This window comes from Camellia sinensis, chromosome 7, assembly GCF_055761805.1.
Source record: "Camellia sinensis isolate YWXY chromosome 7, ASM5576180v1, whole genome shotgun sequence".
Taxonomy (NCBI): Eukaryota; Viridiplantae; Streptophyta; class Magnoliopsida; order Ericales; family Theaceae; genus Camellia; species Camellia sinensis.
The window spans coordinates 68145921-68290099 of NC_138967.1; the positions used below are offsets into that span (position 1 = coordinate 68145921).

At 36.7% G+C, this 144179-nt stretch overlaps 4 protein-coding genes, 1 long non-coding RNA gene and 1 other non-coding gene across 7 annotated transcripts; 3 read left to right on the forward strand and 3 right to left on the reverse strand.

The window, feature by feature from the left end:
• Positions 1-1739: 1739 nt before the first annotated feature.
• LOC114312986 (2-isopropylmalate synthase A) lies at positions 1740-22793 on the forward strand. The gene is made up of 12 exons (XM_082878107.1): positions 1740-2634; positions 4262-4475; positions 4557-4637; positions 7251-7343; positions 7443-7529; positions 12658-12758; positions 15257-15290; positions 15394-15468; positions 16510-16593; positions 16689-16823; positions 19957-20099; positions 22391-22793. The coding sequence occupies exons 1-12, from the start codon at positions 1982-1984 to the stop codon at positions 22521-22523; spliced, it is 1833 nt and encodes a 610-aa protein (XP_082734233.1). The 5' UTR covers positions 1740-1981; the 3' UTR covers positions 22524-22793.
• A 2775-nt stretch (positions 22794-25568) lies between these two features.
• On the reverse strand, positions 25569-31599 carry LOC114283090 (protein-S-isoprenylcysteine O-methyltransferase A). 2 transcript variants are annotated; one of them, XM_028225922.2, is made up of 3 exons: positions 31384-31599; positions 26400-26648; positions 25569-26291 (listed from the first exon to the last, which is right to left on the reverse strand). In XM_028225922.2, the coding sequence occupies exons 2-3, from the start codon at positions 26514-26516 to the stop codon at positions 25917-25919; spliced, it is 492 nt and encodes a 163-aa protein (XP_028081723.1). In that variant the 5' UTR covers positions 26517-26648; positions 31384-31599; the 3' UTR covers positions 25569-25916. The 2 variants fall into 2 exon arrangements, with proteins under 2 accessions (XP_028081723.1, XP_028081722.1); XM_028225921.2 differs by having other exon boundaries at positions 25569-26648; positions 31384-31595.
• Positions 31600-39442: 7843 nt separating this feature from the next.
• On the forward strand, positions 39443-39892 carry LOC145795870 (early nodulin-like protein 7). The gene has a single exon (XM_082880797.1). The coding sequence runs from the start codon at positions 39443-39445 to the stop codon at positions 39890-39892; it is 450 nt and encodes a 149-aa protein (XP_082736923.1).
• A 2432-nt stretch (positions 39893-42324) lies between these two features.
• LOC114267331 (CRM-domain containing factor CFM3, chloroplastic/mitochondrial) lies at positions 42325-53358 on the reverse strand. The gene is made up of 10 exons (XR_014335458.1): positions 50675-53358; positions 49933-50413; positions 49720-49850; positions 48416-48505; positions 45128-45399; positions 44418-44574; positions 44044-44336; positions 43393-43452; positions 43197-43286; positions 42325-42590 (listed from the first exon to the last, which is right to left on the reverse strand). It is a non-coding gene; the product is annotated as a CRM-domain containing factor CFM3, chloroplastic/mitochondrial (transcript).
• Positions 53359-68577: 15219 nt separating this feature from the next.
• LOC145795141 (uncharacterized) lies at positions 68578-70118 on the forward strand. Its single transcript, XM_082878106.1, has 2 exons — positions 68578-69288; positions 69380-70118. Exons 1-2 carry the CDS (start codon positions 68851-68853, stop codon positions 70007-70009), a joined length of 1068 nt encoding a protein of 355 aa, XP_082734232.1. The 5' UTR covers positions 68578-68850; the 3' UTR covers positions 70010-70118.
• Positions 70119-122330: 52212 nt separating this feature from the next.
• On the reverse strand, positions 122331-126627 carry LOC114274993 (uncharacterized). The gene is made up of 4 exons (XR_014335459.1): positions 126492-126627; positions 125923-125979; positions 125726-125808; positions 122331-122628 (listed from the first exon to the last, which is right to left on the reverse strand). It is a non-coding gene; the product is annotated as an uncharacterized LOC114274993 (long non-coding RNA).
• Positions 126628-144179: the final 17552 nt, after the last annotated feature.

The following is a 144179-nucleotide window of genomic DNA, read 5'->3' on the forward strand; positions in this document are numbered from 1 at the left end:
GTTTCTCTCTCGAATTTTTCCTATTTGTTAAAATTCTTGTGCTATTTTTTCTTATCTATTGAAATCTATTTTTTATCTATTCAATTTTTTTTAATGAACAGATCATTGGTATAACCTAACCCTAGTCAATTTTTTATCTATTGAAAATCTAGCAAAGGAACAAATAGAGAACAAAACAAACCCAAATAGCAAAAAGAATTGCCAAATGTGATTAATGTTGCAAGCCCAAACACTAATAAGAAGGATTGGTGATGTACAAAATGATCTAATCCCACCATACATATAAAACTATAGCTTTAAATCATTTAATTACAAATTCTACTCAATGTTAAAGAAGTAGTTAAAAACTTTTTTTTTGAATCACATTATATACAGAGAAGATAAGATGGAATCAATCAGAGTGAAAATCATAATCGTAATTGAGAGAAGAAGATGATGAGAAATAGGGATATGTGTCGGAAGGAGAGAAGCAGTAGAAAATCTAAAAGGAGAGGGCGAGTCGGTGAAAGTGTTGAAAAGGAAGGCAAAAGAGGAGATGGAAAACTCTTTGTTCAGTGTTGAAAGTGTCAAGCTCCAATTCGTTCACTAACAAATCAAGAGCATTGGTTCATCTGATCACGATCTTTATAACCCTAAGGTAGATATCAATCATCTGAGCCCTGAAGTCATTGCCAATATCATCGGTGTTGACTACAAATTGGCTCTATCGCTAAGCGATAGGATGGAGCAGGTGTTTGGATATTGACGGATATAGTAGCGATTTCCGACAACAAAAGATGATAGTATTGGAGAGAGACTTGAATAAAACAGATCTACAGACTTATAGCGGCGTGGTGGTTAGGGTTTATAGATCTACAAATCTTCTGCAAACGGGATTGGCGACAAAGTAACCGACGACTTTGGTGTTGAAAAGAGCGACATGGCGAAGACAGTGACACGGTGGCGCATCAACTAATGCCGGCGTCGGGGAGAGGAGGCCAAAGAGAAAGAGAGAGAGGGCTGAGAAGAGAGAGAGAGAGATGGTTTGTGAAATGCGGTTTGAGAAATAAAAGCATGAGAGAAATGGAGGTGATAGAGAGTACTTTAGTCATTTTGTGATAACTTGTCTTTATAGCCATTGGGGTGTTTTAGGAAGTTGGTAAAAAATTGACTTTTGATTTTTTACTAAGTTTTTTAGTTTTTTTGGAAGTGATTTGGGAAGTTGGTAAAGAGCTATTTTTTTTGATTTTTGATTTAATATTTTGTAAAAGTGTCACATCACTCTAAAATGACCAAAAATATCCTTGCTTTTTAATTAGATTTACAATTTTGCCCTTTGACATGTCAACACTATTTTGAATTAATTAATAATAATTTTTTCAGAGGGTAGTTTGGTAAATGAAGAAGCTGCGTTTTGGGGTCTTCCCAAATGGTGGGTTTTGACTTTTTGCATGGTGCTGCGTTTTTGTTGTTGTTGCCAAACGCTGCGTTTTCGGCTTCTTCCCAAAACGGCACATAATAACTTAGTGCCTCAAACTTTGAACAATAGAAAATTCAAGATTGGATTTTTTTGCCAGTGCGCCTTATTTATAATACAATAATGATTCATCCCACTAAAAATATCACCACTAATAGCACTAATGTATTAAAAAAGTAAAAAAAAAAAAAAAATACAACTCCAAGACCAAAACATCACATCATTAATGGCGGGATCCACTGCCACCTAATTAGTGGAAGCACTAATTAGTACTCCCAAGCATTTTTTTTTATAATATATTAAAAAATATGATTTCAAACAATTTTAAATTTCAAATTATAAATATAATATTGAATTAGTAAATTAATGTTTTTAAAATATGAGTTTCAAAATTAAAAATTAAAAGTCATCCTGGATTTTGACTAGTCTCAAGTACTCCATTAAAAACCCGTAACCTCATCTCTGTAGGGTTTTAAGTTCCAACCTCAAAGAGCCATTGAAAACTCTCTCTCTCTCTCCCCATCAATGGCGTCTCTGTTCCCCAACCCCAATTTCACACCCATTTCACACTTCATCAAACCCACCACCACCACCCCAACTCGCGTTCTTCTCTATTCCAACACCAAACCGTCAAAATCATCAACCCCATTCACCGCCATTTTCTGCTCCTCCTCCAGTCCCCGATCTCGGCCTACCTACATCCCCAATCGCATCCCGGACCCCCACTACGTCCGCATCTTCGACACCACCCTCCGCGACGGCGAACAGTCCCCCGGCGCCACCATGACCAGCAAGGAGAAGCTCGACATCGCCCGCCAGCTCTCCAAGCTCGGCGTTGACATCATCGAGGCCGGCTTCCCCGCCGCCTCCAACGACGATCTTGAGGCCGTCAGAGTCATTTCTCAGGTGGTCGGTAATTCGGTCGATGAGGATGGTTTTGTGCCTGTCATTTGTGGCCTTGCTCGATGCTGTAAGAATGATATTGATGCTGCTTGGGAGGCTATCAAGTTCGCCAAGAGGCCCAGGATTCATACTTTTATTGCTACCAGTGAAATTCATATGAAGAACAAGCTCAAGAAGAGTAAAGAGGAGGTTTTGGAGATTGCGGTCAGTATGGTCAAGTATGCCAGAAGTTTGGGATGTGATGATGTTGAGTTTAGCCCTGAAGATGCTGGACGGTCAGTTTCTTTCTTTCTTTTCTTCTTTCTAAGGGCATGTTTGATTAGTAGGATTATAGCATACCCTTGTTTTTTATTGCAAATTGTGTTAACCGGATTACATGTGCAGTGGACATTCAATTCGACAAAATTTATGAAGTTTTAATATTAAGAGGGTCTGGGATCATAATTTTCAAGTACTTATGAAAGACAAAAAAAATCAAAATTTATTCAGAATAAATTTGGATAACTAATCCTCCACTAATTCATGGGAATTATTAATGCTTTCACTAGTAATTCTGTTAATCACACAAGGCCTAAATTTTATAATGGGTATACAAGAAGCACTATAAAATTAGTATAATTACACTGATAAGATTAAAACAATCCAAACTAATGCAGATAGATGTAAAGGATAAATTATATAAAAAGAGAAGAAAACATTATCCAAATTTTAGTTGTATACATCTTCCCCTCCCAGACGCCGCCTTAGCGGGACCGTGCACTTGGCCACCCATTTTATTGGAGTTGTTACTGAATATGGCAAAAGACCACCTTTTTGTGATGTTTCTTGATTGAATATTGAGGGATCAAAATATGTCATCTACTGGAATCCCAAAAGTGTTTCTATTGCACTGTCTTGAGTGAGGCTTTACATCAACTTCTCATTAATAAATAAGCATATTGTGCCTGTTCACTACCAATTTCTGCTTTTTCCTTTGTTTCTAGTTATCTATTTCCTGTTTACTTACAGTTCCATGATTTCTATTCTTTTATTGATTATGTTCGTTTCATATTTAAAGAACTTGAAGGCGTGAAACTCATTCCTCCGCATTTCTGATTTTTCTTTTCTTTTCTTTTCTTTTCTTTTTTTTGAATTTGCTATTAAAACTGAAACATTATGAAAAAATTTATCCCAAAAAGCTGGACAATAATGAATAGAAATTGACATGATTGAAGAATAATTGATGAGAGGGCAAAGAGAAGGGAAAAAATAAGGTCTATATTGCTGTTAATCCTTTGTGATTTTCGTGAGAAGTTGGCATGATGAATATGTAATGGTTCTTGTGGTATGGACGGGTGAGCCAATATTTTCTAGCTAGGGGTTATTTGCACTTCTTCTAAGACCCAATCTCTTATTTCTATGTTTTGTTAATCACTCTGATCTACATCAATGACTTGCTCTTAAATAATGTTGCATTCCCAAAGGGTAGCTTTTGAGCCTCAAGATAGTTTCATATACTAGAGATTGTGAAATTTTTTGATAATTGAGAAAAAATGGGGTCGTACAAGAATAATAAAATCTTAAATGGCAAAGTTGGTTGAATTAATCTTCTGAGTTATTGTCCATCTTAAGTAAAGAAAAAGATCTTACATCCTATAGCTTTTATTTATTTATTTTTTATTGTAGGCTTTTCACAAAGTTTTGAATTATGAAAATAGTCTATAAAGGCTTATAACGGTCTTGTTAAGTTATCTGCAGTTAATTATTTTGTGAACATCATTCCTACTCAGAGACAACTTGCTAGGATCTTGGTCTTTGTTGGAAACATCTTGTTGTTAACATAACAGTCTCTTACTTTTATTTATCCAAAAAAAAAAAAAAAAAAAAAAAAAATAACAGTATCTTACTGTTGGTCCTTAACAGATCTGATAGAGAGTTTCTTTATCATATTCTGGGTGAAGTTATTAAAGCTGGGGCTACAACTCTGAATATCCCCGATACTGTTGGCTATAATATGCCTAATGAATTTGGACAATTGATTGCTGACATAAGAGACAACACACCTGGAATCGAAAATGTTATTATTTCGACACACTGCCATAATGATCTTGGGCTTTCTACTGCCAACACATTAGCGGTATGTAATTGTATTTGTCTTATACACATTTGAGGGCCACAATACCAAGTTGTACTCATGTCTTAGCTCGTACAAATTCAGGGAGCATGCGCAGGTGCAAGACAAGTGGAAGTAACAATTAATGGCATTGGTGAAAGAGCCGGTAATGCTTCATTAGAGGAGGTGTGTGTATGTTTTGCATATGACATTTGGACTGTGTGCAGAAAGCAAATTTTGACTCTCTCTTAGTTTCATGGACACTTTTATATGGACTGCATCTATGTTACCCGAAAATGTTAATACCCTAGCGAGTTACGAATTGGTACACACGTTCCGAAACATAGTACACTTTCGTTCCGAAACATGGTACACTTAGTGATCCGAAACAATTTGCACAAGTTTTTTCTAGTATATTTCTTTAAATGTTACCTTAGGAGAGAAAAAATAAAATATAAAATATATGAACTAAAATTTAAGGTGAGTTAAGTATTAACGAGACAAAAATATAAAAAATGGATTATAATTTTCATAGAAATGATTTGCTACATACCAACCAACCAAACCAAACCAAACCAAACCAAATCAAGCCTTAAGTCCCATCAAATGGGAAAATGATTTGCGACGTGAAAAAAAAAAAAAAAAAAAAATTATTGGATACTTAATTGTTAAAAGAAAATTACTCTAGAAGTACCTTAAATTCTTAAGTGTAATATATATAAGTCTATTCTTATCGTATCACATTTTAGACCATGTGGCATACAACGTTCCCGTTTCCCTTTCATGTACCGGAACGATCCACGTTCTAGGTAATATAGAATTGCATTCTGTATGTGATAATAATGTTTTATTTTCATTTTTCCTTTTCCTTTTTCCATTTTCTTTCCCATTTTGTGGTTTTTGTTTTTGATGACAAAGTAGGGAGCAAGAATATTTTTGGGTTGCTTTTCGTTTGCCTATTGAATTTCCTTTTGCAAGATTTGTTTGCTAACCTAAATTCAGTTGGTGTATGAGTGACCAAAGTTTTTTGAGGAATTTCTAAACTGCACCTTGCGAGGCTCACGAAAAATGCACAAATGTGTTTAAGTTTAAGTGTGGTAGCAATTATGTGTATCTATTTTCGGTAAGGTGTTCATCTTAGGTGTGCCTTTTATGCATTTCACTCCTTTTCGATTGGAAAGGTGTACTAATCATAAGCTAGGTTGTACAAAATTTTAAAAATTCTAGTAAATGGTGGATTAGATAAGCGGGAAATAAACTGTCACATTAGACTTATAAGGGGTTTTCATGTAAGCAAGGGTTTTCATGAGGAAGGAAGCCAATAAAAAAAAGAAGCAAATCTAGGGTTCGAGCTGCTGATTTGAGTAAGGCTTTGATTTATAAAGCACTGGTCTTGAATTCTCTTATGATCTTTTCTTTTCTGTTCTTTTTTTGTCAATTCTACTGTAATAGGTTATAATAAGTTAAGCTAGGCATTGTTAACTTGTGCTAGTTTTGCTTTCTTGCTATGGTTGCTATTAGGTGTGCATTGTTATTTTGGAATCAGCTGTAATAATATTTACTTGTTGTCTATGTCTGGTTTTTACAATTCACTATGTTTCTATGCTTAGAATACTCTTATAATATTTGAATTTATCATTTCATTGTGTTCTATGCGTGGAATGGTTTTTATGAATTTTCTTTGCTATTCTTATTTTCTAAACTCTTTTTATGCTATTTTAATTAATTTTATATTTTATTAAAATATAAAAATTCAAAACTCAAAAGGCTTCAACACCTCGGTGTTGAGGGGTAAAATGCCTCACTTTGTACATTAACCTTTAAAAACTTTGTCAGTGACTAATGTTATGTACTTCCACTATATTGTATTGTGTAAGAGGATTGAGGAAAGTATTCATAATTTATTTTTGCATTGGCCCATGGCTATGACATTATGGAATAGATTGTTTTAGTTGGTGGAGGTTGAATGTGTAGTTCCAGCTTGATGTGTTTGGATGTTCTTTCTTGACAATAGAGGTTTTGGCTTCAACAGGAAAGCTTGAGAACTTCGGAATTGTGTTACTTGCCGTGCTTTGGGTCATTTGGTTGGAAGGAAATGCAAGAATTTTGAGGATAAGTTTGAGGATATAGGAGTCTTGTGGGATAAGATTTGTTATTTGTGTCACTTGTCGTGCTTCCATTTTTCAAGGTCACTGGTCATGTATCCTTTTAGGCTTAGGCATGTGTCAGTTATAGTATGTGTCTATGTTTTTCATCCTCATACTGCCCAAATTTTCAAACAAAGATATAAATGAATCATGGAATCTTCCACAATTATTTCTATGCCTCAAAAAGTTATGTAGGATAGCATCTTCAACATGGATACTTTATTGCAATTGAAACACCCATGAAATATCAAAAACATTAAAATTTTTGGGTTACATCTACAAAAGTAGGATTACATCTTGTTAAGCCCTTTGATGGACATGCCAGTCTGGTTGATGGATAAGTGGTGAAGCTGTATATTCTATTTTCCCTCTCATACTTGTAATGTATATTTTTGCTTTCTGTCTTGTACTTCTCATTAAGAAAATGCAAATAATACATAAATTGAAAATTTTCTACATTATGAATGTTATTATTTCTGATATTGGGTGCCATTATAACCATTTTAGCGAATATAAATCATGTATTCAATTTAACAAGTTTTCCTTTAAGGATGTTACTCAACTTAATTTTCTTAGATTTTTTTAAGGATTCTTTTCACCTTGAAATTTCTATATCGATCTAATGTGCTGCTTGCTTTTCTTTCCAATGTAGGTTGCCATGGCCCTTAAATGCCGTGGAGAACAAGTGTTAGGAAGCCTTTATACCGGGATCAATACACAACAAATTGTTATGTCAAGCAAGATGGTTATGTTTCTAGGACTGCTTTTGCAACTTTTAATATCAGTATTTCCCTTAATTAAATTGTTTGTATTGTGATTATTAATTAATGGATAATTTATCTAGGTAGAAGAGTACAGTGGACTGCATGTGCAACCACACAAGGCCATTGTTGGGGCTAATGCTTTTGCTCATGAAAGTGGTATCCATCAGGTTGGTGTTGTACTAAAAATGATTTAATGATTTGTTTCATTTACTCAGCTAGGTATCCTTAACTTCTACGTTCTTGACCTATATGGCCATGTTTTTCTTTTATTCATCATCTCATTAGTTGATGGTTCTCTACTTCTTGTCTTTGTTTTTTAAGAGCAGCTACTTTCCAATATCTTGTCCTCTTAATTATTTAGCCTTTCTATTTTATGAAACTATTTTTTCTTGTGGATGACGTTAAAAAGGGCCAGAGGATCAACATTTACCAAAGAAGACACCCCCGATCCAATCTCAACCACGTAATCCTTTGCACGATACCCATCAAATAAGAAAACCCCAAAAATTGATGCGACATAAGGACGAAACACAAATTCATCCTCGCAATAAAAAATGTCTATCAATTCCCCTTGGACGTCCACGTCGGGCCAACAAGCACAACGGGGTTCAATCCCTCCCGTATCATAGGAAAATGACTTCGACTTGGGGGCTACGTAAGGAAATCACTCATAGAAAAACACTAGAAGAAATGTTGTGAATATGAAGTTCACAACATCATATCTTCCTTTTGAGCGGCAAGTGGCCTCTTGATACATATCCAACTTCCTATCCAAGCTTCCAAGGAACAAGGGCACCAATGAAACCGGACGCCCACTTGCAAGAATGGCATCAATAGGAAACAACTCATAATTACTACCATCCTAATGCCGACCACCCAGAACACACGTAAACCAAATGCCAAGGACTTCCCCATTTTCCACCCTTCATGCTAGGCCTTGTCACTCCATGCGTCGAAGGTTTATCGTTCTTTTTTGCTCAAATCATGGTACTAATACCGCAACCAACCACCAAAGCAATTCTTCTTGAAGTCGCACCATTGAGTCCTAACATGGACTTCGTTCCTATAAATAGTCAATATCCTCCCTGCCTCATTAGTTGAGGCCTCCAATTCTGTCACAATGGCCAGTTGCCTACTCGATAGCTAGTAATAAGTAGGGTTAGCCTACCTAATATGTTTCAAACCAGTCAAGACGGTGACATCCTCCAAAGTTGGCTCGCCTCCCCCCATGGAGCTACAAAAGTGGTAATAAGTAGGGTTAGCCTTCCCAATATGTTTCAAACCAGTCAAGACGGTGACATCCTCCAAAGTTGGCCCACCTCCCCCCATGGAGCTACAAAAGTGTGGGAACTCAAGCTCTACCTAGAAAGCATAAAGTCTAAACCAGTCGGGCACTCACCTAAACAGTGACTTGTGACCACCCCAAAATGACAAAAGCAATAATTGCGGATTCTAAAAGCTTGTGATAAGGGAGATGACGAAATGCAACTTTAGTTCAAATATGGAAATCATCCTTCACACCGATGTAGTATTTGAAAGAAGGAACATAAAACGGTTAGCTCCCCAACTCCAAATAAATGGGCACAATAGAGCCTGGTTGAGTAGGGGCTTCCATTCCCTCGTCCGACTTAACACCGCCCAACAAAACTTCCGTTGAACTCTTTGCAGCCTCATCAAATAGATCTAATTTTTCTCCAAAATTTATCATAATGGCCAAAGAAAGGTGCCCAACCCCAACCCCAACCCCGGCACATCAAGAGGCTTCATTTCGTCCTTTTTGGCTTTGTAATGACACTTTCCATTTGATCTGCTCCTTTTTGAAGCACCTGCGGGCGTCACTTGTGAATCACTAGGTACATTTGTTGGGGCCAAGTTAGCACCCATTTTCACTTTTGCCATCTCCAAGTGTTTTACAAATCTACCTACATCAGGCATTCAAAATTCCAAGTCAATACTTGACTCTGCCAAAGGAATGTAGACAAAGACATGGAAACTTCAAACGAAAAGAAGTTATCTAAGGGTTACTCACTGTCCAACCCAACTAAGCTTACAAGTATGAAGCTCTAGACTTGAAGGCAACTGCAATGCCTACCTACACAATTTACTTCCAAACAAATAGAGGGTGTTGCAATTCAAGGGAGGCAAGAGCTTGTTCAATCAAAAGAAACTCACTGAAAGGGTTTTGAAATACAGCCAACAACAAATGATCCCCGCTAGCTCGCTACACCTTTATGGATAAATCTCTGGCTCAAGCAAGAAGCAAACACGTTGTGCCCAACTGAGCATTAAATTATGAAACAGTAAAAGTATGGAGCAATAACAAAAAAGTTTGAAATGTAGAAACTCACCAAAAGAAATTAGCTCAACGAAGGAGTTATAGCTTGATGACGAAAGCCGCAATCATCCCAGCTTGCGACACTCTTGGCTCGCGATACCTTTAGCTCACATGTTTGTTTTAACTTATAAAAATCGAAGCCCAAAATTTCAAGTGCATTTTGACAAAACTCTTAGAATATTTTGACAAATGGTGAATTTTTGCAACTTGCGTCACTCATGGCTCGGTACACCTTCAGCTCAGAGATTCTCTTCAATTCACGAAAAATCAAAGACCAAGTTTTGAACTTGTGCAACCACCCCCAACCCTTTACTTGATCCTCCGAAAAGATCAACAAAGAAGTTTCAAGATAGCCCAAGTGTAGATAAGAGACCAGAGCTCGCCTATAATCAAATTCGTGAAAGTATTGCTAACTGTAGCTCGAAAGACTTCATCTCACAACTTGACAGCTTGAAATCAACCAACTTTCGGGCTCACAACAACTACATGCAACTCGAAAGACTTAAGCTCACAACTCGGTAGCATGACAACTCACTCTTTGAGCTCACCCAACAATTTTTCGGCTCACAAAATTTTGATGAACCCCAATTCAAAGGATAACAAAACTTGTGTACTGAATTTGGGTTGTGCCAGAAAAAACCGAAGCTCAAAATACAAGCACAAGTGTTGATCCCCCCTTGTCTCGCTACGCACTTGAGAAACTTTAGCTCAACGAAGGAGTTAGTTCGAAGAAATCCGAAACCAGCTTACTAGCTCAATAGGCCAATTTACTTGACTTCCTTTTTCTTGGTTCAAGGTTGAACTCAATCCCTCACTGCATAAGAAGGGCCAACTTGTGACCCACCCTGGGCTAGACCACCTTTTTCCTGATTCCACAAAGAATAGCTCGCACTACAAAGGATTCTATACAAGTTTCAACCAAAACAATTCAAATTGTGCTGTTGAATCGAAAATTGAGTGAATCATTTGATTTGATATGCAATTCATTGTGATTTATTGCGAGCTCAACGAAGGAGTTAGTTCGAAGAAGTTCGAAACCAGCTTACCAGCTCAACGGGCCAATTTATTTGACTTCTTTTTTCTTGGTTCAAGGTTAAACTCAATACCTCACTGCATAAGAAGGGCCAACTCGTGATCCACCTGGGCTAGACCTCCTTTTTCATGATTCCACAAAGAACAACTCGCGCTACAAAGGATTCTATACAAGCTTCAACTAAAACAATTCAAATTGTGCTATTGAATTGAAAATTGAGTGAATCGTTTGATTTGATATGCAATTCATTGATATTTATTGTGATTCACTATGACTCATTGCAATTCAGGCCTCGTTTGGTAAGTTAACATTTTAGCCAAAAAGTCAAAAAGCCTATAATCTATACCAAAAAGTCAAAGATTCTTTTTTCTCTCTACTTTTTGCACATCTTTTTGTAAAAAACCAAAAAGCCACCCCAAACATACTAGTTTTTTTTACCTCATATTTTAGTCAAAAAGCCAAAAAATTACTAAAATAGCCTATTCCCAAACGAGGTCTCAGTTTCGTTTTTGTTTTTGGTTGGATCATGAATGAGACGACGCCAGTTTTGCCTCTCTAGCAAGAAAGAAGAGATCAATTAGTTATATTGGTCTACGTGGTTTTATATTGTATACACATATAATTTAGTTACATTGATATTTATTCCATTTACTATTTCTGTTGAAGATAATTTTATACAGTAATAACTTGTTACTGGGGTTTTGTAAGGCCTATAATTTTGGCCTCTTAGGAAAAAAACTGAGGACACTTGTAGATAGGTTGATAATAGTGTTGATTTGGAAGAGCTTTGGCTCTTCCCTCTTCTTTTTCTGCAATGTAAGACATTCTACTTTCGTTATATTCTAATGAGTTTGCTCTGTCAAAAGCTGTACTGTAAGTTTGTATATGTTATAATTGACCATAAAAAGTTCAATAAATTTATAGCATTGTGATTGGATGGCAATTCAAGCTGGATGGGTCAAGCTATGGCCTGTTTAAGCAAATTCATTTGTTGACAATCATGGAATCTAGGCTCAGGATCAGTTGTTTATTTATAAAGAAGCCTGAATCCCATGGATGGATCAATTTTATGCTGCTCGTGGAAACCTAGTTCATTTGTGGCCACAGTGGTGACTTGCTGACAAAGATCCAGGATCTGCTTTCAGAAATCTCGTCTTATAGTGACCTGATGGTGGTTTCAGTGGATTGAGTGGATAATATTTCTAGAGAACTTGTGATGGTTAGTGACATTCAATATGGGGGCATTGTGTAATATTATATGCTCACAGATGCCATCAATCAGTAGTCAGGGGTGGTAACATATACCCGTTTGGTGCCCCCAAAAGGTTGGAGAAGTTTGCCAAAAGAAATTACTACTGGAAGTTGCTTATGGCATTACCACCTTACTAATCAAGGGTTCCTGGCATTAGAAATCCTGGTAGACAATTATTGCAGTTCACAATCTCCTTCGATCTTTAGTTTACGTCTTTCTTTATTTTGCAGTAATCATCATGCCTTTTGATTCTGTTTTCCCTCTTTCTCTGTCCCATAAATCTCAATTGTTGTGAATCGTGACACTTCCATTTTACATTATATTAATTATTTTGACCAAGATACATTAGGTATATCTTTGAGGAGATGGAAAAACGGAAGGAAAACCAAAAATGTCTTCTCCAAGCCAAAAAAGTAAAACATAAAGAAAAACAATGCAACACAAACAACAACACGCATCTTTGGGAAACACTCGTGCATTTGTTTTCTTTAATCTTTACTTTTATGATCTTTTTCTTACTTTCAACTTTAGGTTTCTGTATATAGCTTTTGTTTCTTTTTGAGTTCAGATTTATAAAAGGAAAATGTCTTCGTACTTTTTCAAAAGCCCATGTTTGTTCTCATCTCTAAAATTGATTTAGACTTTCAAAATTGACTTATACTATATGTTTTGTAGGATGGAATGCTTAAACATAAAAATACATATGAGATTATATCTCCTGAAGATATTGGGCTTCACCGGGCTAATGAGTCTGGTATTGTCCTTGGAAAACTCAGGTATGCTATACCAAATTTCTACTTGGCAGATTTCTGTTTCCTTTTTCTTTTCCTTTTTTGGGCCTTTCAACTTGTTTTTGTTTGTTTTGTTCAGTTCTTTTTACTTCTTACTACCAATATATTAAATGTATCTTCTTGATGTTTTCCTCCTTCAGACGAGCATAGAAAATGCATGTTTGCACGTGCTAAGATATCATCCTGCATCTTGCACTATTGTAGTAGATGTACTGTAGACTAGATCTCCAGAAAATGGGATTGAGTGTTTGTATCTGAGGTCAAATTGTATTTGAAGATATACATGAGCAACAAAACACTTTTTCAGTGAGACCTTGACAAAACCAAAGTTATGTAATCTGAGTGGCTAACAGGCAGACAATTTGTGATCAAAGCATTGTGACACAAATAAAACCTGCTGGCTGCTTTAGAGAAAGCCAATTTCTGCTAAATTTCTAGCATTGATCAGAAAGGATAATTTGAGAATCTTCAATCAAGGGTAGTGAGATGAATCAACATGTCTAAATAAGGAATGGATCAACCTGTCCAAGCTTTGTTTCCAAGGGCTCGGTGAATATTCATAGTAGTAATAAACAAAAGATTTGTTGAAGTTGGACTGACTGAATCCCAAGCAATATATATTGGTTGATCCCAAACAAACCATAAATGAAAACATTATTGAAAGACTTACTAAAAGAGAAGTTTAGATAACTTTCCAAAACCTATATATAACATAGTGATTGCAGCTGTACTTGGATATTTGTAGTTTTCTCATTAAAAAATTACAAACTCAATCCAGTTACTGGAGTTTTTGATTTATGTGCTTTAACGATGAGCGATGTGATTGGCCTCCATCTCGAAATAATGAGCGATGTGATTGGCCTCGATCTTGAAAGATGTATTCTTGGGAAAAACTCTAGTACCATCTTGATGCGGCCCAATCGGCTAACAGCCGGCTGATCCACAATCAAGGTACTGTATGGCAATCAAATTGCTCTGCTACCATTTTGTTTGTCAAGCTGTTTAAAAGAGTTGCCTAAAAGATGGGAGGTGTGTGAATATATATATCTAACACCATCTTGATGCCGGTCAATTAGCTAAGAGATGGCGGATCCACGATCAAAGTAGCATATCTGCAATCAAACTGCTCTGATACCAGTATGTTAGGTAAGTATGCTATTTAAAAGTGTTACCTAAAAGAGGAGAGTTGTGTGTATATTTTGGTAATGAGGAATCGGGGGCTTTGTCATGACTACTCTCCCATTCCACACATAATGGGCAATTACCGGGCACAGGTCCTGGGGTGGTCCCCAAAAGGGTATCAAGGGCTTCACGGGATTTAAACTCATGACCTGTGCTTCTTGAGGCACTTATCATGGTTCAACTTGCCACTCGGTTAACACCTTGGAGTTGTGAGTCTCTGTGAATATTCATAGAATTTTTCAAAAACCCTAACCACTTTTGTACTGTGCTCTGCCATTTAGTATGGCAAAGAAATGAGCATACAAGAAAAGGTGTGACCAAAGAAGTATGGACACGGACACGCGACACGACACGAACATGTTGATACGGCAATTTTCAAAAAATGCAGGACACGACATGTGGGGGATATGCACAAAATATAATTTTATATATTTATTATATGTCATATATAAGAATATATCATTCAATGATAATAAATAAAAAATGCAATATAACACTTGTGTACATGAACTTTATTAAGTGTCCTAGGCTGGTCCATTGCACACACACTCTCTCTCTCTCTCTCTCGTGTGTGCCTGCACCTAAATTGCTTTGGTAGGGATTTGGCTGCTCCCTTTTAAGGGTTATAAATGGTGCTGCAGTCTTGAGCCTCGCAATTAGCGCTATCAGTATGGCATCATCTTTTTTTTTTTTTCCCCCCCCCTTCTTTTAACCTTAATTTTTTTTTGTCACTGTGTTGTGCTTGTCAAAGTGCTAGATGCAATGATGGTGAATATTCTGTCTGATCTATTTATATCTAAGAGAGTATTAAATATTCATATGGTCTTACTATGATGGATGTTGGTGGATCGAATCCTCTCTTTCTCCCTTTGTAGATCATTTCAATAACACTCTGTTTGAATGGAAAGGTTTGGTGAGAGAAGAAAAGAGGAGAGAATGAGGTTTCTCGTCACTTGTTTGGATGATCAATATAGTGAGAAATGGTGAGAAAGAAAGAGAAATGGTGATAAAGACAACCCCCTCATAACTTAAGTTTTGTTTTTCTCCAAAAGTGGTGAGATTTCGTGACAAACCAAAATTACTCTATACCAAAAAAAAAAAAAAAAATTAAAAGACATCCTCTTTTGATCATTCTTCATCTAAACAAGAAGGTCAGAAATCGCAATCATTTCTTTTCTTTTCTCACCTAAGTGAGGAACTACAACAATTTCATTTCTTTTCTCATCTCTCGATCCAAACGGAGTGTTAAAGTTTTCTTGAGTGACATTATAACATTTTTTGTGAAATTTTTTTGGGTATAGTGGACGTCATGCTTTGAAATCTCGACTTTCAGAGGTAGAGTGCAATTTTTTCTTTTTCTTTTTTTTTTTGTTGAGAATTGTTTAAATTTTACTTCCTGATGTCATGCAATAATAGTCCTGATTTACTGGCTTTTCAGCTTGGTTACAATGTTGATGGTAAGGAATTTGATGATCTTTTCTGGCGTTTCAAAGCTGTAGCTGAAACGAAAAAGGTAGAGGGGATTAATTTATACTTTAAAATGTTGAAGCTGATATTCTTGAAAAACTAAGTGCCAAAAAAAAGGGCATTACTGAATTAATTAAAGTCTCTGACTGGATGCAAAACTGGGGAAATTCTATTAACAACACAAAAAATCTCAGTACATACAATTTATATTGTTTGGATATAAACTTCCGAACAAAAAACAGTTGTTTGGCTATAAACTATGGAACAGAATGTACTGAACAATTCATTTTTGTTTGGAAATTTATGTCTGAACATTTGATTTTTGTTCGAAGTTTATATTTGAACGAGACAAATGGTGTGTACTAAGATTTCCCACAGTGTTCGAATAGAATTACCCACAAAACTCTTCTGTTTTTTCAATTCATACCATGATTTTTCCTGATAAGCGGGGAACATAGAAATAAGGATGCTATCTCTCTTTGATTTCATAACTAATTTCAAGTTTCTTGAGTAGATGATGGAAGAAAACCAAAGCAAATATTGGCAAAATTGTTCTTCTAGCCGTCAAACCACAATGTCAAACCACAATACATGGACATCTGGTTAAATTGAGGCTAAGAAAACTGAGTATATCATTCCATTTCCAACATAAACAAAAGCACCCAAAATGATTGGCAAAGAATTTACTGCACCTTCACAAGAAGTATGTATTGTGGTTCTACTTCTTGTGAAAGTGCAGTAAATTCTTTGCCAATCATTTTGGGTGCTTTTGTTTATGTTGGAAATGGAATGATATACTCAGTTTTCTTAGCCTCAATTTAAGAATCAGTAAAGAGGGTGCTCGCAAGGTTGCATGAATTCCCTTATTAAGTTGCATGGTCTTTGTCATGTCGCCTTTTGTGTCAATGTAAATCAGTATTCACTAGCTAAAGGTGTAATAACCTAAAACTTTTGGATTTGTTGCATAAAATAAATAACCTAAACCACTCCCTCAGCCCTCACTTTACTCAGGTCTCTTATTATTATTATTATTATTATTATTGTTATTAAATTTTTGGTTCTGTTTATGTTTTTTGTTGTGGTCCAGATTACTACTGATGATGATCTGATAGCACTGGTGTCAGATGTAGTTTTCCAGCCACAAGTTGTTTGGAAGCTTGGAGATGTTCAAGTACGTATAGACTCTACTTTTAAGTTTCAACGTAGTTGTTCATTATTCAATTAAGTTGTGACTCTTAACAATTAATTTGAATACTTGCCAAATAGGTTACATGTGGAACTCTTGGTCTCCCTATGGCAACTGTTAGACTCATTGATGTTGAGGGGGAAGAGCATATTGCATGTGCGAATGGAACAGGTCCAGTTGATTCAGCATACAAAGCGGTTGATCTCATTGTGAAGGTTTGCCGCAGAAACTTGTATTTTCTTCTCCCACTATATCCTATGAGGCTTGATAATAGTTAGAATTGTATGAAGAAGAAAAGAAAGAGAGACGAGCGAGAGAAATAATCTGCAAGAAAAGAGAGGCACTCTAAAAATTAGGGTTTTCCTCTCTTACCTCAATACATTTGTATTAAAAGGTAGATAAATTAAAAATATAAAAAATTCCCTCAACACAACTTAATACTCCCCATCAAGTTAGTGCATAGATATCTCTCATGCTCAACTTGCACATAATATGATGAAACACCTTGCCACCCGGACTTTCAGTTAATACATCAACTATCTGGTCTTCTGGTTTCACTAAAGCATATAAATCACACTATTATTCAATTTCTCATTAAAAAAATAACTCAACTCCAAAATTACTATCAATGAACAAGCCAGTTACCAATGGCTATTGTTGATAATGATTTAACTATTCGTTATCAACAATCAAAATTTATGGTGTTGAGGACTTATTTTTCCAAAACCAGAACCAAATGACTTATTTATCAAAAACTAGAACCAAAGTCTACAAAACAGTTAGTTTAGGAATGAAAAAGAGCATACACGCAATTTTAGTTTGAATTATTACTCAACAAAGCCTCATACCGATAATTTGAAATCAGCCAGATGAATCTTGTTTTGCCATTCGGCTCAATAGTTCATAACTTCAACCAAACAACACACTATCATGTCTTCCTTTACTTTCTTAACCCACAATGATTTTAGCCTTCCTCTTCCTTTGCATTACCCTTAATGAGAACAATGCCTTCCTTCATTACACTATTATTAGTCATTGGTTTGCATGCTCAATTCATTAGTCTTTTGTTCCTCCCATTTTTTCATTAGGTGATACTTCTTTAATGAGTTAATTTTAGTTTGATTTCATATCATGATATATCAATATTTACATTTCACAAGTCTGTTGGAGATAATATATTCTGATATCTTCTAATATCTTTAACAATATAATATTATCTCCAACACTCTCTCTCAAGTTGGAATACGGAATGCTTAAAGTGAAGTGTCCAACTTGAACTCGAAAATATGATGATCATTACAAACAACTATAATGAAGTTGTCGAAAGAAAACAACAATTGTAATCACTCTCTTCAATGACAACTTCAAAGAACATAGGTAAGAAATCAGCATCTTGCAACAAAGAAACGTGCATGGAATCAGTTACGATGGCAACAAGAGAAACCAACTGAGAGAGAGAAAGCAACAAGACCGAAGCAATGACAAATCACCACAAACAGAAAGGCCGAAAAAACGGCATCCCGCAAAGAATGCTACCAAACACACCGGTGGCCCAAAAACAAAAAGGAACCAAATATGTGCTTACCACGTCAGCACAAGGATTCTAAAAGGGTAGAGAAGTAGCCGAAAAACTCAGTATATCACATAACAATGCTATCAAACACACTGGTAGCCTCGAAATAAGTAAAAAACACAAAGTTTGCTTACCACTTCAACAAACTATTAGTCAACTTAAGGAAGAGAGAAAAACACTTTGATAACAAAAAAAGGTGGAGTAAGAAAGCACTCCAGAGAAAAACAAGCCTAGGGTTTGGTTGACTCTGATACTAAGTTTAATTTTGTAATAAGGCAATAAAATTGAATATGGAGAGAAAATAGAGACAGGAAAATGAAAAGAAATAACACGAAGGCTTAACATGGTTCGGCCAATATTGGCCTAAATCCACACACACACAAAGCCCTAGGGGGCTACATCTTTCATTCACTCAACTTTATACTCTTGTTTACATGATACACCATATATATAGAATGGGAACAAATCATGGGGTCTCCATATATTCTGATATCTTTGACAATACAATATTATCTCCAACAAAGTCTTTCATATTCTTATACCAAGCTAAAAACTGTCAGCCCTTGATTAGATTGGGATGACAAAGGTTTTGCATCATGGTCTAGTTCTAGAGTTGGACAAAGAAGTGATATGTTTGTGGTGAAACCAACCAATATGTCCTTAAGAAAGGGGCATTAAGCTATGCACTTCATGCAACTTCAATTCACATTTAAGGAAACATGTAACAGAACTTCATAGGGGAAATTATTTTTAGTAGACCTTATGGTCCATTCAAGCTGAGTAAGAAGGGATGGAAACATATTATATGTTCATGTATGATGAAATGATTTAAGTAGAATTACATTCACTTAATCACAATGCAGTCAAAAGAAGCAATGCATTTTAGAATGTACTAAAAAAATTAACAAGTTTCTTGTTTGGCCAAATTTTTTTCATTGAACTGCTGATTATCAGGTGATTACAATATCCTTCAGAGGCATAATAATATAAAAATAGTGGATAGATACCATTTTTTGATAGAAAGCTGTGTTTCTTTTCTAGTTTGTTTTTTCCTTTCTCTTTTTTGTTCTTAGACATGGGAATTTAAATATATATCTACTGTTCATTTGAATCTTCAATTAGCATATCGCAGAGTCATTATCCTAATCAACAAATAACTTACTAATGATTAAGCTGAATCATATGTATGCAAAACAAGAGAACTTCTAGTCTGCTATTGTCAATGTAGCCAGTTTTGTAGCCTTGATCCTTTGTATCCGTTTGGCCTGCTAAATAAGTTCGTAATTATTTTTTTTTTTAGAGTAGAATTATCATAAAAAACTATGGTATATGCTCGGAGAATTTAATATAAATTTCTTGACGAAGAGTGTAGTCTAGGTAAAGTGAAGAAAGGACTCACTATGTGATATTTATCATAAACTTGTTTTAAAACTACTTTTACTGTAAAATATGAATGATACCCTTTTTCAATTATAGATTTTAATGGAAGCTTTGGGGTATTATCAGTCTTTTTAATGTTCTCTATTTTGAAATGAGATGATCTCACAATATGGGCTTTGTTATGAGAAGCCCTTTTCCATCAAGATATACCAGCAGTGACATTTAAACTATACACAGCATGAAACTCAATGCTTGCTCTTTGAGTTGTGTATCTCTTCTTTTGTTGTTAGACATTTATCTCAACTTTGGACATCCATTTTAACTGTGGTCATACCGAATGATTCATTCAGCATGGGAAACTATTTGTAATGACTCCTCTTTTTCCATGTATGCAGGAACCTGTAACACTTCTTGAGTACTCCATGAATTCTGTAACGGAAGGCATTGATGCCATAGCTACTACCAGAGTTTTAATTCGTGGGGAGAACAACCACACATCAACTACTGCTACTGGAGAAACTGTCCATCGTACATTTAGGTGTGACAAGCGCTTGAATCTTCTTTTCTTCTAAACTGGTTTCTCTTTGTTTTCCCTCCAAATTCCCTTTGCTTGAATTACACACATGCTAAGAAGCACGGGCACAGACATGCTGACATGTCAATTTTCAAAAAACATAGGACACGACACTTGAGAGACACACAAAATATATGATTATATATATATATATATATTAATTGTAATATATATGATTATTATTGCATTCAAAATAATAAAAAAAGTATAACATTAATACTAATTCTTAAAGTTTAAAGGAGGATTTAATAGGCATAAATCTATTATATATTTCTTTTAACATTTTATCATCTAAGTTATTTTATTCAAACTTATAATGTATTTCATGTAAGTGATAGACATGTAGCATCCGAAGCATGTCTAGATCTAAAAAAAAATTTAATGACACATTTGGATGTGTGTCCGACAAATGTTGAGAAGTGTCCAATTAGTGTTGGTGTTAAACATGGACACTCATCTTGTTAGAAGTGTCTGTGCTTCGTAGCACATGTGTATAGATATTTATATGTATATACATAGAAAATTAGATGTTTTGTCATGGTAAAAAATCTTTGGGTTTTAAAATCTGGGAGTTTTAAATGAAGTTTCAAGAATAATAAAAGTAGTACCCTACATTTTTAGCATTCATCAACTTGACATATCGTTAATGTGTCATATATGTGTCCCATATCAGTATCTATATTTTATAGAAAGTCAGGATATATGAATATATATATATATATATATTTAACGAATAAAGAAGTAAATATACAACAATTTTCATGTAATGCTTTTAACTTTGAAAGGGAAAACACACACACATGGAGCAATATAAACAGTTAGACATTGAAATGAAATTTTTAAGGGACCTGTTGAAAATTTAAAAAGTAAATTTGCTACTAATCTTAAACTAATATCTGAATCATAAAGAACATAAAAATATTTTTACAAACGTATTCTAGTTGTACCCTTATTCTACTTTTGTAGGTTTTGTCATATCACCATATTTGTATAATACTGTATTCCTGTCTTGTATGTGGGTCTGTGCTTCATAGCCACTAGCCACATGTTCACCCAGACCGCTCCAAAGCCACACACACACAACTGAATTCGCCCAAGCTGGTTTACAGTTTCACCCTCATATATATTTATAGCTATACATATCACACCCTAGCACAAACAAACCATGGCTACCAACCCCCCATCACACGGCGCACACCACGTTAATTATATATTACTGCTCAGCCACCCACATCTGCCATACATTCATCACTCGAAACACACAAACCAGCACCGACCTCACCCTTTCTCTCTTACCTTACTCTCCCATGACACACCATCCACAAGATACTCATACCAGAAGCACATACACGGTGCCATGTTTGGCACACACTCAAAGCACACCATCACCTGTGAAAATCACACATGTGCACACACTGCTCCTGTTTTCTTTACGATACGACAATTGCCAACATGCTAATGAATTGTTTTCTTATGAAGTCAAATTTTAATTTTATCAAATAAAGTGACCAGTTGTGTGTGTGCATAAGAGTTCAATTCCACACAAAATATTTAAGCCATTAGAATATGCAATATGTGGACAGTTAAATAGATGCAAAATAAAAATGCCAAAATTAATTATTAAAATTAACAGGAATCTCACAATCTGCTGCCTTGAAATAATTTCGTCATTGACATTTCTAAAACTCACTTAAACATGTAACAGTTTACTTTTTAAGACCAAGGAGTTAGCCTCATGGTTGAGGTGTTCCCTTACTTGGTGTGAAGCCTACGTTTTAGTCTTAACGTTGCGAATGTAGGATTCCTTACCCTATTCCCTTTCCTTCTCTTCTTTACCAAAGAAAAAGAAAAACTATATACTTTTAAAATATGTTATTTATAGAAAAATGATTTATCAAAAAAAAAATGTTATTTATAGAAAAATGGGTATTACATCATGTAGTTCACAATACTTACATATAGATATACTTTGAAGGGTATGAAAGTATGCCATTTATGAGTTTGATTATCACAAATGGCATAACTCAATATTATGGGAGTCATAACTAGAAAAAAATGAGTTATAACTAAACAACACATAAGATATAACAAAGAACACTTGGATCATAACCAAAATAATGTCATAACCAATATTAGAATGAGTCATAATTAACAACACAATACCAAAGACACAAACGTCATAACTGGGGGGTGGATGCGGTATAGAATTTTGCTACTTTGAATCATATGATTTATTCTCTTTCTTTTGGCGACAGTGGAACTGGAGCAGGAATGGATGTTGTTGTCTCGAGTGTCCGAGCATACATCAATTCCTTAAACAAGATGTTAGGTTTCAAGGACCAATCCAAATCAAAGATGAATGCAGGAAATTCTCAAGTGTCAGCATGAAGATACAAGGAATTAATTTTGTGTTTTCCATGTTAGTTGTACTAAATAGAAGAGTCAGTTGATTGCTTTTTCAACTCTTCTCCTTGATTTGTGCTTTCTAGGGGACAGTTTTTGAGGGTGCTTAAAAAACCTGAAAAATGTGTGATATAGACTATTTGTTGAACATCTTATTTTAATCTGTCGAAAATTACATTTGGACTTAAAAGCAGCTGCTTTTGAGAACCATTCAGACTTTTGTCTGCTTCTGAAACATATATATTGTTGCAGCTATTATTTATTGTGTCCCTGTTCATCAAGGTGACCAATGTCTCCGGGTGTTGAACTGATATTTCTATTACATCTTTTATTTTCTCTGTGTGTTTTGTTTGTTGTATTACAATTGAAGTTGGCTGTGTAGCATTGATGACATTCACATTAATGAGAAATCTTACGTTTGAGAAATTAAGATTTGATACTTTAGGCTATATTTGGTATACAAGAATGGCATGAAGTGAGAATGGAATGACTAATCTCATTTTTTGTTGAAATATAATTCCCACTAAAGTCATTAGACAGAAGAAAGAAAATGCAATGTTGGAATGAGTCCTCATGGATAATAGGATAATTTTTCAATTCAATTTAAGAGATTTGGGACATCTTATAAATGTGAAATTGGTGGACAGAATACCTTTTTTTTTTCTTCTTCTTTTTTTTTTTTTTCTTTTTATGGCTGGAGAATTGGCAATTCCTTTTGATCCATTGTATAAAAAATTTGGAGAGAGAATTGTCTACGAAGTAAGGTTGTACAATAGAACCCTTCTTTTTAATTTTCTTATTTTGCAAACTCGGTAACAAACTAATTTGATAGTTGAGTTATTCCTATTATTTAATTTAGGTAGATCTATTTTAAATATTAAGATTTTATAAGCAAAATATATATATATATATATATATAAAATAAAAAAGAAGTTTTGGCCTTAGCAAAGGAACGGAGTTATTCACCAAGGTTCTTGTGGTAAGTTGGCATGTAGTTGCATTTTAGAGTGCAATGAGAAAAAGTCAAGAGTTTGACCTAATGGAGTAGCGATGACTTTTTAAGTAGTACATTAATTTTACTAAACAAATTAACAAATTGTTTCATGTTGACAAAAAAGAAAAAGAAACGAAGGAATAGAGTCATTCAATAGATAATTGCTCATGCCGCCTAGTTCTCTATATGGTTTCCCTCTGCAAATTGAATATTTTACCCTAAATCAATTTAGGGAAGCCATTAGAACAAAATGGAGCAGCTTGGTTTTGTTGGGTTTATACAAAATATATATTCCCAGATGAGTCTTTTTCATGTATTGTCCCTTTTATGTCATGTCAGATTGGCTACGAGAGATTGAAATATTAAATTTAATGGTTTGTTTGTTTTAGTAGAATATTTTTTTCTGTATTTTGGAAGCATATGATAGGATGAAAATGGAAAGTAACTCCCCTTGCATATATATGGTGTTAGAGGTTAATTGTTAGTGTTTGAGAGTTCAGTTAGAATGCTGAGGGTTGGGCAACTTCAATGGTGAAGTCAAATTTGTGCTAAATTTGGTTGAAAGTTTGACAAAGTTACTCTCGGTTATATTATATTTGTTGTCAAAAATCTAACTACTCCTATTGAAGTTCGAAACTTCTACAAATTAAACTCACAATTAGAAATTCTAAAACTATAGAAAATTCTACAAATTTTAAAAACTTAACAATATCAAAAATTATAATTACAGAAATTGAATAAAAAATTACATTGATAATCATAATTTATCCATATTAAAAAAAATATTGATACTTAATTGGACCAATAATTTGGTTGATGAAGATGTGAAATATGATTGTACCAAAATAACAAGTTATTATTAGAGTGGTGTAACTATTTTTGACCGTTGGGTTATTACTCCAATGGTCATTGCAAAATTAGCAATGTTAAAGCTATTTTTTGGCTAGTTATAGTACCAAATTTTTTATTTTTTGACAAATGTTGCTTCAATGGTGAAGATTGGAGAGAGAAGATTTGATAATGAATCAAATTATAGCTTTGATAATGAATTTTACTATCCATTAAAAATTGACGGAATCGAATTGAATCAAATCAAACCGATTGCTTGAGATCGATTGAAACTATAGTTTTAAGCAAATTTTTCACAATGTACAATTTGTTTCGGGTTGAGAAATAAAAATTACACTGATATTGACCCAACTGATTGAAAATAATAGTGAGATTGGTTAAGATAATTTAATGCATCCTTAACACTTGCCTTAAGGACACTTGTTAACAAAATCTAAATAGATTAATTCTCTTCTATAGTCAGTTTGTTCTCTCTTCTCTAGCCATTGTCCAGCACTGACTCTAATCACCATGATTCAATTTTCAAAGCATTTTTCATTACAGCCACTCAGCAATAACACATTACACGCCCACACACACACACATGCCAGTGCATTGTTATCAAGCAAAACTGGGGTAAAACAAAACCTCTATCTCAAATTCCTCAATCCCCTATTCAAAACACTCACAATTGTCGAATTATGACTCGAGATTTTCATACCTTGAAATTCTCACCTAATTTAATGATTGTACATGTTTTGAAACAAAAAGACAGACATCAACACCAATTCTAGCTTTCCCTTTATAGTAGTATAGATAGATAGATAGATATTATCTAAATTGAAATGGAATGTTTTGTTATCTATTGAATCACAATAAAATTCCCAAAAGCTTTCACTGCAATGCATTCATGATCAAAACACAACATATAAGATTGGCCTTGATTGGTCTCAAGCCTATGGCTTTAACCCTTTCCTATTGGAGGTCCACTCCACTCATAACCATGCAAGTATATATATATAGCCTTATGCATGGTTCATGACTTATTCTAACAACATATCAATGCACACAATAACAGAATACAATGTAACCATTTATTGTGATAATCCAAAGACAATAATATGTCATCCAGCAGCATGAATGAAGAACATTTCTACTTTCTGCTTAAACATATAGAGCCCAGTAATATACAAAGAAACAAAGGCCGATAAGAAAGGGCATCCATTATTTCATGTCAACGAAAAAGTTATGCGACAATAACGCATAAATATTACTAGTGATGATTGCAAATCTTACAACTTTGTGTGTAATGGCTTGGGATCAAGACTCAACAGTTAGATCTATGGAAGGTACACATACTGATTTCAGTATATCACAAGAAGACTGATTGATTTCGAATGAGATCTCCAACAGGAACATAACAAGTAACCAAACCATCTAAAATGTTTGGATCTTCAAGAGCAATCCAGTCCATCCAGCCCATGAATTGAATCAGCTTTGACAAAGAGCCTTAGTGCTTTCTTGATGACGCATTCTAAAAATTTCATAGATTCTTACTACTCCACAAATGGAATCCCAGAAGGAACCTGAGAGGCATATTCATCATATTCTGACCCAAAAAATTGCCTCAAGAAATACTCCTCATATGGTATCCGTTTTGCAAAGAAGTTCCAAACAATAATGGCAAATGCAATTGTCGATATTGGGTTACAGAGCATTATCTGAGTGCCTATTGACCAAATGAAAAACCCACAATATCCCGGATGACGAACAAATCTATAGACACCGTGAGTAACCAGTTTGTGATGCTCCTCATCGTGGTAAATCTTAATGAGATGAGTGAAGGCCTGTCCAGCTGTTAAAATTGCCGTCTTCCGTATGATTTCCCCAATTACAACCATTACGAGTCCAAAGTCGCTAATCCACCAGTACTGTTCTTTCAACCCAGAGAAAAAGTAAACTTCAAGAAAGTACTCTAGCAGTGAACAAATCATTGCCAGAAGATAGTTTTTGCTAATCAAAAGAGACCTACAACTTACGTTTGATCTACCGTGGATGGCAATTGCCAGAATGTACTCAGAAATGTGGAAAAAGATTATTGCCAAGAACATTTGCAACAGCTGTCTGCAAATTGTGGAGTTGAAGAATTCTGTCATTGTTGCCAAATAAATAAAGCAAATCAATCGTTCTCTATGATGTAGTCGGTCAAACAAGATTGAGATCTGAACAATTGAAATACGAAATAGTAGGTGGGTCCTACAGTATCTCTAAGATGCTTTACGAATTACCTGAAGAGGAAAGTTGATCGTATCAGGATTAAGAAAAGTTGCATGAATCAAAGGCAATTTTGCCAAAGCTTTTAAATCATTCTGGCAAGGTATTAACAGAATGGGGAATACTTAAAAAGCATATAAATTTTAGTTTATGCTCAAGCAAAAAACATGAACAAGTGTTGTTCAAAAAGAATTTTCTATGTCTTCGTTTACAAGATAAATTATACATGCATTTTCGTAAATTCCATATTCATTACTGCAACTTTCAAATTTTTTTTTTTTTTAAAGATAAACCGGACTAAGAATGCATTGCATGAAGCTTAAATGTTCAAATACTAGCAAAACAAGAAATTGTGGACCTTGACGGTTGGATGATACCCAAGACTGCAGATTTCACTATATGGGATACAACAGATTGAAGGAAATGTTATTCACAGAATAAATCTCAGGAATGTTCTTTCTTGCCCTACCTACTGAACATAAATTTTGTCAGATGGCTATGAGATTAGCCATGTCTTACAAACTATTGGCAAATGGGAGAAACAACATTTCCATAAATTTATGTAGCAAACTGGGAATATTACAATTGCAGTAGATAAGAGCAAAAACAAGGAAACAAACTGCATACGCAAGAATTGGTTAGTGTAAACATAGCACATGCCGAGGACAAGAGAATTCTTGGTGAAACAGCATAATCACACGCAGTGATAAAAATTATATGGAGTAACATGAATTTGACCTACCAAAGCCACTATAAGAAGAAGAGTAATATGGTAAATGGCAACAAGAAGTCATATGCACTTCTAATCAACGAGGCATTAGTTATAAGGATCAAGGGAATATGAAAAGATGTTATTCAAAGCATTATGATAACATCACAACTTTCAAAATACTAAAAGGTGACCCTTTGTGGACCAAAATGGCAAAATAGTTTAGCATATCCTCAAACCCTATTGCCATAAAAATACCCACAGATCTACTACATCTCTAACTCTCTCTACAAAAACTCTTTTCTTTTGCAAAGATACCTCCTATGACAGAGCCCCTCCTCTCTCTCTATCTACATAATCTCTCCTCCTCTTGTCTCTCCTTCCCCATTTCAACCATCTCCCCATTGATAATCACCCCCCTCAGCGACTACCTCCACTCTCTGCCAAAACTCTCTCTCCCTCTTCTCGTGTCTCCTATCTCAACCCCCACCACGGCACCACCTATGACATACACCCCATTTGACAAGGACCCCTATCCACCTCAACCAGCCTCTATCCATTCCAACAAGCCCTCGGTATGACATCAGACACCAACTTCAAAACTATTTCATCCAAAAACAAACCCCAAAATGAAAAGGAATTGACAAGAGATCTACAAAAAAATAGAGAGGTCCCGACCTCACAGAATGAACGAAGAAAATGAAAAAGACACCAGTGAAACAAAAAAGAACAAATTATATCAAGGAAAGAGAAAAAGCAGCAAGCAAAAAAAGAAGACACAAAAACCTGAGAGATCTAGAGGAACTAAACCCTAAATCTAAGGGAAACGAAAAAAACTAGAAAAGAAAGAAAACTCGGTAGAAAAAGAGGGAATCGATGATCTAAGCCCTCGAGGATCCAATCTCTCACTAGAGTTAAGACAGTTTGTGGGGTGGCATCCGAGCCTTTTCCCTTAGACAATCCAGTTAAGGCCATCGCATGACACATGGTCATCCCTTAAACCATTGAGCGCTAGAGTTACATGGGTTAGAGAAAGAATATGAAGACAATGCGGATGTTATAGTTTTGCATTGGAAATTTGTCTTTGACTGGAATTATTTCTCTTGTCAACTCTCAGAATGTCTGTGTGTGAGACACAATTTTTGTCAGTTTGAATACAATTATTAATGAAGAGAGGTGAAGAGCAAAACTTACCAACACCATTGTAAGGATAAATTGGCTATTTCTAAATAGGGAAGTGTACCAGAGCAAACCACAGGTGTAAAGTGGATGTTTGGTAGTGGTAGTGGTAGTGGTAGTGGTAGGGTGGTGGCATTGATGGTTGTTGTGCAGTGGTAACCATTGTGGTGGTGGTAGTAGTGTGTCGATGGAGGTTGTGTGGTGATTTGCATCCCCACACCTAATCACCTCTCAAAACCCCCTATCAAACACACCGCCAAACATCAATCATTCTAGATCTACCTCTATAGATACATACTACAAAGAGCGCCTCTCTTTGTCTTAATCTTTCAATCAGATTGGTTCATCGTCGGCTTACCATTGGCCACCTTCTGCCTCCAATGAACAAACCAAACACCTCTCTTGACCTTAGTAGCAAGAACCTATGAAGCATGGATACTCCGAAAATGTTGTCGTACTTGTATCAATAGGGTTGTATGTGTACCGGGTACTCGAAATACGTACAATGTACTTTTTATACATTTTTTGGCAGTTGGATACTCCATAGGTACTTTGTGGGTACATTGGAAGTACACCAAGCTATGAGACATTGGTGGGGATACGTTTAATTTATTAAAGAGTTCTTATTTACTTGAAATTGCAAATCTTTGATGTGCCAGAGATGAAAAATGTATTATTCAATGATGAAGTTCATGGAAGTGAAAACTAAAGCTTTAACTTTTTAAATTTTGCTTAGTTTGCTTTTAGAATGAAATTTTATTTTGTAATTTCTCCTATTTAATGGCATTAAAATAACTTATAGACTTTACTTCGGTATTGGTATTGTTGAATTATGATTTCTCTTTAGGTTTTAAATTTGTCTTTTTAGTTTTGGTATTGAACTTTGATTTGTAGATTGAATCTCAAACTATAAATTATAAAAAATAAAAAATTTATTAACGTACCCTATCCGTACCAGTATCATATTTTTTTAAGGTATCGTATCGTACCCGTACCAATATCCGTAGCCGCACCGTACCTGTGCTTCATAGGCAGGAACCTTATACTCGAGTGGTGTTTCTTAAGAAAAGTGATTTTGTGCTCCCAAGTAAGAAACTCGCTTCCGTCAAGAAAGAAACTCAAAACCTCTCAAACATTTAAATCTCATACAAACAAAAGAAAAACAATTCAAATTTATTCTAGTAGTTCCTATTCATATAATATTTATTTATACTTAATAAAGACAATTTGTAATTGACATGAATCTCTAATATTTATTCATATTTTAATACATATATTACAACTAAGCAACAAAAAATAATTGTTAGAATACCTTTATATGTTTAATAAATAACAATATACATGCTCCTATATGTGCTCCCAACCTAAGAAACTTCTATATGCCCTCGCTCCTCCACCCCCGCTCCTGCTTATGCTCCCGTCCCTGCCCCCGCTTTGTGCTCGATCTCACACAAAGGTTCATTGTCAGCTTAACACACAGGCCCCAACCACCATACATCTTCTGCTTCCAATGACAAACGATCAAACACCAAGGATAAGTCTTTCTCAGTTATGTTTAATGATCTCTCTCACAAATGTCCCCCCTTCCACAGCTCCTGCTTCACAACGACTCCTTTCTCACAGATCTGCCCTTATTCCCCTCCCTCACAGCTCATGCCTTCCCCAGCTGTCCCCACTCCCCCAGTGTCACCCCTACGTCCCTCTCCCTCACAGTCACAACAACTCCCCTCCCCCCGCCCACTAAAACTCCCCCTCCCTCACAGCAAACTCTCCGTGAAGTTAGGGGTGTACTCAGTTAGGTTTGGTTGGGATTTGGGGAAAATTTCCCAGAAAACAGACCATTTCAGTTTTTCCTTTTTAATGACTGAAGCAGACCAAGTATACTAAAACACCTAACAAAACTGATGTGTGTAAGGCGATTCAGTTCAGAGTGGTTTAGTTGGTTTGGGGCCTATAGAATTGAGCCTGTTTTAAATTGCAGCAGAACAATTTTGGGGCCTAGGTGTTTAATAAAATCACGAGCCCAGTAAATCTTTGGCAATTGGCACTCAGTATAAATCACAAGCGCACAGATCGTTTAACAGAATACAAATTAAAAATTCCAATGATTCTTTAACTAAATAGAAATCATTATCAAAATACTAATCAAAAGCCCCCAAGTATCAAGGACATTTCTAATAATAGTCATATTGTAGATTTCTAATGACTAATTCATAACAAAATGAACAGTAAGTTGGAGAGAACAGATCATCAACAACTGATGGAGTCAGAATTGCTAAGAACTATATAGAAGCAAAAGCAAACAAAATAAAAGACAGCAACCCAACTGGATATAGGCATAACAAATTGTATAATTCAAACACAGTTAATTATTTTTTTATTCTATTTTTTTTTTTTTTTTTTTGGCCTAACTGAATGCACTAGTACACCAGTTCAAAAGCTAACAATTACACAAGGCAATCAAAAACCAAAAAAAAAAAAAAAAATCACAATATAGATGATAGCTTTTGAACTTGTTAGCTTTTTTATTACCTTATTATGAATAGTACACCAGTTTAAAAGCAAACAAGTTCAGAAGGTAATCCAAAAAAAAAAAAAAAACCCAGATGATTAAGGGGAGAATCAATGGCACTTATGAATCAATTATATTAGAGAACACAAAAAATTTAAAAAAAAATTAGGGATTTAATTTGAAGGTCAAATTTCTTATCAATGACCAACAAAAATCATGATGCACAAATTCTTTCATTTATATACAAATATTTCGACCAAAAAAAAAATAAAAAAATCTTAGAAATAAAAATAGGAACGGTATTTAACAAAAAAAAAAGGGCAATTTAAAATAATAACAATAAACACACCTTATATGTAGTGACACAAATCCATAGCTTTTCAAATATTTATTATTAGAGCAGGAGTGAGGGAGACGAAGAGGGTTTGAGAGAAACGCTGCGGCCATTGTCGTCAGATTGAGTAATTGAAGTGGACTCGTGGCCCCCAACCTTAAGTTCCTCTGTTTTTATGGCTTACGTTAAGGTGAATTCTAGATTGAGTGATTTTTAAAATTACTTTCTCTCTTACGTATTAATTAATTATTTTTTTTTTATTTTTCTTTCTCAATCATTTTTTCTTTCACACACATCTATTTAATTATAACAAAATATTAAGTCATTTCAAACTCTCACACTCCAAAACTATTTCTAAAATACATAACCAAACAAACTACAAAAATTTCTAAACTTTTTTCCCAATATTTTTTTTAAAAATTTATCTCTCAAAACTAAACAAAACACACCCATGTATTTTTTTTTATTTATTTGGATAATTTAAGTGGAGAAAAATGTGGATAAATGGATAGAAATAGAGAGAAACTCATTTCTTTTATAACCCTCATTTTCAATATTCCCAAAAGTGAAGAGATTGAGAGAGAAAAGAAACCAACAGATTTTTATATTTTCATAATACCAACTATGTCTCTATAAAAATAAAAGAAATAAAATGATTGACAAAATATAAAAAAATTATTTTAGTAATATAACATCAAACTCTTTCTTTTCTTTTCTTTTATGAAATCTAACCAAACAAAAAGGAGAGAAATCACAATCATTTCTTTTCTTTTCTTTTCTCTTATAACTTAAATAATTATTTCTTTTATTTTCTCTCTTATAGTGGTAATTTTCTTTCCTTCATTGTGAACATTATAAACTAGATTTGGGGTGTCTCTTGTACTATCCTTCATATTTTAAAATACATCGAGTAAAATATACTTGTAAAAAATCAAATTATCGTTAATCCTTTTTTTTACTCACATTTGTATTTATAAAATAAATGACATTGTGATTTAAAGTATTAAAATAAATACAAACGTGAGTGGATAAAAAAGTTAACGATATTAGATTAATTTGATTTTTTACAAGTATATTCTACTCGATATGCTCTAAAATGTAAACGGTTCGAATCATCAAAACAGATCCCAAAATAAGTCCATAGGGCAACACAACAGTGGGGGGCATAGAATGCACCCCAAATCCTTATAAACTACTACGCTAAACAATCCCTACGGCTTAGTTTGTTTAGAATGAAATAAGTAGAAAGTGAAAGAAATTATTTTTTAACTTTTATGAGTTTTTTTAACTTGAAAGTGGTGGAAAGTATAAAAAAAACTAATTTTCTTGTACAATTCATATAAGCATTGTAACTAATTTTTTATTTCTTGTTAAAAAAACACAAGAAAATACAAGAAAAATTGAATGTGTGAGTTATCTATAACTAAAATTTTAAATTTTTCTACATTTTTCTTACAAAATTTTCATCTTAATTAAATAATTACTAAAAAATATATTTTCTTTTCTTTCGCTTAATTTTTTTTTTCACTTTCACTTTCTACTAAATTTTCGTTTTAATCAAACGGAGTCATATGTCATAACATACATTTCATTATAATTTCTAAAATGTTTATACATGTTTTTAATTTCAAAACAAATAAAAAAGTAAATTTAATTTATTATTATTTCTACAATCAATCTAAAATATTCCTTTTAAGTACTGTTATTAGCATCTCATTAATTATTTTGAACCCCCAATTTCTTTGGATCTCCACTTATAAAATTTTATAACTTTTAAAAAAAAATCTCTCCCAAAATAATACCAAAATTATCCTTATGAAAACATTTTACCGATTTAATTGAATGCACATCCCTACACCCCAAAAAGCCTTTCTCCCTAAAACCCTAAAAAAACCCACGAAAGTGATTTTTTCATCTCTACATACTTGTTCATGACCTGAAAAAATAAATGTAGGTTTTTTTTTTTTTTTTAAATTCAAAATTTCCTTTTTGTGGGTTCTGCAATCTCCACGGGTTTCAGTTATTTGTTCCCGAACAAATAAGAAATGTTTGATTACTTGTTCCCGAACAAATAAACAATGTTCAAGCCAAATTTCAATCATATGTTTGGGAGTTCAGTCCCGAAAAAATAATGAACAGTTTTTATTATTTTTATCATTTTTTTAAGAAACTTATACTTACAAAACCAATCTTCTCTGAGCTAAGAACACCATCAAAGTTATGAATTTCCTTTGAGCTTTTATTGTTGTACTCCTCTCGTCTTGTGGAGTTGTGATTGTCGGAAAAACTTCCACTCATTATCATTGCCAGAGAAGTGTAAGTAATCAAATGGTTGCCACCGTTATCGCCGAAATATTGGCGCCAAAGAGTTTTCAAGGTTTTGAGAGTGGGTAGGTTTTGAAGGTAGGATTTGGGGATGATGGATGAGTTGTGATGAAGGTGGGTACTCTCATAAACCCTAACTCATGATGTAGTGTGTGTGTAGGTTTAATTGTGAGATGGGGTGTCTCAAAATTATTGATATCCTTTTTAGTAATTTCATTTGAGGTTATTATTGTAATAAAAAAACCTAAAAAAGGAAAATTCTATTTCCTCACACTTACTTGTCTCAGTATACATCATGTAATGCCTATTTTCCCTGCGTGGTGTAGTATAAAAAGTTCTCCTCCGTCTTCCGAATAGCTTTCTTTATCACGCATTCCGCTCCTAATTGACATCGTCGATTGAGTCTTTGTGGGCTAACGGCTACTGCCCGTCTATTCTGGAAATGAAAAACTCCCCAGTCATCAATGCTTTCCGACGTAGAATCCATCCTATGGTAGGTAAACGAATTTTTTTTTTTTAGTCCCCTTTTATGATATAATATAATGTTAACAGAATATAATAGTGTGAGAGGCAAGGATATCTAAAATCACAAGTCGACACGCGTGGGTTAAAGGATTGAACCTAGGGCTCTGATACCAGCCGTTAATCAAATCAAATCAATCTCAAATTTATAATTGTAGATAACTCATAATCTCAAATATACAAATTGTCTCCATAAATAATTAACACAAATGTCTCCAAAATATAAATTATACAAATCTCCAAAAATAATATATAGTTGTGGGCCCAAAAATCTCCAACTCAAATAATTTATTTAGAACTTCAAATCCGATCTCCACTAAATTCCTCCACACCTGAAAAATAAATTAATTCGAGAAGTATACAATACAACAGCAATAACAAGGCTTGGACAGAGAATAAATCAACAGGGATCCAACAATTACATAATCGATTAGATTCAATAATCAAACAATTTACCAAATTGCACAAACAAGTTAACTCTACATATGATAATTTATCCAAGACCAAATACCTGGTCCACTCGATCCATGTACGAAGTTTTTCCATGTCATTTAGCCAGACAAATCAACACTAACTACACAGAACAACTTCAAAGAATTTATCCAATAACTAGAATAATCAATCATATCAACGAGAATGATTTCACAGAATTTAACATATGACCAGGATAATCAAGAGGAGTACAAATGAGAAATGATTAAAATAAACACTCTTTGCAAAGAGATTTAGACGAAGCATATTGTGTACCAGCTGAATTACCTCAAAACAATTCCATAACCACTTGATACAAAATCCCTCCAACACCAATGCTTTTAATCTTATGCTACATCACCATAAATATCCAAAGGTTATGGATCGAAAAGGTATGTAAAGCTTATTCTCCTATTGAATAAAATGCTAACTCTCACCAAACTCAATATTTCTATAATTTAAGAGAGAACAATATAAGAGAGAGAGAGAGAGAGAGAGAGAGAGAGAGAGAGAGAGAGCCAGAGGCATAAGATGATGGAAAAAATGATTTCAAATTATAACTTAAATAATGGGAGGCTACTTAGCCTCCAAGAAAACTTGGAGCCAAAGAAATGGGGAAAAAAATATTAAATGAAAGGAAAAGGAAAGGACAAAAGAAATGATGAAAAATAAAATAAAAAAAAAAAGATTATTTACTTGGAGGGAAAGAAAAGAGAATTTGCTTGGAGGGAATGAAAAGAAACATGACATGGCGCCCATGTGGATTTTGTTTGGAACTCATGTAAAATAAAATAAAATAAAATAAAAAACCTAAGAGATGAATAAAATACTAATAACAATGAGGTGGAGCTTAAAAAGAGACAAAATAAATAAAGAAAATAAGTTAGGTTCTCATTTAAAAATCTCACCACCAAACTACCACTAATATCTCTCACTAAAACATTAATACCTCAAAAATACGGGATTTCATAATCTATCCCCTTTAAAAAAATTTCGTCCTCGAAATTCACAATATCTAATATTTGAAAATTTAATAATTACTAACTCCTCAAATAGCTTTCGCTACGCACTTTGATATAAACAACGTTTTTTTTTTTTTAGCGTCAAATATCAATTTTTTTTTTCCCCTCAAATATCAACCACCCAACATATCCTATGTAAAACCTAATCCCTACGCTTTGATACCATTCTGTAACGTCCCAACTTCCAAGCCGTTAATAAATCAAATCAATCTCAAATTTATAATTGCAGATAACTCATAATCTCAAATATACAAATTGTTTTTATAAATAATTTACACAGAGGAATCTTTTTGACTTAGGGCTGTAGTAGTCGTGGGACTAGAAGTAATTATGGACAGACAAGAAATAAACTTGTGAGGAGAGCCAATTTAACTTCTTAAGATACTTTGGTGTCACCATGGTCTTGAAGAGTTCACCTGGGAACGTGAAGACGCAATGCGAGCAAATTATTCACAACTATTTGAGACGTGAGGTATGATTTAATTTCGAGGACGAAATTTATTTAAGGGGAATAGGTTGTAAAGATCCTAATTTTTGGTAATTACACGTGAAACCCTGAGCCTTAGGTTAATAGCATTTTAGCCCTTTGGTATGGTATGTGCATGGGTGTAAGCGAGCCCTAGGCATGATTTGGGTGTAAGCGAGCCCACTTGTTTAGTCATCCCTTTTGAGGTCCATTGGTGTCACTACCCGATATATAATCGGTGTGCACATTGGTGGTAAGGTCTGCAAAGCAGCAAAAAGGGGAGTTCCGAATAGTTCAGTGTCCAATCCTTGTGGTTGGGAGGAAGGATCTCTTTGGGGGATTCTATATGTCTAGTCTAACTACTAATTCAGGGAACTTTATTGTAGTATTGTATTATGTGTTACCCGATTTGTTCTGTATATAGTTGATTGGTTGATAGAAGGTATGAGGGCGTGTGCGTTTTTACTAAGCATTCCAAGCTCATGGCATATCATGCCAGGTGATGAAACAATTTACGATAGTGAAGGTTATCCCGAAGGCAATCAAGATGAAATGTTGGAGCCATGGTTCACTTGAAGATTTGGACTAGTAATTTTGTTTTCTTATCTTTTGGTTTGACAATGTTTTGTAATCCTATAGCGGAACAAAAATGAATTATCTAGACTATAACTCTGCTTATATGTGTATATTAAAATATTTTGGTTATCTATTATGTTTAAATTGTATTTTGTACATTCCTTTTACGGTCTCAAATTTTGGAATGTGACATATTATTTCTTAGTGCACACACTTGTTAATTTGATTATTAATTATTCTTCTTAATCCACACTCTAAATATTTCAATTATACCATTTACTCGTACCATTCTACGCACACCATCCCAATCATCTTTCTACACACTTGTTGGAAATTGTAGACCCACTGCTACGATTTCATTCCAAACAAAGAAGATCACAGTCAAAGTGCACAGTCCACAGTTCTCCATTGAAGACCAAAATCCTCTTCTTCAATCTCCAATCGATCCACAATAATCGCATTGCCTGGAGAACCACCACCGAAGACCCAAATCAAGGTTCCCTCATGGTGAAGCAGCAACGTGATCCACCTTGCCAATGTAGAGACTTCACCACCTCCTCCTCCAGCCGCGGCGGTGGCGGCAACAACGACTTAGAGTTCGATAGTGTACCAAGAAATCAAGCAATCGAAGAAGTGGTTTTCATGGTTGAACTTGAATACTGGGTTTTGTCTAGCCTAAGATAGAGACATGGGATATATGATCGTATGAAGCTTTGTTCATGGCGTTACTAGCATATACTTATAGCCCTAAGGTCTATTTTTGGGGTTTTGAAGTTTTAAAAGACAGAAACTGATTTCTCTGTGTCATTAGTTTTCTATTGGTCAGCTGATGAACTTAATGCAAGGCTAAAAATTAACGCTATGTTTGGATTGAGTGATTGGAGAGAAAAGAAAAGAAATGGAGTGATATATATTTCTCTTATTTGTTTGGATAACCTAAGTAGAGAGAAATGAGAAGAAATGAAGAGAAATGGAGAGAAACTCATTTCTCTTATAAGCCTCATTTTCAATCTTCCCAAAAGTGGAGAGATTGGAAGAGAAAAGAAACCACTATTTTCATAATATCAATTTTGTCCCTATAAAAATAAAAGAAATAAAATGATTGAAAATATAAAAAGGTTATTTTGGTAATATAACATAAAATCATTTCTTTTCTTTTCTCTTAATGAAACCTAACCAAACAAGAATGAGAGAAATCACAATCATTTCTTTTATTTTATTTCTTCCTTATCCAAACAAAAAGGAGAGAAATCACAATCATTTCATTTCATTTCTTTTCTCTTATTACTTAAGTAATCATTTATTTTCTTTCCTCTCCTAAGTTTCCAAACATAGTGTAAGTAATCTGAAGCTAGTTTCTTTCTTTGTTCTTCACAAATTGCCCTGTTTTCATAAATTTGATAGTCTAAAATGACAGTATCTGTTGTATCACAGTGGACAATGATAATTTCGCTGTAGTGAACAAATTTACATTAATTTTATATCCCAACCGTTTCTGACTGACATGATTTGGGTTTGCTGTTTGAATTGTCTAGGGCTATTTATTTCTTTTCTGAAAATCTTCTTCTTCTCTACAATGGTAGTTAATCTGTATTCTTGTCCATAACACTCTCTCAATTTGGCAACCATTGCACATATTATTTCTCCCATTTTACCTCACATTCAGTGCTATTGAATCCCCTGTAGTTAAGCTGCTAAAGCAAACAAGGCGATTACTGTGGATCAACTGGAAATTGAAGAACAGCGGATAATACATAGAATTTGAGAATATTACTTTGCAAGGAAATGAGAAACAATGGAACAAGTGAGGAACAATAGATAAATGCGATTTTTTTTTAAGGTCCCTCGTATTAAGATTTTATAGCATAAAGGACATCTAATATTTTCATAATGTCTAAGGTCCCTCAAGTTGATCTAGAGAAAATTGATCCAGAGAAATTTTGTCCAGAGAAATTCTGGACTTTCAAAGAATTTCTCTAGGTTCAACCCAGAGAAAATTCAAATTTCTCTGGGTTCAGTTTGACCAATTTTCAAACCAAAGAAAATTGATAAATTCTGGACTTCCCAAACCTAGAGAAAATTGACTTCACCAATTTTACTCAGTTAAAGGCAGAGAAAATTAAACAAATTTCTCTGAGTTTGTTTTATTGAAATTTCACTGAGTTGTCTCAGTAAATTTCACTGAGTGTACCAAACAAACAGACAGTATCAATACATACATATGACTTCATCAATTTTACTCACTTAAAGGCAGAGAAAATTAAACAAATTTCTCTGAGTTTTTTTAATTGAAATTTCACTAAGTTGTCTTAATAAATTTCACTCAGTGTACCAAAACAAGCAAACAGTATCAATACATACATATATATATATATATATATACATATGACTTCACCAATTTTACTTAGTTAAAGGTAGAGAAAATTAAACAAATTTCTCTGAGTTTGTTTTTTTGAAATTTCACTGAGTTGTCTTAGTAAATTTCACTGAGTGTATCAAACAAACAAAAACACAAACAAATAGTATAATATATATATATACATACATATATGACTTCACCAATTTTACTCAATTAAACTTCATTGAGTTTTAAATTAGTGGAGAGAGAGAGAAAGAGATAAATTCCACAAGTAAAGCAAAACCACTCACTCACTCTGCTATTAAGAGGGAAATGAAGAACAAGAACACAAATATGGCTTATCTCTTTGGTCTCTTCTCCACCTTTCTCTTCATACTATTAACTGCCGCCATCAACACCCCATTTGTTGGAACTTTTAAGGAATTCAGAGTTGGTGATTCTGAAGGTTGGCGACAACCCAGTGACAACCACATCGCGTTCTATGACCAGTGGGCTGCAACCAACAGATTTCTTGTTGGAGATTCACTCTGTTTCGAATACAAGAATGACTTTGTTCTTGTGGTAAACAAATGGGGCTACTTCTACTGCAACATGAGCAATCTAATCTCTACCTTCAACAATGGCAACAACACTGTAGTTAGCCTTGACAAGCTTGGACCTATGTACTTCGTCAGCAGAGACCCTGATCACTGCAAGAACGGTCAGCGATTGGTTATCCAAGTCATGACTTGCATGCATAAGCCGAAGGATTTCGTGATAACAGTGCCGACAAGAAAGCTCTAGTCTTCATTTGATCTAGCACCACCGTCGATCTCTCTCTCTTTTTGTTGGCTGCCTGCAAATATGTGTTTCTCTCTCTAGAAAAAACGAAGAAGACCAGCAGGAACAGGTACTCCTTTACGTCCGTCACTGCCATGGCCTAAGTTTAGAGTGAGAGAGAGAGAAAAAAAATGAGGTTTGATTCTAGAGTGTCAAATTTCTCTGTGATATATGAGTGTGAGAGTTGAGGGACCTCAGACATCATAAAATAATATTGTGGATCTCTTCTATTACTAAAAATGGGAGAGGGACCTTAGACTAATTTTCTCTAGATAAATTAAGGTTTTTTTTTCCTAAAAGAATGTGTATTGAGATTTTTTTGTTTTAAAAAGATGTATATAGAGAAAATTGGAAGGGGTATGATTGTCATTAAAATAATTTTTATTAAGTGTGTGCATTGAGATAAGTAGGTGTGTGGAAATAAAATTTCTCCCTAAAAATGGAGGGTCTAAAACAATTGATGGGGTGCTAATAGCAGCACCCATTCCTTTTATATAATAATATAATAAAAGTATACATATTATATTATTTTACATTTATATGATACTCATATATATATATTTTTTTGCACACACTATCACATATTTATTAAATTTATACTCTTATAGTAAAATAGTAATGAAATTGTTTTTCTTCATTTTATATGTGGTAACATTTTTAAAGATAATTTATTTGTACATTCACATAAATATATACATTAATTAAAATTGTTACATATATTTATATATTAGTTGTACCTACTTGCTTCACGATAGAGTTTAAAACAACAATGATTCATCACACTAAAAATATCACCACTAATAGCACTAATGCATTAAAAAAGTAAAAAAAAAAAAAAAAAAGCACAACTCCAAGACCAAAACATCACATCATTAATGGCGGGACCCACTGCCACCTAATTAGTGGGAGCACTAATTAGTGCTCCCAAACATTTTTCAGTTTAAAAAATTGACATAATTAGTATGTTTTTGTTATCATATAGGGTTTCATAAAATTTTAAGATTTTATTTTTTTTTGATAAAGGTGATATATTTAAAAAGGAGCAACTTGCCTCCGGTCCGAGATCGAATTAGACGGTGCTGTTCGACTTGTGGGGGTTCATCATGGGTCCCGTTTTAATAATTTAAACCGTTGAATGCGTAAAACTTATCGATTATTATATGCCTGTTAAAAATCACGTTGATCGGATATCGATAGCTCTGTGATCAAATCAGTTTTGTATTAAAAAAAATGTACAGTGAACAAATTAGCGGTTGACAAAAAACTGATTCGATGAGATAGCTATCGATATCTGATAAATATGATTTTTTACAGGCATATAGTACTCAATGAATTCTACACATAGAATGATTCGAATTATCAAAAATGGGACTCGTGGTGAGCCTCTATAGGCCGAACATCACCGGATTGGAGGCAAGCTGCTCCCTATTTAAAATGGGTGGGCTTTTGTCCATGACGCCATGCATATAACCATGACTGTTAAACGAATATTGAAAAGGCAGAATGATGGGAGCTGATACTTTGTAGCTGTTGAAGAAAGAAAAAAAAATATTACGAGAGTAAAACATTACGTGAGTTAGAAAAGGACTTGTATTTAAAGATCGATAATTTGTACATAGACGTGAAGACAGGAAGATAGAATGAAAATACTTTCAAAGGTAGCATACATGTGAGAGGTGGAGTTGTTGACGGTTAGTAGCTGAATGTGATTATATAGTGTAAACGTAAGTGTATCCTTCTCTTTCGCGATGAACAATTGATTTGATTTGTCTTTGTAGAGTGCTATCATCATAGCGAAAGTTGTCATATTTTCCTTTTATGTATTTGCATAATGTGTCTGCTGTTAAGTTGCCTAACATATACAAGGCCGCCACTATAATTATACAATGTGTAATGAATAATAATAAAAAACTTTAAATTGCGAACTTTAATTTTCAAAGCAAAAACTTAATCAAACTCTAGCACATAAATTTCAATAAATGCCAAGTAACTTGTCAAATTAAATTTTTTTAATGGAGCCTAAAGGCAAAACCAACAAACAAGATTAAGGGCCCCTGCCCCAAGCTGAAGCCTCCAACACCCAAAAAAAAAAATTAAATTTTTTTTTTTGAGTAAAACAACACCACATTATTGACTCTGATTAGAGAAAAATGCATTGTGAACCATGCAGTGTCAAGATGAACAAGATCAAAGAACGACTTGCTTACAAGGGAGATTTTCATCTAGAGAATTCTCAAGCTGGTTGACAATATGAGGTAGGCACGGGGATATTGTCCTCTCGAAATGCAAACACTCATGTCAACAAAATCAATTTCAAGTTCCCCAATTATCATCATAATAAATATATACTATTTGCTGAACCGGGGATGAAGTGAGAGGCAGTGTCCTCATCGTGATACATGAAACTACAGCCATAATTTACAGCGAAAAATTCAGTTATACAAGCAACAGGTTTGATTGCGCCCTCTATCTACAGTAACAGTTACATGTATTTAAGGAGTAAATGTTCCTACAGTGATGGCAAACAAAATTTCACTTTCTTATGACTAGCAAATTGCAAAAGTAATAGGTTCTCTTTGTTTTATATGTCACTATCCTCATTGCTACTGTCATATATTTCAAGGTATGCCTCTTCATCTTCATATTCGTCTTCATCTTCGTCCTGATCACAAAATAGAGCTTCAGTTAGGGAAGAGAAGTTATGCTGAAGAGCGTCTTCTTCAGTCTGAAAATCAACTCATATCTGGCAGGGAATACTGATTAAAAGAAATTATATGATATACCTAAAATACCCTGTGTAGTACATATGCTTGGACATGATTATTACTCAATGGTCATAATAAACAAATGAGCTTTGCAAAACTGAAAAAAATTCAAGCAAATGTCAGCTTTGATTAATGCAAGAAGTGGTTAGGAATGGAAAATGACAAACATGATTCCAATGATTGGCATGGTGAAATCAATATGTCTACAGACACAGAATCGACCATAGAACCAACCACATAAAACATAGGTGGAACAATCTGAGTGAAACTGTTTCTTTTATAAGGGCCCCACTACGTCATATGTATGGCCATGAATGTTTTATGTGGTTGGTTCGGTGGTTGACTCTGCGTCCGTAGACTTATTGTGTGGTGAAATTCTATAGAAGATGAAGAGCAGATCTAGAGAAGATTTCCAAACAGAGAAACATTTTGTATGAATTCTACATAGAACATACTATAATCCAACTTAGTTGTTATAGAGAGAAGATTAAATGCTTACTAACCTCTTCCATCTCATCATCAGAAGAGGATGCATTATCCACCCTTGAGTAGAAAGTTTCCTCATCAATCTCCTTGACAGCCTTCATATCTTCCTACAAAATTAACAACAGATGCACAAAAGTTATGCAAGGACATGTAATTAGGCTATCACTAAACTTTCCCTTGATTGCATATTATTGTGAAAAAAGCAAATCATACTAGCTCGGACTTTAGTTTCTCAATTCTCTGTGTTACGTCTGAGATATGATACTTCAGTGCCTGCAAATAATTCAACCAATAAATAATTATAGATGACTATTTCGAAAATGACCAAGGGAGATAATTGAGTAAAATTACATAAAACACCAAGAATAAAATATGTTTGGTTTTCAAACTCAAAAACTGATTTTTATTTATTTGTTATTTTGTGTTTTAAGATTTCTTCACAAATATTTTACTTTTTAGGTGTATATGAAAAAAATTCACTAAAGACAAAATATATAATAAAAACACCAAGCATGTTACCCGCCCCCCCTCCCCCTCTCCCCTCTCCCTTCCCCTTTAGGCTATATTTGGATCATGTATTTGGGTAGAGATTTGGAAAAAGAAAAGAAAAGAAAAGATGAGAGAAATTGAGAAAAAATTTAACTTATATTTCATCCATATTTCCCTCACATTTTCCTTTCCCTTTCCAAATTTATGATCCAAACACGACTTTTTAGTTTAAAATTTCTTCATAAATATTTTACTTTTAGGTGATCTAAAAATGAATAAATAAAATATGAAAAATGTTCACCAAAAACAAAAACAAAAAAACACGAAAAATAATTCAAAAACAATTTTCAAAAACTAAACCAAACAAAATGTGACCTCACGTCTCTGGAGTTCAATTGACCGAGCTAATGCCTGCCTTTTCGTTAAGAGATTCCTGGGCCTCATTGCACGGGGACGCTGATAGTTCTTCTCACGGTAGAGTATAATCAAATGTCCCTTAGTTGTTTTATCTAAAGAGACTAGCACACCACCACTCTCAGCCTCAAGAGAGACTGCAATATGCTTGACTTGTGAAAGGCTTTTTCTTTCCACAATTATCTTCACTAGCTCTCTATACTTCCAGTGCAAGTGTATATTTTCTATTGTACCGTCAAACATTCCTCGCCTCCCTGTGATGAAAAACCACAGATTCATGACTGTTTCATTGAAAAACGTACCCATGGAATTAAAGTAAATTAAGAAATGCATACCTAGAGGCAAAAATGGTTTCATACTCAGGCCAATCTTACGAAATAAAAATCTCTCCTCGTCGCTAATGGTTTCTAAATCAGTAGGGAGCTCTGCTGGTTTCAGAGCCTCCTGCACTTTTTCCAAAGCCTTCTCAGCCTTTTTGATCTTCCCCTTTGCCTACAATTGACCAGAATAAATGGAACCTCAGAAAGTGCAAAAAACGAGTTTGTGTTCCATAGTAGACTCCTTATCTAGTACTTACTGGAAGGATGGTGCATGCTTTAAAATTTATTTTATTTTATTTTTAATATTTACTTTTTATTGGGTAAACTTATTCTTACTTTTTCTTTTATTCTATTTATTCTTACGTTTTCTCTCACTATCCCACTTCCTATACTATTTCTATTAGTGCCAACTCTCAGAAGTGCATGTAGTTCTCTTCAAGCTTACTGAATTATGTAATTTTGTTTTATATTCTTATGCTATTTCTTCTCCCTCTATCCTATTTATTCCTACTTTTGATCCCACTAACCCACTTTCCATGCTATTTATGTGGGTTTGTTTTATGTAATTATCCATTTAATTAGTAGTAATTTTACATATTTATCCTTTTAGTTTGTATTTAATTTCACATATTTTCCCTCACTTAATAGAAAAATGGGCGCGACACTGCTTCATCAAATTGTGATATTGCCCCTATTCTTTCCTTAATAAGTGTATAGATACTTACAAGAGCAAGCTTCTTCTCAAGATATCTGACCAGTGAAGCATGTCTAGACACAGCTGCATCTCTCTTCATTTTCTCTTCATTTTCTCTATATCTTGGCTGCTAGGTTAGTTTCCCCACTGTGAGGTCGCTGCCATGGTCTCAGCAAGCGTTCCCGCAACAAGTAGGCCATTATTGGCTTTCGTATTTGAGTGAATCAAGGTCGATGCCTTCCAATGTGCTTGGTCTTCCTCATCTTGTTGCAATGCTGCTAGTTTCTGAGCTTCAGCCAATGTCTTTGTGTAGAAATTTAATGTATAAAGAGAAAAAGAGAATTGTATTATTGATTGATGTTTGTAATTGTTTGAATTATTGAATGCTACAATGATTCCTATATATAGAAGAGTAGGTGGTAGTAGGTGGTAGATGGAGTAGGTAAAGTGGAGGTGGTAGGTGGAGTAGGTGAAGTGGAGGTGGTAGTGGTGTAGTGGGTTTAGTGGAGTAGGTGAGGTGGTAGTGGTGTAGTGGGTTAGGTTTAGTGGAGTAGGTGAGGTGATAGTGGTGTAGTGGGTTAGGTTTAGTGGGTGAAGTAGGTGATAGGTTTTAACAGCCCCCCGCAAACTCAAGGGGGATTGGAACTAACCAACTTGAGTTTGGAGAGAGTAACAAAACAAGAAAATACATAAAAAATAAAAGAGGATAGGAGACACTGTATGGTCGTGTCAGACCGTTGTAGAAGACACTGTATGGTGGTGTCATAACGTTGTAGAGGACACTGTATGGTGGTGTCATAACGTTGTAGATGACACTGTATGGGGGTGTCATAACGTGGTAGAGGACACTGTATGGTGGTGTCAGACCGATGTAGAAGACAGTTTATGGGGTCATGTCGGACCGTTGTAGCAGACAATGTTGTGACAGTTGTTGTGACAGTTTACGGAGTCTTGCTGGACCCTTGTAGAAACTAACCGGAATCAATGTCGGGACAGTTTACAGAGTCTTGTCGGACCCTTGTAGAAACTAACCGGAATCTATGTCGGGACAGTTTACAGAGTCTTGTCGGACCCTTGTAGAAACTAACCGGAATCTATGTCGGGACAGTTTACAGAGTCTTGTCGGACCCATAAAGGAGCTAACCGGAATCAATGTCGGGACAGTTTACAGAGTCTTGTCGGACCCTTGTAGAAACTAACCGGAATCAATGTCGGGACAGTTTACAGAGTCTTGTCGGACCCCTAAAAAGTCGCACCCTCAAAAGGTGTGCCCAATTTGTCAAAAGGCGTGCCATCAAAAGGCGTGCCCATTTTATCAAAAGGTGTACCGGACATGATGGCGAGGCGTGTGACTTGGCTTGCGCGCCCAGGTTGTCGTCTAGCGCCGAGCGGCGCATGATACGCGTGGCTGCCTTGGCTATATAACCAAGACGAAGGCAGAGGCTGAGGCAGAGAAAAACTGAGAGAAACCTCTGAAAAATCCTTCGTGGGCTGAGAGAGATACACTGGTAACACTCTGTAACCAACCCATCTCTGAAACACTCAGCAACCATAACATGGCCTCTTCTTCCCGTCCAGCTACCCAGAACATGGCCTCCTCTTCCCGTGGTCTGCTTACGCTCTTTCCAGAACTGAACGAGTCCACAAGAGAAATAACTGGTGCGGTGACCAGTGAACCCCAACCAATCACTTCTGGGTTTGCTCCTTTGAACTTTCCGATGCGGTCGGTGGAGCAAAAAAAGGCCAATCAGTATACTCTGAAGTCATGTGTGGAAACCATGACGGCGGTCACAAACTTGTCGCACCGGCTGCAGAGCAGGACAAATGAGGTGTAGCAGTTAATCGCCCAACTGGCTCTGCTCCAGCGCATGTATAAGGATGCGCGAGCAGAGATAAGTGTGCTAAAGGCGGAAAATAAGGAGCTGAAGCGGAAAGCCACCGTGATGTTCCGATTTGGAGGTCCGCCATATGCTGCAGTGGAGGAGTATGGGGGAGTGAACGTGCTGGGCGGCGTGGAAAACACGGAGGCAGCACCGGCAAAGGCCGCTCAGGACGGAGGCAAGAAGAAGAGACCGGCGGCAGAGTAGAGAAGAAAAATCCCGCCTGTGGATGTGGTTGTTTGGGTTTGTTGTTGTTGTTGTTGTTGTTGTTTTTTTTTTTTTTTTTTTTTTTTTTTTTTGGTGTAAAATTGTGATCAGGGCGAAATCCCGATAGAAATAAAATGAGTGTATTGTGCAAATCCGAATGGCTTGAAGGTACAAGACTGAGCAGAAAAATTAGATGAAATGAATTTTTTTTTTATTTTTTATTTTTATTTTTTTTAATAATAAAAAATTGAGGTTCAAGGAAAAGTTGGGCTGTGGAAAGAAGAAAAAGAAAAAGTAGCACCCACGTGAGTTCCATCCAATTTTTTATATATATAAGATAAAAAAAAAGGTTTGGACGGTGGAAAAATATTTTAAAATAGAAAAAATTATATAATATAGTTATCTCTTTGAAACTATATGCTGGTGTTGATCAAAAAAGTGGGCCAAATTACCAATACCGCCAATCTTGTAGACATCCTGAAGTGGGAGACGAAGAGGCTTGTCTGATGGCCTCTTGGGCTCTGTAATCATGTCGAGGGCATCAAGAAGGGTTGGGCCCTTGTACCATGTTACCGGTGTAGAAGACACTGTATGAGTGTGTATATAGACTGCCCAAAAGATATACATGGATATAGATATCGAGCCCTCAAAAGTCGTGCCCTATTTTGTGGCTTGGAATAGCAGGGGATTGAAACCAGACGCAAGGAAGGCCGGTGTCGCGACGGAGCTTTGGCAAAGGGACATCGACGTGCAAGCGGTGGTGGTCTCCGGCGACTGAACAGTAGTGCACTCAGAAAGGAAATTTCAAGGTATGTGTAGAAAAATTTTAGCAGATTAGGTTGAGGTCCGGCGGACGGCCAAGGCGAGGTTGCCACCCGCCGGTGAAGCGAAAAATACTAAGTGCTTAACCTTGCTCTGATACCATGTAGAAATTTAATGTATAAAGAGAAAAAGAGAATTGTATTATTGATTGATGTTTGTAATTGTTTGAATTATTGAATGCTACAATGATTCCTATATATAGAAGAGTAGGTGGTAGTAGGTGGTAGATGGAGTAGGTAAAGTGGAGGTGGTAGGTGGAGTAGGTGAAGTGGAGGTGGTAGTGGTGTAGTGGGTTTAGTGGAGTAGGTGAGGTGGTAGTGGTGTAGTGGGTTAGGTTTAGTGGAGTAGGTGAGGTGGTAGTGGTGTAGTGGGTTAGGTTTAGTGGGTGAAGTAGGTGATAGGTTTTAACACTTTGTCACAGCAGGAGGCAAAAAGTCATTACCCCTATAAAACACAATATAATCCTTGTTCCTCGACAACAGTGTTCCACCTGTCAATATCTGCATAAAAGAGATGAAATTGGTTGTAAACAACAAATTAATTAAGTTGACCAAATTTTTTCAGAATCTAAGTGTTGTTGAAGACAATAGTATCAGGCAGGTTAGCATTTACTTGCAAATATTTCATTAATCTACAGAAACAAAGAATAACTTTCTACTAATTTTTATGTGAATAATCAAACCAAACCAAGCCTTAAGTCCCATCAAATGGGTGTCGGCTACATAAATCCTTCTTCTCCACTCGACTCTATCCAAGGTTATTTCGTGAGTCAAATTAAGGAGATTCATATCTATATTTACAACACTAGTCAACGTCAATCTAAGTCTACTCCTTCCCCTAACACTACTATCTATTGTTACTGTATCGCATATCTTCATTACTGCCTCTGTTGGTCTCCGTTGTATATGACCAAACCATCTCAGTCTATTATCTCTCAACTTATCTTCTATTGGAACTACTCCTACCCATACTCATTCCTAACTCTATCTTTTTTAGTCTTGCCACACATCCACCTTAACATCCTCATCTCAGCAACATTCATCTTATCTATGTGAATATAAATGAAAATACATATGCCTGCATGGACATATTTGTGACTTTGGAACTAGACCACCATATAAATTTTAACAGTAAATCAACATTCACTTTACCACCCACTGAAAATTCCAACTCAAGGCATTTAGAAGTCGAACTTCATTAAGTATAATAAATTCATAAATATAACTAAATCCCAAATAAAAAGATAAATCACCACAATTGGACAACACTAGTGCTATGTTTGGTTCACTAGAATGAAATGGAATGGAATGATCATTCCATCATAATGTTCACATTCGGTTCACTAAATAAACGATGAAAATTGTAATACAAATGGAATCATCATTCACCATAGTAAGGGAATAGTTATTTCATTAGAAGGCTAAGGAATGATCACTGTATTCCATTTTATTTCATTCCAGTGTACCAAAGACTACACAAAGAAGTAGAGTTACAGTACCTCCCCAACCTCTCTAGTGTCCTATGCCAATGATAAATAATGTTAGCAATCATGTAACTTGTGCGAGAATAGGATAATGATAAATCTTTCTCAAGAAAACTACAAAAACACTTAAAATAAGAGTAAAAAGAATGTTTGATCTTAACTCTGTGCCAAACATTTTCTCTTTCACAATTATTTATGAATTCATAAATAACAATATTTGATATATTGCACCTTGAGTTCTTCTGCCATCCTTTCGTTACAAGTATTTAGTACACCACGTTTGATGGCTATCTTGGCAATGGCACTTCTTTCCCATAGCTTCACCATAGCCATAGCCAGACCTTGCAGTTCTCTGCTTCTTCCTATATCAATTAATGGACAACAAAATCCATAAGAAAACACAAGAATGTGAATAAGAAAACCATAGTACTATTGTTGACATACCAAGGGCAAAATGCGGAGGCATTGTTCTTGCAGTTCTCCGATAAAACGTCATATCTTTATCTCTTAAACCATGTCTTGTTCCATAAGGAAGTAGTCTGAGCGGGCGTTTGTATCCAGGAACCACAGAAGGAAGCAAGTCAGCATCAACAGGCAATGGTTCGCGGCCTAACCAATCTTTAAATCTTGGACCTAGCTTATCTAATAGATGGTTGAGCTCACTTAAATCCATTATTTCTTCTTCAGATAAATCCTTCAAATATCTTGTAGAATTGGAAACCAATGATTCTGTTGTTCTAACAGAGTCCTTCGATCCAATTCTCGGAGGAAGATCACCCACTATATCTGTTGAAATTTGCAAACTCTTTGTATTAACTTGATTGTGTTTGGTATATGATTGAACACAAGGAAGCTTATAGGTCATTCCCCTGTATAACACAACTGAACTTCCCGATCTCCATATTACCAAGCCTCCAGTTCTACTCTGGTAGAGAACAACATATAACACAAATAAGAACTAGCAGACCTAATTCTCCAAATTCATGGTGAAGAAACTACAAAATGAAAAAAATCTAAGTGTGGTATCAAACAAGAGAGTGAAATATTGCAGCAAATTACATCAGTATACTTGAATCTCTGATTAGTCATTAAAATAAGGTCCAATTACACTATTAATTAAGCCACTTGAAGTTTCATTACTTTATTTCATAGTCATAGTTATGGAAACAAATGTGCCAATACTGACCTCTAGAGTTTCATGAATCCTTTTCATGTTAAGTGTAGGAAGCCCTTCAAACTTTAATTTCACCACTTCATCTTCCTTCCACTTGTCGTGGATGGAGTCCACCAATGCCTTTGTAACACCGGCAGCTCCAACTTTGATCCTCTCTGCCATCCTCAAAGCCACATTCCTAAGCCTCTTCAATTCGTTTTCTGGTATTAATTTCTCCGGCAGGATTGTGTTTCTCTTCCTCAACCTATCACCATCTACAGATCCCAAATCACTCTCTCTCTCCCACGGTAAACCTCATTGAATCAATCTTACCCCTAGAACCGTCAAAACTAGGACCTTCCTGATCAAAACTGAATGACTTCCTATCAAAAGAGACCCTTTTGATGTCCTCAACCGGTAATGCCACCTTCTTCTCGGTTAACTCAATTGGGGTGTCATTAGTGTCAACAACTCCTCTATAATTAAATTTGCCATCAAAATTAACTTGAGTTTCCAAATTCTTTGATTCTCGAACAACATTACTTGAAACATTGTCTTCGCAGTGTTTGTGAAACTCATCAATCGTTTTGTCGTTTTCACAACCGTCTTGTAAATTTTTGGAAACAGAACCAAACTGGGATTTGCTGGGTTTGCTTCCATGAATCCAAGGAGCTGGAACTACACGATTAGTGGGAACAAAACTCAGGTCACTCACTGAAGGGTCCTTATCAGGTTCTGACTCAATTACAGTAACCCCAAACGACTGATGGCTCTGACCTTCTTCGTCGTCTTCAATTGGTTCGCTCTGTTTCTGTTCTTGTTCTTGCCATGGAAGTTTCTCTCTCAAGGACGGGGTTTTCATAGACCATTTGTCGCGAATTTGATCAAAGAAACTTGGTCTGGGCTTTCTCTTCCTCTTTGTGGAGTTGTCTTGTGGGGTGTCAAGTTGAATGGTCTGTTGAGAACAAGACACTCTGAACTTCAGAGATCTGAAACTATTTGAAGATCGGGTTTGTGGGTGAAATAGGAGAAAGCTTAGAGACGGTGAAGAATGGCAACTGGAACTTGGGAAGTAATAATTCAAAGAAAATTGTGTGAGTGCCATAACGACAATGATGTTTAGACACAGGGCTTTGTATGTATACTAGTTGAAATAGTTGGTTTTAAAGACTTGACAGATTCTTTGTCCACTCTAGTTCCCATTGATTTGGAATGCAGTGAACCAACATCTCCAATCTCCATTCAACTCAACAGCATATGAACTCTGTAAGATACTACAATATTAATAGGATATCACAAGAGTAAAATCAATCTGAGATTATCAAAACAATCTACTAAACAATCAACGATTATTTTCAATGATCCAAGAAGCTCATAAGTGATCCAAATTTTAATCAGCGTCAGGAATGCAAATTGAAAAACTAATGCAAATGATTGCAACGAAAGCAACAGGTTCACATTGTTCACTAGACAACAAGGCTACAAGTCAATTCATTGGATTGCTAAAAATCAGTGTTGTTAGTATCTCACAATTCGCGATATGTATCTTATACTTTAATATGTTCAGGGGAAAATAGATACAGATTACCAATTTGTATCTTATGTTATATGTATATTACTATACACATATGGAGTGTATCTTTTCATTTTGTATAACTTTTTGTAAATATCTATTTGACTGGTATTATATATCTTATGTGCTAGTGATTTATACCAAGTTACATTCGATAATTTTTACAATTTTCTGCTATGGATAAATAAAATTGTAAATTAAAAGGTGAAATTTAGACAATATGAAAATACAATTAAGTAAAAGAACAATCAATGATTATTTTCACTAATCCACTAAGCTCGCAAGTGATATAGATTTAATCAGCATGAGGAATGATAATTGACAAACTTATACAAAAACTAGCAACAAAAGCAGCAATTTCACATTATTCAACGGACAACCAAGTCTATATACTGGATTACTACAAACATATATTTTTCCCCAAATAAACAAAAAGACAAAAAAATGTATGTTAGTTGTGTTTTTGTTTTCTTCGTTTTCATTTTTGTTTTTTTTTTTTTTTTAAAAAAAAACAATGACAGTTTGAAAAAACCATAGTTTTCATTTTTGTGCAAAAATAGTCTTCAAAAATTTGAAAACATATGTTGGTGTTTCTTAAAAGCGGTTATTTATCATAAAATTCCCCGGAAACTATTTTTAGAAACAATTTGCAAAACAAGTTTCTATTTTTCAAAAAATGAAAACAGAAAAAGAAAACACAACCAAAGAGACCCTACCTACCATATCCAAAAACCCAATGGCAAAAAAGTCATAACCACATTAACTGAGAGCACACTCTAACAATAATCACAACAAACTCATTCCACCAAATTGTGCAACAAAATTGGGCATCCAAAATATACAACAAGAAGATAATTAAGTAGAACAAGTAAAACAAAAATACAAACAATCACTGAGACACAAAACGAACCCTAACTTCAACTACAACTGAGCAAGTATGAAATTACCTTGGAATACTATGATTTCAACAATGAGAACATTGAGTCGTGTGACTAGATATATGCAAAATAAATTTCTACTGACATATGTGTATTCTATTATATAAAGCACACAACTCATAATAGATTTGAAGCTTTGTCACACTTTATTTTTATTTTTTTTTTTCCTTTCAAGAATACCCATATTGTTAACTATTAAATAATAGCTAACAGTTTTCAAACTCACCTCAGCTTTGTCATTCATTAAATTGTCACAAAATTTAGATGTAAAATTGCAAACGCAGTGCATTTACACTCAACATACAAATGTATAAATAAATATAAACTATATACATGGAGTTGAAAGAAACCTGTACTCATGGAACGAAAGGACCATGAGTTGGGTAGCACTACGGGTGTGCACGAGGCAGTTCAATGCAGTTTATAGATAAAAACACAACCAAACCATGGATGGAGGATTGGCTAATTTTCCAATCACAGCCGACTTGTGGTTCACAAAAACCCGTCGGTTCAGTCAAAAAAATCTCGGTGGCTTCAACCTGGTTGGCAGTCCGGTTCCTTTCTAAATGGACCTTTTTCATGAACACAAAAATAAATAAATAATAAAAAGAAAAAAAATACTATTCAAATAACTTAAACTATTCAGATGTTTCCCACACATCAATCTTCATAATATGGATGTTCCAGAGGATAAACCATTTTCTCTATTAACTAAAATCAAAGCAGGCACTTACCCACAAATAATAATAATAATAATCAAAGCACAATCCTCAAAATATAATCAATCTCTTGGTTTGAAGATTCACAACCTAGTTAACTTTTTTTAAAAAAAAAAATAATAGTGATGGGACAATTAGCAGGGGGAGAGAGTGGAGGCGATGTGTGTGTATAATTTTCCGATGTTTAGAGAGATTACCTGAGAGCTGAGAGGAGATCGTTGCGATTGTGACTGTGTGTAGGGGTGTGTGCGGTTTAGGGTAAAATAGAAACCACACAGCAGGTGGCATATTGACAAAATTTTCATTAGAAATTGCCATTTTTCTTATCAAAAACCCACGGTTCAGTTGCCAAATAATGTCGGTTTTGATGTAACTGTTCGGGGAGATTGGCGGTTTATAAAAAACATAATTCAAATTACAAAACTTGAATCAAAGATTAAATCTAATTTATATTACAAAAGGATTTTCACCAACAAAGCAATCATCACTTGTATTTCTCTCATCCATTATCTATTACAAAATACAAATTTACAATGATGATAAGTAAAAATATTTTAAATATTTCCAACAGAGAAAGCATATAACAGTGTTGTTGAATGATATAGTCTGATACAAGAAAATGATGGGAAAAAAAAAATCCAGAAATTCATAGAGGAGGTGGAAAATTTGTATGCTTCCTTCCTGCCATTCCTAAACCATTTGTGAAACAAATTCCTTGCCAAACTATTTTTTTTTTCCTCAGTAAATTGAGCCTCTCTGTTTCACTGATCTTGACAAATAAATATTCAATCAGATTCTAACTGTGAAACCCTTTTCCTTTTGCTCATTTTTTTTCTTGTGAAAATTTTAGATGGAAGAAGGGGCTGATTTTTCAGATGGAAGAGAGCAGAGAGAGACAGAATAGAGAGAGAGAGAGAGAGAGAGAGAGAGAACCAGAACCAAATCGGGAAGAAGATGCGGCGGTGAGCGGAGAAGCAGTGCCGGAGAGGCTAACGGCGGCGCCAATCGGCAAGGTGAGGAGGACGATGAAGAGGGGAATGCGATGACATGGTATGCAAGGCATATCTTTTCTTTTTTTTAAAAAAACAATTAGTTAAATTATTTATATTTTTAAATATATAAAATATTTAAAATAATTGTTAAATTTAAGAGAAAAAGGTAATAATTTTAGTTATATCACTCCATAAAAGAGTTACTTAAACTAACGAATATACTAATTTTAAATAATTATTTATGCATATTTTAATAATTTTAACTCTATCGTGTTATAAAAATGTAAATTTACATAGATATATATATATATATATATATATATAACAAATTTCATAAAAATAAATATTTTTAATATTATTTTTTTTAAAAAAGTGAAAAAAGTAGAATAAAATTAAGGGGATTTTTTTAAGGGTCTATAGTATTAAGATTTTATAATATAAAGGACATCTAATATTTTCATAATGTCTAAGATCCCTCAACATCAATCTAGAGAAAATTCAATTCCAGAGAAATTCTCTTCCCAGAGAAATTCTGGATCCATCCCAGAGAAATTTTGTTTTCAGAGAAATTTTGGATCCATCCCACAGAAACTCTAATTTTCTTAGAAGCCAAACAATCCATTGAAAGAAAATTAAAGACATAACTGGGTAATAGCAAGAGGGTAAGTGGGAGTCAGTTGGATAATCACAATATCTTGAGAGCTCTTATTTCATGGAAATCCTTTAAAACTGATCCTTTAGAAGTTGAGAACAAAGCCCTTGTTGCAGTGAAAGAAAATTCTAGAACTCAAACCTAGAGAAAATCCCCCTCAAACCCAGAGAAATTCACTCAAACTCAGAAAAAATCCCACTTTAACTTAGAGAAATTCACTCAAACCCAGAGAAAATCCCCTTCCAACCCAGAGAAATTCACTCAAACTAAAGAAATTACCCATTTCCAACCCAGAGAAATTCCCCCTCACAATCTTTTCTTGTTGAAAATCATAAACCTCAGGCAAAATGTGTTCCATGGTTTACATATTGGCTAGGGTGTTACAAGATCTGTCAACAGTACCTTGGGAATTTTGAAGAAAAATGAACATTGATTCAATAATCTTCAGAAATTGAAAGAACTATACAAGATCTCGAACCAATTGATAGAGGAAGATGAAGATTAAGAATGAAGATATATATATAAAGAGAGAGAGAGAGAGAGAGAGAGAGAGAGAGAGAGAGAGAGAGAGATGATGATGATAATGATGATGGTCAAAGATATAAGAATGTTTTCTCTCTCTCTCTCTCTCTCTCTCGTTTATTTGGAATTTCGGCAGTAGAGAAAGCACAAGCACAAAGCTTCGAATTCATCATCTGATTTGTCGTTAGGGTTCATTCTCTGTGCTTCAGAACTATTTGTTGTTCTCCGAAGCTCAACCTGGTTCGATCAAATTCACATATGAGAGAGTGAGACTAATATGAAAAGTTTCAGCTTAGTTCTCGTCATGGGCATTGTAATCAAATTTGAAGTTAGAACTCTGATCAAACTCTATTTTATCTCCTCATAGATCCATCTCAATCTGTTTCTCTGATAAGCACATCATCTCTATTCATTACATGTTAGGGTTGGAGTTTGTGATCTCGAAGGTGGACGATTTGATGAACTGAGCATGCCGAGAGAGTTTAGAGTGAGAGAGAAAAAAAAATGAGGTTTGATTTTAGAGAGACAAATTTCTCTGTGATATATGGATGTGGGAGTTGAGGGACTTTAGACATCATAAAATAATATTGTGCATCTCGTTCATTAATAAAAATGAGAGAGGGACCTTAGACTAATTTTTCCTAAAATTAATTGGTAAAATATGTTTAGTATGTATAATTCTATTAAATTTTGTTTATGGTTAATTTAGATTACGTCGAAATCTTTTAAATATTAAATTTTAGAAAGAATTTTGGTAAGGGTATATTGATTTGGAATTTTAATAAAAAAGGAAAAAAAAGGAAGATGCGTTACATAGGAGAGAGAAAAAAAAGTTAAAGGTAAGCAGTATTTTTTATTTTTATTTTGATAATCTTAGTCTTATCGTTTTATAAAAATCTTATTTAAATCAACAAATATAATAATTTTAAGTAAATTATTTGTGTATATTTTAATAATTTTAACTCTATCATTTAGTGGTGGGAATTTACAACCTGACAAGATAACACGATTCGAATTGTACACGAAATTAGCTGCCTAAGATTGACCATTTACTGACACAAACACGTATATGACATGATTCGATAACACAAATATTAAACAGGTCAAGTTGGTATCAAATTTGTATAACGTGAAATTGACACAGATAACTCATATAATGAAGAATTAGTTACACATTTTAGTATTATTTCCACTAAAGTGTATCATGACATTTTTTTAAATCTCTTACGTAATTATATCAAATTTATTAAAAAGTATGTAAAATATGATTTTAAGTTTAATATAGATTTTGTTTTTCCTTTTAATTGAACTTAATGTATTTTTTTGTCTTTTATTTGAGTTAATCTAGTAAAAAAATATAATAATAAAATATAATTTATATAAATTAAGAAAATAAAATTAAGTTAAAATCAAATATTTTTTTTTATAAATAATTTAATTTAATATTTCATTAAATTTAACTTGTGAAGGAATTTTCAAAAAAAATTCATGCATTTGATATTTTTAGTTAATAGTGAAATTTTTTTACATGACACATTGACATAACACAAATAGGATACGGATCGAAAATGACACAATACGATAACATGAAATAATAAACTGGTCGTGTTAGTGTTGAGGTAATTTTGACACGAACACGACCCAACGCCCACCCCTTCGTACTATAAAATATAAATTAAATAAAAATATATAATAATTTTAAATTATATTAAATTGTGACACAAAAAATAAGCATTAATTTGATAATTTTAACCTTTCATGCTACAAAAATGTAACTTAAATAAATATATATAATAAATTTATGTGATATTAAATTATAACTTGATATTAGAAATAATTGTTATAAAATTAAAAGTGATTCTAACTATTTAAGAAATTCAACACAATTAATATTATAAATAAGATAGACATAAAAATAAGAAATAATTTTAATATTTTATTTTAAAAAAATGAAAAAAAAAGTATAATAAAATTAATTGGTAAAGTATTTTTTAGTATGTATAATTCTATTACGTTTTGTTTATGAGTAATTTAGATTAAGTAGAAGTCTTTTAAATACTAAATTTTAAAAATAATTTTGGTAAAATGATATATTGATGTGGCATTTTAATAAGAATAAAATAAAAAAAAGGGATGTGCCACATAGGAGAGAGAAAAATTGAGAGCAAATACTACTTTTAGTAATATACTAGTAGGTGACCCGTGCAATGTACGTGAATTTATTTTTAAAATGAAAAGTTAGTTTTGAGTCGCAATAGTTTGTGTAGAAAATGTGAATGAAATATAATTATGTTTTACTTACGTTTCATACACATTTTTTCTTTTTCTTTATAAATCTCTTCCCAAATCGATGAATCGAATACAACCTTTTTAGATAAGATTTCTTATGAATGAAGAAGGTGGTTTGCTTTCTTAGTTGAATAGGAAATTTATTATTGAATGTGTGCTTTCTTTATTGAATAAAAAATTTCTTTGTCTACTCAATTTTTTTTTTTTTTTTTTAGAAAGTGTTATGAATTGAAAGTCAAATAGGAAAAGATTTACAAATTCGTTTGTCAAAAACAATGGTTGTTTATAATAGAATATAATTTAATAAGTTTCATGAAAAGGTATTAATGTAGTAATACAAAGCAAAATTAAATGTGTACCTTGAGCATTTAATTAAAAATGTATTTTTTTTCCCCCATTTTAATGAAATAGGCAATGTAAAAGTTATATTCTAATGCATTGTTTGCATATAAAATGTGTATATATTGTAAGGTAGATGCAACAGTGTTGGACTCAAGAACATCTGGATTCCAAAAAACTTAAAAAAACATGAGATTTGCAAAACTTATATGAAGCACTAATTGAACCAAAACCTTTAGTATCTATAAAATAATTAAATTCTAAACATTCGATCCATGATCTTTTGAAAAAGTAAAAGAGCATTTCGTTTAGGGTTGTGTTAAACTAAAGTAAACTACCTAATTTGAATGGATTATGAGACTCTGCATATAATTGCACATTTGAGCTTCGAATTCAATCAAGGTAATGGCAGTGTGATATCATCATCTTTGTCCTTTGTATTTGAAACTTTAAGTCGTTTTTTTGTTGGAGTACACTATGGCCTTCACTACCAATCATTGGACAAAAATGGCGAAATGACCTACCTTCATGACGACCATAATGTATTGCCAGAAAGGGATATTCAGCAATCTACGGTTTAGGGGGAAACGGAATGTTAATTTGGGAATGAACATTAACATTATCAAATTAAGCAATATTCAAGGAAATTGAGTGTCTATCATCGCTGTAACATCGGAATCAAAATCGAGAACTTTCCATCTTCATTGTCTCCGTTTTGATCGCACAAGAGGGAAAGCAAAAAAACTATAGTATGCTTTTTTAGTAAATTTAACATCACATAAAACCCATATTTACCCTCGCAATTTTCTACTCACGTGCTGAAATCATGGGCTCAAAAGTTTTTAACATTAAAATGGGACTGATTGGTCCATTAAAAAAAAAAGAGAAGACAGGACTAAATGGTTTCAGCATTCCTTGATTTGTGATTTAATGGTGCTTTATCCTATTTTTTAAATTTAAAAAATTTTGGATCGCCCATATATTTCTAAATCATAACAAATTATTTGGTCAATACTTACAAAAATAAAAAAAATATATTTTTTTTAAAAAAATAAAAATGTAAAAAATATTTTTCTTTAAAAATACAAAATATATATATTTTTAAAAAAAATTAAGGAACAGAATAAAAAAAATTGAATTTTTTCTTTTTTTAAATAGAGTTTTGAAAAGAGTTTGATTATGAATTTTGAAAAAAGTTTTTGAATTAAATTTTGAAAATTTTGTTTGATTATGAGTTTTGAAATTTTTTTATCCAAATCATGATTTGAGTTCAACACCAAACGGTGCCAAAGATTTCATGACATCATCTAAAGCCTTTGTTTAATATAATAGTATATATATATATATATCTATAGAGAGAGAGAGAGTGTGTGTGTCTGTTATATTAAAAACATATTATTTTTTTTGGCTTTTGAATGTGAAAATGGTGGGGTGGTTGGAAATTGGTTTTTGTATTTTTGTTACAAAAAGATATATAAAAAGTAGAATGATAATTAACAACTTATAATGACTTTTGAATTTTTTGACTAAAAAATTTACTTCCAAACAAGGGTTCAGAGTATCCTACTCTTCACAAGAGTAAATATATATATATATATATATATTTATATTATTCACAAGATTAAATTTGTTTGCTCAGAAAAGTTACAAAAGTTCTTTTTTTTTTTTTAATTTGACTAACTAAAATCTGATTAATTTTTTTTTAGTATTTTAAAAGCTTATAACTCAAAACTTTTGATATGTGAAGTCTTTTGGTTAGTTAAGCTTATAACCCTAAAATACTGAAGTTTTTTAGTATTTTAAGTTTAAAATAGCGCAAATAAATAAAAATTAAAAAAATCCATCCAAGCATAGCCTCATTCAAAAGTTTTGATATGTGAAAAGTAAAAAATCTAGGCAATGCCCAAGTTAGATGACTGTAATTCAGGTTAAGTAGAAAACTGGTTCGATTCAAAAGAAATCGATTATTACCTAAGATGACAAAAAGTAATCATATTTTTTTTTATGCATTTTCCTTTTCGAGAATTTACAATTTTCCCTAGCTAAAAGAAAAAAGAGTTTACAAATTTCTTTCATAAATTTAAAATTAAAACAAACCTTAAAATTACCTAACAAAATGTTATTAGAAAAAAGAAAGTTTTTTAAATTTTGAAATTGATGGTCGAATTTAAAAGATGAAACTCTTTTATGAGAAGTACAAACTAGTATTAATTTGTGGGGTTCTCATTAGAAGTTAGTCTGAACTCTGAAAGTGGATGAGAATATCTCAAAGTGCTAGTTCTAACAGTCCAAATTTAAGGTTAAAACAAGATGATGTTATTTTTGAATGTGTAACTTAAAATAAAATACAATAGTTAAGGTCATTTTATTTATTTATTCACTTTTTTTTTTTTTTCAAAAAACCAAAAAACAACTATTTTAGCCAAAACCAACCAAGGCCATAATGCTCATACCAGTCAATCAATAGTTCAGTATTTGGGAGAGTTCACATAGAAATTGCAACAATATAATAAGACAGATTACCTTCTTAGGATGCAATCAATAACAATTCCAGTACACCAAACCAGTTTCCCTTCATCTAATTGTGTCATCTACATTAGCAATTATTTCCACGGTTGTTTTGTTGTGGAATAAACCATAGATACAAACAACACCAAAGCAAATCAATAAAAAAAATAAAAAACAAAAAACCAGGACACATAAAATACGTTGTCATATCCATTGGATCAGCGATTACATACGGAAGTTGTTAGTAAAAATTATACTTATTCCCAATCGACAGGAATTAAACAACAATTCAAACCCAACAATTGAATAAAAGTAACTAGGCAACTGTGTAATTGATTCAAATGTCTCAAAAGAATGAGAATTTCTCTGAAACAATTGATAATTACAAAGTAAATGAAAGATAATTTCCAGATGAAACTATCAAAGTTCACTAAGTTACAATTACAAAAGAAACTACTCCTAAACTGATAGAAACTACTCCTAGATACAAGCTAAGTCTAAAACTATTTTTTTGGGTTGTTGATGATCTCCTTCTTTCTGCAAATCTTGGCTTTTATATCTCTCCATCTTTCTCTGGTCCACTACCCCACTTCCTAAAATTTTGCAATTCATTATATCCCCCAAATGCTACTGTAACTGTTATCTCATTTCCAAGCCTTCAAACTTTATCGATTCTTCAAATCTCTCTATCAAAATAACCCTCCTCCATGATGTCACATATCCCTCAAAATTCTGAGCACTAGATCGACAGGAAACATAGCTCCATTTCACAATCATGACTTCACACAAATCAGCCCACTACACCAACAATTGTTTAATAACTACTTTACAACTATTTTCAACAATTCATTAACTTAAGCAATTCTTTCATTCGATCAAATGAAAGACTTTTACTTTGACTTTATTGTCATGTGTCATCATTCAATTGATTAGGGAATTTTACAAAAATGGGTGCAAACAATGCCCTCTAACTCTTTAAGAATGAGACTTACTCAAATTCTTGAAGAATTATAAAATTAAAATTAAATCGATAGTAACCCTTTCAACAAACAAACATATATAAAATATATGCCTAGGGCTAAAAATCTAGTAATTAAACACCATATATGCCAAAATAGTATTGTCGATAAATTTATGTCACTGTTATTAATGATTATATGTCATTTAATTGGCAAAATCATATTAACACTCAATCCAAGTGAGGTACATTATTTCAACAGAGTAAATTGGCAACATTTCAAGTATGTGATATTCAAGTGGTTAATTAGAACCACCTTCCACCAACAGAACTATGCTCTCTGGTCTTATATTATTCAAACAATGTTAGATCTGTAGCCAATTCACCAAAATTAAGTTTTGGTGTGATCCACAAATCCAAAATGGGTGTTGAATGCCATAATCCATAGTTTTTCATGGCTCAAAATTTCTGAAAAATTCAAGATTTTGAACAATGTCAAAATATTAAATTCATCACGAATTGGTTGTTCATCATTTTTAGCCATAGTTGGATTAAAATCACACCTTTTAGCCACATTGTTTGCATCACTCCCTGAACTACAAGTTGCAACAAAGGGTTGATTTTTTCTTTCACACATTAGTGGGTTAAAAACATTTTTTGAAAACCCAAAAAAGATTTCTTCCTTGCGAAATTGCCCCATTGCCATGAAATTTTTATTCTCATGGCCCTTTGCTTTTTCACCCATAACAAGTGATAATTTACTTTTTCATCATTCACAACCTTTAAAGGCGTAGGAAGAACAACTGAAAAGCCACAAATTTTGACTTCTATAAGAATTCTTAATGTTTCCCTCCATTGATGAATTTCGATCTCAAAATGGTCAATTTGACCATCAAGTTGACTAATTACTTTATCAAATGATTTTGTATTTCTAACCTCAAATAATATGATAATGACGCTATTATTTGAAATTTTTTCCAATCAAGATAATCAATTTTTTCTTGTAAATATAAAATGTCATTCTCACACCAACACATTTTATTTTCACAAGACCAAATCATTTCATCCATTTTTCTCGACACGTCATTCCATGAAAATCCACTTATTGGAACATCAAGTGATTGTGTTTTACAAGATTTTTTCATGCTGTATTTCAGATCTTCTTGCCTTCGAATTCTTGTCATCATTCCAAATTACGAAAATGTCCCACTGGGCGTGCCAAAAATTGTTAGTAAAAATTATGCTTATTCGCAATTGACAAAAATTAAACAACAATTCAATCCTGACAATTGAATAAAAATAGTATTGGTGGAGGTGGCAGTGGCTGTAGTTCCTTATATTTCTTTGATAAAGGGAAACCACATAAGGTCAAGTTCCCACTATATGAATCATTTCCAAATGTATTAAACTGGCTCCCTTGAGGAATTGGTCCTACTAGTTGGTTGTCCGAAAGGTTTAGTACCTCAAGAAACATCAAACTTTTCAATTGCTGAGGAATCTCCCCAACAAAGGTAGGATTCAGAGAGAGATGAAAAGGAGAGGAAAGAGGATATGAGCTTGATGATGGAGAAGGAATAAATGTATTACTCACTCTTATACACACTGCCAAGTCTTTCTATGGTGGTGGTGGAGCAGCCCAGCCCAGTCATCATGATGTACGACAACTATGTAATTGTATCCATCAACCATCATGACTTCCACCATCAGCCATGACTTCCAAGTTGGCTACAGTGAATCTTTGTCTTTTAATTCCAGTTGTCCCAAACCTATTAAGGAATGGTTTTACATAAACCAATGGGCAAATTACATCACTAGTCATCTATTTTGCCCATTGCGCCATTTTGGTTTGAGTAATTTTAATTAGCAATTTTAACTCTTAATTTTATATTTTGTGTTAATTTAGTTTGATTGATAATGCTAATTAGGGTTCTTGAAAAATATTATTGAGTTCGTTGTGGTTAACTTATTGAATTGATAAGTTTATATTTTTTGCCTATAAAAGCATGACACATGCCACTCATGCACCCATTTTTTATTGAAAAAAACTAAAAGTTGTAATCAATCAGATCAAATTGAGACAAAATTATAAATTCATATCAAAATCTAGTCCATTGAAATTGTAAAGACAAAAATGACGTAAGAGCAAAATTATAAAGACTACTAATATAATTTGCCATGAATCAATTAAAAGTGGTAATTGCCCTAGCTATTTACAAAGCAAGTAATGAAACATCTTGAGATTGCTTTGCTTTTTTATTGAACAGAAGCATAGGCTTAAGATTCATCATTTTTTATTGTCATACAGTTTGAAAAATATATGAATTTGACAGGGTATATTTTTCACAATTTCTTGAATGAAACATTTAAAAAAAATAGACGTTTTGGATTGTTTACTAAATACATTTTTCATACTACAAGGCAATAGAAAATGATGAATAGTTTGATCAAATTGTTGAGTATGATTTTGTTTGGTTGTGATAACTGGTACGTTATTCGCCACCTTCCTATTTAAGTTATGCCGGGTACGTGTTGTTGAAAACTCCTTCTTAGGTATTGTATTTAGTTTGATTCTGAGTACTTCACTTATTCTGGAGGGTGCAAGGTCGGGTTCGGAGTGTCGAGAGTGGAGCTGGAAATTTTCTAGGCTGGAGGACCAGAGCCGCACATGCGGAGAGGGGGTTGCATATGCGGGAAGTGAGGCCGCATGTATGGAAAACAGGGGAGTGACCTGGGTGCATACTAAAATAAAAGCACGTGAAGCAGCACGTGTAGGAGAGGGAGGGCCGCATGTGCAGGGAGGAAGGCCACACGTGCAGGAGGCATGCTCCACACGTGCGGGCTTGGGTGCCGCACGTGCGGTGGTAGGTGAGTTCGAATTTTTTGCTTTTTCTTTTCTTTGGGCTGATTGTATCTCACTTTTATTGTATCTCTCTCTCTCTCTAAAAACTCTTTTCTCTTCCTTCTCTCTACATTTCCTACACCAAACAAGATCAAATCCCTGATCTCTTTAAATCCCTTAGAAATTTGCCCATAGTTTCTTCATCAAAGTTGGATAACTTCTCGAGGGAATCATTGTGTGCGGTGGAGATCAAGTTTCCACACCGTTGATTTTGGGGAGTTTCTTCTCTCTTCTTCTCCAAAGCTTGAGGTAGGGGATTTCTTTGAGTTATATATATGTTTTTACAAGATTACGTTGATTTGGAACTCTTTTGGGTAGTATTAGGAACTTGGTTTTGTTTTATGTATTGTGATGATTTTCAAAATGGGTTTATTCCTTGTTCTTCTTGCAATACTAGAGGACTTGACTATATTATGGAAATGGGGAAAAGATTTCTCATGAAAGATGGAGAAATGTTTAGTTTTGGCAAAAACCTAAAAACTTGAGACTTTGTGGAAATGTTGGGAATTGTGGGTGTTTATCTATCATCATGTTATAATAAAAGAATGATTGAAGAAAATCTCTTGTGTTACTTGACAAAGGTAAATTTTCTTGGAATATGAAAATTTGGGGGTTTTGGGGAGTTATTGCTCAAAATGTAACTTAGTTATGAAATGGATAAATTATTGAGGATTGTAAAATGTATGAGTTTATTGGTTGGTCATTGAAAAAAACCTAGATGAATATATGGCTATGATGAGGAATAGCATTGAAAAGGGAAATGAGTGTGGTGATTGTTATGAGAACCTTGCATGGAATAGTTGAAAAATGGAAATTTTACTCACAAATGGAACATTGTGTGGAAGTTTTGTGAATGAAAGGATGTTGCATTTCATGGTTAACTCTTGCATGGCATGAATAATAGTTGCATTTGGCATTTCAATACTTTGCTTGTTATAACTATTGAATTGAGATTTGAAACCTTGCATTGAGAATGAAATATTGTAAAAAAATGAAAATGAGATTCATTGAAATGTTTTGGGGTAAATACGTTAGTAAGTCCGGATAGGAGGTGTAGATAAAATTGATTAAGTTGGCCTGAGTGTCTGGGGTAAAAGACCGAAAACACGAGTGGAGGAGGTACCACTTCCCTTCCGGTTAGCAACCGGTAAAGTGGGGTTTTCTTTGGTAGTGCTAGTTATGCCTACTTGCTGACGCCAACCTAGGGATTACCTAAGTCGTATTTACCGCCCCTTGAATTAAACTAATAACTTATGCATTGTTGAGTGTACGGGGAGCAGATATTCCGGCGTGCCCGTATTCCTTTCTTCCGAGCTCCGTCGATGTCCGATCACCTGCGAGTCAATAAGGATGATCTACCCGGCGGTGTGTGGCCGGAAAAACCCTCCGACGGTCAAGTTAGCGCACACCTTAGAGGGAATAGAGAGAAGGGAGAGAGTGTTTGAGTGTAAGGATTTTCTTACAGAGTGTTCGTCCATCTCGTATGGGGGGCGCAGACAGGCTTATATACCTTCTGTGCCCCATATCCACTCCCTGTCATCTCCTGACACGTGGCTCTGCTATCCCATCTGTCAGCTTAAACCATGCCGTTCATCACCTGCTCTCAACTGCCTGCCAGCATAGCTGGAACTCGGCAGCCGAGCTACCCTACCTCGGTCATACCATGCTTCATACCTTAAGCGCCCGACCGGATAACCGAATGAAGGACCGGGCTAGGCGGCATCTCGGCAAAGCTTAGCCCGGGATCCTCCTTTGGTCGGTCTTCTCGCCGGTCAGTCAACTACCTCGGCTGACCGCGCCTTTCCGAGCGCCGGCCTCTCGGTCTGTCTGATCTCGACAATCCTCAGACCGAGCATCCTGGTCTGACTGGTCACTTCCTGGCCGAGCACCTTCTGCACGGTTCGGGGCAGCACATAGTCCAAACTCTGCCCGGCCCAAGTTCTGGTAGCCCATCTCCGGGTGAACAGTCGATCATCTCGGCCCACTGCTCTGCTGGGCCCCCAACCTGTTCGGTTTATACCTCGGCCCAACGCCGGAGCATAAATCACCCTCTCAATTGCCCCTTAATTCCGTCCGCGGAAGCGTGACTGGGATTATTCACCTCGTCCGAGATAACGTTTATCCGGTCGTCAAGATGCCAAGCTTCGACCGAGCTAGTTGACGCAATTGTCCGCAGATTTGACCGGTTATATTCCTCGGCTGACCTTTTCTCGTTGAAAGTAGCTCGGTTGGCTCTTCGTCTTTTCAACCCGTCGCTTCAGTCCTGCCAAAGCCATAAATGGTGACACGTGGCGGTCTGCCATTGGTCATCGGGCAGCCAACCCGCCGTTTTTGCCAGAATTTGAATTTGGGCGGTCTCTAACGCCTATACAAACTTGCCCCCCCAGTTCCATTTTTCCTCTACTGCTGCATCCATCTCTGTCGATTCTCAGACCCAAGCTCGACTGCCATCCTGCCATTCTTCGTGTTTGGGAAGAACACCTTCGGCCCTTCACAGGTAAGATGTCCAATCTCTCTTATGTTGCTATTTACTCTTATTTTGCACACATTAGGACCCGAAAACATAGCTTTTAGGGCTTAGACCATAGAAAACGTCCTAAACCTCCCACTGTTCTTGGTGTTCTTCGTCTTCCTGAAGAACATCGAAGAACTGGGGTGAACCGGGCTCTGGGCCTTCTTTTGATCCGAAAAGTTAGCCAAACCGGGCAAACAACGTGTTTGTTCCAATCATGGCAAAAACCGAGATAACCAAAGGGCTTGGTCGCTTAACCGGGCTAACATCAGGTCTGCTTGGGCGACCGAGCTCCTTAATCAGACAACCGAGGTAGTTTGGCCCCCTTACCGACCGAGCTGAAGTCTAGCTCTCTTAGCGAAACCACACACTTACACTTACCATCCTTTTCCTGCAGAGTCCAAGGGGACCCCTGTCATTCCTGAACCTCTCAGGACCGAGCTGCAGCAATTTATCACCGTGCCTAACCCATCAACCGGGCTATAGTAAGTCGGCCACAAATGGGGAAGTTCCGCTTCCTTGTGGATACTCCGGCCGCGCTAGCCGCTTTCAGAGAGGACTACGGCGTCCCGGCCGACGTCCATCTCGAGCTGGCCGAAGAAGAGACCACGCCTTGGGGTAGGGAGGAATGCCCCTTCACCGTGCTATCCATCGTTGAAGGGGGTCTTCGTTTCCCACTCAACCCTCTCATAACCGAGTTCCTCCGCCGAACCGGGCTGGCACCCACACAGGTGTCCACCAACACATACAGAATAATCAACGGCGTACACGAATTGAACCAACGGCTGGGCGCCAACTTAGGCCTAGCCGAGATATTAAGGCAATACACTATGGGCCACACCGGTGACGGCCTGGCTTACTACTTGAAAATAAGACCGGGCAAGGAAAAAATCGTAACCGGCACCCCGGACAAAGATATGCACGATGATGATTTCTTCTGGGTGTCCGGCAACTACGAAACAGCCGAGGTGCCGGGCTGGTTCATAAGCAAGGACTTCGGTTCTTCATGTAAGCCACTCAAACTTGCTCGGTTAACTTTATTCTTTAGTTTTACTAACCGGTTTCCCTGTTTCTTTTACAGCTATCCAGGCCTTGCAAGCCAACTACCAATTCCCCAACGTCGAGGCAATTCGGGCCGTGCTTAGGTACCGTCACCGAGACTGCAACGAATTGCTCGGCTACACACCGACTTACAGATATTCTGCTCCGCGCCGGAGTAGAGTAACTGACTTCCTCAGAGCTCCTTCGCCACCTCCCGATCCAACACTACCAGACGTCCCATTAATCCGGTTAACTGACGAGCAAGAAATGGCCAAAAGATCTCGGATCAAAAACCTTCTAACCGCGACCTCAGCCGAGATACCGAGCGTCACCACCCGTTCCCCGGCTGCCGGTCAATCGAGTGCAGCCGTCGTAGCCCTTGCTTCTCCGGCTCCAGCTGCCGTGCAATCCGCCAGAGAAGCGCGCCGGGCTGGAAAAAGACCAAGGGCAGATCCCTCCGCCGAGCTCGTCACCGAGCTGACAACCGAGCATCCTGCTGAAACTCCTGCTCCCGTGCCCGCTTGGCGTCCTCAGCTGAAGCACCGGGGACAGGACATCCCGGCGACTGCATCGATCAAGGCAGACAAAGAACATTTGCTTGCCTTCGATCTCTCCAAAGCATTTCTCCTACCGGGCGACGTGGTAGGCAGTGACCACGTCCCTGACACCCGGCTGGTAAAATCTTCTGTGAAGTCGATGGCCAGGGTAAGTCGGCGTTCTTTTTAACATTTCACAGGTGTTTGCTCGGTCCTTCTTGCTCGGTCCCCTTTCTGATGTACTTTGCTTCTTTTTGCAGGCCATTCAAAAACAACATTTGGTCCTAGAGCGCATCCACCGGCTTAGGCAGAAAGCCAACGACACTGCGAGCCATGTTGAAAGCCTCCAAGCCGAGCTCGGCCGGGCTAAAGCTTCTCTCGAAATGGCCAACCATGACAATAATAGACTGCTCGGTCAGCTGGGCGCAGCCGAGAAAAAACAAAGTGAGCTTCAGGCCGAGGTTGACGCTTTGAAGAAGGCGAAGAAGAAGGCTTGCCGGGCTGCCAACAAGGCCGGGTTCAACGAGGCCGAGGAGAGCTATAAGAAGCAGGTGTTTGCAACACAAGACATCTACTTCAAGGCCGGTTGGAAGTCTGCCTGTGAACACCTCGGCCAGGGCTCTGACACCGACGTTTTTGCCAATCCTTCCAAAGCTTCACTACCGGTCTACCTCGTGCCATATGCAAATGATGTATTTACTGCGCTTCAAGCGGAGGCCGAGGAAGGACTTGAAGATGGAGAGGATGACACAGATTCTGAGGAAGAAGAGGCCGAGGTGCCTGAACAGCCCGGCAACGATGAGCCCGGCGCTCAAGAAGCAAGCCAAGCTGTTGACCTTGATGCTGATGCTGCCGAGGATGAGTTCGCCAATCTTTCCCCCTTAGTTTAGGTTTCTTTTCTTTGTATTTTTGCTTTCAATACACTTGATGTAACCGGGCTTTGTCCCCACCTTTTGTAATGAATTTCTTTATCAATGAAAAATTTTGAATTTTCGCCAAGTGTTTGCCCGGTAGTAATTAATTCTGTCTTCAGCAAACTATCTCGGTACGACTTATCATTTGAACACTTGTCGACCGGAGTCCATAACATGGTCGACGCAGTTGAGCATAACAAAACAAATTCACGCACCGAAATATCCATCTCGGTTGTTGCTAAGTTTGGACAAGATACCATGTTGGACAAGACGCCAACTCTTCCAACCGGAGTACTTCATCACGGTTGGGAATCCCAAGTTGGACAGAACACCAACTCCTCCAACCGGAGCAAATCATCTCGGTTGGGGATCCTAAGTTGGACAAAACACCAACTCTTCCAACCGGAGCAAATCATCTCGGTTGGGGATCCTAAGTTGGACAAAACACCAACTCTTCCAACCGGAGCAAATCATCTCGGTTGGGGATCCTAAGTTGGACAAAACACCAACTCTTCCAACCGGAGCAAATCATCTCGGTTGGGGATCCTAAGTTGGACAAAACACCAACTCTTCCAACCGGAGCAAATCATCTCGGTTGGGGATCCTAAGTTGAACAAAACACCAACTCTTCCAATCGGAGCAAATCATCTCGGTTGGGGATCCTAAGTTGGACAAAACACCAACTCTTCCAACCGGAGCAAATCATCTCGGTTGGGGATCCTAAGTTGGACAAAACACCAACTCTTCCAACCGGAGCAAATCATCTCGGTTGGGGATCCTAAGTTGGACAAAACACCAACTCTTCCAACCGGAGCAAATCATCTCGGTTGGGAATCCTAAGTTGGACAAAACACCAACTCTTCCAACCGGAGCAAATCATCTCGGTTGGGGATCCTAAGTTGGACAAAACACCAACTCTTCCAACCGGAGCAAATCATCTCGGTTGGGGATCCTAAGTTGGACAAAACACCAACTCTTCCAACCGGAGCAAATCATCTCGGTTTTAAACATTAAAAGAACAATCCGAGTGCTAATGCAAAATGACTTCTATAATTTGACAAAAAGAATTACATTCTGCTTTGCAAGCCAAAAAATTGCTTTACAAAAAAGAGGAAAGTAAAAAGCTTAAAAATAATACAATTTCAAGTTGGCCGCATTCCATGGCCGGGGTATGGCTCTTTCCTCTAGATCCTCCAAGTGGTAAGCCCCCTTGCCCGCCAGACCAGTGATCTTGTAAGGTCCTTCCCAATTTGCCCCTAGTTTGCCTTCTCCTGGCACCAGGGTGTTGCCCATAATTTTCCTCAAAACCCAATCCCCAACTTTGAACGGTCTGGGGTGCACTGTCTTGTTATACTTCTTGGAGAGCTCTTATTGGTAAGCGGCAACATGGATGAGGGCTTTCTCCCGGCGCTCTTCCGCTAAGTCCAACTCCAAGGCAATAGCCTCGGCATTTAGCTCGGGCTCAAAACTCTCAGTTCTGAGGGTGGGCATTTCAACTTCCAAGGGTATGACCGCCTCCATGCCATAAGCCAAAGCAAATGGAGTTTCCCCGGTCGAACGTTGCGGGGTTGTTCGATATGCCCAAAGGACGCTCGGTAATTCTTCAGCCCACTTGCCCTTAGCCTTTTCCAACCGTTTCTTCAACCCATCCAGTATAGTCTTGTTTGATGCTTCGGCTTGACCATTGGACTGCGGGTAGGCCGGGGTGGAGTTGTAGAATTCTATCTTTAGATCTTCACAGAATCCTCTGAATAGGCGACCGTCAAACTGGGTACCGTTGTCAGAGATCAAAATCTTGGGGACGCCAAACCGCGTGACAATGTTCTGCCAGACAAATCGCTTCACGTCTTTTTCTTTGATGGTTGCCAAGGGCTCAGCTTCAACCCACTTTGTGAAGTAATCTGTGGCCGCGATGAAGAATTTCCGGTTGCCCGGTGCTGTTGGCAACGGTCCCACTATATCTAGCCCCCACATGGCGAAAGGCCAAGGACTGGTGAGGGGAAGAAGTTCCCTGGCAGGCTGGTGGATCTGATGAGCGAATTTTTGGCATTTCTCGCACTTGCGGACATATTTTTGGGCGTCGGCCTGCATGCACGGCCACCAGTATCCCTGCGAAATAGCTCGGTAAGCCAAGGACCGTCCCCCGACGTGGCTGCCACAACTGCCTTCATGAATTTCAAACAAGAAGGCCTCCACACTGTTCGGGTGCACGCACTTGAGATAAGGACCGGTGAAGGACTTCTTATACAACACGCCTGATGGAGAGAGCCAAAACCGCTCGGACTTCACCCGGATTTTGTGTGCTTCTTTCTTGTCCGCTGGAAGAGTCCGGTCTCTGAGGAACGAGATCAATGGGTCCATCCATGAAGGACCTAGCTCGGCGCAGAGTACATCCGTCTGCCCGGCGTTTTCAATGCTTGGCCGCGGAAGAAAGTCAATCAACAGGGGGTTTGGAGATGTGCTATCTACCATGGAAGCGAGGCCGGCGAGTTCATCAGCCCGGCTGTTTTCTTCCCGGCCAATTTGCTGGACTCTAATTGCCTCAAACTGCTTGATATGGTCCCTGACCAGAGCTTGGTACTTCGCCATCCTGTCGTCCTTCGCTTCATAAATCCCGAAAACTTGATTAACCACAAGCTGGGAATCACTATATACCAGAAGCTCGGCAGCCTTCATTTGGATTGCGCTCTTAAGCCCAGCAAGAAGCGCCTCGTACTCAGCCTCGTTGTTAGATGCCGGGAAGCCGAGTGTGATAGAATGCTCTATGGTTAGGCCGTCCGGGGATATAAGAACAATACCTAGGCCGGCACCATGGCGGTTGGACGCTCCATCAACAAAAAGCTTCCACATGTCCCCCACGAAAAGCTTCCAGCAGTCAGATGGGTCCTGAGAGTTGCGAAGGGCAATGGGATCACAACTGCTCGGCTGTGCGGTGTCAAGTTTGGTGTTGACCGGTTCAAAGTCAGTGCCCCTTGGTGATTCGACACCGGACTCAGCAAGTTGGTCCGTAATGCCCAAGTCCGTAGGCGAAACACCAGGTTACGGTGTGAAGCCGGCCGCAGGTTCTGAGCTGCCTGGAACCATTCCTTCCCCCCTTGAGGATTCGGCACCGGACTCAGCAAGTTGGTTCAGAATGCCCAAGTCCGTAGGCGAATCATCAAGTTCTGAGCTGTGTGGAACCATTCCTTCCCCCCTTGGTGATGCGGTACCGGACAGAGTGGATGGGTTGGTGATACACAACTCCGTCATCGCAACACCGGGAGGTATTACCGTGCAAACTGAGGGAATTTCGATGGTGCGCGCTAACTCTGCGGCGCGACCTTCTGCAGATAGTAGTTCCTCGGTTGGCATTGTGGGCGTCTCATCATCTGCCCCGGCAATGACGACCGGGCATACCGGATGAGTGCCAGGTGAGAACTCGGCAACAAAATCGGCCAAGGTTTGGGCTTTGATTGCGGTGCGCGGCTGGAACTTCACATCAAACTGTCCCAACTCGACCGCCCATTTTAATATTCGGCTGGAAAAGTCTGCGCGCTCAAACAAGGCCTTGAGAGGGAACTCGGTCAGTACGACGATGGTATGGGCGTGAAAATAATGTGCCAATTTCCTCGAAGCCATCATCAGTGCCAACGCTAGTTTTTCCAGCGGCAAGTACCGCGTCTCAGCCGGCAGAAGGGTCTTACTTACGTAAAAAATTGGGAGGTGCTTAATTCCTTCAGCCCGGACTAACACCGCACTTACTGCGTGCTGGGAGACGGCAAGGTAAAGGTAGAGTTCCTCACCGGGCTCTGGTGTAACCAACAGCGGCGGGGAAGACAAATAATCCTTGAGCTCAGCCAAAGCTCGGTCACACTCGTCATCCCATGAGAATTTTGACTTCAATGCTTGAAAGAAAGGGCGGCAGCGATCTGATGACCGGCTTATAAATCGATTAAGCGCGGCGGCCATACCGGCCAGATGCTGTACGTCCTTAGCCGAGCTAGGTTGTTTCAATTCTTGCACGGCTTTGATCTGAGTAGGGTCTGCTTCGATGCCTCGGTTCGTGACTAAGAATCCCAAAAATTTCCCGGATCCCACGCCAAAGGTACACTTCGAGGCGTTCAAGCGCAGCTTGTGCTTCTTAAGAATGGCGAACATCTCGGCTAAGTCGGACAGATGGTGTGCCTCATGTCGGCTCTTTACCACCATATCATCGATGTAAGCCTCCATTGTCCGGCCGAGCAAAGGAGCGAACATTTTGGTCACCATCCTCTGAAAGGTTGCCCCGGCGTTTTTCAAACCAAAGGGCATAACTCGATAGCAGAAGAGTCCCCTTGGAGTCGTAAAAGAGGTGATTTCTTGGTCAGGCCCATGCATGGCAATCTGGTGATAGCCGCGGTATGCATCCAAGAAACTGAGCCGACTGTGTCCAGCCGTCAAATCCACTAGCTGGTCAATGCGCGGCAAAGGGAAGCTGTCTTTTGGACAAGCTCGGTTGACTATCTTATAGTCGACACAAACTCGCCACTTTCCATTTTTCTTGGGCACCACTACCGTGTTGGAAATCCACCGAGGGTAGTGCACTTCCTGTATTGCTCGTGCCTCAAGCAAGTTCTTTACCTCCTCTGCTACTACCTCGGCGTGATGCAGCGCCGATCGCCTTGTTCGCTGGATGACTGGCTTTGCTCCAGGGAAGACATTGAGGTGATGGCAGATAAAGCTTGGGTCAAGACCAGGCATGTCATAGGGCGACCATGCAAAGACTTCGATGTTCGCCATTAAAAACTCGATCATCTCGGTTCTCTCCATGGCCGAGAGACTTGAACCGAGCAAGAAGAACCTGTCCGGCTTCTCGGCATCAATCCGCACCTCAACTAACTCTTCAACTGCCTTGTCTTCTACTTTGGTGCCAACATCATCCAAGACACTCTGGTCCTCCGGTCCCTCGATCATTTGAACGAATCCTTTGGCAGCCCGGCTCCCGTTGACCGCCACGAAGCACTGCTTGGACATGACCTGATCACCCCAAATCTCCTCGATTGCCCCCATAGCCGAGGGGAATCTCATCACCTGGTGGTAGGTCGATGCTACGGCTTGCATGACGTGAAGCCATCCTCTTCCAAGGATAAGGTTGTATGTTGAAGGCACTTGTAGCACCCAAAACTCCACTTGCTGGACCACGGATCCCGCTTTGACCGGCAGGATAACCTTTCCCAATGGCCACTCCGGCTGCGAGTTAAATCCAACCAGTGGCGAAGTGGCCGGTGCCAAGTCTGTCTCACGAAGTTTGAGCTGTTTGAACGCATCATAATACATGATCTCGACCGAGCTTCCCTGATCGATCAAGATCCGTCTAACATCAAATTCTTTGACGCGTAGTGTTACGACAAGAGCATCGTTGTGCGGCGTCTGGATACGCTCTAAATCCCTTGAGGTGAAACTGATCACGTCTTTCTCCTCTGTCTTCCCCCTTTTGATGGCAGGCTGTACTGACAAAACTTCCCTCATGTGCTCTGCCTTCTTGATCATGCCCCGGAGTTCGCAGACACGCTCCGGTTCCACGATGCCGTGGATGACATTAATGACTCCTTGTGGTGGTGCATCTCGGTCGTCCTGTCCCCTGGGATCAACCGGAGCCTGATTTGGTTTCACTCCGCCATCAATGTAAAGGTCCAGATGCCCGGCCGCAACCAATTCTTCCAAATGTTGTCGCAAAGGCAAACAATCCTCAGTCCGGTGGCCCCTCTCCCGGTGAAACGTACAACGATACCGCGGGTTGTACCCCTTTTGTCCATCGCCCAACTTAGCAGGAAACCGGACATACTCCTCGTCTCGGATTTCGCTAAGTATGCGATAGATTGGAATCTTAAAGACCGTGGTTATGCCAGTCCTTGCCTTCATTCTCCTGTTTGCGTCCTCAACGTCATCACGGGGGTAGTCATCCCGGTCATTCCGACGTCCTCTACCCCGGTTTTTTCGATTTGAACCTCGGTCTGATTCCTCTGCCCGGTCATTTGAGCGGCTGGACTCTTGCCCAACTGCGTGCACCTTGCCTGCTGTCTTCTTGTCTGTTCCGACCGGAGTGGCCTTCACGGTGGAAGCCGACGCATCATCCTCTACTCGGATGTGCTCGTTGATGCGCTGCATGAGCTGGCCCATGGAAGTCGGTTGGTGCATGGTAAGCGAGTCCCGCAGTCTATGTCCGACCGGGAGACCGCGCTTGTACTGCGTGATAGCAAGGTTGACCGGGCAGTCTAAGATCTCGTTGAAGGTTTCCCAATACCTTGAGTTGTACGCCTTCAGTGTGTCGCACGGTTCCATCTTGACACTCAGCAAGTGATCAACTTCCTTTGGTGTTTTTGTGTTGGTTTTGAAGCGCGTAACAAACGCCTCGGCCAACTGATGCCACCTTTGTATACTCCCTTCCGGCAACCTCTCGAACCACTTTAAGCCCAGCTCGCCTAAACTTGACGGGAAGATTAGGCACATAAGTCCGTCATTGCGCCGATGTCCGGCCATAACCTGTCGGAAGTGGCTCACATGCATGTACGGATCGGTCTTCCCGTCGTAAAGTGTGAACTTAGGCTGATGGAAGCCCGCTGGAAGCGGCGTTGTTTCTATTTCCAGGTAGAAAGGAGTGGCATTCAACCTTGCCAAGTCTGTATCTTCGAATATCGGCACTGCCTGGCGGGGTGGAGGCATTCCGACCTCCTCGCTGGCATGAACCCCGTAGGAGAGCCGCTGGAAAGCAGGTATTCTCTGAGCTTCGCGCCGGCGAGCCCGCTCCCTTAATACTGCCCGTAAGTCCTCTGACTGAGCTGAATAAGAATACCTCGACGTCGTCGCCGGACGTGAGGGTTTGTAGGTGCTGTCTTGCGCGCTGGACTTTTCTGCACGCACGTCGGAATCACCAACCTGGTAACTTCTGGTGATAGATATGGACTGAGTATGTCGTTGGCTCTGTCCGCCTGAACGGCGGGATAGGGTGCGCTCACTGTGGTCTCCCACTCCAGCTACACCTTTCCCTTTGACATGCCGTTTAAGATCCTCCATCTCCGCCGCCATCTGCCTGATGACAGCGTCTTGGTCCCTTAACTTGCTTTCCAGTCGCCTGGCGTGTGAGTCTCTCCGCCGGTGACCGTCTGGACTCCGTGAATGCCCATGACTCCTTCCGCGCTTATCCCGCGCGTCTCCTGACTGTCCTCCAGTGGGCGTCCCCAACTCAGCCATTGGATGGACGGCAGGTGGTCCCTCTCTCCTTCGGGTATACTCCGGGGTGGCTCCATCGATGGCGGACAACGGGAACTCGTCGTTGTTCGCCATGGACGGCGATCAGATGAACCTGGAAGACAAGGTTTTGTCTGTCAAGATTCCCACAGACGGCGCCAATTGTACGGGGAGCAGATATTCCGGCGTGCCCGTATTCCTTTCTTCCGAGCTCCGTCGATGTCCGATCACCTGCGAGTCAATAAGGATGAGCTACCCGGCGGTGTGTGGCCGGAAAAACCCTCCGACGGTCAAGTTAGCGCACACCTTAGAGGGAATAGAGAGAAGGGAGAGAGTGTTTGAGTGTAAGGATTTTCTTACAGAGTGTTCGTCCATCTCGTATGGGGGGCGCAGACAGGCTTATATACCTTCTGTGCCCCATATCCACTCCCTGTCATCTCCTGACACGTGGCTCTGCTATCCCATCTGTCAGCTTAAACCATGCCGTTCATCACCTGCTCTCAACTGCCTGCCAGCATAGCTGGAGCTCGGCAGCCGAGCTGCCCTACCTCGGTCATACCATGCTTCATACCTTAAGCGCCCGATCGGATAACCGAATGAAGGACCGGGCTAGGCGGCATCTCGGCAAAGCTTAGCCCGGGATCCTCCTTTGGTCGGTCTTCTCGCCGGTCAGTCAACTACCTCGGCTGACCGCGCCTTTCCGAGCGCCGGCCTCTCGGTCTGTCTGATCTCGACAATCCTCAGACCGAGCATCCTGGTCTGACTGGTCACTTCCTGGCCGAGCACCTTCTTCACGGTTCGGGGCAGCACATAGTCCAAACTCTGCCCGGCCCAAGTTCTGGTAGCCCATCTCCGGGTGAACAGTCGATCATCTCGGCCCACTGCTCTGCTGGGCCCCCAACCTGTTCGGTTTATACCTCGGCCCAACGCCGGAGCATAAATCACCCTCTCATTGAGATTTCAAGATATCTTTGAGCATAAAGGATTTTCAAAAGATGATAATGTGATTTTCATGTCAAAAGCATAGCATGGCATATACATTCCTTTCTATGAGACTTGTATAAAATGTATATACTTTGTTAAGAATTTCTCTACTGGGCTTTATGCTCACCCCAATGGAATTTTGGTGTAGGAAAAGATGTGGTGAATCCGCCAAACTATGGCGTGGATGTATGTATCGAGAGCACGAGGCTCTATTTTGTTATGGCCATACTTTTGTAAAGCCAAGGGCTATATATGCGTGGGTTCGAGAAACCATCTTTTGTGTAACCGGACTTAAGTCTTGGAACTTGTAAACCCTTGAGGGCATTTACTTATTTTGGATTGAATGATTTTACATGTTATAGATTCATGTAAACCCTTGAGGGCTTCATTGAATGTATAACCGCATGTGGGATTATTTTGTATAGACATGGAGGTTGTGTAACGGAATGTGTTGGGGATAATGTCGGTAGCTCTTAAGAGCCATGGTTATTACTATATCTATTGTATGTATATTTTTTTCTTTGGGGGGGGGGCTTTAGAACTTGGTATCAGAGCTACCGGGTTTGAATACTTGGGGCTCGCAGGGAGTGGTTGTTATACCATAGTGGGTTCATTGCGCATGATTAGGAGATGTTTGTGTTTTGTGGCTATGTGATAACATGTTTATGTGACTAGATGGGTATGGGATTGGACTTTTAGGATGTTGTTTGCGCCTATTAAATTCCTTGAGATCTTATTAGAAGGGTACTTGATCAATACTCTTTCTACTAAGAATTCTTAGTCTTTCGTGGGACGAATTTCATTACAAAGGAATAATTCGTATGTGCCTACATGACTAAGTGCTTATGTGGAGTGAAATTAAATTGTTTGTACGATACATAAATATATATGATTGTCGTGGTCAAACGTGTGAGACAAGTTGCGAGCACATTTGGGATTATGTGTTAAATTGTTTATCTTGTTCCTTAATTAGGATGTCAGGAAAGAGTCAAACCCGTGGTGGTAGAGGTGGAAGGTGTGGTAGGGCTCACCGGGGGGTGCATGAAGTACCGATCCATGAGGTTCCGGTTCAAATGGAGGGGTTGGGCCAAGCCAATATGGCCGAGCAAGTGGGGCAAGCGGGTCAAGCCGCAATGGGGGCCGTAGCCCGAGAAATGGGTGGGGCTTTGAGGGAGTCACTGAATATATTGAGGGCAGAGAACCAAGCTAGAGAGAACGCCGTAGAGACAAGGGCGAGTTTTCTCACTAAGGAGTTTTTGCGGGCCAAACTGGATGAGTTCCATGGTGGCCCCGAACCCAAGAAAGCGGATGAGTGGCTTGAGCAAACGGTGAAAACATTCGAGATGCTTCACATTGAGGATAGCGAACTGAGGGTGACTCTAGCGAGTTACTACCTCAAAGGAGATGTGGGCCAATGGTGGAAATACGCCAAAGGTCGAGTAGAGCCAACATGGGAAGTTTTTGTGGTTGCTTTCTAAGACAAGTACTTACCTCTCACTGCTGGGGAGAGGTTGAGGCAAGAATTTCAAGACCTCAAAAAATTCAATATGTCTGTGGTCGAGTTTGAATCGACCTTCTCTAGTTTATCCCGATTTGCACCGGAATTGGTGGCAATGGAAGAGCGCCGTTGCGTTGAATTTGAGAAGAAGTTGAGAACCAAGATCTTGTTCAAGGTTGTTGGGAATATGATTCCGAAATATGACCGTCTTGTGGAGGTGGCGGCTGTAAAACCCAAGTTATGTATAGAATTATTTTATTGGATAGATAGGTAATTAAATTAATTTATATGGGTCATTTAGTAATATCAAGGAATTAGTTATGAGATGACATTATTATTTCTATAACTTAGGTAGGTAATTTTTCAATTTTGAAAAAAAAAATTAGGTTAAATAAGCCGGTTGCCATGGCTTTTAGTCTTGGAAAAAAAAAACAACAACAACAACAAACAAAGAGAGGCTCGTGGATGCTGGGGAAGGTGAAGGCAACAAGGGTTTGAAAAGGTTAAAGAAAAGAAAGCAAAACCAAAGTGAAGAGGGAGGATTCATAGAGTGGTGGTTTTTATTTATACACCACTTAGGTAAGATTTATTTTATTGTATTTCTATCTATGATTTTAGTGTTAATATATCAATAGATGATTTTATGGGCATATATGATTAAATAAATATATTGATGTAGTCTATGTTGGGGGTCTCAGTTTCGCTTAATTTTAGAGTGTATTTCGCATTCCGTTTGGGGGTTCATATTTTGAGATTGATATGTGATCGGTTAAGTTTAATGATGGTTGGTTATTTACTGGGCTATCTAGCTTACCCTTAATTTTTTTTTTTTTTAGATTCTGAGGAGTAGAGCTGCGCAGGGTTTTTACTTGTGGGAGAGCCGAGAGTAGGACTGTGATTTGAGTACTTGGATTATTATTTTGTTAGTGGATTATATTAGTGGACTTGGTGGATAATTTCATATGATGAGAATTATTTATTTTTATGGATTTTGGCATTTTGTTAATTAAAGATTTAATTTGAATTTTTTTATATTGTTGGTTATGTGATTGGACTGTTAGCCTTGCATGCTCACTTAGATGAGTGTGTGGTGTTGTCATAGAACTTGGGGCGCAACAATTTTGTGGTATCAGAGCCAGGTTGTAATTTTAAAGGCTGGTGTAGAATAGTGGTGAGATTGGATAGATGTAAGACTGAGGACGCTTATAATTTGGTATAATGTTAATTTTATTTACATGTTATAGGGACTTGAGAATAGAATGAGATAAGGTTTTATTATTGATGTATATAGGTTACAATGGAACCTGAGAAGACATTGACAAATATGGTTAGGAATACAAGCCAGGGTCAAATGAATCGACGGACTGGTAATAACAATCGGTGAGGGAATGTGACTAATAATGGTAGTGGTTCTCAAGCAGTCGGAGGAAATCAGGGGCAAGAGTTAGGACAACAAGAACAAGCTGCAATCCCCAATCTAGTTGGAATGGTTCAAGTGCTTCAGACTTTGGCTGGGGTGGTGCAACAATTAACCACCATAGGGAATAACTTTACTAGACTTATGGAGCAACAACAACACATGCAACCAGGTGTTGGGCCAAAACCGAGGCCACGTTGTAACATTATTGAGTTTAAGATGGTAGCCTTGGCATTTGACGGAGCCACAGACCCTTTGGAGGCTGAAAAATGGTTGACAGAAATGGAAAAGTTGTTTCCCGTTTTTGAGTGTACGGATGATCAGAAGGTGACATATGCTACGTTTATGCTACAAGGGATAGCTAATGATTGGTGGCACATGGAGAAGCACATACATGAGCATTATGCCAACCCCTATACATGGGAAAGGTTTAAGAATGCATTCAATGAGAAATACTTCCCTAGGAGTGTTCGTCTACAAAAACAGAGGGAATTTTCGAAGTTAGAGCAAGGGAATAAGATGGTTGCAGAATATGAAGTGGAGTTTACAAAGTTGTCTGAATTTGCATCAGCATTTGAAACAGAAGAGGATAGTAGAGCACGAAAGTTCGAAGGTGGGCTAAGAATGAACATTATGCAACAGGTGGTTCCTTTCGAGTTACCTACTTTTGAAGCAATGTTGAATAAGGCATTGTGGGTTGAGAGTGGCCTCACTAGAGCCCAAGAAGAGAAAGAAGAGAATTATAAGAAGAGACCTAGTTCTTCCAACTTTCAAACTAACAACAGTTCGAAGGGCAATTCTAAGAGGCAAAACACTTCTTCAGTTGGGAGTTGGGGAAGTCGAACTATGGGTGGTAGTGTTGATAAGAAGAATGATCGGATACAATGCACTAGATGTAATGGGTTCCATTGGGATAGTGAGTGTCGCTGTAATACTGGGCTTGTTTCTCCTGCGAGCAACAGGGGCACAGTATAGCTGATTACCCTAACCGGAAGGGGCGTGAGACTGAACAAAAAGCATGGACAAATAAAGGAACATCAATAAACAGAGGGTCTTTAGGAAATCAAAAGAAAAATGGAGGTCATAAGCCAAAGACTCAGGGTCGACTATACGCACTCACGCAACAAGATGTTCAGACTTCCAACAGGTGGTGTCAGGTACTGTTTTAGTGTCTTTTGTTTATGCACACGTGTTATTTGATTCTGGCGCTACAAATTCATTTGTGCCTATGGGATTTGTTGAGAAACATGGATGGAAATGTGTCTCTAGAGAGATCGACTTATGTGTTGAAACCCCAATAGGAGGTGTTATGGTTGCTGACTTAATTTGCAAATCTCGTGTGGTTAGTATAGATGACAGGAAATTGCTTGTAGACTTGACTATTTTAGATATATGGGACTTTGACATAATTCTTGGAATGGATTGGTTGGCAACCAATTATGCTTCTATTGATTGCCGAGGAAAAAGGGTAGTGTTTCAGATTCCTGATCAACCAGAATTTTGTTTTGTGGGTAATGGAGTTAACACTCATCCTTTGGTAATCTCAGCTTTGCAAGCTAGACGATTGTTGAGGAATGGTTGTGAGGGTTATTTAGCTTCTGTGAGAAATACCCGTGAAACTGAATTGAAGTTAAAGAATATTCTAGTTGTGAGGGAATTTCTTGATGTTTTTCCTGAAGGCTTACCAGGGTTGCCACCAGATAGAGAGATTAAGTTTGCCATCGAATTGATACCCGGAATGGGTCCTATCTCCAAGGCTCCGTATCGGATGGCCCCAGTAGAGTTGAAAGAGTTGAAGGAACAATTACAAGAGTTACTAGATAAGAGCTTTCTTTGGCCAAGTGTTTCTCTTTAGGGTGCATCCATTTTATTTGTGAAAAAGAAGGATGGTAGTTTTCGCCTTTGCATTGATTATCGAGAGTTGAACAAGGTGACAATTCAAAATAAATATCCTTTGCCTAGAATAGATGACCTATTTGATCAGTTGCAAGGAGCACAAGTCTTTTCTAAGATTAACCTTCATTCTGGCTATCATCAGTTGAAGGTTAAGGCGGAAGATACACCTAAGATAGCCTTCCGAACTAGGTATGGGCATTACGAATTTTTAGTGATGCCGTTTGGGTTGACCAATGCACCTGTAGCTTTCATGGATTTAATGAACAGAGTATTTAAACCCTTTTTAGATCAATTTGTGGTAGTTTTTATTGATAACATTCTTGTGTACTCAAAGAGTAAAGAGCAGCACGAAGAGCATCTGAGAATAGTGTTGCAGATATTAAGGGAGAAGAAATTGTTTGCTAAATTAAAGAAGTGTGAATTTTGGCTAGAGAGTGTATCATTTTTGGGACATGTGATATCTAAAGACGGGGTGTCTGTTGACCCCAAGAAAGTAGAGGCTGTGGTAGAGTGGAATAGGCCTACTAGTGTCACTGAAATTCATAGCTTCTTGGGTTTAGCAGGATATTATAGAAGGTTTGTTGAGGGATTTTCCCAAATTTCTATGCCTTTGACTCGTTTAACACACAAAGGGATAAAATTTGAGTGGTCTGATGATTGTGAGAAGAGTTTCCAGGATCTAAAGAGTCGATTGGTGTATGCTCCAGTACTTATAGTTCTGTCCGGAGATGAAGATTGTACCATCTATAGTGATGCATTGAAGATGGGCTTGGGTTGTGTGCTGATGCAGAATGATAAGGTAGTGGCATATGCGTCTAGGCAGTTGAAGCCATATGAACAGAATTATCCTACGCATGATTTGGAGTTGGCTCTAGTGGTGTTTGCATTGAAAATCTAGAGGCACTACTTGTATGGGGTGAAATGTGAGATATTCACTGATGAAGTATATTTTCACTCAAAAAGAATTGAATATGAGGCAAAGGAGATGGTTGGAGCTATTAAAGGACTATGATTTGACTATCAATTATCATTCGAGAAAAGCCAATGCAGTGGCGGATGCCCTGAGTAGGAAGACCCCGAGTAATTTGGCTACCTTGATCACGGACCAAAAGAATATCTTAGAGGACTTGCACAGGTTGAATATTGAGATTGGATGGCACAATAATGGAGTATAGTTGGCAAACCTTAGGGTTCAGCCCAGATTGATTGATAGAATTAAAAATGCTCAGGGAAGAGATCCTCAGTTACAAAAACTTAAGGCTGAAATGGAAATAGGGCTTCAGATGGAATTTTGTATGCATAAAGATGGAACCTTGAGATTTGGAGAGAGGTTGTGTGCGCCTAATGATTTAGAGCTCAAGAGAGAAATCCTGAGAGAAGCTCACAGTTCAGGGTATACGGTACACCCAGGGAGCACTAAAATGTATAAAGACTTGAAGAGAAACTTTTGTGGAATAATATGAACAGGGAAATTGCTCAGTATGTTGCTCAATGTTTGGTATCTCAACAAGTGAAAGTTAAACATCAGAGACCTACAAGTAAGTTACAACCTCTTCATACTCCTGAGTGGAAGTGGGAACATATTACCGTGGATTTTGTGATAGGGTTGCCTAGAACCCAAGGTGGGAACAATGCTATTTGGGTTATCGTTGATCGATTGACAAAATCCGCCCACTTTCTATCCTTTAAGGTGGGGTTCTCCTTAGAGAGGTTTGCAAAATTGTATATCAAGGAGATTGTGAGGTTGCATGGTATTCCGATGACCATAGTGTCTGATAGAGATAGCAGATTTGTATCTATGTTTTGGAGGAGTTTGCATGCAGCTTTAGGTACTAAGTTGAATTTTAGCACTGCCTTTCATCCTCAGACTGATGGACAGTTAGAGATAACTATTCAAACCCTGGAAGACATGTTGAGGGATTGTGTTATTGATCTTGGAGGTTCTTGGGATGAGCATTTGGCCTTAGTGGAATTCTCTTATAATAACAGTTATCATGCGAGCATTCAGATGGCACCATATGAGGCTTTATATGGGCGGAAGTGTAGATCACCTATTTGTTGGGATGATGTGGGCGAAAGGAAGTTGTTAGGGCCTGAGATTATGCAACAAACAGTGGACAAGATCAATCTTATTAGAGAGCGACTTTGCACGGCACAAAGTAGACAGAAAAGTTATGCAGATAATAGGAGACGCGAATTGGTGTTTGGGGTTGGAGACCATGTGTTTCTTACAGTGTCTCTTATGAAAGGACTAATGAGGTTTGGTGTTCATGGTAAATTGAGTCCTTAGATTTGTTGGGCCATTTGAGGTTTTAGATCGAATTAGAGAGGTAGCTTACAGACTTGCCCGACCACCTTCACTAGCTGGAGTTCATAATGTTTTTCATGTCTCAATGTTAAGGAAGCATATACCGAATCCTAGTTATGTGATTAATCATGCACCGTTACAGTTTAAGGAGGATTTGACCTATGAGGAACACCCTATACGGATTGTTGATAGGAAGGAACAAGTTTTGAGGTGGAGTCATCCATTACGTTAAGGTTCAATGAAGCAATCACTCGGAAAGAGAAGCTACTTGGGAACTCGAGGATGAAATGAGACAAAAGTATCCACAACTTTTTGAGAATCCAGGTATGTCAAATTTCGAGGACGAAATTTCTTTTAAGTGGGGAAGAATGTAAAACACAAGTTATGTGTAGAATTATTTTATTGGATAGATTGGTAATTAAATTAATTTATATGGGTCATTTAGTAATATCAAGGAATCAGTTATGAGATGACATTATTATTTCTATAACTTAGGTGGGTAATTTTGCAATTTTGAAAAAAAAAATAGGTTAAATAAGCCGACTGCCGTGGCTTTTAGTCTTGGAAAAAAAAAAAAAAAAAAAACAACAACAACAAACAAAGAGAGGCTCGTGGATGCTGGGGAAGGTGAAGGTAGCAAGGGTTTGAAAAGGTTAAAGAAAAGAAAACAAAACCAAAGTGAAGAGGGAGGATTCATAGAGTGGTGGTTTTGCTTTATTCACCACTTAGGTAAGATTTATTTTATTGTATTCCTATCTATGATTTTAGTGTTAATATATCAATAGATGATTTTTTGGGCATATATGATTAAATAAATATATTGATGTAGTCTATGTTAAGGGTCTCGGTTTCGCTCAATTTTAGAGTGTATTTTGCATTCCGTTTGGGTGGTTCATATTTTGAGGTTGATATGTGATGGGTTAAGGTTAATGATGGTTGGTTATTTACTGGGCTGTCTAGCTTACCCTTAATTTTTTTATTTTTTTTTCAAATTCTGAGGAGTAGAGCTGCGCGGGGTTTTTACTTGTGGGATTGCCAAGAGTAGGGCTATGATTTAAGTACTTGGATTATTATTTTGTCAATGGATTATATTAGTGGACTTGGTGGATAATTTCATATGATGAGAATTATTTATTTTTATGGATTTTGGCATTTTGTTAATTAAAGATTTAATTTGAATTTTTTTATATTGTTGGTTATGTAATTGGACTCTAAGCCTTGCATGCTCACTTAGATGACTGTGTGGCATTGTCACGGAACTTGGGGCATGATAGCGACACATGTAGAGATTACTGTGGAGGCCGAGGAGGAGAGACTTCAGAGTTTGAGGTCGAGGGGTCAAGGGTCACAGGGGGACTATAGACCTAACAAGAAGAGCAGAAACACCTTTTCATCCCAATCCCAACCACAGTAGTCTAGATCCACCTTTCCTTTGCCTAGTGCAAGCCCAGGGAAGAGTGCACCAAGTGGTTTCTCATGTTTTAAATGTGGCCACTTGGGTCACAAGGCCTTTGCATGTCCGCATAATGGAGGAGGACAACAGATGTTGCCATCACCACCACTTAACCGATCCCAGAGTCAGTCTAAGAGTAGAGGGCCAGGACTTACTTGCTATTAGTGTAGTCAGCCAGGACACATGAAGAGAGCTTGCCTGTAGTTAGGAGGCACATCAGGCGCATCAGGGTCGAGGCAGACTCAAAGCCACCAGCAGGCTCACTCAGTCCATGCTTCATAAGCAAATCAGGGAGCCACTTCAGCTCAGTCAATTCAGCAGGCCTATGCTCAGAGAAATGAGCAGGTTGATCAGAGGCCACAGGGGCGCGTGTATGCTGTTACCATGCTAAAACTATTACCGTGATCCTTAGTTGTGAAAGGAATTTTTGTTGTGTGTAATTCCTTGGCTAATGTGTTGATAGATACAGGTGCATCTCATTCATTCATATCTACTACATTTGCATCTGCATTGGAGTTAGAGGTGGCACGGTTAGCGTCTCCACTCAAAGTAGAGTCACCAGTTGGGGGTACAGTTGACTTAGATCGGGGGTGTCGTGGTTGTGAGATAGAGGTTGCCAGGTGTCGACTCCTGTTTGCTTTTGTGTTGCTAGACATGTCGAGTTTCGATGTTATTCTAGGGATGGATTGGTTATCTTCATACCGAGCTGTGATTGATTGTTATTGTTAGAAAGTTACGATGTGCACTTTGGGTAGGGATTGCTTCTATTTTCTGGGGGACCGGGTTGACAGAGTCTTGTCGCCAGTCTTTGACCCTCGTAGTAGGAGCAAGCTCAGTGGCCTTCTTACAACTCTCTTAGATAGTGAGAGTTTCCGGGCCCATGTTGATTTGCCAAGGGTAGTTTGTGAATACCCGGACATATTTCCTGAGGATCTTATTAGTTTGCCACCCCACCGGGAGATCGAGTTCACCATTGACTTAGTGCCTGGTACGACACCGATTTCCATGGTGCTGTATAGGTTTGCCCCGCCGAATTGCATGATTTGAAGATTCAACTCCAAGAGCTTTTAGACAAGGGCTTCATTCGCCCTAACACATAGCCTTGGGGAGCGCCAGCTCTCTTTGCAAAGAAGAAGGATAGGTCGTTGCGGTTGTGTATTGATTACCGTAAGTTGAACCGGGTTACCATCAAGAACAAGTCTCCTCTGCCCAGAATAGATAATTTTCTTGACCAACTTAGAGGGTCTTGTTGTTTCTCAAAGATAGATTTGAGGTCGGGGTACCACCAGTTGAGAGTTCGGAAGGAGGACATCCAGAAAACGGCCTCTCGCACGCGTTATGGCCATTATGAATTCCTTGTAATGCCCTTTGGGTTGACTAATACACCGGCATCCTTTATGGATTTGATGAACTAAATTTTTAGAGAATACTTGGATCATTTTGTGGTCGTCTTTGTGGAAGACATCCTAATTTATTCAGTCTCCGAGGAAGAACACGAGGCTCACTTGTGGGTAGTGCTTGATTTACTTAGGGAGCATCAGTTGTATGCCAAATTTGAGAAATGCCAGTTCTGGCTCACCGAGGTGAAGTTTTTGGGTCATGTGGTATCGAGGGAGGGGGCAACTGTAGATTCCTCGAAGATAGATGCAGTACAGGATTGGGGGCAACCCAAAAATGTTTTCGAGATCCGGAGTTTCTTGGGTTTAGTGGAGTATTATCGACGTTTTGTAAGGGACTTCTCTAGACTAGCCGTGCCTTTGACTAGGTTGACTAGGAAGGGTGTCAAATTTGTGTGGAGTGAGGCTTGTGAAAGGTCATTCCAAGAACTTAAGACTAGATTGACTACCACACCGGTGTTGATAATTTCAGAGAGAGGCTTGGGTTACACTATTTGTTGTGATACGTCTCGGGATAGGCTTGGTTGTGTCTTGATGCAAGGGGAAAAGGTTGTGGCCTATGGTTCACGATAATTGAAAACTCATGAGAAGAACTACCTCACCCATGACTTGGAGTTAGCGGCGGTGATTTTTGCTTTGAAAATTTGGAGACATTATTTGTATGGCGAGAAGTTTGAAGTTTTCTCCGATCATAAGAGTCTAAAATATTTGTTTTCCCAAAAAGACTTGAATTTACGCCAACGGAGATGGATGGAATTTATGGAGGATTACGACATCGAGTTACACTACCATCCAGGAAAAGCCAATGTGGTGGCCAATGCTTTGAGCCGGAAGTCTGGGAGTAGCTTGGCAAGTATGGCCATTCGGAAATGGATTATGCTAGGTGATATCGGCGAGTTTGATTTACACTTGGGTGAGTCCGGTGAGAGTGCAACCTTGTTTACTTTGAGTGCTTAACTTACCTTGATTAGTTAAGTCATGGAGGCGCAACAAGGAGATCGTACTTGGGTGAGTCCGGTGAGAGTGCAACCTTGTTTACTTTGAGTGCTCAACTTACCTTGATTAGTTAAGTCATGGAGGCGTAACAAGGAGATCATGAAGTGAAGTCAATCAGAGATAGAATTTCCAATAGGAAAGAAGAGAAGGGTCTGAATATCCACTCGGATCTGAGTGTACATTACCGGGACCGCTTGTTCGTATCAGAATCTTATAGAGAGTAAGTACTTTAGGAGTTCCATCACTCATGCCTTGCGGTACATCCGAGAGGCACCAAAATGTATCATAATCTTAGTCGTCAGTTTTGGTGGAGGGGCATGAAGCGAGATGTTGCTTTATTCGTATCGAAGTGCCTTACTTGTCAATAAGTGAAGGCTGAACACCAAAGATCAGCGAGTTTGTTACAACCCTTACCGATAGCCGAATGGAAGTTAGAGCATATTACCATGGATTTTGTCGTTAGACGTCCTAGAACACAGAGAGGCAATGATGCCGTTTGGGTGATTGTTGATAGGTTGACTAAGTCTATGCATTTCATTCCGATGCGCACCGGCGACTCAGTTGAGCACTTGGTAGAGTTGTACATTAGAGAGATAGTTCAATTTCACGGGGTTCCTGTAACCATTGTATCAGATAGAGATCCTCATTTTACTACCCTGTTGTGGCAAAGCCTTCAAGAGGCGTTGGGAACTAAGTTGACCTTTAGCATCGCTTACCACCCTCAAACCGATGGGCAGTCGGAGTGTACCACTCAAATTTTGAAGGACATGCTTAGAGCTTGCGTCCTCGATTTCAAGGGGTCTTGGGAGAGTCACTTGTCATTGATTGAGTTTGCCTATAACAATAGTTACCAAGCTAGCATTGAGATGGCACCGTTTGAGGCCTTGTATGGCCAACCTTGTAGATCACCGGTTTGTTGGGCCGAGGTGGGTGATGCACCGTTGTTGGGCCCAGAAATTGTTAGGGAGACAACCGAGAAAGTTGCTCTCATTAGGAAGAGGTTAGCTACGATCCAAAACTGACAAAAGAGTTATGCCGATAAGAGGAGACGACCTTTATCTTTCAAAGTTGGTGACCATATGTTTCTTAAAATCTCACCTAAGCGGGTTTGATGAGATTCGGTAAGAGTGGTAAATTGTCTCCAAGGTTTATTGGGCCTTTCGAGGTATTGGAGAGAATTAGGGAAGTGGCATACCAGTTAGCTTTACCGCCACAACTTTCGGGGGTTCACAATGTGTTTCATGTGTCTATGCTTAAGAAGTATGAGCCCGACCCTTCTCATGTGCTGGATTGGGATGGTCTGGAGGTAGATGAGGACACCTCTTACGAAGAGCGACCAGTTCAAATACTAGATACCCGGGAGCAAGTGCTACGGGGCAAAACTATACCGTTGGTAAAAATGTTATGGAGACACCATGGGATTGAGGAAACAATGTGAGAACGGGAGGCAAAAGTCTGCTCCAAGTATCCGGATTTATTTGAACATGCTTAAGTTGTTTTTCATTAGTATTATTCCCTAGCATTGAGGGGAAATGTATTGAAATTGTTAAGTATGTGTTGTTATGTACATGGTTGTTTCAAGCATGAAGTCGTTGTGAGTGGTTACTAAATTTACTGAAAAGCTCCATGCATATGTTTATCTTGAATGGTCAATGAGAGTGTGGTAATCATGACGAGAATAGTAAATGTGGATTGAGAATTCATTTTACAGTTTGAAATTTGTAATGGCATGGTTGTGATTACTAGAAACATTTCTTTTTGAATAGTTAATTTAATTTCGGGGATGAAATTCCCTATGGTGGGGAGGTTATGATGACCGGTACATTATTCACCACATTCCTCTTTAAGTTCTGCCAGGTACGTGTTGTTGAAAACTCCTTAAAATCTTTGTATTGTATTTAGTTTGATTCCGAGTACTTCATTTATTCCGGAGGGTGCGAGGTCGAGTTCAGAGTGTCGGGGGTGGAACTGGAAATTTTCTGGGCTGGAGGACCAGAGCCGCACATGCAGGGGCTTGGGCCGCACGTGTGGGAAACAAGGGAGTGACCTGGGTGCATACTAAAATAAAAGCACGTGAAGCAGCAGGTGCGGGAGAGAGAGGGCTGCACGTGCAGGAATGAAGGCTGTACGTGCGAGAGGCACGCTCCGCACGTGCAGTGGTAGGTGAGTCCGAAATTTTTGCTTTTTCTTCTCTTTGGGCTGATTGTATCTCACTTTTATTTTTTCTCTCTCTCTTTAAAAACTTTTTTCTCTCCCTTCTCTCTACATTTCCTACACCAAACAAGATCAAATCCCTGATCTCTTTAAATCCATTAGAAATTTGCTCATAGTTTCTTCATCAAAGTTGGATAACTTCTCGAGGGCATCGTTGTGTATGGTGGAGATCAAGTTTCCACACCGTTGATTTTGGGGGGTTTCTTCTCTCTTCTTCTCCAAAGCTTGAGGTAGGGTATTTCTTTGAGTTATATAAATGTTTTTACAAGATTACGTTGATTTGGAACTCTTTTGGGTAGTATTAGGAACTTGGTTTTGTTTTATGTATTGTGATGATTTTCAAAATGGGTTTATTCCTTGTTCTTCTTACAATACTAGAGGACTTGACTATATTATGGAAATGGGGAAAAGATTTCTTATGGAAGATAGAGAAATGTTTAGTTTTGGCAAAAAACTAGAAACTTGAGACTTTGTGGAAATGTTGGGAATTGTGGGTATTTATCTATCATCATGTTATAATAAAAGAATGATTGAAGAAAATCTCGTGTTACTTGACAAAAGGTAAATTTTCTTGGAATCTGAAAATTTGGGGGTTTTGGGGAGTTATTGCTCAAAATGTAATGTAGTTTTGAAATGGATAAATTATTGAGGATTGTAAAAAGTATGAGTTTATTGTTTGGTCATTAAAAAAAACCTAGATGAATATACGGCTATGATGAGGAATAGCATTGAAAAGGGAAATGAGTGTGTTGATTGTTATGAGAACCTTGCATGGAATAGTTGAAAAATGGAAATTTTACTCACTAATGGAACATTATGTGGAAGTTTTGTGAATGAAAGGATGGTGCATTTCATGATTAACTCTTGCATGGCATGAATAATAGTTGCATTTGGCATTTCAATACTTTGCTTGTTATAACTATTGAATTGGGATTTGAAACCTTGCATTGAGAATGAAATATTGTAAAAAAATGAAAATGAGATTCATTGAAATGTTTTGGGGTAAATACGTTAGTAAGTTCGGATAGGAGGTGTAGATACAATTGATTAAGTTGGCCTGAGTGTCCAGGGTGAAAGACCGAAAACACACGCGGAGGAGGTACCACTTCCCTTCCGATTAGCAACCGGTAAAGTGGGGTTTTCTTTGGTAGTGCTAGTTATGCCAACTTGCAGACACCAACCTAGGGATTATCTGAGTCGTATTTACCGCCCCTTGAATTAAATTGATAATTTATGCATTGTTGAGATTTCAAGATATCTTTGAGCATAAAGGATTTTCAAAAGATGATAATGTGATTTTCATGTCAAAAGCATAGCATGGCATATACATTCCTTTTTATGAGACTTGTATAAAATGTATATACTTTGTTAAGAATTTCTCTACTAGGCTTTATGCTCACTCCTATGGAATTTTGGTGTAGGAAAAGATGTGGTGAATCCGCCAAACTGGGCGTGAATGTATGTATCGAGAGCACAAGGCTCTATTTTGTTATGACCATACTTTTGTAAAGCCAAGGGCTATATATGTGTGGGTTCGAGAAACCATCTTTTGTGTAACCGGACTTAAGTCTTGGAATTTGTAAGCCCTTTAGGGCATTTACTTATTTTGGATTGAATGATTTTACATGCTATAGATTCATATACTAGGATTTATCGAATGTATAACCGCATGTGAGATTATTTTGTATAAACATGGAGGTTCTGTAATGGAATGTGTTGGGGATAATGCCGGTATCTCTTAAGAGCCATGGTTATTACTATCTATTGTATGTATATATTTTTTTTGGGGGGCGTTACAATGTAGTGCACTCAATTTGTTCAATTAAAAAATATATTTTTAAGTAAATTAATTTTTTTTATATAATTGTTGTTCATATTTTAATAAAAATGGTATAATTGGAACAAAAGAAATTATTAGGGAAAAATGAACTTTTTTAGAATAAAATGGAAAAAAGAAGAAGACATACTTGTCTACATTTTGCTTAAATCTTTGTCTACGCATGACCCCTAATTTAGTTTGGGCTTCTAAATTGTTGCATAAACCCATATTGAGTTTGGAAAAAGCGTATTGTTATTTAAGTCCAAAAATTAAACTCACTTTCTAAACAAGTGACATGTCAACAAGATGATTGATTGATGATTAGAAAATAAATGAAAGAAAAACTTGACTAAAGACATTTTAATATAGTGCTACCTCATTTAAAAAATAGACTTATATATCATTTTCCTTAAAAATATATAGTCAAGTCCTTAAAAATTCAAGTTGGACACATGTTGCTCAGGTTGGGCCCCACCTGAGTAGCAACCTTATTTTTAAATACTTAATTGGATGATAAGAAATTTAATTTAACTCTCTTGACCTAACTTTTCCAACAATGCTACGTGCAGGCAAAAATAAATAAATATCAATATGTATCTCAATTTTATGATGAATTTAGTTCCTTCTACACCTAGAATAAATCTATGTCATACATTGATCTTTCTCTATGTATTTCTTTCTATACACGTAGGATCACTCTTAACTTCTCAGGCTATGATCTTCTAACTTTATTGTTGAATTTTCAATATATTTCAAAACCAATTAATGTGACCCAACATCTTTTTATCTTTAAAATTTTCAATTTCTCTATTGAAAAACATTCACAGTTGTTAAATTATATCTGCAAATATTCATACCTTGACATTCGTACATAATTCAATGACTATAAATATTATGAGACATGAGAACATAAAATTTGAGGACTAAACTTGCCCCCCAACCGCTAATGTATAATTTCAAATATTGAATAAGATGAACAAAAGCAACTGCTGTACTATCTAACTTTCCAAACACAAATTCAAACATTACAGAGTCCATAATTTACTTAATTTTTTTTTTTTATTGATTCTTAGACAGATCTTAGGAAGCAAAGTTGACTGATCATGTTGGCTACTAAAAAGAGGAATTGGCTGCTTAAACTATTTCATAGAAAGTTTTGAAGCAGTCAGCGTAAATAAAAATCAAAATAGCTACTTCTTCTAATCCCCTCACCCCCCCCACGAATCTTGTTCTGATTTTTTGAGAAAAAAATATTTTGAAAATGAAACAAACAGGCTGATGTCATTTTACATTAATTTCAAACTTAGGAAGTTGAATTATGTTCTTATTGTGCTAAAAACTATAATAAAACTATTGCAAAGAGGGAAAAAAACGAAAAAAGTGAAAAGCTGCAAAATAGGAAGTCAGCCAAAAAAAAAAACTTGTCTTCAAGGGGAAAAACGCCCATAGACTCATTACGCAAAAACTAAGACAGACACCCCTTCAAGTAGATACTATTGCTTTACTGTGCTACTTAAAGGTATGGAGCTAGTTTTGAAATAAAAAACATAAGTAAATCTAATTTTGCTTATAAATAGAAACCACAAGAGATAATCCAACAAAATAAAGCTTCAAAGATAAATTCTACTTACCAGATAACGCAATTTGTTTTTGCTGATTTCTTCCTTTACCATATCATTTGTTAGACCTTTTCACCTTCTTGTGTTGTTTTCCTTCAACAATTTGCATAAACCATTTTGGTCTAGTTTGATCCCCCAATATAAGGACTACTAATATAATTTTCCCTGATCAGTTAAAAGTTGGTAATGCCCTGGCTATTTACAAAGCAAGTAATGGAACATTTTGATACTGTTTTGCTTTTTATTGAACAAAAGCAAAATCCTTTTTTGTTGTCTCACAATTTGAAAAATATATAAATTTGCCAGGGTATTATTTTTCACAATTTCTTTAATGGAATATTAAATATATATATACTTTTTGGATTGTTTACAAAAATATATTTTTCATAGTACAGGGCAACAGAAAATGATGAATCCTATGACATAGTTCTTTTGATCAAATTGTTGAATATGATTTTGTTTGATGTAGTTTGTTCAATTTTTGCAATTAAAAATATATGTTTTTGTAAGTAAATTAAAATTGTTTATATAATTGTTGTTCATATTTTAATAAGAATGGTAAAATTGGAATAAAAGATATTATAAAGAAAAAGTGAACTTTTTTAGAATAAATTAGAAAAAAAAAGACTTAATTGTCTACATTGAAATTTAATAGGACTCATTAATACTCTTGAAAATAAGATTTATTTATAATGTTTTTAAAATTTATTTTTGAAAGGACTACGTTGCTCTAGTTACCCTTGATAATTGTTATAGATACGATAGGACAGAAACCTACTTGGATGGATAGAGATTTCTTTGGAATATGTATAACAACCCTTATTTTGCCTTAGTTATATTCATGAGAATTTACATGATTTTAGTTTGTTAAGCTTGCATCATGTGAACTTTAATATTTTTTCTAAGTATGGGAGCATGTATTGTTTTGTGCTGTTGTGTTTTGTCTAAGTATAAGCTCCATGCTTTGTTTCTTACTTTTGTGTGTTGAACCTAGGCCATCTATCTTTGCTACCTCACACCTAGGTCACACATTTGAACCTCCTACAACTAGGCTGTTGAGCGTCAATACCTAGGATCATCGTGGAACCATCTTGGTTGACCTCTACCTTCACCCTTGCACCTTGGCCGAGGTGTGCATCATCTAAACCGAGATGAGCATCATCTAGGCTGAGATATGCATCACCTAGGCATCCAAGATCTTTGATCCTTGAACCTTGCAGCCTTGTTGTGCACCTTAGCCAACATCTAGCAATCTTGTTCCTTGACTTGTACAACCCAGGCCGTGGTGTGTCCCACCTAGGCCAAGTATTACCCCTTCTAGCCGAGATCAGGAAGACCTCACTTATCTTTCACTTGTCCGAAGTTTGTATTTTGATCCAGGATCCTTGCCTTGCTAGAGTGCCCATGCCACCTTACTTGCTGTATACATTTTGACCTACTCTTGTCTTTTCAATCTGGCACCTTTTTGAGGAGATTGATTAAATGATGCCACGTGTCCCAGTAGTGAGTTTAAGTCAGTTAGCAGTTGAGAAACCCATATCATTTGCCATATCTTTGTCTTAAAGAGAGAGAAGCTCTAGGAAGAAGACAAAGAAGTTATTAGAGTGAGAGAACAAGATTTCCAAGCTTGATTTACAAACCTTGAACAATTTGATTTGTGTTTTGAGGTTAGATTCTTGATCTACTGTTGTAGCTCTTTATGTTAATCTAATCACATTGCATGATATAGCATAATTCATGAGCCATGCATTGATTTGAAGTTTTATTTTACAGAGAGAAAGTGATGTTCTTGTGTTCTTAAAGAAAAGCTTTGTTTTGATCCAAAAGTCTGTAGCAAGTTCCATCTTTTGTGTTTGTTTTCTTGAAATCTTCAAGTATGGGTATCCAGGTCCATGTTTTTGAACTCGTATAATGAAATCTCAGATTTTGAATAAGAAATTATGATTTTTAGCATTTATGTTGTTCATGTTTTTCACATTCATGTTGTTCATGTTCTTCAAGAGGAAACCCAGGTTTCTAGACTTCACTTCCCTAAGTGTCGTCACCGAGACCCACTTCTGTCCAGCTTCCACACCTAGGCCAAGCATTGCATCTCACCTTAGTTACCTTGCATGCACACCTAGGCTGTCCACTGCACACCTAGGCCGACCACATTACACTTTTTTCGACACCTTGTAACATCTCGGACGTACAGCCCACATCTTGGCCAAGTAGGCCACACCTCTTCCAAGACCTCCTGAGTTCACCCAACTAGGCCATTTCAGCCTAACTCATCTTTGTGCATCCATTCCGAGACCTGGTATGTACCCAGCATGCTTTTCCAAGAAGAAAAATATTGATTTAACTCCCAGCACATGTTTTGCTTTGTCTTGACTTGGTTTTTGGAAAAAAATGCGGGGATCTATTTCACTTATTTGAAGCTTGTTTTGAGAGTGCATTTCATAACCATCTTTGAGCATATCTTCTTACCTTCTTGAAATGCATTCAATGGAATTACTATGTACTTGTAGGTCTTGAATCTTTACCTTAATCCCCTCGACTGAAGAGCTATTGTGAGTGGTATTTTTAATAAAGTTATGTTATAATGTTTCATAAAAGCTTTGCTTTGTTTTGGAAAAGTATTTGATCAAGTATGAATGATTATCTCTTAGTTCTTGTATCAAATATTATGTTTGTTTTGATGACATTCTTGAAAGGTCCTTATGTGCTAGGGGACTTTAATGCAACTAGTACCTTTGTTTGAGATATCTCCTTTGCCACCGACGGGTGGGCTTGTCCAATCGATTCCAGGTCGGTTATTCTTTTGTTTTATCAATGAATGTCATCCTTTGTATTATGTAGATGTTAGTAAATATCCTTTGAAGCTTTGAAAGCCTTTGATTGATGAACTCGGTTCATCCTTTTATTTTGTTACAAGCTATGATATGTATTGTTTTGATAAAATATAGTATATCAGTCATTCAAACCTTTATTACTTATATCATTCACTGAATTTTCAACTCACCCCTCTCCCTTATATATATGTAGGTGATGAACGAGAAAGTGATGTTGCCTAAGCTTTATTTGGAAGATGTTTTAGTTTACGTTTTGTAGCATCTTGAAGATTATGCTTCTTAGCTTTGTAGATCATTTGCCTTGTATGTTTGGGCTTGAGAAGCCTTTTGATCAAGATGAAATATTAAGTTTATTTTATTTTGTATTCAAGTTGTAAAACCTTATTAATATGTATGCCATTTCATTTAATCTATGCACAGCTCTTAGGGACTAATTAGATTTAAATTTATTACTCCTGCATATGTATGCCCCATATGTATACTTTGTTTGTGTGAATCTTAGTAAGTTGGCCTTCGGTAATCTCGGATTACTGGCTATCATGACATCATTCTATTAGGGGTGGAATGGGGTCATGACAATGTGATTGGCAAGAAGTAGGAATTATTCTATAGGATTGGCCTGTATTCTATGTGGTTTGCCCTTCCAAGTGTATGGGGCCATATAACTAATTTTTCGTACATTTTCTCCAACATTGGAGACAAACTAACTATGTGTCATTGTTATAAGATGGGCACACAACCAAAAATTATCTAGTAAGTTCGGAATACCATATGTCCATGTGCCCGTCCAATAATATCATACAATTTCTCTACTATTTTCTTATTTTGGAAGCCATGTATTCATTTAGCCTCTCATATTTGTCAGGCAAACAGCCAACGTCAAATTCTTGCAAAATAGAATAATTCCTCGCACATAACCACTTGGTAGAAAGGCAACTATGGTAATTAATCCAAGGCAGGCTCAAGTTCAATAAATTGAACTTGTGTGATGCTCAAATTACTAGCAAATTTGAGCTTTTTTTTATCATCCACCCTTCAATGACGACAATTATTTTATCATCCACCTTCAAACAAGCTAGACCAACATTCAAATATTCATTACCACTAAAGTATCCCCAAGTAATTATTTAGGATTTAAAAAATTTAGTTGAGACAACCAAATCTATGCTCATTTCTACCACTTCAACTTAAAAAATTATTTTTTGTCATAAAGGATTTAATGAAGATTCCTAGAACAAAGCCACATGAAAAAGGTGACAAAATCCAAATGCTAACCATAATGCGACCCCCACGAGTGGGAGAAGGCATTAACACGTGACATTCTAGTCATCATCCACCGAAACACAAACTGGGATCCCATAATTTTGTTTAAAAAATTCTTGCCACAGTTATGAAATTTTAACAATCTATCACCCCTTCAAATCCAAGTCTAGAACTTTTCTTTCCTAGTTTCAAAGCCAAATCATAGAAATAACTATATAACATTAGGCATGTAAATCCTGTGGTCTCGTGTGTGATTTTACTGCTTTAATTATCCCAAATCCACAGGGCTCACTAATTATTAACCAACTAGGCTAGCCTAGTTGGCCACCATGACTTTCCTAAGGGCTTAGTCCCTAGGGGGAGGTCATGGGTTCAACTCTCCCTAGGGGGAGTTGAATTCACAAACACTATAACCACAATAATTCCCCGCTTCACACAAAGCTCGAGAAATCCTAATTTCATACTTGTAAGTGCTGGCTACATATTTTTATAAGCCAATCATAGCTTAACACGTGCATGATAAGGGCAATGTAGGGAGTTAATACAAGTCTCCAGTCGAAATCAGACACGTGGCAGTTCGTATTGGTAATAATGGATCTGCGTAATATTGGAATAGCTGAGAGACACAAAATAACGTGGCTTAACGGTTACTCATAAATTTAAATTCAAAATCATGAGGGAAGCCTAACTGTAAAAGTGACGTAGTGGGACTGATTGTGAGAGAGCATGTTCAGCAATTATGGGAGGACACCTCGACGATCGGAAGCCCACTTCGACTGTTACCACCGGGAAGTATAAATAGCAGAGATGGCCCCAGAATGAAGGACCCAGACAAAGATCCAGAAACTAGTTTTATTTACTTCATTTTCTTTCCAGTTTTTACATTTCCAGTTCTTTATATTTCCAGCACTTCAATTCCTGTATTGCACTTCATTTCCTAGGAGTAGTTTCAAGTAGTTCGTGACTGTGAACCTCTACGAGGCTAGGTCGGTTCAGTGTAAGTTCTCATTTACTTAATGAAATTAGAATTCTAAAATTGTTCTTCACTTGTTATTTACTAAATTCTCCTAAACAAGTCACCAGTAAAAGTCCTCTTCATTGAGGCTAAAAGAACTACAACACAATCTTTTGGTAATTGGTTGGTAATTAATATTCTGTAAGGACTGATTGATCCTTCCTGGCACACTTAAATTTACATTATTAACCTTTGAAAGTCAAAAAAGCCAACATATATTTTTTGGCATGCCCAGTGAGACCTTGGAAATGGCTAGACGTAGGAGACAAGGAGAAAATGAACGCCTGGAAGAAGGTGTGGAAGGAGAGGTATAAGTACCTAATCCAGAGGATAATGTAGTAATACCTTATATGGAAGCACCTATCTCATCAGAACTATGGTCGAATAGACCAGCACCTCGGAACATGCACCACATGTTCAAAATATTGGACAAAGCCATGGAATTGGACCATCCACTGTTTCGTCTACCCAGTCAATGAATCCGTGGGGAGGCTTGGTAGATGCCATGGGACAGCAGTTAGTGTATACAATGGAAAAATGGGCAACATCCTTCATGGATCGAATGAATTCCCATCAACCAACTGTCATAAGGCATATGGAGGAGAATACAAATGTTCTTCCGCAAAGATTGGCTAGAGATAAACAGCCTATGCAAATTAATGGACATACTAATGGTCAGACTAGTAATCAAAATTATGAAAGACCATCACCTGTACCTCACTCATGGTATGGGCCTCCTTTGAGGCCTTTGGTAAATCAAAATATACCATTATCTAACAGCAAAGCCATACAAATTGGCGGATCTGGGCCAACAAAAGAAAATGGAATGAGAATGTTTCCAAATCCCATGTTCAAAACCATGCCTGGCACAAGGGGGTTCACTAACCCTCTGTTCGAATTTACACCTGGGGGGTTGGAAGGGTTTCTTATGGCTGGGAGAGAAACAACACCTATTTCTCCTCCTATAGCACCTTTCGTAGGTCCTTTCGCAGGATAGACCCAGAGAGGTCAACCATACCCTCAACAGCAACCAGTACCACAGGGGTAGCCAGTCCTAAATATACCTCTCTATGGACCAAAAGTACCTTAAGCATATAGAGTTCCTCCAAACCCTGTGTTTGCTCTTCCAGTAGTGGTCCAACAAGCACAGAATATGGTTCCTAGGGACCAAATTGCTGATATTGTCAGGGAGATGTGTGGACCCATGGCTCGGGGGGTCTAGACTCCTATATATAAAAAGCCATACCCAAAATGGGTGGATAGGGTACATGAATACCCAAGGGGGTTTAGAGTACCAGATTTTGCTCTCTTTTATGGAAATGGAAACCAATCAACAGTAGAACACATTGCCAGGTTTACAGGCCAATGTGGTGAATTTACCAATAATGATTATATGAAATTGAGACTCTTTCCAAGTTCTTTAACTGGGGCATCATTTGTATGGTATATTAACCTTACACCTGGCTCTATCCAAACTTGGCAGCAAATGGAAGAGGCATTTCATGCCCAATTCTTCCAAACAGTGCCTGAGGTTTCCATGGCAGATTTGGCAAGACTGAGCCAAAGGCCTGATGAGAAGGCTACTCAATTCATTGCCAGATTCAAAAGAGCATGAAACAAGTGTAGGGTCATTCTACCAGAGCCTAAATTTGTGAGATTAGCTCAAAATGGTTTGGAGTTTAGGCTTCGAAAGAAGTTTGATTCAACTGAGTTTCGAGACTTCGTAGAATTAACCTATAAAGTATCCAAATATGAGACGTTACTTGAAGAAGAACAAGATCGAAGTAATGCATCATATAAGACCTACTATAGGGACCCTAACTTCGAAATTGATACAACAGAGATCATAAAAAAAGACCCCATGACCTGTGAAGCACTGATTCAGAACGATACAACGATTGACTAGCAGTTTAAAAAGGAAGTCCTACATAAGAAGTATTCTTTTGATATAACAAAAGCAGATGACGTATTTGATCATTTGCTTGCAGCAAATTTCTTAAAGTTATCTAAGGGAGTTAAAATCCCAACTTCTGAAAAACTTAAAGGAAAGATGTACTGTAAATGGCACAATTCTTGGTCCCATTCAACTAAAAATTATATGATTTTTTGAGATAGGATCCAAGAACAAATCCGGAAGGGAAGGTTGGAATTTCCAGCCAAGGCAGAAAATGTAACGCCCCAAAATTTATAATACCCTTTAATTAAATCAACCAACAGTCGTTATAAGAAAATAAGTGATTCTCCAACCTTTACATTTCATGATCATAATGTTTATACAAAATAGTTCCACATGTGAATTATACATTCAATAATTCCTAGTACATGAATCTATAGCATGTAGAACATGAAATCCAAAAATAAATAAATGCCCTCAAGGGCTTACAAATTCTAAGGCTTAAGCCTGGTTACACAAAAGATGGTTTCTCGAACCCATACATAGATAGCCCTTGGCTTGCAAAAATACAATCACAACAAAATGTAGAGCCTTGTGCTCTCAATACATACACCCATGCCCTAGTTTAGCGGGTTCACCATATCTTTTCCTACACCAAAATCCCATAGGGTGAGCATAAAGCCCAGTAGGAAATTCTTAACAAAGTATATACATTTTATACAAGCTTCATCAAATGAAATGCATATGTCATGCCATGCCATGCCTTTGAAGAAAAATCACATTTTTATGTCTTTTGAAAACCATCATGCTCAATGATAACTTGAAATCTTAACAATTCAAAAATTTTCAACTTAGTTCAAGGGGTGGTAAATACGACACGGGTAATCCCTAGATCGGTGTCTGCAAGCAGGCATAACTAGCACTACCCAATCTCCACTTTACTGGTAGCTAACTGGAAGGCACGTGGTACCTTCTCCGCGCATGTTTTCGGTCTTTCTCCCCGAACACTCAGGCCAACTTAATCAATTTCATCTACACCTCCTATTCGGACTTACCAACGTATTTACCCCAAAACATTTCAATAAATCTCATTTCACAATATTTCTTTCTCAATGCAAAGTTTTCAATTCCCAATTCAATATTTCTAACAAGCAAGGCATTGAAGTGCCAATGCAATAATTACTCATGCAATGCAATAGTTAACCATGCAATGTAATAATTATCCGCGCGATGCAACATCCTACCATTTACAAAACTTTCACACAAATGTTCTATTTGTGATCATAATTTCCACATCCCTTTCCAAAGCATTTCAGCATATATCACATATGAATTTTATATCCACCAAGTGTAGCAACATTTCCACATCTCATGAGTCATCAACAATTTGTCATTTTATGACTATATACACATTCACTTAAACAATAAATTCCAAAAAAAAAATCCACTAATTCTCATGTACCAAGAGAATTTTCATTTTGTACACAATAATATGAAATTCCCACTTATTCATTCATTTGGCACAAGAATATCCATAGATTCTCAACATCTTCCAAAACCCCCAAATTTCTAGTTTTTTCATCAAAACTAGACATTTCCTTATCTCTTGGTAGAATCTCACCCAGAACATCTCTCTTAAATCAATGTGATTCAAATCCTCAAGAAAATCATTTAAAGAAAACAAGAGATGAAACCATTTTCAAAAGCACCAACATTCTTGAGTCAAAAATCAAATTTTTAATGCCACCAAAGGAAATCTTGAAATTGACATAAACTTGCAAATATATATATATATATATATAACTCTAAGAAAATCCCTACCTCAAGTTTGAAAAAGAAATGAGATGAAACCCTCAAATTTCTTGGTGTTGAAACCCAATCTCCACCGCACAAGATGAAGCCCTCGGTTAGCTCTCCAAATTTTGTGAAAGATCATGGGTCAAAATGCTAATGGATTTGAAGAGATCAAAGATCTTGTGATGTTTTTGGTGAGAAAAGTAGAGAGAAGGGAGAGTAATGTGTTTTGAGAGAGAGAGAGAGAGAGAGAGAGGTATAGGAAAAGTGATATACACTCGGCCCCAAAAGAGAGAAAAGACAGAATTTTCAGACTCAGTGAAGTCCCGCACGTGCGGCACCCATACCTGCACGTGCGGCGCTCTTACTGCGCACCTCCAGCCGCACCTGCCTTTTATGCAGTAGACAACCCAGAATTTCCCCTGTTCCCTACACGTGCGGTCTAAGGCCTCCCACGTACGGCTCTGCCCTTCCAGCCAGGAAACTCTTCAGCTCAACCTAAGCCACTCCGGACCCAACCTTGCACCTTTCGAAACATGAGAAACTCGACACAGAAATAAATGAAAGCAAGGATTTGAAACAAGTTTCCAAATACAACAAAATGAATCGTTAACAAGACTCCTGGTCATCACAGAAAAGGCTATGGCTATTGACACTGATCCATTCCCAGAAATTGGATAAGTAACTTCATCCCATGCAGAAAGTTTTGGGGCAGAGGAGGAACTTCCATTATCCATTTTTGCATGTTCTTGGTCCAAAGAATTGTAATTAGTAAATTCTTGGTCCAAAGGTTGATAATTTGCAAAAGCTTCCATAACTTGTATAAATGAAGGCGGATAAGTGTGGCCAATAAATGCATGAAGATTCCTTCGAGGACAAACATCTTTATCTAACAACTCTTCGTATGCACGATCGATGTAAGAAAGGGTTTGTTTGGCCATGGGAGCTATATCGACCCCTTCGAATACTCTGATAGTGGAAAAATGTTCAAGCATAAGAATGAATTTAATGTAGTTCAAGTGCTTCATTGATGGAAGAAGGTTGTGTTTCTAAGAAGATGCAAAGGCCATGCACGTCCTAGGACATGGGCAAAATGCATTGAATCCACTAATATCCCCAAGTACTGGGTATATTAGTGCGGGGGGTAATGTTGGCTATGTATTTTTGTAAGCCAATCACAACTTAACACGTGGCATGATGAGGGCAATGTGGGGAGTTAATACAAGTCTCCAATTGAAATAAGACATGTGGCAGTTCATATTGGTATTAATGGATCTGCGTAGCAGTGTAACAGTCAAGAGACACAAGATGACGTGGCCTAACGGTTACTCATAAATTTAAATTCAAAATCATGAGGAAAGCCTAACTGCAAGAGTGGCGTAGTGGGACTGACTGTGAGAGAGCACGTTCAGCAATCATGGGAGGACGCTTCGACGGTTGGAAGCCCACTTCAACGATTACCATTGAGAAGTATAAATAGCAGAGAAGGCTCTAGAATGAAGGACCCAGACTCAGATCCAGAATCCAGTTTTATTTAATTCATTTTCTTTCCAGTTTTTACATTTCCAATTCTTTATATATCCAGCACTTCAATTCCTATACTACACTTCATTTTCTAGGAGTAGTTTCAAGTAGTTCGTGACTGTGAACCTCTACGAGGCTGGGTCAGTTCAATGTAAGTTCTTATTTACTTAATAAAATTCGAATTCTGAAATTGTTTTTCACTTGTTATTTACTAAATTCTCCTAAACAAGCCACCAGTAGAAGTCCTCTTCATTGAGGCTAAAAGAACTACAATACAATCATTTGGTAATTGGTTGGCAATAAACATTCTGTAAGGACTGATTGATCCTTGCTCACATGCTTAAATTTACATTATTAACCTTCGAAAGCCAATAGTAAGTGAGTCTTCAACACCATGAATTTCATTATATTTAGCTACAAAAGTCGCAGAGAGTGTATGGAACAATGCAATTGGTGGGAAATTGAGAAGAGAAACGCAGATTTCTAGCGAAATTCTTAGTGGTTATTCGGATTTGAGGGCTCGAGCAAGGAAAGAATGTTGATGGATTAAGAATTGAGGCTTCGGTTGCTACTACTTCCATGAAATTCTTAGTGGTTATTCGGATTTGAGGGCTCGAGCAAGGAAAGAATGTTGATGGATTAAGAATTGAGGCTTCGGTTGCTACTACTTCCATGACAACTCTCTGTAAAAAATTTGTAGAAAGTATGGGTGGCTATGAACATGATACAAATACTTTTTATTTATTTATTTATTTTGGTTTTAAATTTGTTTCCTTTAAAATTTTGATTATCAATTAATCAATATTTTCATTAAAAGAAAATCTTTTTAAAACTTTTCTTTTTATTCTAAATTTCTTTTTCACCAATTTTGATGAAAAAATGGTCTCCAATGTTTTATCATTTTAAATTTTCATTAAATTTAAATTTGACATAAGATTTGATAATAATTTGATGGACACAAATTTCTTGAATTTGATAAACATTTGATTAAATGATTAGAGATAGTTTTTGAGTTTTTTTTTTTTTTCAAATTTTAATTTGATAATTGGACATGCTTAAATGGAAAAATGATATTATCATCTCTTTTACACTGATTGTATTAATTTTTATTCCTTTAGCTTTGTTTAAAGAGAAAGATGTATAATTATGCTTAAATTGTGATATTTGTTGTATTTACTTTAAATTTTAGAGAAAATCAATGTAATTTTTCTTTTCTTTTTTATTACCTTTGGTAGCTAATCAAAAAGCTAAATTTTGAGCTTAGTTAAAAAGAAAGACTTATATTGAAACATCAATTAATCAATTTTTTTGCTTTTGAATGTGAAAATAATCCTTTTTCTTCATACGAGTAGATTTTTTTTTTTTGTTTTTTGTTTTTTTTAAGACATTGCCAAACGGGGTTAATTTCTTATTTCATAAATAACAAAAAAATATTGCTATTTAAGCCTAAACCAACAGGGCCTTAATGCTCATAGCAGTCATTCAATAAATAGTTCATTGTATTTGGGAGAATTGGCACAGAAACAACAACAATATAAAAAGATAGAATTAACTTCTTAGAACACAATAACAATTTCAGTACACCAAACTACCATTTTTAGCTATAAACGACTAGAAAAAAGAAAGAGAAAAAAAAAATATATAAAATGATGCATTAAAATTACATGGTCACATTAGTTGGATCCGTGATTGCATAATGATGTGTATAGTACTAATTGATCAAACTTCACAATCTCAACAACATTCTTTCCTATGAGCGACCTTTTCAATTAATACTCTCCATATCACCATTTTCATACTACAATTAATCACAAAATTCCCATATCTTTGAACAAGTGCTAGCAAAAATATCTTCAATTTGATCCCCCAATCGCCATTGAAGATGAAAAAAGGAAAAAACAAACTAATTATCATCACTTCTGTTCATTGATAGAAAGGTATGGAAGAGAAAAGATGTTGAAAGCTCGGTTGGACTACAATAGCAATGAGTAAAAGTGCTGCTCAAAGAGTAACATATAAACATTATTTTTAATGCGAACTTTCTATATACTAGCCAACATTTCTATTACTCAAAATGATTAAGAATGTAACAAGGTGAATGGTTGGAGTTGTAACTTGTAAGATTGCATTTCAAAGTTAAAAACTTGCGAAGGCCTCGTCTTCTATGATTGAAATCCAATTTAAAAGCAACTACACACAAGAGTGAAAATCTCCAAAGGTTTCTACACAATGTGAGAAAAGAAACACGAAATAGTCATGACATGCAACTCTTATTTAACTTAGTGCTTTAGAAAAATAAACAACTTAACAAAGCTTCAGAATTTGATACAATAACAAAAGTAAAGCTTTTGAAGTGATCTTGTATAGCTGCTATTTGGATGCACATACACTCAAATGCAACAGCTAGGTGAGGCACCCCTTCAATTGGATTCCATTGCTTTATTGTGCAACTTAAAGGAAAATATCTAGTTTTCAAAATAAATAAATAAATATAGCTTATAGATAGGAACCATAAATGATAATCTAACAAAGTAATGTTGCAATGATAAATTCCAATTACCTAATAATGCCATTTGACTTTGTTGATTTCTTCTTTCACTGCATCAGTGGGCACCCTTCTTAGACCTTTTCACCTTCTTATTCGGTTTTCCTTCAACAACTTTCATAAGCCATTCTGGTCTTTTGGTTACAAACATAAGATATCCAACAATCATTCCAAATACAAATCCGCATCCATACCCCAACACTACAACTTGCCAGTTAAATCCGCTTGAGTTGTCTGAATTCTCATCTTGTTGTAGTGTTGGTGAAGGTGGCAGTGGCTGTAGTTCTTTACATTTCTTTGATAAAGGGAATCCACATAAGGCCAAGTTCCCACTGTATGAATCATTTCCAAATGTATTAAACTGGCTCCCTTGAGGAATTGGTCTTGATAGCTAGTTGGTTGTCCGAAAGGTTTAGTACCTCAAGAAACATCAAACTTTTCAATTGCTGAGGAATCTTCCCAACAAATTTGTTTGAGGAAAGATCCAATGATTCAAGGTTTTTCAAATTTCCAACTAAAGTTGGAATGCGGCCTTCAAGGTTGTTATGGGATAAGTTAAGACCCCGAAGTGAATCAAGCCTCCCAATGGATTTCAGAATCTCTCCTTAGAATTTATTTCTTGAAAAATCAATGATTGAGAAGACTGTTAAGATTCTTGAATATTTAATTTCATGTCCTTTTGTCATTACCACCACAAAATCTTAATAATAGTAGTCACCCATGTATTGCAATTTCATTTCATGTTCATCGACATTCATTATAGCTCCAAATTGTTTGATATAATTTGTTGGCAAAAGGCCAGTGAATTCATTGCAAGATATGTCGATAATTCTCAACTTAGGGAAAGAATGTTTAGCCTTGGTCTTGAAGGTGCCTATGTGGCCATGAAACCTATTAAATCTCAAGACAAGAACCTGCAAGTTTCGAAGAGTTCCCAACCAGTGAGGGAATGTATCATTTATCTTGTTTTTTCCAAGATCTAGAACTTCCAAGTATCTACAATTGAGCAAAGATTGTGGAACTTGTCCTTCAATTTGGTTGCCATTTAAGTTAAGATTCCTTAGCATGTTGCCTTTTGTAAATGTCGTAGTAAAGGTACCAAAAAATCTATTGTTCCCTAAATTCAGCACCGAGAGAAAATTGCTTAAGTTTCCCAAACATTATGGAATCAAGCCACTCAAACTGTTATTAGACACATCAAGAGCTGCAAGTGAAAGACCGCAAATCAATGAAGGGATTTCTCCGGTCAATTTATTGTCTGAGATAGAGAAAAAATTTGTGGTGTTAGGTGGAACAAGGAGTGATCCTTGGAGCAAGTTGGAGTGCAGGTCAATAGATCTTAGATTCTTCCATGGAAGACACTCTAAACTGGTGAGGAAATTATGAGAAAGATTTAAATCATACAATGAATCTTTCCCCACATCGAATATCCATTTTGGAACTTCACCATGAATTTTGTTGTTTGAAAGGTCCAGAGAACGCAATTCGGCCTGTTCTCTCAAGAAGTTTGGGAATTCGCTCAAGTTGCAAGAAGCTAATCTTATCCTGTCAAAGTAGGGAAAGGTAAAGTTGACACTGTTGTTGATGTTCAATGAGAGACCATTATATGAGAGATCAAGATAGGACAAATATTTTAGATTTAGAAGCTTATCTAACTCCACTATACCTCTTAAGTTATTTGATGAAAGCACAAAAACTGTTAGGTTTTGGAGTTCATAAACTGGTCCTGGAATTGGTCCCTACAGCTTATTGTTACTCAAATCTATATCAACCAATGAAGGTTGAGTAAACAACCAAGACAGAATTGTCCCATTGAGTGTGTTATTTTTCAATATGATAGAATTTAGCTTTGAAAGCCCAATTGCATATGAAGGAATGGGACCAATTAGTTGATTATCAGAAAGGTGCAGTTGAATTAGTTAGCTCATGTTGCCAAGGAAATCCGGTATTTGACCGTTTAAATTGTTTCCAGAAAGATCCAAGTGAGTAAGTTGGCTCAAGTTGCTAAGGGAATCTGGCATTTGACCATTCAAATTGTTTATGGAAAGATCCAAGCGAGTAAGTTGGCTCATGTTGCCAAGGGAATCCGGTATTTGTCTGTTCAAATTGTTTCCGAAAAGATACAAGTAAGCTTCGCAAGGTTTGAAAATGATGAGGGGATTTGACCGCTGAAATTGTTAAACCCAAAGCCTAACTTGATGATTTGTGTAAGGTTCCCAAAAGAGGCTGGAATTGACCCTGAAAAGTTGCTATGATAGAGGTGCAAAATATTCAAGGCTTTAAGATTGCTGATTGATTTAGGCAATTAGCCAGAAAAACTTGTATCGGAGAGATCAAGAAATTGAAGGGAACTAGTCACATTGAAGTATGGAAGTTTACCTGTGAGTTTCGAATTTCCCTGTACATTGAGCTCTCGTAGGTTTGGAAAGAGAAAAATGTTTTCTGAGAATTTCTCACGTAGTTGACAATAAAAAAGGTTGAGAGATGTCAAAAAAGATAGATTTAGCAAAGCATGAGGTAAAGGTGAAGAGATATTCAACCAATCAAGGTGTAGTTCTCTTAATTGGGTTAGGTTTCAAAGGAGCATATTAAAAGTGTGTTGTTCAATTCTCTCCTCATAGTAATAATAATAATAATATTCATTTAAATAAGAGAGATCAACGAAAATTAATTTGGATAGATGGGAGATTCTTGAAGGAATTCGGCCTGAAAAATTAGAGTAAGTGAGGTTGAGATGGGTCAAACTCGCAAACAAGCCAAACTCGGATGAAATTCTAGACAAATTGAAGTCATTGAAAGCAAGATTGAGGCTTTGAAGGTGGAACATGGTGCTATTGTCTTGGGTGGTGCCATGGAGCTGGCTGCAACTGAGGTCAAGTCCAATCACATGACCATTTGACCAATCGCACGTGACCCCTTCCCACGAGCAGCAATCACTACTCTCATTCCAAAATACCATTTTAGGATGAGAATCAGATTCACAATATAAAGAGGCATCAGGAGTTATGGTAAATGTTGTTTTAAATTGGAGAAGTGAAAATCTCTGGTCCTCGAGGCAGGTATGGCGTGCACAAGTAGAAGAAGAAGAAGAAGAAGAAGAAGAAGAAGACAAGAGAAATAGCAGAAGAAATTGATGAAGAAACATAAGCCAACTCATGTTGTTTTCTTACAGGTAGGAGGATTGAGAGAGAGAGAGAGAGAGAGAGAGAGAGAGAGAGAGAGAGAGAGAGAGAGAGATAAAAGGGAGAGGAGAGTAAGAAGGATAGTAGTTTGATGATGGAGAAGGAATAAATGGATTACTTATTCTTATACACATTGCTAAGTCTTTCTATAGTGGTGGTAGTGGTAGTGGTAGTAATAGTGGCAGCCCAGCCCAGCCTAGCCCAGCCTAGCCATCATGATGCACAGAAACTATGTAATTGTATCCATCATCCATCATGACTTCCACCCTCATCCATGACTTGCAAGTTGGCTGCAGTGAGTCTTTGTCTTTAATTCCAAGGGGCAAATTACATCACTAGTAATGTGTTTTGTCCATTACCTCATTTTAGTTTGAGTAATTTTAATTAGTTCAATTTTAAATTCTTAATTTTATATGTTGTGTTAATTTGGTTCGATTGATAATGCTAATTAGGGTTTTTGAAAAATATTATTTGGTTCATTGAGGTTAACTTATTGAATTGAATAAGTTTATATTTTTTGCCTATAAAAACATGACACATGTTACTCATGTACCATTTTTCATCGAAAAGAATTAAAAGTTGTAATCAATGGGACTACATTGAGACAAAATCATAAATTAATGTCAAAATTCAACCCATTGAAATTACAAAGACAAAAAGGATGTAAGAATAAAAATATAAAGACTACTAATATAATTTGCCATGAATCAATAAAAAGTTGGTAATTGCCTCAGTTATTTACAAAGCAAGTAATAGAACATTTTGAAATTGCTTTGCTTTGTTATTGAACAAAAGCATAAGCTTAAGATTCATCATTTTTTGTTGTCATATAGTGGAAAAACATATGAATTTGCCAGGTATTATTTTTCACAATTTCTTTAATGAAATATTATAAATAAATAAAATAGACCTTTTGGATTGTTTACTAAATATATTTTCCATAGTACAAGGCAATAGAAAATGATGAATAGTTCTTTTGATCAAATTGTTGAGTATGGTTTCATTTAAAAAAAGTTTATTCAATTTTTTCAATTAAATAATATATATATTTTTTAAAGTAAATTAAAATTATTTATATAATTGTTGTTCATATTTTAATAAGAATGGTATAATTGGAATAAAAGAAATTATTAGGGAAAAGTGAACTTTTTTATAATAAACTAGAAAAAAAAAAGACTTAATTGTCTACATTGAAATTTAATAGGACTCAATAATACTCTTGAAAACAAGATTTATTAATATACATATTTATATATATTAAAAAAATTAGATATTTTGTTATGGCAATTTGTGATAAAATTACGCATTTTGTGATTGATGTTACAAAATTTTGTAATAAAAATACATATTTTGTGGCAGGGAATATACCCCTAAAGAGGTTTGGGGTGCATGCCATAACATTTCCATATATTTAATATTATATATATAAATTGTTACTTTTTTTTCATTTTAAGAATTATATATATAATTTTTATGTAAAAATATATTATATTAAAATTATATAAAATAAAGTGAGTTTTATGATTTATTATTCATTTTATTAGAAAATTGATAATCGCATTTGTTATAAAAAATTAATAATTTATCTAAACATATTTTATGTGTTAATCGTAGTGGTCCCAAAGCAACTCAAGATTGGTCATAATAAGTCAAGAAAAAGTTGGAGTTAGTATTAGAAAGCAAAAGCAAATGGAACATTTTGAGACTGAAATTGCTAGAGAGATGGGAGACCAACCAACTTTGGATGGACAAGGAGAGAGATAAATTTTTCCAAGTCATCCAAGTATAATAAGTCAATAAAAAGTTGGAGTTAGTATTAGAAAGCAAGAGCAAATGGAACATTTTGAGACTGAAATTGCTAGAGAGATAGGAGACCAACCAATGTTGGATGGACAGAGAGAGATAATTTTTTCCAAGTCATCCAACCAATACAAAGGTTATTTTGGCAATATAGCGATCCCGGTTTTTCCTTTTGTGCTTAACTGTAATCCGGATTCGGTTTCGTAAGGGTGCTGTTGTCTTATCCTCTTTCTATCCCTTACTCTTTGTGTTCGAGCTTTGGGTTGTGTTGGGCAAGTTGGGAATAAGTTGGTTGTGTTTAAAATGTAAAATCTTCACCTAGTTTTTAGTCTTTCTGCTCGAGCAGTGCTTTTGACGGTCGAGCGGGACTCTGTTGTTGCTTGTCCGCTCGAGCGGGGGTGTTGGCGCTTGAGCGGGGAAATCACCCATCCAGTATTTCATTTGCAGCGGTAGACGCTCGAGCAGAGGATTGGCCGCTCGAGCGGGAGTTTGTGTCTGACGCTCGGGTGGGGAGTTTGACGCTCGAGCGGGAACCTTGTCTGTAAAAGTTCTGGGAGCGTGCATCCGCTGCTCGAGCGTGAGATTGGACGCTCGAGCAGGGATCTGTGAGTGACGCTCGAGTGGGGATTTTGCCGCTCGAGCGGGGTGACTTTTATATAAAGCCGAGATCCGACCTTTTTGTTCACTTTTCAACATCCTTTCTCTCTCTTACTTTTCCAAAAAGCTATTTTGAGAGTTGCTCACACTAAAACCCTAACTTCTCTCTTAGGATTGATCTAGTAGGAGTTGTTTTCTCCCCTTGGGCCTTTACAAAAGTTGTGTTGATCGTCGAGGGCTATCTTTTAATCTGAAAATTTCAGGATTTGAAGCATTTCCGTTTCTTCACCTCCTTCGTTGGGTCCCATTATTTGAGGTAGGGATAACCTACTCCATCTTATGAACTTTGTCTTTGAATTTTAGCATTTTGATATGTTGGGGGGTTGTTGGGTAATTTTGAGAAGTTTGGGCCTTTGTGACATTTTACAAAAGTTGAGGTTTTAGATATATAAACCTATATGCATGTTAAGCATAGAGAAATGAGATTAATGTTGGGACATTGATGGAAATGGAACCTTAGGGTTGTTTTGTGAATTATGGTAATTTGCCCTAATCGGTTTAATTAATTAATGCATTTAATTAATTGAAGAAAACGAGGAATTGAATTGAGAATGTTGAAATTGGGAATGTATGAGACTAAAGAGTGTAGTCAAATCTTTTATTGCTCATCTAGTTGAAATGTTGGTATATTATCCACTTGTGCATTTATTTCCTGCTTAGAAATAATTGCTTTGGGCTACCGGTAGAGGGTAGTGTTGATTGTTGTAGACAATGCATGATGATTAGGCAAACTAAAACTAATCAATTGGGTGTGTCATAGAGTATGACGGTTGATAGAATACATTAACTTTATGTATCTATGGATTGTGCATGTGACCAATGTGTTTATATGCATTATGTGTAGATGATTGATAGAATACATTAATTTTATGTATTGATTGATTGCATATGTGATTCTGTGTTTATATGCATTACTTGTGTATGGGAGGAGATGGGGGATGTACTCCACAGTTTAGGGGAAGATGGGGGATGTACCTCTAAACCGGTTAATGGTTACGGGAAGATGGGGGATGGACCCAGGGATGCAGCTCATATGCTCACCCATTGTAGTATTGAAGTGTTGATACAACTCATATGCTTATCTATTGAAGTATTGATATAGCTCATATGCTTATCTGTTGAAGTATTGATATAGCTCATATGCTTATCTGTTGTAGTAGTGATATAGCTCATATGCTTATCTACTGAAAAGTTTGTTTGATTTGATATAGCACTAAAATGTATATCATCATTGTTTGCGAAGTATGGAAGTAGTTTATGTGTTATTGATACAACACCAAAATGTGTATCCACCTTGGATTTCGAAAGTGTTCTAGTGATGAGCTATAATCTCATCAAATGTTTTGGCCAGAGTACTGAGCCTTGTTTTCAAACTCAAAGTTGAATAAGAAATGAAAAGTGAATTGTAACATAGACGTGGCTGTCATGGAATTTTTATAAGATGTAAATGGAAGCGTAAGTATTGACTATCTATCAGTTGCTAATCTTTTAGGCATTGTCCATAGTCGGTTTAGTATATTTCTACTGGGCTGTGGCTCACCCTATATGGGAACATCATTTTCAGGTACAGGTAGCACGCCACCTCTGAGGACATAGCTTGGAAGGCTAGAGGCAGACATACTTTTGTTGCCTTATTCTTTCTTGATTGTATTACATATAGATTTGAGCCTAGAACTTAATGTGTATTTAAGCTAGCACCCTCTTTTGTAACCAAGTGTTAACTTGGAAAGCTGTAAGCCCGTAAGGCATTTGCTTTTGTTGTAACCGTGTAATACTTTCGTAATGAAATACTCTGATGAATAGATGAATGTGGACTTATATGTATCAATGCATGTCTCTATATGGATGGGTTTAATGTTGTTATTTTGAGGGCGTTACAGGCAAGTTGATAAAAAGTCAATTTTTTAGTTTTTTGACTTTTTAAGTCACATCATTTTTTAATTTTTTTTACATGTATTAAAAAAAGTCAAAAAAAATAAAAAATTGAAAAGCTAGTTTTTAACCTACTTTCTAAAATACCCCAAAGTCTAGCATGTGGCCCTTTATGTCAATTTTATACAAACTAGGAGTGTAATTTGGGCGGATTCAATCCAAGCAACTCGAGCTTAGTCTGAATCTATTAAGGATTTGGACAAGATATTTTTTAATTTGATATAGGTTTGGGTAAAATTTTAAAAGTCCGAATTAAAGTTGGATGGACTTGAACAAAGACATCAAACAATCTAAACAACTCAAAACCTAAGTTATATATATAGAGAGATATAAAAATATTAAATATACATACAAATTATTAGTCATTACATGATATTAAAGTAATTTAAATCATTAAATCGTATTGAATATGTTATATACACAAGTAACATAATACAAAATCTTACAATTTTTATTCTCACTCATAAATTGTATAGCGATCCCGGGTTTACCCTTGTTGTACAGTGATCCGGACATGTGTCCGTGGATGTTGGTAGTTGTTTATTATCTTGTTTGCATCCTCTTTACTTTGTATATTGAGTTATAGGATGTGTTGGGCAGGTTTGTTACAGGTTGGTTGAGTTTAGAAACCAAAACTAGTTGCCCAGATTTTGGCCTGTCCGCTCGAGCGGGAATTGCACCCATCCAGTATTTCTTGTGCAGTGTTGGACGCTCGAGCGTGGTATTGGCCGCTCGAGCGGGGTTGTGTGAGTGCCACTCGAGCGGGGAGTTGGAAGCTCGAGCGGGGACCTGGTTCTGTAAAAGTTCTGGGAGTGTGTATCCGCCGCTCGAGCGGGATTGTTGACGCTCGAGCGGGAGTCTGTGAGTGACGCTCGAGCGGGGCGTTGGACGCTCGAGCGGGTCGACTGGGTTTAAGTTCCGTGTTTTGACTTTTCAAATCACTTTTTCACTTTCTCTTCTCTCTCTTACTTTTCCAAAAACGCCATTCTTGAGCCTCTCACTCTAGAACTCTACCTTCTCTCTAGGTTTTGATCTAGTAGGAGTGATTTGCTCATCTTTGGCCTTTACAAAAAAGTTGTTGATCGTCGAGGGCTACATTTTAATCTGAAAATTTCGGGATTTGGAGCACGTTGGGTTTTGTCATCTTCTCCTTTGGAGCTCCGAATTTGAGGTAGGGATATCCTACTCCTCTCTATGGATTTTGTCTTTAAATTTTGGTATTTTGAGAGGTTGGGGTTGGTTTGGTGATTTTGTGAAAGATTGGGGCTTTTGTGTTATTTTACAAAGGTTGGGGTTTTATTTATAATAAACCTAGATGCATGTTTGGTATAGAGAAATGGAAATAAATGTTGAATCATTGATGAAAATGGGACCCAAGGGTTAAAATGGTAATTATGGAAAATGACCTAATTACATTGTTTGATTAATTGAGATAATTAATTGTGAGAAATGAGGAAATGAAATGGAATTGTTGAGATTGGGAATGTATGGGGAAAAAGGGTGTAGTTGAATTATTTATCACTCACCGAATTGAAATGTTGATTGAATATCCATTTGTGCATTTATTTTCTGTTTAGAAATAATTGCTTTGGGCTATCGGTGGAGGATAGTCGTGATTGTTGTAGACAATGCATGATGATTAGGCAAACAGAAACTAATCAATGGAATGTGTCATGGGATTTGACGGTTGATAGAATACATTAACTGTATGTATTGAATGATTGTATATAGAACCAATGTGTTTGTATACGTTATGTGTAGATGAGGAGATGGGGGATGTACTCCGCGGTTTAGGGGAAGATGGGGGATGTACCTCTAAACCGGATAGTGTTGAGAGAAGATAGGGGATGAACTCCGTAGATACAGCTCATAGGCTTGTCTAGAGAAGTGAAGATAGAGCTCATATGCTTATCTTTGTGAAGGTGTGGATACAGCTTATATGCTTATCTGTGAATGTGGGATATTGTTGTTATACATATCTGTTGGGAATGTGGATATAGCTTATATGCTTATCTGTGAATGTGGGATATAGTTTTATACATATCTGTTGAAATGATGATAGAGCTAACATGCTTATCCGTTGAAAAAGGGAAACTGAAAAGTAACTTGAACTCATAAGTCGGATGACATAAAATGTGATTTATGTGGATATATCAGTGTTGGCCATCTATCAATTGCTAATCTTTTAGTCATTGTTCATGGTTGGTTTAGTATATCTCTACTGGGCTGTGGCTCACCCTATATGGGAATATCATTTTCAGGTACAGGTAGCATGCCACCTCCAAGGACGTAGCTTGGGAGGCTAGAGGCGGACATACTTTTGTCGTTTTATTTTTGATGTATTACATGTAAATTCAAGCCAAGGGCTTAATGTGTAAATGAGTTAGTACTCTTTTGTTGTAACCAAGTGTTAACTTGGAAAGCTGTAAGCCCGTAGGGCATTTTGCTTTTGTTGTTAACATGTAATACTTTTGTAATGAAACTCTGATGAATAGAAGAATGTGGTTATTTCATATGTCTCGTTTGATGGGTTTAATGTTATTATTTTGAGGGCGTTACAAATTGTAAAGACTACCATAGCGTCATCTTTTTTATATTATATAAATTATTTTTTTTTGATATTATTAATATTTTTCTGAAAAAATTATAAATAGAATCTAATTTTAATAAATTAATAATTTAGCTGCAAAAAAAAAAAAAACTTAATATTTGTGCAATTCAGTCAACTTGGGTTTAATTCGGATTCGGGCTTCAACAGACAAGCTTAGGTTACAATTCAGGCCTGGGCAGGTTTCAAGATAACTTGAACTGGGTTTGAACAACCTCCCAACCCAATTGAAGTTGCTCGAGTTGCCCCCCTAATACAAACCTTTCCCTCCATCATGTTATAATTTTTTCCATTTCAATTTTGGTCAAGGTTGATGCTAAATCAAGGGATAAACGTTTTTTTTTTTTCATCAAATTCAATTTGTTGAAAATTTAAAAATATAAGGTATTGGACATGATTTTTTTCATGAAAAAAAAAAATCTTTTGGAGTGAGATGGGATCTTTAAAAATATTTTGAAAAAAATGTAAAAAATGTTTATATCAAATCAAAAAAATTTCTTTAAATTTGAATAATTTTTTTATTTATTTATACTTTCAGTAAATTTATTTTTCGTTGATTTTTGTTTCACAATTATATGAAAATTATTTTACAAAATATATTTTCTGCTCAACTAGGGGTGATTACTGGTTCAATAGTAAAACCTTGGCTTAATAACTTGAGGTTATGGATTCAAATCTTGGGACAATCACTATGTACACTATGCCAAAGATTAGGTATGCTCCCAATCTTTTCCCTCCCAAACACACATTAATGTGTATTAATTGGGTGTCGTTTTTATTTTTTGCTCAACTAGAGAAGAATACATTGAATCTATTTCTACAAAGTAAATGCGGAAGCAGTTACCCACCAACCATTAAGTCCGAGCGTACACTGAGAAAGATTGCCCACAATTTGTCCCGTGTAAATAAAGAAACGCAGTCAACACACTTGGCGTAGCTTTTACTACTTTGCAAAATATGAAAAGTTACAAATGGTATGGGCCATAGTCAATAATTTGTCCATGTAAGTCAAACATTCATAGCATTACATTATTAACTAAATTTGAGTGGCCATGTGAAAACTGTGCAGAGTGTGGAAGTGATTACGAAAAATGAAAATAAAAATAAAAAACCACATGTTCAAGACTTAAAACTGTTGTGTAGGGAAAACAAACACTTGCCACTAGATTCTCACAATAATTCAATTTCTACTCTATTTTGTTTACAATCAACTAATAACTATATTTTATAATTCTCATAAAAAATTTCCTTGGCTGAGTCATTTGACTCTAGTAGGATTATAATTGAAGTTCGTAAGACTGTGTTTGTGTTTGAATCATGAATTTGGAGAACGATTTGTGAAGGAAAAAAAATGGGTGAGAAATATGAAATCCGATAAGTTTGTGTTATCTTAGGAAAGATACTAGAAGCAAAGATACTGCATTTTGTGCCTATTTTCTTTATCATTTCAGCAATTATAGGATCAAATTTTAGCTTTGGGCATGCACATCGACACAATGTCGTACCAAATTTTCTTTTCTGGTCATCCAAACACAGAAACAAGGAAACATAACAGAGCAGAGAAAGAAAAAAAAACAACACAGCTTGGAGTGCAACCCAGTGAGTAAACTCAATTGCAAGAAATTCAGCAATTGAGAAAATTAAATTATTCAGCATCCTTCTCTTCCTATTATCAACCATGTCCTCCCATTCAAAGAAAAGCTAATTTGCAAGCTGAACAATCAAAGAATTCCTCCACAATCTTAATTTTGAGTGAACCATCATAAAACAACCTTATCTCTACATATTGGATGAGGTCTGTTAATGTGCTATATCTTCTTTCTTGTCACACATTTTCCAATTATGACAATCACAAACAAGAGGAAAAAAAAATCACTGTAACAATTATACCATGTTATCATCAACAGGTGGTATCACCATTCATTTATTATTTTTTTAACTCTCAATGACATTTCCGAGGAAACGCCATGTTACTTGCACTGAGGATTGACATCTGACATCCACCTTTAAATGGAAATTTGAGGGCAAGGGGACATTCCCTTTACTCCTACTGATAAGAATTTTACTCCATGAGAAATTGAACATAAAAGGGCTGAATCAGCCTATTTCTTGCATGTACAAATCAAATTCTTTTTTGAGAAAGGAACTAAAGATCGCATGGTTTCTCAGCAGAAGAGAAAAAAATGTCAAGAATCCTCTTTTTACACAACTGATGTTTTTTCAGAACACTAATAGATTAGTGAAGCTCGAAACTATCTTCAATTGACAACTCATTTCCATTTACATTAGATGACAATTTCCATTCAAAAGCATGTAATTTACTACTCTATCAGAGACTTCATGACTGTTAAAGCATATATTTGCTGAAACAACAAAGACAAAAGGCAGTCATGTGACAAGGCATTAACATGTCATTAAATAGTCATAGCACATTTGCAGTCTTGGAAAAAGAAATGAAGAAAAAAATGTAACTTATATTTTATTTACATTTCACTCATTTTTCTACTTTTCAATTTCAAATCCCGACCCAAATCTATGATCTAAACACAACCTTAGGAAACAAAAAAAATTGACACTGGGAAATAAAATCTTGTTACATTTGCAATGAAAATTGATTGATTTGTATGGCCAATTTTTTCGAATGAACTTTTAGCAATTCGGTTAGGATTTTGGTTTAAATTAAGGTAGCTTGTAATTTGTAACTAGAGGTGCAATGTGAGTGGGTGCAGTAAGATTGAAGAGTTACAGAAGTCAACTCCAATTCACAAGCGCTAAAACCACAGTAATTCCTCACTTCACAAAAACTTCAAGAAATCCTAATTTCAAACTCGCAAGCAAGTTTTCGAGAAGAGAAACGTAGATTTCTAGGGAAATTCGTAGTGGGTAATCTAATTTGAGGGTTCAAATGAGGAAATAATGTTGATGGATTGGGAATTGAGGCATGACATTGTAAACAACTTGTAGAAACTGCGGATATGAACAGAATGATGAAACTGCTCTTTTTTTTGAAAAAAAAAATTTAATTTGGTTTTAAATTTGTTTCCTTAAACATTTTGATTTAATATGAATTAATCAATCTTTTCAATAAAAAATTCTTTTTAAAACTTTTCTTTTCATTCTAAATTTCTCTTTTCACCAATTTTGATGCAAAAATCATCTCCAATGTTTTGTCATATTAAGTTTTCATTAAATTTAATTTGACAAAGGATTTGATGAATTTTTAATATGATGGAAATTTTTTTTCCTTAATTTGATAAACATTTGATTAAATGATTAGAGAGATTTTTTTTTTAATCAAATTTTAATTTGATGAACAAAAAAGAAAGTTAAGAATTGGACAAGCTTGAATTGAAAAATGATATTATTATCTCTTTAATATTGATCGTATTAATTTTATCCCTTTAGCTATGTTAAAAGAGAAAGTGGTATAATTATGTTTAAATTGTGATACTTGTATTTTCTCTAATCGTTCGTGTTTGTAGGTAAGGAGGGTGACAGGGTTGAGGCGTCTGCAGAAGCCAAGCCTATGGATGCTACAACAAATGGAGCTGCTGCCTCTCAAGAATGAGAAAATTTAAATTCTGATTTGAATTTTCCCTTTTCTTAATTTAATTTTGGCTACAACTTTGTATTTGTTTGGTTACTAACTACATTCCGATGGTCATTAGATGTTGAGTCCTAATTGGGTTTTCCTCGAATGTGTCTATTGCATGGACAATAGGTTACCCTTCTTTTTGTATCTTTTTTTATGATGAATAGATAAAGTTTTATTGACAATTAAATTTTTATCTTGTTAATTGAGTTTTTCATATATTTGAATGAAAATAATTCTGGCAGAGATATAATTGTTATTTTTCCCAAAATAATACAATAGTACCTTTTAAGTAAATAAAAAGAATTCATTTTATTCACAATAAATGTAGAGGAAATGCAACAAATGTAATTTGCAACAACTATGTCAACATTAAAAAAATAATTAGATTTTGTGCACAATATTGGCTTTTAATTATGAGTTGGAATGACAAATAGACAAATAGTTACATTATTGATTACGTAATCAATTATAAAACACTTAGACTTAGTTTTACGAATGGCATGTGCAAAATTGATTGGCTTGTAAATTTGGATTGTGGCTTTTATGCATAATTAGTTCAATTGCCAAAGTCAATTTCAACCAAGACTTGTGGCTTGTATGCATAATCAGTTGCACAATCAATTGGCATAAAAAACAATTATAGTGTATAGTGTTGGCATTCTTGCCTTGGCCTAATGCAATTTCAACCAATTTTCAAAGAGATAACCAATATCAAAACACAGCCTCACACTTAATTGGTGAGGACACTAGATATAGGATAACACAAAATAAACTAACAAATACAAACAAGATTATCAAAACCCATGTAGCTGTTTAGAATACCAACCAAAAAAAAAAATGAAAAAAAGAAGGGTCAAAGCTCATTTTGAATGAATCATAAACATTGTCAATACAATACAACTGGTTATAGGGAAAGTATTGCCAAGAATCACAACCCATTCTAGAAGCTCATCATTGAGGAGTCATGAAGTTAATTTGCAAAGACATGGTACTCATGCAAAATTACATTTGCAAATCACAGAAATCACATGCACCTTGTGCTTATTTAATGCCCAATTTGATGTCGGCGAGCTTTTTCTAATCCTCCTTCAACAACCTCTCCTATTCATAATCTCTGATCTTCTTGCACACCATTTCTCTTCATCCTATTTTCACAAAGCCCACAATGATTAAATATCTAAACTGTTGCTTGATATGTTTTGATCACTGTCAAATGTAAATTCCTCAACACAAATCAACATGACGCATTCATGAGTTTTTCAAATTATTGGAACTTGGGGCCACTGTGGAAGACTCAACAATGCAATGAATTGTTTATTTTTTACCGTTGGAATTATAATCTTCATTCATTTTCTTCAAAAATAAGTAATTCATTATAGACTTCCTGTAACTTTTATTCACTCCATACGCATAACAATGACATATATATAACTACCACTTTACCTTTCATCTTGTTTTCCTTTGAAAATCTAATTCAAAGACGTTCATTTGATAAGAAAAAAAATAACAAAACAAAGGTTTGGTCACTCATCACTATTACTCCATTTTTTAACTAAATAAAAGAAATGTCAGGAAAAAAAAATCAAATAAGAAAAAATAGAACAAAGCAAAAATAAAGAGTCAATAAATGAGACAAAACGGGGAAAATAAATAAATAAAACACATGGTCAATAAATGCTTTTCCAAATTGCACTCATGGGTCAAAACTCCATTCTACATCACTCGTGAGTCAGGATTTCACACCTGAACTTAATAAAAGTAACTTTTATTTGTTCATTAGATGATGGAACAAAGGTACGTATACTAATTTTGAATGCTGCATAAATTGAACCCAAGCAAACAATTAAACAAAAGCTAAATATCCACAATTCTTCAAAGCCAAATATAAGAATCCCCGATACAAATAAAGACATTATCAACCTCAAGTAATACTTCACAAAGCCTACATATACATCGATAAGCCTCTTGACTTGGAGTCAAAAGTGGTCCATCTTATCTTAAAATAAATGACACATGAGGATAGGTGCTGTAAAAACTTCAAATTGTGGTTTGAAATTCACTGAGACTTATGAGCTTTGAAAGTGGACTATTGAGAAGCCAATGTGCAGGAAATTTTGGTACAAAGGTCTTTTATGTTTTCAAACTGGTCAAAGTGCCTCAAAGGCTCTTGAAAGGTCCATATAATAGTTAAATAAGTCGGTTGAAATAACAAAATTTGAATTGCCGATATAGTCAAAAATTGATATCAGATTATGTTACAGGCCCTACAAGAAAATAAATTAGATGGGTATAGCCCCAACAATAATTGTGTAACCTAACTGAGTAAGACATGCTTTGAGGCTAAAAACAAGTCCTATTCTATCCCGCCGATGCCTCAAGTAAATAAATAAGCTAATAGCAAGCATGGGTTATAGCAGGTTTTGATTGAAAGCTAGTTGTTTCTAGATTTAAAGTCAAAGAGGAAGGTTTGACTAGTCAATCTATTAATTTTTTTAAATAAGGGAAAGAAAGAAATTTAAACATAAATAATTAATAAGACAATGATACACTTCCCTCTCCACAATAAAAGAAGACTTCACCTAATTCAAACCAATGTTACAAAGAAGCCTCTACTACCACCAACAAAATAGAACACCAAAAAAAATTATCAAAACAGCAGCATAAGTCCAGAATTCAATTGGCAAGGAACCAAAATAATATCAGAAAATAGGAAATTAAATCACAATTGGCAAAAACCCAAACTTAGCTCATTCGTAGAGTGATACTTAACTTTTGTGATTCTATCACAATCAAGTGCCCAAAAAGCCGAAAATAAACACTCAAACAAAGAAATATAGGGCTAACATCACTAAACCCTCAGCAAAAAAATGTCATATTAAAACTATAAAAAGTAGTAAGAACTCTAATTGAAAAAGGAAAAAATGCTTCAGGAGTATAGCTAAAGAGATGATTTTGTGGGGAGCATTTTCCATTGTTTTCCAACATGTTTGAAAAGTTTCTTACAAGCCTCTACATAGTATTTCCAGAATTTTTAGACCATTCATGGAAAAAACATTCCCAATAATTTCTGCTAAAGTTTCTTAAAAATTTGTCTAAACATCCTATTGAAAACTAGTCCCTAGAAGCTGCATTTCCATTGTAAAACCAAGTTTTGTAGCAAATATATATAAAGCATGAAGCAAAAATTTCACACTCATAACTTACACGGCCAAGTTCCAACTCTATGTTGATCAAAAAATTCCATAAGAAGAAGACCTTCAACTATTCCAACAAAAATCCAACCATCCTAAAATTCAAAGAAATATTCTAAATATTAAACTCATATATTCCATACCATATACAAATTTTATTTTTTTATTTTTTGATAAATTACCATACCATATACAATCTCACTTTTGCACACCCAAGAATCTCACTCTTTCTTCAAATAGGGGAAAATATATGTTTCACTTTCCACACATTCCATTGTCACATTCAACAATGGTAATGAGCTCAATTAAATTCTACCAAACCACCATAACATGTAAAATTTGTAAACATTAAAAACACATCTATTTTTAAAAGAACACATTTACACCCATTAAGGAAGAACATATATAAACCTACTTTTAAAATTAACACCAAATACAGAAAAATAAAACAAATTAAACTCATTAAGAAAGAATTGACAATGTCAATGCAAACACAAACAATCAGCCAACCCCCTTCCTACATTTATTTTTATTCATTCATTTTGTCATTTTTCTTTTCTCTTCTGTTCTTAATCCATATCAATTTCCCATTTTCTCCCATGTGACCTTGTACAAATAGATGTCCATTCAGAATCACTACCAACAACTTTAAAAGGATTCCAAATTAAACAAGACCAATAAAGAATACTATGCATTAGCAATAATTGAAAACAAGCTAAAAAAATCATAGAAAAATTAACTCACTTCAGCTTATTTTGCTATTCATTCATTGGTTTTTAAACCAATTATGCTAGTTGCTAGGCTCATCACATATCTTTTTAGCACATTGGTGTGAGCTGATGGCAACTGAATATTACCATATAACGCATAATTAATCGACATGCCTATCATCAAATATCCTTTTGAATAGTGGATATTTATAAGGACCAAAAAAATCCAAGAATATTTTATGCGATGCATATGTGAAATGCCAGAAAAACAACATAATGTCATTCTAGTAGCCATCTATAATCTTATATTAAAACCTCGTCACTTTAGTGAAAAGTAGTACCTTGAAACTTGACCTTGAAAGAAAAGATTACAAAAGAAGTATGAAATTCCCTTAATAAAGCACAGTGACCCCACTCGAATCATCTACAATGAATCAAAGGTAAATTCTATGTCATGTACTCTGCCTTTTGCATCAATTTTGTACTTTTAATTGCAATTAACTCGATTTTAACTAGAGAGGGAGAAGAAGTGAATCACCACGAAAACCATGAGGCTCTAATGGTCTTCCAAACTCCAAAACAGTAGCAATCACACCTGGAAAAACAAAAAAAAGACTTTGTTCAATAATGTATCCTTTAGGGGGGCAAAAATTATCCAAAAAAACAACAAATCAAACTCCTACTATTCATGTGTTCCGAAACAAAAAGGTGAAGGAAACCAAATATAATAAGACAGAAAGTTCTATACGTTGAGAACAATGTCTATGAGATATACGGCCAAAACTAAACAATAAAAACAAAGGGATGGTAATAAATTAGTGACATCATAGCTGCATTACAAATATGAAATCTAATAACAATAATAATAAGGGTTTTCTCAAAGATGAGAAAACATCTTCTCAAATCCTCAACATCAGAACTTTTAACTCAAGCCTAATAGCAAAAAGGAGCTCAGGGAGATGGCTAGGGTTAGCAATCCAATCAAAAAATCAGATATCTACTATACCCATTTTAGAAACCCATTCAAAAACATATAGAAGATAAGGGAGATAGATAGGGTTTAGAAATTGCACAGAGAGAGAGAGAGAGAGAGAGAAACCACCTTACCTGGTGAGCATGTAATAGTCGGCGGTGGCGACTTTGAATTTACACAAAATCGTCCATGAGGGAGGAAGAATGAGAGGAATGAGTTGTGTGTCAGAGTGAGATGAGAAACGTAGAAGGGTTCGGGCAAAATTTTGGGGAATCCCCAATTTGAGAGGGAATTTCAAATTAAAGTAAAATTTTGTAAACAAATTTGCCCCTAATTTTTTTAGAGAGGTAAGAAATAGATTAGGCTTGTTAAATTAATATTTTTTAATTTTATTTATTGTTTTTACTTTTTACTTGATTGGAGTTTTATGACTCAGTTTGTAAAAAAAAAAATTCAAAATTTAGATATATTTAGAAAGTATAAATTACAAATAATTTAAAATTACACCAAATATAAAAATATATATATTCTTTTTGTGTATATTTATCCCAAATCTCATGAAGTTTTGATGAAAATGTTACACACAAAGCCAATTAAGGGTCTAGGTTCGAAGAAGCAACATAATTTATGAATCTATAAACTTTCCAAAAAGATTCAAACATGTAGTCATGACATGTAACGCCCCAAAAATTGGGCAGGGTATATCTATTTATGCTACAAAACCCACCTGATAAACAAACACATATATATAGCTAACTATTCCATACATCCCTTTCCATTAAATCCCAAATGCCAAATACATGCTATTCACATCTCAATGCCCTAGTTCCAACCCCAAGCATACATTTTACAACAAGTATGAAATGGAAACTAAACAGATAATAAGTGCCCTACAGGCTTACAAATTTATCCAAGAACATTCTTGGTTACACAAAATGGAGTTTCAACTCAACGCAAATACAGCCCTGGGCTTACATTCAACAAATAACAATAAAACAAAAATGAAGCCTCAGCTCCGAGTCCTCCCAAGTCAATGTCTTGGTGGAGGCATAGGACCTGTACCTGAAATGGTTTCCCTTATAGGGTGAGCCACAGCCTAGTTATAGCGACCCCGGTCTTTTTCCTTTTGGTTGTTGTATCCGGGCTTAGGTTCCTTGGGTTCTCTCAATGTATAATTGTGGTTTTCATCCTTTATTTTCTCTTTTGAGTTATCGGATGTGTTGGGCAGGTTTGTTTTGTTTTGGTTGGGTTTTGAAACCAGGGGTTACTGTCCAGAATTTGGATTGGTCGCTCGAGCGAGAGTTTGGTCGCTCGAGCGAGGGTTGAGTTTTGTGTCTGGTGGCTCGAGCCAGGGTTCCTTCGCTCGAGCGAGCGTTTGCGTTTCGTTTAGACCTGAGAGCAGTGTTTCTTCGCTCGAGCAAGATGTTCTTCGATCGAGCGAGTCTTTCCTGTGTCTGGTCGCTCGAGCGACCAAGTCTTCGCTCGAGCGAGCCTGTCCAGTTTAAATAGGCAGCAGCGGGTTTTGATCAGTCTTTTCATCCTCTTCTAGTTTCCAAACCCTAGGTCCGACTTCTCTCTCTCTAAACTCATCTTCTTTCTAGGTTTTCATCTACTTCTAGTGTGAATCCATCCTAAGTTCTTTGTAAGAAAGATAGAGGGCGGCTTGGGCTTCATTCTAATCTGAAAAATAGTGGATTTGGAGCACTTGGATTTCGGGTCATCATCTCTTTTTGAGTTCTCTTTTGAGGTAGGGATTCTCCTTGTTTCTTTTCAATACTTCGTCTATAGATAGACATGTGGTAGTTTTTGTATTGCATAAAAATGGTATCATGTTGGATTTGTGAAAATCATTGGGACTGAACCTTGGGTTGGTTATTGAATTTGGGTGTATTATCATTAGTTATGATTTGGGCTAATTGGGGTGTTAATTAGCATGTGGTTGTTGAAAGGAGAGGAAACCCTAAATTTTCCTATTTGATTTAATAAATTAATTGAGGGGTTTTGATCTTTGGGCAAATACTTAGGTATTATGAGTCTTAATTGTGGTTATTGTTGTTTGTTGATGTTAATTAGGCCTTTTTGGTCAATATTGAGAAAGAGGAAGGAAAGACCCTAATTTATTGTTTATGACTTAATGTGCATAATTAGTTGAAATGGCTTTGAAAAGAATGTAGCCAATTTAAATGAAGTATGGCTTTTGTCCATGGGAATGATTTTTGTGAAAACAAAGGAAGTAGAATTCATTTTGTGAAATGGGAAAGATATTTTGAAACAAGTATAATAAAATTGGAATGTTGTATCTTGAGTATTGAACACACTTGTGTGGGGTATAGCTTTAACTACCATGTTCATGTTGTTGCTGAGTTTTGTAATCTCATGTTAGTTGGGTCTGTTAGTAGATGTATAATATGCATGCATCTGGAGATTTTGGTCATCAGTGGAGGATGATAAGGTTGTGTTGAATTGTTGTGTATGTATTACACCATTGTTGATTGAACATCATATGTAATGAAATGCTGAATTACATTATATTTGTATTCTGGTTGAGGAGAAGAGAGGGGTTGTACTCCAGTGTGTGTGAGAAGATAGGGGATGGACTCCACACACCTATGTGTTCATCTATATATACTCTGCGCTTATAATCAGAGGTATCATACCCTTCCAGCTAGCGCCTGGAGAACTGACGCGCTGATAATCTAAGGTACCATACCCTTCCAGCTAGCGCCTGGTAAACTGGTAGATTGTGGTGAGAAGTGTATCTTTGGCTTACTACGCATATAGCTAGTAGTGCAGTGTTGTTTTGTTATTGTTTCAGTGTATCTGGAAACATTGTGGATTGTATTTGTTACAGTGTTGGAGAGACGAGTTGACTCATTGATTGATTTTATGTATGTAGTTGAGTTGTTATCTTTTTATAAAGGTGTGCATGGATAATTATGATATAATTGGAATTGCATTGAAATGCCAAATATGTTTTGAAAAGGCATATCTGTTGTATGTGTGGTAAATGGAAGAGTAACGGGCTTAATGAATCTATTTTTCTAAGTAGTTGTTAATGTTATAAAAGATTGGGAACGAGGGTTAATGAAAGGAAAAAGGAAGGAGAAATCGCTTATAGCGGTGAATTAAATGATTGTTTTCAAGAAAAGTTCATATATATATATATATTCATATATATATTTTGTATAAACTGTCACATTATTATTCTAGTATGAGAATGGGTGTTCATGATCATAGCTATCTGTAATGTTGTTATTGTTAAGGAGCATGCTGAGTTCCCTACTGGACTATATGTTCATCCCACGTTGTTGAATCTTTTTCAGGTGTTTAGCAGGGTGTGCTATAAGATATGGATCTTCTTATTTGTTGGCCACGGGGCCTCAGTTATGTTGGCGGAATGCCATTGTTGTAAAGGGTTACACCCTTCTTCTTGTACTTTTAATGATGTAAGCCCAAAGGCAATTTATTAAGTTAGTTCATGTAATATTTACTTTGCATACGAATGAGAGTATTGTTAATCACTTCTACGGATTGAATGTATGAGTTTATTTCCGCATGTTATCTCTGAAATTGAATTAAGTTAAAGAATTTGGTAATGACTCTGAGTAATAAAAGGTGGGGCGTGACAACTTGGTATCAAAGCTGCCGGGTTTGAATACCTTGAGCTCGTGGGAAGTGGTTTTTACCACAGTGGGTTTACTACGTGTAGTGAGGACGTTGCATATAGATACCCTGAGAATTAGGACTTATGTGTTGCATTTATGTGAGCATGGGATTCAGTCTCCTGGATAGTATTCATAGCCGGTGAACTTGCTTTGAGGTCCTTTTGGAAACACGCCTGATCAACGTGGTTTCTGATAGGAATTCCTTGAGAGTTCCGGGATGAGTGGCTATCTTTGTGGACTTGATTCGATTATGTGTTTACATGTTTAGCTGATAATATGCAGTAGAGATGTAAAATTTGAGACTAAGTGTGTCTTGTGACTTAACAGTAGTGGAGTGTGCCTCGGAGAAGGCTATAGTGTTTTGCACTAAGTGTAATTTACTTTGTGCTTTATAGGATGTCTACACGAGGGAGTAGAGGACGGTTGAATAGTAGGAGTGTCGGTAGGGGCACAACAGTTCCTTTAGTACCTGCCGTTGCAGCATCGGCTGTCGGAGAGGATGTTGCACGCGAGATTGCAAGAGTAGTGCAAGATGCCCTAGTTCGCACTGAGGGCGGCAACGGGCATGCTCTCAAACTTACTAAGGAGTTTTTCCGTTCCGGCCCACCAGAGTTTGTGGGGGAGGCTAAACCGTTGGAGGCAGAGAGTTGGTTAGAACAGATTACCAAGACTCTTGATATGCTCAGAGTCGAAGATGAGGAGTTGAGGGTCTCTTTGGCGACTTTTCAGTTGAAGGGTGATGCGAGTTATTGGTGGAAGTATGCTAAGAATAATGTAGGTAGCACGTGGGTTGCTTTTACCGAGGCCTTTTGGGCCAAGTATTTCCCTCCTTCTGCTCGGGAAAGGTTGAGGGATCAGTTTTTGGAGTTGCGTCAGGATGATACTCCTGTGGCGCAGTTTGAGATGCGGTTTGCTAGCTTGTCGAGGTTTGCTCCAGAGCTGGTGGCAGCAGAGGAGCATCGTTGTTTTGAGTTTGAAAAACGGTTGTGTTTTGATATTCGGGAAAAGGTAGCTGGATCCTTGTGGAAGGATTACTATAATCTAGTCGAGGCAGCGGCCCATGTGGAGGCCATGGTTGCAAGTGATGATAGGGTTGAGAAGGAGACCATCTCGGTAAGTTCTACAGTTCCTAAGCACTCTAGGCTCAGTAAGGGGTGGAGGCGGAAACATGCTCTGTTAGGGGCTGGTTCCTTTTCTTCGCCAGGGGTTTCGGACTCTTCTGTTGGGAGGTCCGGAGAGGTGCAGGTTTCAGACCAGTCTCGAGATAGGGGGTCTGGTGGTTGTTTTGTTTGTGGTCAGCTGGGCCATGGTAAACGTTCTTGTCCTTTACGTGTAAATTCTTTAGGTGTTTCAAAACCTAGTCAGACTCAGTCGTGCCCGTCCAGTCGGGGACGTTATCGGTACCAGAGACGTGCAGGCCAGGCTTCGAGAGTCTCGCGAGGGGGGACTTATTAAGTAGCCCGATAGTATTACCTTGGAGGGGGACTTTTGTGTTGTTGACCGGTAATATATTATATGGATGATTTTATTGTTTACCGGTGTACTGTTGGATGCTAAGGCACCATGTTTATGTATTGCTTATGTACGCATAGTGTTGTTTGTTTAATCCTCGTGTATTGGGGAGTATGTATGGAATTTCGAACCCTCTAGTATTTATATTGAGAAGTTGTTGATGGGATCAGTGAATCCTAGTATTGTTGCTTGCTTGGTACTGTATATTGAGTTAGCCTTGTGACGGCCTGTGGGTCTTGTTCACTTTTAGAGTTTATTTGTTGAGAATGAGAATCTGTGAGTGGATGTGATTGATGAGATGGTTTAGAGAATTGCATGGTATTGGCAAGGTTATGTGGGATTTGTGTCTCAAGTTAAAAGGAATGGTACTGGTATGTTGGTTCGTGTTTTGGGCCTTGCTATTCAGTGAGTCCGTGGTGACCCCATCGGTTGTGTAGGGGTAGTGTTTGTATTGTGATTGGTTATCAATTACTAGGTATGGTTTGAGTGGCACATCATTGTGTGGATTACTGAGTGTGGAGTTTATTGAGTTGATTAGTCAGCTCGTTGGTATCGGGTTTTGGGTTGACATTGGTCACCATGAGGTTAGTCTCGTTTGTTGTAGACTTTGTGTGTTGATTAGGGGAAAACTGAAATTAATCATCCGGTTGAGTCATTGAATATGACGGTTATTATAATACAGCAATTATGTGTATTGAATTATCATTGTGAATGATTGGATTTTTTTTTTATATACATTATATGTATGTATATTGTTTGGGAGGAGATAGGGGATGGACTCCGATAATACAACACCAAAATGTGTATCTATTGAAAGATTGATATAGCTCATATGCTTATCTATTGTGAAGTGAAAAATGTTTTAAATGAGTTACTATTACATTTAATTGTTTGGTCAGGTTCTGAGCCGGGTGTACGTTATTTAATTGGGTAAGTAAAAAGAGGCGGAATAGAATTGCAAAACCATGAATTTCTTATGCCTTATGTGTTGATAGTATGGTTGTTATTTCTATTAACTATTATTATAGAAATGTTATGTTCTGTGTTGGTTGTGGCATCACTGTGTGCGTGATGGTTGTTGATAGTGTTATTTTGGAAAGAATTGGAAAACAAAATTGTTTTTTTTTTTAGTGTTTGGGCCACCTATGGGTGTTGTTGAGAAATTGATTTAATTCAAGGGTTTTGAGGAATTCCAAATGAATCTTTTGGCAAATAAACTGTGGATGATTATGTGTTTTGGATAACACCGTGGTTGTGAAAAAAAAAATATATATATATATATTTACAAAACTATTGAGTTTCGCATGGAAAATGAAAGATTTATTTTGAAATGTCTATATTGAAAATGTCTACATTATGAAACGACTCTTGAACAAGAAAGTGTTTTCCTATAATTTGCTCGAAAGATTTGCTTTGGTTGTATGGTTGAGAATTATGTTGTTGAATAGTGACTTAGCTTGTTGTGCTAGTCAGTTGTTGGTCATTGTTTCGGGAAAGGTTTCAGTTGTTGAGGTTTTTGTACCTAAGTGTTGTCATTTGAAATGTTTCCCTTGGTTAGTCTTTTCTCTGGTAAGAGTGGATTAAAGGTGTGTTGTGAGATTAATTTCTTCCTTTGGGATTCGGGTGTTGGGGTTGTGAGATCAGTCGGCTTTGTGTTTTGGCGTACTTAATTTCGGGGACGAAATTCTTTAAGGGGGGGAGGTTATAGCGACCCCGGTCTTTTTCCTTTTGGTTGTTGTATCCGGGCTTGGTTCCTTGGGTTCTCTCAATGTATAATTGTGGTTTTCATCCTTTATTTTCTCTTTTGAGTTATCGGATGTGTTGGGCAGGTTTGTTTTGTTTTGGTTGGGTTTTGAAACCAGGGGTTACTGTCCAGAATTTGGATTGGTCGCTCGAGCGAGAGTTTGGTCGCTCGAGCGAGGGTTGAGTTTTGTGTCTGGTGGCTCGAGCCAGGGTTCCTTCGCTCGAGCGAGCGTTTGCGTTTCGTTTAGACCTGAGAGCAGTGTTTCTTCGCTCGAGCAAGATGTTCTTCGATCGAGCGAGTCTTTCCTGTGTCTGGTCGCTCGAGCGACCAAGTCTTCGCTCGAGCGAGCCTGTCCAGTTTAAATAGGCAGCAGCGGGTTTTGATCAGTCTTTTCATCCTCTTCTAGTTTCCAAACCCTAGGTCCGACTTCTCTCTCTCTAAACTCATCTTCTTTCTAGGTTTTCATCTACTTCTAGTGTGAATCCATCCTAAGTTCTTTGTAAGAAAGATAGAGGGCGGCTTGGGCTTCATTCTAATCTGAAAAATAGTGGATTTGGAGCACTTGGATTTCGGGTCATCATCTCTTTTTGAGTTCTCTTTTGAGGTAGGGATTCTCCTTGTTTCTTTTCAATACTTCGTCTATAGATAGACATGTGGTAGTTTTTGTATTGCATAAAAATGGTATCATGTTGGATTTGTGAAAATCATTGGGACTGAACCTTGGGTTGGTTATTGAATTTGGGTGTATTATCATTAGTTATGATTTGGGCTAATTGGGGTGTTAATTAGCATGTGGTTGTTGAAAGGAGAGGAAACCCTAAATTTTCCTATTTGATTTAATAAATTAATTGAGGGGTTTTGATCTTTGGGCAAATACTTAGGTATTATGAGTCTTAATTGTGGTTATTGTTGTTTGTTGATGTTAATTAGGCCTTTTTGGTCAATATTGAGAAAGAGGAAGGAAAGACCCTAATTTATTGTTTATGACTTAATGTGCATAATTAGTTGAAATGGCTTTGAAAAGAATGTAGCCAATTTAAATGAAGTATGGCTTTTGTCCATGGGAATGATTTTTGTGAAAACAAAGGAAGTAGAATTCATTTTGTGAAATGGGAAAGATATTTTGAAACAAGTATAATAAAATTGGAATGTTGTATCTTGAGTATTGAACACACTTGTGTGGGGTATAGCTTTAACTACCATGTTCATGTTGTTGCTGAGTTTTGTAATCTCATGTTAGTTGGGTCTGTTAGTAGATGTATAATATGCATGCATCTGGAGATTTTGGTCATCAGTGGAGGATGATAAGGTTGTGTTGAATTGTTGTGTATGTATTACACCATTGTTGATTGAACATCATATGTAATGAAATGCTGAATTACATTATATTTGTATTCTGGTTGAGGAGAAGAGAGGGGTTGTACTCCAGTGTGTGTGAGAAGATAGGGGATGGACTCCACACACCTATGTGTTCATCTATATATACTCTGCGCTTATAATCAGAGGTATCATACCCTTCCAGCTAGCGCCTGGAGAACTGACGCGCTGATAATCTAAGGTACCATACCCTTCCAGCTAGCGCCTGGTAAACTGGTAGATTGTGGTGAGAAGTGTATCTTTGGCTTACTACGCATATAGCTAGTAGTGCAGTGTTGTTTTGTTATTGTTTCAGTGTATCTGGAAACATTGTGGATTGTATTTGTTACAGTGTTGGAGAGACGAGTTGACTCATTGATTGATTTTATGTATGTAGTTGAGTTGTTATCTTTTTATAAAGGTGTGCATGGATAATTATGATATAATTGGAATTGCATTGAAATGCCAAATATGTTTTGAAAAGGCATATCTGTTGTATGTGTGGTAAATGGAAGAGTAACGGGCTTAATGAATCTATTTTTCTAAGTAGTTGTTAATGTTATAAAAGATTGGGAACGAGGGTTAATGAAAGGAAAAAGGAAGGAGAAATCGCTTATAGCGGTGAATTAAATGATTGTTTTCAAGAAAAGTTCATATATATATATATATTCATATATATATTTTGTATAAACTGTCACATTATTATTCTAGTATGAGAATGGGTGTTCATGATCATAGCTATCTGTAATGTTGTTATTGTTAAGGAGCATGCTGAGTTCCCTACTGGACTATATGTTCATCCCACGTTGTTGAATCTTTTTCAGGTGTTTAGCAGGGTGTGCTATAAGATATGGATCTTCTTATTTGTTGGCCACGGGGCCTCAGTTATGTTGGCGGAATGCCATTGTTGTAAAGGGTTACACCCTTCTTCTTGTACTTTTAATGATGTAAGCCCAAAGGCAATTTATTAAGTTAGTTCATGTAATATTTACTTTGCATACGAATGAGAGTATTGTTAATCACTTCTACGGATTGAATGTATGAGTTTATTTCCGCATGTTATCTCTGAAATTGAATTAAGTTAAAGAATTTGGTAATGACTCTGAGTAATAAAAGGTGGGGCGTGACAACTTGGTATCAAAGCTGCCGGGTTTGAATACCTTGAGCTCGTGGGAAGTGGTTTTTACCACAGTGGGTTTACTACGTGTAGTGAGGACGTTGCATATAGATACCCTGAGAATTAGGACTTATGTGTTGCATTTATGTGAGCATGGGATTCAGTCTCCTGGATAGTATTCATAGCCGGTGAACTTGCTTTGAGGTCCTTTTGGAAACACGCCTGATCAACGTGGTTTCTGATAGGAATTCCTTGAGAGTTCCGGGATGAGTGGCTATCTTTGTGGACTTGATTCGATTATGTGTTTACATGTTTAGCTGATAATATGCAGTAGAGATGTAAAATTTGAGACTAAGTGTGTCTTGTGACTTAACAGTAGTGGAGTGTGCCTCGGAGAAGGCTATAGTGTTTTGCACTAAGTGTAATTTACTTTGTGCTTTATAGGATGTCTACACGAGGGAGTAGAGGACGGTTGAATAGTAGGAGTGTCGGTAGGGGCACAACAGTTCCTTTAGTACCTGCCGTTGCAGCATCGGCTGTCGGAGAGGATGTTGCACGCGAGATTGCAAGAGTAGTGCAAGATGCCCTAGTTCGCACTGAGGGCGGCAACGGGCATGCTCTCAAACTTACTAAGGAGTTTTTCCGTTCCGGCCCACCAGAGTTTGTGGGGGAGGCTAAACCGTTGGAGGCAGAGAGTTGGTTAGAACAGATTACCAAGACTCTTGATATGCTCAGAGTCGAAGATGAGGAGTTGAGGGTCTCTTTGGCGACTTTTCAGTTGAAGGGTGATGCGAGTTATTGGTGGAAGTATGCTAAGAATAATGTAGGTAGCACGTGGGTTGCTTTTACCGAGGCCTTTTGGGCCAAGTATTTCCCTCCTTCTGCTCGGGAAAGGTTGAGGGATCAGTTTTTGGAGTTGCGTCAGGATGATACTCCTGTGGCGCAGTTTGAGATGCGGTTTGAGATGGAATTAATTGATAAATATTTCTCAACAAATAGTCTAGTCCTAAGAGAATATATTTAGTCATCACAAACAAAAGAAAACCAACCTAACACCTTTACAGACTTAGCAATGACATTGATTGGCGGTACATTAGTCACTTGTAATTTTATAAGGGCAAAGCTAACTTGATATAAAATCAAGGACAAAATGATCTCCAAAAAAAGAGTAATACCAAAAGCTTTCATTTAAATCATCATAGTTCCTTCACAACGAATGCTTTGATATCCTTTTCTACTCCTAGCAACTTCCTTTTAGAACAAACTCAAATATTATTTAACACGAGTTTACAAAATTATAAAATCTAAACTTCAAAGAGAACTGAAAATTACTAAAACAAATCACCTAATAAACATCTCATATAGACACATGATATTACAAAAACCAATACAAGACAAAATATGAAGCTGACACTACAAAATCCCACAAATAATATAAGATAAAATCGACATAACAAAAACATAATTGTACTATTATTCAATTACACAAGCATACAACAATCAAACTTCTGTGATAGGAAGGACTATAGAAATAACTAACCTTTAGGCCATTGCCATTAGGAAGAATAACATGATCCACTACATTAAATAACTTAGGGCTACAAACAATAACGAAAACGTAAAAATTAGAACTCTAAAAATGGACAATCATATAAATAGATCTACAAATATCTATAGAGAGAACTAGAGATTAGGGTATAGGTTTGAATTTATAGAGTTGGAAACAATAGCAGCAAAATACAATTTTTTTTACTGCAAAAAACAAGATCTTATGGTAACTAAAAAACATAAACATAGCTAGGGTTTAGAAATCGGGAAAAGGAGAGGGAGTTAGAGAGGTGCTGGGTAGAGATCGAGACAAGGGTTGGTGTAGAAATTAGTGGAAGCAACTATGGATTCTGGGGAAATTTCCAAACAAAGCGATATAGTGGTAGTGTGTGGGTGTAGATAGAACGGTATGAAGACATCGCCAGAGTTAGAGAGAGAGAGAGAGAGAGAGAGAGAGAGAGAGAGAGAGCGGAGAAAATGGTAACTGGTGAGAGTGAAAGATACCGTCGAAGAGCATGAGGAAGGAGCCGAAATGGAGAGAGATGAAGAGTGTGAGCCAAGATGGCGAGAAAAACCAAAATGGAGAGAAAGGGGGAGAGTGAGTGACCAAATTTCCAAGATCAAAACAAATTTTACAATCAGACTTGAATTACAAAATATAATTTACTGCCACAAAATAGATTTTATAAATAGATTTACAATCTATGATCAAAATAGAATTCCCTGTCACCAAAAAAAATTTCTTCAATCCCTCACTGAAAAAAACAACAAACACACTTACAAATTTGTTTATTTGTTTAATAAACTCAAGAAACATGTTGCCACATTACACCTTTGCTCACAACCCTTGAAATTTACACATTCAATTTAAAATGGGGTAAGTCAAATATGCACCGTTAATACTTCCATCTTAATATGCTTGCAATATTCAAAAATCAAACCCAACAAAGTATAAGAAATTATAAAAACATAACTCAAACAATTTCATAGAAGTCACCCATTTCATAGAAAAAGACCTATCTCATCTCATAGTAACCTATTTTACATAAATCAAACAATTTCAACCCATTTCATTTTCAAATAAATAAAATCAAAATCATAAAGAAATACAAATAATTCTGCCCAACTTCTCTGCACTCCTCTTTTACTTATCCATAAAGAAACCCAAGAAATTTTGTTTAATCAACACCACATAAACAAACCTGCTACAAAAAGGTTACAAAGTTAATGATTGAAATGCATAAAAGTAAAAGTAAAGGAATACCAAAATCAAAGTGGTTCACAACTTCTCTGCAACTACTCTTAGTTGTCTACAAAGAAATTTTAAAAAAATAAAAATAATCAACACTTCATATAATCCAAAAAGTAGTATATACAACTACTTACAACAATTGCAAAAGCAAAAATCATCAAACACTAATAAAACGTTCAATTTCAGGTTCCAACCACATCACATCTCAGCTCTTAGACATGATTTCAAGTTTTAAAGTTCAATTTTTAGGTTCTAAACAATGAATACAACATTTAGAAAAATTGATTCAGCAAATATAGTTAATTTCCAGCCAATAAAAAAGTTTCTGAACATAAAATTGAGCATGTAGCATAAATGTTAGCCTTAGAGATATGGAATTCAGCACTTGGGCACATTATTGCAGCAAATAGACAACTTTCCAATTCATACTGACATTTTCGCCAGCTTACATTTTTGTCTCTTTGAAACTACATCAAATCCATTAATTCAATATCAAACCATTGTTGCCATATCCTCCACATCATTCTCTCACCATTCTATTCATTTATTTGCACGTTTTTCCTCCCTCTACCTCCACTCCCCCTCATCCCATACCCTCACTGCACAACCACACACCCCTCTCTCCGTTTTTGCATAGGTTCTCTCTCACCTATGACATACCAATGCCATGAAAATGCATTTTCAAAAGTAGACCAACTAATATACTCCAAACAAAAGCACATAAACTAATATAAAATAAAAAGTCAACCATCAACGATCAACGAAAACAATTAATTTGAAATAAACTCTAATTTGACAACAAAGTTCAAAAAAAGAAAAGAAAAAAAATGCAATTCTACGTCCAAAACCTCACACTTATAGTATCACTTCAGATTTTGCCCATATCATCAATGTGTGACGGGGTTGCAATGCATGAAAGGCAGGAAGTTTTGCCAAACCATCATCATGACATACACGTGTCAAATTTTTTAACATTATCATTAAAGGGAAAACCAATTGAAAGCTTAAAAACAAAATGTTGCTTTCAGTGAACAAAAAATTTGTCAAAGTACTCTCTAACAAACTGTCCCAAACTACCAATTTGTGGCACTGCAAAATATAACATAGAGCCAACAACACTTGGTTCAAGGGAACCAAATCAAGGTTTAATGCAACCAACATAATTGAATAAAATAATTCAAATAGAATCAAAATATAATATAATCTAACAAAACTATCAACATAAAATAGAATATAATCTAACTACACTTATTCAACAAAAGTGTAACCTGGTTAAGGCATCTACCAAGGCTTAAAATCTGATAATCTTACGTAGATAATCTGGGAAAACATATACCAAAAGAAATTAGCAGCAACCAAGACTCTAAGATATTATCCTTGCAAGATAAGATGAATATAGAGACATTACTTTTCATAATAGCTGGAAAAGAAAGCTGGAAGTTAAAGAGAGGCCAACATTGATATATCTCCAACTTTGGGTTGGTTACTTAGGTTGGTTTCAAGGTTTAAATCACTCACAGTGCAAGTGCAGCTATATGCAAAATGCAATTCTATCCATCATCTCATCCATTAGGAAACAAAAAAGATTTTTAAAGTTGTAAGAAGTTCTAGAAAAACAAACTAAGCACACTTGCTAGTGTTATTGCATTGACCCCACACAAAATAAATAAATAAATAAATAAAAATCCAAAGAGAATGAAAACAGAGTAAACACATGGGTAAATTTCTTTAAAGTATAAACTTAGATATGCCAACTCAGGGAAGAAATTTCAGTACACACAAATCTGTAGAGCAACGAAAAATAACCTAAAAAAACATTTCAATTCAGAAAAATCATTCCCGAACAAACCCAAAATAACCCAAAACAGAACACACAAATCTGTAGAGCAATGAAAAACCGCCCCAAAAAAAAAAAAACATTTCAATTAGATAAATCATTCACAAACAAACCCAAAATAACCTAAAACAGAGCAATGAAAAAAAAAAACTAAACCAAAACTAACTTCGGGTACTTTCTTAGTAGAGGAAGAGAACCGCCATGAAACAACTCCATTGAGGCTCTTATGATCTTCAAAATCTTAGATCTACAAAATAAAATAAAAAAGATAATCAAAATGGGTTACCCAAACATAATCAAACCTAGTTATGGGCTAAGCTAGAGTTAGGAATTGATGGAAAGGAGGATTCATTGTGATGGTGGGTATGGAAGACACCAAAGACTGAGTGAATGAATGAGGGGGAGTCATGAGCTGAGAGACAGAGAGAGAGGACCGATGAGAATGTCATTTGATGAGAGAGAGAGAGAGAGCAAAGAATGAGTACCGATGAGAGTGTCAACTTCAGACAGGATTTGAGTTTTGAATTTTGAAGTTATCTCAACTTGAGCCCTACGATTGAAGCAAATAATGAATTTGAGCCGTCAAAGACAGATCCTCTCACATACATTTTACATTTGTAATGTAACAATGGAAATCTGAAGGAAAGAAAGACAAAGTTATCTCAACAATTGAATCAAATGTCCATATAGGATAACCATCATCAACTCCCTTGTTTTGTTATATATATATATAAATCTAGAATAAATTATATATGCTTTGGACCAAATTCATTGCAAGAGATAGCCAACAACTTTTATCAGTTCTACTACCGTTTTGTAAATAAGTTTCAGATATTAATCAGTTTGTTTCAACATTTAAATAAAACTTAAAGTTAAATCACTATTGTAAGGAACTTAAATCACTATAAACCTTCCCCAAACTATGAACTTTTAAATCAATGAATTGTAAACCCACTTCTTGTAATAATATTTGGAGGATTCAATCCAAAGCATCATACCAAACCAAAAACAAAAAATAATAATAATAAGTAAAACTGAAAACCTAAAACCAAATTTGAACTACTACCCCTTTACCCTTAACCTTTTAACATGATTAAAGTTTGTTTTGGTGGACTAATTGCATGGATTTTTTCGATTGTGAGGTGCCTTGTTAGTCCTTTAACTCTTGTTCGAATAATATACAAAACCAATCATACATAAGAATTTGAAATTACACACATTATAGCAGTAAAAAGTCAATACGAGACCCAACTTCTTAGTTCACACTAGGTTTTTTCTTCCAATAATTCATGTGTACATCCAACATAAATATATTGTGTGTTTAACTGAATTTGCAATTGATCAAAGAAACATAAATGTGAAGTACCAACACAAAATACTCTTTGAATTATCAAATCTGGAAATTAACATATACCCAGAACGAAATATGGTGGCTAAGAGAGAGAGAGAGATTAGGGCACGATGGCAGGAAGCAAGAGAGGATGTAGAGGGACAACAAAAGCAATGGAAAGCGGGCTTACCGGTGGGATTAGTTGGCAGTAGCGATGGGTTGTACGAATGTGGGGTTCAACTGTACTCAGAGAGACGGTGCCAACGGTGGCGTGGTCCGGTAGTGATAACAGAGCGGTGAAAGTGTAAGAGGTAGAGATTGCTAAGAAAGGGAATCGATTTGTGAGAAATTAGGGCAGAGAACAAGATCCAGAGAGAGAAAGAGAAATCAACTTACCTAGTGAGAATGAAATAGTCCAAGTTCGTGAATCGGCTGTGTCGACTTTGGATTTCAGGCGGTACAACAGTGGAATGGGAGCAACAAAATCGTCCGTGAGGGAGGAGGAATGAGAGCTAGTTGTGTGGGAGAGGAAGAGAAAGAGACCAGAGAAACGTAGGAGGGATTAGGGGCAAAATTTTGAGTGGGAATTTCCAATTATGGTAAAGAAAAATGCTTTGGGGCTCTAATTTTTTAGCTCTAAAGGTAGCTCTAATGAGTTGGTAGTAAGGGTGGACGCGGGTCGGTTGCGGCCACGGAACCTCCAATCCGTCATCCGTCCACCAGATTGGCGGGTTGAAGAAAATCTGTAACGCCCTCAAAATAATAACAATAAACCCATCAGATAAGACATGCATTGATATATAAACTAACCACATTCCTTTATTCATTAGAGTTCCGTCACATTAGTATTACATGTTATCATCAAAACAAAATGCCCTACGGGCTTACAGCTTTCCAAGTCAACACTTGGTTACAACAAGAGTTCTAACTCGTTTACACATTAAGCCCTTGGCTTGAAGTTACACATATAATACATCAAAAGTGAAACGACAAAACTATGCCCGCCACAAGCCTCCCAGCTATGTCCTTGGAGGTGGCATGCTTCCTGCACCTGAAAATGATATTCCCATATAGGGTGAGCCACAGCCCAGTAGAAATACACTAAACCAACCATGGACAATGACTAAAACATTAGCAATTGATAGTTGGTCACCACTGATTCAATCACATAAATTACATATTTATGTCAACGACTTACAAGACCCAATTACTTTTCATTTTCCCTTGTTCAACAGATAAGCATGCTAGCTCTATCATCATTTCCACAGATATGTATAAAAACTATATCTCACATTCAGATAAGCATAAAAGCTATATCCACATTCTCAACAGATATGTATATCAACAATATCCACAGATAAGCATACAAGCTGTATCCACACTTTACAACAGATATGTATATCAACAATATCCACAGATAAGCATACAAGCTGTATCCACACTTCATACTTCACAAAGATAAGCATATGAGCTCTATCTTCACTTCTCTAGACAAGCATATGAGCTCTGTCTACGGAGTACATCCCCTATCTCCTCCAAATACCTATCCGGTTTAGAGGTCCATCCCCTATCTTCCCTTAAACCGCGGAGTACATCCCCTATCTCCTCCTCTACACATAACGTATATAAACACATTGGTTCTATATACAATCACACAATACAAACAATTAATGTATTCTAGCAACTGTTAAGTTCCATAACACATTCCATTGATTAGTTTCAGTTTGCCTAATCAACATACATTGTCTATAACAATCACGACTATCCTCCACCGATAGCCCAAAGCAGTTATTTCTAAAACAGAAAATAAATGCACAAATGGATATTCAATCAACATTTCATTTCCTCATTTCTCATCAATTAATTATCCCAATTAATTAACCAATGTAATTAGACCATTTTCCATAATTACCATTTCAACCCTTAGGTCCCATTTTCGTCAATGATTCAACAATCATTCCATTTTTCTATGCCAAACATGCAACTAGGTTTATTATGAATAAAACCCCAACCTTTGTAAAATTACACAAAAGCCCCAAACCTTTACAAGATTACCAAACCAAGCCCAACATCTCAAAATACCAAAATTTAAAGACAAAACCCATAGAGAGGAGTAGGTTATCCCTACCTCAAATTCGGAGTCCCAAAGGAGAAGACGACAAAACCCAACGTGCTCCAAAACCCGAGATTTTCAGATTAAAATGAAGCCCTCGACGATCAACAACTTTTTTGTAAAGGCCAAAGGTGAGTAAATCACTCCTACTAGATCAAAACCTAGAGAGAAGGTAGAGTCTAGAGTGAGAGGCTCAACAATGGTGATTTTGGAAAAGTAAGAGAGAGAAGAGAAAGCAAAAAGTGATTTGGAAAGTCACAACTTCGGGTCTTTAACCCAGGTCTCCGCTCGAGCGTAAAACACCCCGCTCGAGCGGCCACTCACAGACTTACGCTCGAGCGGCCAACC

Excerpts from the sequence above, each read along its gene's own strand:
- LOC114312986 (XM_082878107.1), top strand. The coding sequence starts at position 1,982 with ATGGCGTCTCTGTTCCCCAACCCCAATTTCACACCCATTTCACACTTC. Across the intron at positions 15,469-16,509 it reads CTGTAGCTGAAACGAAAAAG|ATTACTACTGATGATGATCT; the intron begins GTAGAGGGGATT and ends GTTGTGGTCCAG. Across the intron at positions 16,824-19,956 it reads CGGTTGATCTCATTGTGAAG|GAACCTGTAACACTTCTTGA; the intron begins GTTTGCCGCAGA and ends CCATGTATGCAG.
- LOC114283090 (XM_028225921.2), bottom strand. The coding sequence starts at position 26,516 with ATGACAGAATTCTTCAACTCCACAATTTGCAGACAGCTGTTGCAAATG.
- LOC145795870 (XM_082880797.1), top strand. The coding sequence starts at position 39,443 with ATGGCTTATCTCTTTGGTCTCTTCTCCACCTTTCTCTTCATACTATTA.
- LOC145795141 (XM_082878106.1), top strand. The coding sequence starts at position 68,851 with ATGGCCAAAAGATCTCGGATCAAAAACCTTCTAACCGCGACCTCAGCC. Across the intron at positions 69,289-69,379 it reads CTGTGAAGTCGATGGCCAGG|GCCATTCAAAAACAACATTT; the intron begins GTAAGTCGGCGT and ends TTCTTTTTGCAG.